General features: G+C 45.1%; 1 protein-coding gene across 2 annotated transcripts; it reads left to right on the plus strand.

The window, feature by feature from the left end:
• The first annotated feature begins 59,313 nt into the window (after window positions 1-59,313).
• On the plus strand, window positions 59,314-120,221 carry LRRC8E (leucine rich repeat containing 8 VRAC subunit E). 2 transcript variants are annotated; one of them, XM_040414680.1, is made up of 3 exons: window positions 59,314-59,423; window positions 108,724-108,878; window positions 116,621-120,221. In XM_040414680.1, exons 2-3 carry the CDS (start codon window positions 108,741-108,743, stop codon window positions 118,883-118,885), a joined length of 2,403 nt encoding a protein of 800 aa, XP_040270614.1. In that variant the 5' UTR covers window positions 59,314-59,423; window positions 108,724-108,740; the 3' UTR covers window positions 118,886-120,221. The 2 variants fall into 2 exon arrangements, with proteins under 2 accessions (XP_040270614.1, XP_040270615.1); XM_040414681.1 differs by lacking the exon at window positions 59,314-59,423 and adding an exon at window positions 90,675-90,814.
• The last annotated feature ends 2,830 nt before the right edge of the window (window positions 120,222-123,051 follow it).

A 123,051-nucleotide genomic window follows, 5' to 3' on the forward strand; every position in this document is an offset into this window, starting at 1 on the left:
CGCCGATGACTTTGGCTGCACAGATGCTATCATGCATGAGATACCGAAGGGGGACACTCCTCCAATTTGGGGGAGATATCGGCTGATTCCGCCCAAGTTGTACCAGGAGGTGAAGACATTGTTGAAACAGATGATAGATTCCAGAGTGGTGCAGGGTAGCCAGAACCCTTTGGCAGCCCCAGTGGTGCTTGTCATGAAGAAGGACGACACTATTCGATTTTGTGTGGATTACCGGCGGTTGAATGCGTGCACCGCGCGAGACTCATACCCTCTGACTCGCATCGAGGAGTCTCTGACGGCTCTAGGACAGGCAACATACTTCTCCACCCTGGATCTAGCAAGCGGGTACTGGCAGGTACCGGTGGCAGAGCAGGACAGGGCGAAGACAGCACTCATACTCCCCATGGGACTATTTGAATTCAACAGGATGCCATTCGGGCTGTCTAATGCCCCGGGCACCTTCCAGCGGCTGATGGAGAGATGCCTGGGAGACCTGAATTTTGAAGCCACTCTGATATACCTGGACGATATCATTGTGTACTCTGCTACTTTTTAAGAACACCTGAGTCGACTAGGGCAGGTGCTCGAGTGACTGTGATCCCATGGCCTGAAGGTAAAGCCAAACAAGTGTCATCTCTTCAAGAGGGGGATCGAGTACTTGGGCCATAGGGCGTCCCAAGATGGAGTGCTGCTGTCCCAAGACAAAGTGGCTGCAATACGAAAATGGCTAGTGCCCAGAACGCTGCCGGAGTTGAAGGCCTTCCTTGGACTGACCGGATACTACCGGCGGTTCATCAAAGACTATGCAAAGATAGTGGGTCCTCTAAATGAGTTGTTGAGAGGAATGACTGGGAGACCCAAGGGGCAAAGTGTCCCCTGAGGACAGAAGCAAGAGGAGGCCTTCCAGGCCCTGAAAGAAGCCCTGACATCGGTCCCCATCTTGGCTTATGCCAACTTCGACAAACCGTTCCTCTTATCTACTGATGGAAGTCTCTACGGACTCGGGGCAGTCCTGTCGCAGGTACAAGATGGACACAAAAGAGTTATCGCCTATGCCAGTAGGTCCCTGCGGAATACAGAGCGAAACCCCCACAACTACAGTTCCTTTCGACTAAAACTCCTTGCCCTGGTGTGGGCCATGACTGAGAAAATTGCAGGATATCTGACAGGGGCTAAGATCTTTGCACGGCCTGACAACAACCCCCTGGCCCATCTGGACACTGCCAAGCTAGGAGCCCTGGAGCAACGTAGGGCAGCTCGCCTTGCAAAGTATGATTTCTCAATTCGCTACCGCTCTGCTGCAGAGAACACTAATGCCGATGGTCTGTCGAGGGTCACTTTCGAAACTCGGGTAGATCTCGTTGAACAAAAAGAAGAGGATTAAACTCCAGACTTCCGCAAGTTCGCACCTTCAGCAGTCGCGGCACAGACAAGTGGGGAGGCCCATGCTCTACCCAAGACATTAGGGAGAACTAATGAAGAATGGGGCCGAATACAAGATGACGACGTTGGACTGTGACAGTGAAAGGCTGGGTAACCCAACGAAGGAAACCCAACAGAGAAGAAAGGACTGACCTTGACGCCGAGATGAAGTCCATTCTACATCAATAGGACAGATTGCAAGTTCACAGAGCTGTTTTGTACCTCAAGTGGCAGCAGCCTGCTGATCTAGAGGCAAGGTGGCAGGTAGTAACTCCCAGAAGCGCGACACGTGAGATAGTCAAAGAGGCTCATTAATTTGGAGCTCACTTCGGGCCAGTCAAGACCTACGAGTGGCTGTATATTGTCCGCGACTGGATGCCACGGTTGAGGAAGTTTGCTAACAGTGTTGAGTGTGCAAACTCACTAAAAGCACAGAACAGAGGGCACCCCTACAGGCCATACAGACCAAAGAACTGCTGGAAGTATTAATGATAGATTATCTCCTTGTGGGACAATCAGCCAGAGGACTACAGTACTGACTGGTCATGATTGACCACTTCTCCATATTTGCAGTAGTCATCCCAACTCGGGACTGGACGGCTGAGTCAAGATTTCATCTGGGTCTACGGGTGTCCGAAGCGGATTCACTCAGATCAAGGAGCGTGTTTTCAAAGGAAAGTGATGGAGGAGCTACACCGACTGTATGGCATTGAAAAATCCAGGACAACCTTATATCATCCTCAAGGAAATGGTGCCTCTAAGCGCTTTAACCGGACACTGCTTAGCCGGGCACTAGAGGAAGATAAGAAGACACACTGGCCTGACCAGGGCCGTCTTTAATATTGATTGGACCCTGGGCAAAAATTTACCTAGGCCCCCTGGATCCCGCCTTCCCACACCTTAGCAGGCAATCACGCCCTCCACCACAACACACACACAAAAAATCCACACATCTGGTAGAGTACAATGAATGACTGTAAATACTTCCAGTTCTGAAGACTCCAGCGGCTCAGGATCAGTGCTCTGGGCAGCTGGCAGCTGGGAGGCTAGAAGTGGGCACCGCTCTGCAGGAAGGAGGCCAGGGCTCGGCTCACCCTAGCATTACAGTGCACCCCAGCACCCCACAGTATGCAGTATAGCACCCTATAGTATACAGCAACCCTGGGTATGCAGTATAGCACCCTATAGTATACAGCACCACACAGTATGCAGTATAGCATCCCACACTATACAGTACCCCACAGTATATAGTAGAGCAGTATAGCAGCCCACAGTATATAGCACCACACAGTATGCAGTATAGCACCCCACACTATACAGTACCCCACAGTATATAGTAGAGCAGTATAGCAGCCCACAGTATACAATACCTCACAGTATACAGTAGAGCAGTATAGCACCTCACCGTATACAGCACCCCAAACTATACACGATACAGCCCCCCACACTATACAGTACAGCAGTATAGCACTCCACAATATACAGCACCCACAGTATACAGCCCCCCACAGTATACAGTACTGCAGTATAGCCCTCCACAATATACAGCACCCGCAGTATACAGTATACAGCCCCCCACAGTATACAGTACAGCAGTATAGCACTCCACAATATACAGAACCCACAGTATACAGTATACAGCCCCCCACACTATACAGTACAGCAGTATAGCACTCCACAATATACAGCCCCCCACAGTATACAGCCCCCCACAGTATACAGCCCCCCACAGTATACAGGCCCCCACAGTATACAGCCCCCCACAGTATACAGGCCCTCACACTATACAGCACCCCACTATACAGTAGTTTACAGTATATTAGCATAACAGCCCCTGTCACCTTTTTCTGATGTGATCTTCACAAAAAAAGCTCCACAGTTAAAAACTTCTACAGCAACACTCCTGGTAGAAAGGACCTTGATGACCACATAGCCATGTGAACAGTAATATTGCTAGGTTACTGGTCACATGGTGATGATGTCATCTAAGGTCCTAGAGAATGACAGCTCTCACAGTACGCTGCCTGGAGTGCCGGCAGGCATGGCATGGCAGCACCCCCTGTGTAGCTGACAGCCTGACACCCGGAGCAGTGGCTAGCAGGGCTCAAGAGGTAGCTGCCTTGGGCCCCCCAGGAGCAACTGGGCCCGGGGCAGCTGCCCCTTTTGCCCCTTGTTAAAGACGGCCCTGGGCCTGACTACCTGCCTGAATTGGTCTGAGTCTACAATAATCGGGTCCACACCACCACCGGTTACACCCCATACATATTACTGTTCGGAAGAGTTGGTTGGGAAATCGTTGATTTTAACCTAGAACAACCAGAGGACCTAATAGAACGATCGACCACTTTATGGATGAAAGAGCACCGTCAGCGGCTCCAGACCATCTGCCAGTTAGCAGGTCAGCAGTTGGAAGAGAGAACACATACTGACCGTCCTCCAATCCAGGAGGTTCCGTTGCAGCCTGGGGATGGGTAATGGTGCGAGAGAAACGTCCCAGAGGCAAGTTGAGCGAGCATTGGGAAGTACAGCCATACAAAGTGATCAAGAGAGTGTACCCCAATGGTCCAGTCTACGAAGTACGGGTTGAAAATGAGGAGTTTGCCTCAAGGACTCTACATAGGAATATGCTATGGCCATGCCGTTCTGAAGATCCCACACCTGCTCAGAGGACACCTCCTTCTGTCCCGTCCTCAGAACTTATTATCCCCGATGAAAATGATAGTGAAGACTGGTAGACCGTTCCTAACACTGAGGAAAGTTCCTAGGCTGCAGGTGAAGAAGCTCCTGCCACAGAACCAGTAGCGGCTTGCAGTGAGGAGGAACCCTCGACCACATCCAAATCTCCTATTGTAGTGGAAGACTCCAGGTTGGCAGCTCCCAGTGGGGAGAGTCAGGTCTTACCAGATAGTCAAGACCTCCGGAGATCCAGCAGGGGTTCCACCAAACAGGTATGCTGCCGATTAGTTCATTTGGTCCACCTGTATGTATCATGGACAATGTTGTACTGCCGTTTAGAAGTTATATTAACCATTCCTTTCTCATGGACTACATAGAAAGGCAGAGGACGGACACCTTTAAGTGAGGAGGCATGTAAGGGTCAGCCCCTAGAAACACCAATTTACATTGCGCTATATTGCTAGAGGTAGGTTCCACACAGACTGTGATGCCTTCCTCCAGCCAGAAGAGGCCACTGTGTTGTTGAGTAAGAAAGAAATGAAGTTGTTTGTTCCAGAGGATGTAGGAGGACTTTCAAGTTCCTGGGCTGAGTCTGGTGTATGTCTTCCTGGCTGGAGTGTGGTTTTCTTGCTGATGTGAGTGAACAGAGACTGTAAAGTGATTCTTCCAGGTTGCTGTGGGACAGAACAACAGAGACTGTAAAGTTATTCTTCCAGGCTGCTGTGGGACAGACCAACAGAGACTGTAAAGTGTGTCCGAGAGGAGTGATATCACTCAATTCAGAGACCAGTGATAGGACAGGTGAACAAGACAGACATAGCTGATCTAGAGAGGGTCCAGAGAAGGGCAACTAAAGTAATAACTGGAATAGGTGAACTACAGGACCCAGAAAGATTATCAAAATTAGGGTTATTCACTTTAGAAAAAAGATGACTAAGACAATCGAATAACTATGTATAAATATATCAGGGGTCAGTACCAGGGGCGTTGCTAGGTTAAAACATTCGGGGCCTGGGCCCCTGATGTTTTGTCCCAGGCCCCGAATGTACTGCCTTCCAGAATGATCCAACTGTATTGTCATCCTCAGGACGGCAATACAATTGAATCTAATGCCCTGCAAGATCTGAAGGACCCGTGATGACATCACAGGTCATGTGATCAGTTCTAAATGCAGTAGCTGAAAAGGACCTGCGATTATGCCACAGTCATGTGACCAGTGCAGTAGAGGATGGCTCAGCAGTGAAGAGAAGTCCTGAGAAGAAGCTGTGGTAAGGTCTGCTACACGAGGAGAGATAAGTGAAGGGGTAGATTACTCAGTGTGAGAAGCAGAGCAATGTTGGGAGTTGTAGTTATTTAACTCGGACTGAAGGGAGGGAAGTTATTTACATAGGACAGTGTGGTGGAGGAATGTTATTTACATGGGATTGAAAGTTGAGAGGGTGATGTTATTTACATGGGAATACATGTTGGATGTGGCTGGAGCAGAGTGAAGTTATTTACATGGGAGTATATGCTGAAGGCGGCTGTGGGAAAGAGTGATATTACATGGGACTGAATGTTGAGGGGTAATGTTATTTACATGGGTCTTCATGTTGGAGGTGGCTGGGGAGGGGGCGATTTTATTTACATGGGACTGTATGTAGAAGGTGTCTGGGGGAGGGAGTGATGTTATTTACATGGGACTGAATATTAAGGGGGTGATGTTCTTTACATGGGATGGTATGTTGAAGGCGGCGGCGGAGTGGGTGATGTTATTTACGTGGGACTGTACAGTCGTGGCCAAAAGTTTTGAGAATGACACAAATATTAGTTTTCACAAAGTTTGCTGCTAAACTGCTTTTAGATCTTTGTTTCAGTTGTTTCTGTGATGTAGTGAAATATAATTACACGCACTTCATACATTTCAAAGGCTTTTATCGACAATTACATGACATTTATGCAAAGAGTCAGTATTTGCAGTGTTGGCCCTTCTTTTTCAGGACCTATGCAATTCGACTGGGCATGCTCTCAATCAACTTCTGGGCCAATTCCTGACTGATAGCAACCCATTCTTTCATAATCACTTCTTGGAGTTTGTCAGAAATAGTGGGTTTTTGTTTGTCCACCCGCCTCTTGAGGATTGACCACAAGTTCTCAATGGGATTAAGATCTGGGGAGTTTCCAGGCCATGGACCCAAAATGTCAAAGTTTTGGTCCCCGAGCCACTTAGTTATCACTTTTGCCTTATTCCACGGTGCTCCATCGTGCTGGAAAATGCATTGTTCTTCACCAAACTGTTGTTGGATTGTTGGAAGAAGTTGCTGTTGGAGGGTGTTTTGGTACCATTCTTTATTCATGGCTGTGTTTTTGGGCAAAATTCTGAGTGAGCCCACTCCCTTGGATGAGAAGGAACCCCACACATGAATGGTCTCAGGATGCTTTACTGTTGGCATGACACAGGACTGATGGTAGCGCTCACCTTTTCTTCTCCGGACAAGCCTTTTTCCAGATGCCCCAAACAATCGGAAAGAGGCTTCATCGGAGAATATGACTTTGCCCCAGTCCTCAGCAGTCCATTCACCAAACTTTCTGCAGAAGATCAATCTGTCCCTGATGTTTTTTTTGGAGAGAATCGGCTTCTTTGCTGCCCTTCTTGACACCAGGCCATCTTCCAAAAGTCTTCGCCTCACTGTGCGTGCAGATGCGCTCACACCTGCCTGCTGCCATTCCTGAGCAAGCTCTGCACTGGTGGCACTCCGATCCCGCAGCTGAATCCTCTTTAGGAGATGATCCTGGCGCTTGCTGGACTTTCTTGGACGCCCTGAAGCCTTCTTAATAAGAATTGAACCTCTTTCATCGAAGTTCTTGATGATCCTATAAATTGTTGATTGAGGTGCAATCTTAGTAGCCACAATATCCTTGCCTGTGAAGCCATTTTTATGCAACGCAATGATGGCTGCACGCGTTTCTTTGCAGGTCACCATGGTTAACAATGGAAGAACAATGATTTCAAGCATCACCCTCCTTTTAACATGTCAAGTCTGCCATTTTAACCCAATCAGCCTGACATAATGATCTCCAGCCTTGTGCTCGTCAACATTCTCACCTGAGTTAACAAGACGATTACTGAAATGATCTCAACAGGTCCTTTAATGACAGCAATGAAATGCAGTGGAATGGTTTTTTGGGATTAAGTAAATTTTCATGGCAAAGAAGGACTATGCAATTCATCTGATCACTCTTCATAACATTCTGGAGTATATGCAAATTGCTATTATAAAAACTTAAGAAGCAACTTTTCCAATTTCCAATATTTATGTAATTCTCAAAACTTTTGGCCACGACTGTATATTGGAGGGGGCAGGAGAGATGGTGTGATGTTATTTACATGGGACTGTATTTTGGAGGGTCTGAGGAATTATAATAATATAATAACTACAGGGGGGCACTGCAAGGGGCATTATAAATACTGGGGCGCTTCAGGGCAAGCATTATAACAGTAGTTGGCAATATAAATACTAGCAGCACTTCAAGGGTGAGCATTATGACAGTAGGAGCCAATATAAATACTGGGGGCACTGTGGGGGCATTATAACAGTAGGGGGTGATATAAATACTGGGACACTTCAGGGTGAGCATTATAACAGTAGGGGGCATTATAAATACTGGGGGCATTTTAAATCCAGGGGACATTAGGCGTTCTTATTATTACTGGGGGCTCTATAGGAGGGACTTATAGATCTGCATTATTTCTACTAAGGGCACTATGGGGGGCCTTATTACTACTGATGGGTCTGTAGAGAGCTTTATTACCACTGGGGGAACAATAGGGGGCCTTATTTCTACTGGGGGCACTGTAAGGGCATTGTTAATACTGGAGGGCTCTTCTACTAATGGGGCACTCGGGGAGCACTATCACTATTGGGGCACTGTAGGGGGCAGTATTACTAATGAGAGCATTCTAGAAGGGAATTACTATTGGTGGGACTATGAGGTACTGTTACTATGGGGGCACTAATTTTTCTTCAGAATAGTATTTGGGGGTACAGAAAAGTGAGGAAGCCAAGATGTCTGTGTGTCACACTCTGCAGAGACGAGGCGCGGCTGAGAGAAGTTATCCAGACCGAATGGAGAAGATGATGACAGAGAAGATATACATCAGAGGAGACGTCACCTGGAGGCACTGGATGTGACAGGTATGTGCTGTTGTATAGCTGTATAGCAAATACAGTAAAATGTCTTCAGTGCTAGTGTTTGGGGCGGTCGGTCGACTTAAAGAATTGGGCCATATGCATTGGAGCTTGGGCCCCAGATCTTTTGAGACTCTAGCAACTCCCCTGGTCAGTACAGAGATCTCCCCCATCATCTATTTATGCCCATAACTGTGACGAGGGGACATCCTCTGCGTCTGGGGGAAAGAAGGTTTCTACACAAACATAGAAGAGGATTCTTTACGGTAAGAGCAGTGAGACTATGGATCTCTCTGCCTGAGGAGGTGGTGATGGTGAGTACACTAGAAGAATTCAAGAGGGGCCTGGCTGTATTTCTGGAGTGTAAATATATTACAGGTTATAGCAACTAGAGAGGGGTCGTTGATCCAGGGAGTTATTCTGATTGCCTGATTGGAGTCGGGAAGGAATTTTGTTCCCTTAAAGTGGGGAAAATTGGCTTCTACCTCACAGTTTTGTGTTTTTTTTTGCCTTCCTCTGGATCAACTTGCAGAATAACAGGCTGAACTGGATGGACAGATGTCTTTTTTCAGCCTTATAAACTGTTACTATAAACTATGTATGCAATGCAGGAGTCTTCCATTGACATCTTTAGTCCTATCAATAAAAAAAAATAGTGCCGTCATACTGTTATCCCAATTCTACACCTACTATTATACTAACACATATCTTCCTCCCTCACAGCCACAGTAAGCTGACAATCGATTACCTATCTATATAGGAGTTTTATCTCTCTGTGCTGACGGATACAGAAGGACAAGATTTTGTATTCAATTTTTAATGTTATAATACTGCTGAAATGAAAAAGAAAAACTGCTAAAAATACCAAATACATTTTGAAAATTTAAAATGAAAACATGTCTGCCACTGTTACAGATTTAGCTCTTTAGCTTCAAGTTAGGCCTTTGAAAGACACCAGGGGCTTAGCTATAGGGGAAGCAGCTGCTTTGGGGCCCAAACTCAGAATGGGCCCATCCAGGAGGAGGATTAAAAGATTTTATTGTCAGGTCCCCCTCAACAGTATTATACATGGCATTATATACAGTGACACTGGAGGAAATGGAAGGAGTGGCTGCCGGGCCTCGTCTGAGAGCGCGATCTTGACTAGCCTCAGGAGTGGGGGTTGCAAAGAAGTTGCTGGGGGGGCCTTATTCAAAAATTTGAGGTGGGGCCCATTCATTTCTAGTTGCGCCACTGAAGGACACCATTGTCTGTGTGACTATCACCAATCCTACTGTGGGCGTGCATGGAAGAGAGAGCTACCCAAAACAAAGATTAAAATGGTTCGACCGTACTGCCATTCCAGGGCTTGGTGATTAGTTCCCTCAAACCTTTCAATGACCACTGGGCCAAATTGCCACTTCTTAGCAAAGAGGACAGAACCAATCATTGCAGGCCCTCTCTCTTCATTGCAGCCACATGTTCTGTCTGTGTAGTACATACACCCATGGAAAACATTACCAGGGAGAAAATGTCCTGGACATACCATTTTTGATTAGGAATAATTAGTGGCTACAGAATATGGCAATGTAGATAACCTTAGGATACAGACGGGGTGGCACTGCCGAAATTCCTCCTTTTAATTCAGAAAGGATTTCAGATCCGATATTGTACCCTCACTATTGGTGGTGCTCAGCTTTTAAGTCTTTGTATAAATGTCCCAAAAAAAGAAAAACACATAAGCGGCACTCACCGAAAAGAGGGGTTTCTTTATTTCACGTTTCACACGTGACATCAGTACAGGCCTGCCTGTACTGATGTTACGTGTGAAATACAGAAAGCCATCTTTTCGGTGAGTGCCGCTTATGTGTTTTTCTTTTTTTAGAATATGGCAATGCATTTGACTCATGGAACCATCTCTATTACCAGAACATGCTGCCAGACTGGTATATAGACTGGTTTCCATTTGAAGAATATCCTGACTCCTATTACTGGAATGGGCTGGGACATTTTTTGAACGTACAATGATCTTTCCTATTCCTCAGAGATGGACTTACTGGAAGAGTAGCATGCATGCAGCTGCTAGCCAGTAATACTATACTTTGTGATATTTATCATATATACCCCACATCTGTCCCTCAACGAGTTTCGCTCTTGTCCTTCCTAGGGGTTAATAGTAATTACTGGATAGAAACACGGGCCTGACCATTATGATTGGGCTGAAACTACAACCACTAGAACATAACTCTTGCTGTTTTGCACTGGTTTCGCATTGTGGTTGCTTAGTTGTTGTAAAGTAGAGAAGCTAAAAGCTACTTATGACCATCTATAAATTACACAACTGCCAGTAAATGTAAGTCAGATAAGGGTGCAAGTCCACTCTCTGGACTGTCTGCCAGCAAATAATATTTCTTATTATATTAGAAAATATCTAGGAATATGTGAAGGCTGATGCATTTTGGTTCCAGTTCTGACAATAGGAAGAATTCATCTTAGTTTTCTCTGAAGTTATATCCAAAGCCCACAAATTTCGAGGTTCCTCTCATCAGCAACATGCAGTATGTCAAAACAGAGTGGGGAAATACATGTTTGTTTGTTTTTTAATTCCCAAAGGATTCCCTAACAATAATACTCAAATGAAAGTAAAAGAGATGCCGCTAACATGCTCTCCTATTTTGTGACCCATCAAAGTGTTTTAGATATGGTAGAAGAACCTGGTAACATGTGTTCAGTTTCCCTGCAGTGCCTCACCAGGACAAATAGTGCATTACATGGTGCTTATATCTTGCTAGAACATTGCAAGAGCTGCCTCCAGGCTGTAAAGATTACTCATGAAGATTATTCTTGCAAGTATCCAAACTGCTAGTAAGGTAAACCAGCATGGTGCTAGTAATATATACTGTGATAGAAACATTTACTTTAATGAAGACAACAAAGTCCAGAGGATTACAATTTGGACCCCATTTGACCTACTTTCCATTCATTTCCATTGTTTTTGCCTCACAAAATAGTGTATTATGCAATGTTATTCATCCCAACAAAGAAGATGGAAATGAATGGAAACCAGGACAAACGGAGCCTAAAGTTTAAACTTCTGTATTAAGTGAATTTCGGTATGAATTTAAATACCACTTTCGAGCATTAAAATGTGTACTCCTAACTTAACGGAGAGGGGTAAAACGCAATGTGAACCCATCCTGACAATGCACTTCTTTTAGGGAAGAGAGTTCTACACAGGTTCCTCCAACAGGGGCGGGCCAAGTAGAGTCGGGCCACCTCTTTCCAGGAGCCCAATAGTAGCTAGATGGTCCACCTCTGAAGTATGTATGTCCTTTAATCCCACACCAGATTTATCTTTCATATACTGATCCATTCCGGGTAAGACCATTGAAGAAGATCTACTATATAGAGCCCTCCTACATCTCACACATTCCACTTATATGACAGGACATCCTCACAATTTCCTGAAGCCTTCATTGCTCATACTCAGGGACCTTATCAGGCAAGTAGGAAGTCTTTTGCCAAGTGGATCATAAGGATAAGGAGAAGAAAAGCACTTAAATCTAGAGAGTGTTTATTGTGATTCATAGTAAACAGGACAGGCTGGTGACATCCCATTACTTTCCAGTGCATGACAACCCAACTGGAAGACAATAATAATTACTGGTAATAGTATACTATAAGAGTAATTACATACATATATCTGACACGCTGTATAAATATATGGCAGTCTGAGGAAGATGCTCAATAATTAAGAAAATTAGCAGGTGGATTTGGTAGTGGTGATTGCACAGTGCAAGGTAAAGGTCTGATCTTGTACATCTGGAAGCAAGACAAGTACAAGGGAACATTTATAAAGTCTGCTGTGCCCAAAAAAAACGAAGCCCCATGTGATGCCCCCGATCAACATTTGGTGCATATTTTTGTGACATTTTGTGATTCTTGCCACTTTTAGAAGTAAAAAGTAGGTCAGGATTTAACATTGGAACACCTTTAAAGGGGTTATCCAAACTATAAAACATGCCCCCAATGCCTGGGCCCCTTATATAGATCATACTTACCCCACTCCACGGCATCCACAATGCTCCTGGTACCTGCATGGCCACCGCTGCATCTCCCCGTCGTGCAGAAAACATCCGGGGAGGGGGGGGAGCAGCCAATAGCTGCCTACGAAGGAGACGAGCCTCCCTAGCATAATCTATATCAGGGGCCCAGGCATTGGGGGGCATGTTTTATAGTTTGGATAACCGCTTCAAGTCCCATTTATGATATGCAACTTTTTTTAAAGTAGCAACTCCACATCAAGCAATGCCCTGGTGTACTTTTGCAAACATAGATGCATACCACATTGCACTTGCCCCTAATATATTATTACTTGTGCCACCTCACAAACCAGACAGATTTAAAACTGACACCAAAACCACCACAAATGATAAATTCCCCCCTTGGAGTCCATAACTTGATGGATCATCTGGCAAGTTGGTTCCAGTGTCTGGTTCACAGAAAATTGTCCATATGTCTGGTATAAAGAAAAGCAGAAGGGTAGGACATGTTGGAAACATACTAATGCATCTCAATAAATTAGAATATCGTTGAAAAGTGAATTTATTTCAGTAATTAAATTCAAAAAGTGAAACTCATACATTATATAGATACATTACACACAGATTGATCTATTCCGAGCATTTATTTCTTGTAATGTTGATGATTATGGCTTACAGCTAATTAAAACCCAAAGTCAGTATCTCAGAGAATTAGAATACTGGGAAAAAGTTAAATCTTGCAGATTCATGGTGACACACTCTAATCAGCTAATCAACACAAAACACCTACAAAGGTTTCCTAAGCCTTTAAATGGTCCCTTAGTCTGGTTCAGTAGGCCACACAATCATGTGGAAGACTGCTGACTTGACAGTTGTCCAAAAGACAGTCATTGACACCCTCCACAAGGAGGGTAAGCCACAAAAGGTCATTTTGAAAGATGCTGGCTGCTCACAGAGTGCTGTATTCAAGCACATTAATGGAAAGTTGTGTGGAAGGAAAAAGTGTGGCAAACAAAGGTGCACAAGCAACAGGGATAACCACAGCCTTGAAAGAATTGTCAAGAAGGCCATTCAAGAATTTAGGGGAGATTCACAAGGAGTGAACTGCAGCTGGAGGAACTCAAGTACAAAACATACAAAACAATACAGCCAAGGCATTGGGCTGGTTGCTCCAGTCTCCTCCCGGGCAAAAGAAGGGTTTGATGCTAAGGAAAGGCCTAAGCTAGCTGTCCCCCCTCTCTCTCTTTCTCAGAATGGTTGGAGGCCAATAGCATGTGGCTCAGTAGTCTGGCTGGTGACCCATGGTCTGTGGCTCAGCATCCCCATCTCAGCATCATCTTCTGGTCACCTATGCAGTCTGGCATGAGTTTCTTCTTCTAAGCACTGATCTTACATACAGTTTCTGGCTGAATTAGAACCTTCTAATGGGAGAGGTGAAGTGGAGAAACTCAGCCCAAACGAATACAATGTTACAATTCTTGTCTCTCATTGACTTGCATTAGACTTTCAATAATACTCAATGACAGCAGTTTTTGCAAGCAAAAACAAGTCTTTAGACATAATAACATAGCTAAACTACACATTTAAAAGGTCAGTCCGCCTGGTTTTGGTGGTAAACAAGTCTGGCTTTTTCCCTCCAAAACATGCTCTTCTTTAACTCTCATGGTAACAGTGGAAAAGTACCAGCTTCTCATTATTAGCTAAAAAGTCCCAAAAGTCTCTCAGTATTCATTAACCCTTTCCACAGTGCTGTGAAAACACAGTGCAAATAAACAGGATATATATTACAACAAACATAAAATGCAGTTACACAGTATTAAACAGTGCAAGTTAACCCTTTAAAGTAAAAATAAAGTAAGGAGTTGTTGACTTTGCATAGGGGAAATAGGGGCAAATGTCCAGACTTCAAAGTATCCCTGCTCAGAGGCACTATATGTCTAATCAATCTATACAATTTGAGTTTCACTTTTTGAATTACTGAAATAAATTAAATTTTTGATGATATTCTAATGTTTTTATTGAGAAGCACTAGTATATCGAATAGGTTCCAAAGATAAATGATAAAATTACTTTGGCAAGTCATCTAGCAGTATGGAAAATCTCATTAGGCACCTTGAAGTCATAAATATGTCATAGGCACAGTTTTATTATTGCTCATCTCATCTATATTACTTTGCTTTATTTATTATGTAAATGGCATTGAGCTGCTTTAAAAAGCATAGCCACTATACAATGTACGGCGATGTGCTATGTATGAAGAGTCTGAGCGCTGAGGAACCTTCATACAGCTGATTGGTGGGGATGCTTGGGTTTGTACCCTCAACTCAGATGGTAATCACCTACCCTGAGAATAGGAAATCTCCTTTAAAAGGGTAATCCCATTTCAGCCATTTACAGCTGAGATCAAAATATCTATCCTTTGTGGTTGCCAGGGCAGGGAGAGTTAAGGTTACAGCTGTGTAGGCTGTGTTACGTAGTGGCCATTCACTTCTATGAGAGTTGCAAAATCAGCTAATTCTGTGAGAGTTATGGTAACACCATGAATGGCTGAGACGGGAATATCCCTTCAACTCTATTTATGTCTTTGCAGAGCTCCGACTACTATAAAAAGATACTGTATTAAGAAATGAATCAGCACAAAATTTGGACCCGATTTAGATTAAAAAAATAAAATTGTATTTAAGGCTGGACATTTGCTTTAGGCTACTTTCACACTAGTGTTTTTGCTCGATCCGGTATGGTTCAGCAAAAACACTTCCGTTACTGATAATACAATCATCTGCATCCGTTATGAACGGATCCGGTAGTATTATCTTTAACATACCCAAGACAGATGATTATGAACAGTATTGAAAGTCAAAGGGGGACGGATCTGTTTTTTATTGTGTCCGTCCCCGATGACTTGCATTGTGGGTCATGACAGATCCGTCTTGCTCCGCATCCCATGACGGAAATAAAACCACAGCTTGCTGCAGTTTGCTCTCCGGTATGGGAACGCAACCAAATGGAACAGAATGCATTTTGGATCTCAATACTGGAAAATAGAAAAGCTAGTGTGAAAGTAGTCTTAGGGTCTAACTGGACATTAAAGGGGTTGTCCACAACTTATTTTTTTTTTATTCCACTCCCATGCCATAGGACCTGTAAAGGAAACTATACTTAATTGCTTCCCCCTGCTCGGTTTAGGCATCCTGGAGTGTCTTCACAGCATTTTTGGTTCCTGTAAAGTTCCTGCATGAACAGGGTCACGTGTGCCTCTGCTGCCATCCACATCCACTATGTCTGAAGCATCAACGGCAAGAAGACATCTGTAATTGAACTCTTCAGTGCTGCTCAAACTTGTCTTTGGAGACAGCCTGAGACCAAACAATGGTCCCCATTTCTGTTAGGGCATACCAGTGGAAGGCGCCAACAGGTGCCTGTGCATATTTATTTTCGGAAGCATGATATGTTGACAAACATGCCTCATAGAGATGAGCGAATTGATTTGTAAGATGTTCTGCATATGCAACGGGGTGCCCCTGAAGCTGAGCAAGCTCACCTATCTCTTGATTAACAGGGCCAGACATCTTGCCTGGCCCTGACAATCTTGTCCCTGTGTTGCTGTTTCGCAAATCAGCACAAGCACAGAGCCTCTGCTTCCACCACTGGAGCAGCAACGGTGCACGTGCTACTGCATTTCCAGGTAGTGTTGCATGAACAGTCACTGCACTGGAAGCAGAGCCTCTGCGCTTGTGCCGCTATTTGGAGCAACAGAGGAGGTGCATGATTGTCATGGCTGGCAAAGATGTCCATCCCTGTCAGTCAAGCGGCAGGGGGAAGCTTCTTTGGCAGCAGGGATGGACCCTCACAGGTGTAGAACTCAAGTTGATGAGATCAACTGATCAATTCACTCATCTCTAATACAGTACAGAGCTATAAATTGAACTATATAATTGGTGGTAGTGGCGAATAAACAGTCATTGCCTTGAAAGTGAAAGCAGAGCCTCTACTCGGAGCAGCGACAAGATTGTCAGGGCCAGCCGAGATGTCCGGCATTTAGCGGCAGGTGGAACGTCCTCAGCTTTGAGGACACCCCGTCGCAGATGCAGAACTCTACTTGAGATGAATTGATTCTCGCAAACAATTAGCTCATCTCTAATGCCGTTACATTGAAATAAAAAAGTCAATGTAAAATAAAAGTACCTTTATGGGACCAAACCTAATATACTGTAGTCATCATAAAGTAACAAAAAACAGTTTTTTTTAATAAAATATATTTTTATGAAACATAGGCACAGTAATATAACCACACATATTGGGTACCTCCATAACCGTCTCATTGGTGTACATTAAACAGACATTTATGTCAGCAATGAAGATCATAAAAAATAAGAAAAAAAAAAGCACAGCGAAAGGGAGTTTTTATTAATTTAAAAAAAATGAAACTCTAACATATGTGTATCCAAAATGCAAAAATTTGTTCCAGAATGCCTACATAAAAAAGGAGATTTTTTTTTTTAGGTCCTAAAGGTCAAAAATTGCTCGGTTCTGAATAGATTTAAATTTTTATGTTTTTTAATTGAAAACAATGGGCCAGATTCAAACGAAGTCAGAATTCTGGCATATATGCCTCGTAGAAAATGGGATCGCTCTTCTTGGTGCCTTGACAAAATCTCGGTAACATGGGAAACATAAAATAAATGGAAGTTAGTGACGGGCTCGGGAAAGCACAGTGCTCACATCTTTATGGGACACAAGATCAATAGACCTTCTTTTAAACAATTAGCTGAGTGAATTATTCATGCACGTCCGGGAGATCTCTCTCATCATCCAGTGGTCTTGGTCAGACAATACGTCTGAATATAATATAGTTGTACTCATTCATGACGACCTCTCTCCCTGTAAACACATCCAGGATACGGGGCAATGTGAAGAAGTGCTGAGCCGTAAAAAGGTTCCTGAAGACAGGTCACCCTGTTAAATACATCTGGTGCTTTCTATGCTTATTGTGATTTTATCCTGATGGGGGCCTCTTGAATTGGCCCTTGTTTGTATATTGTTAATATTTTTTTATTTGGGTAATCTGTAAGAAGTTTAGATATAAGCCTTGTACCTCTTACCAAGAAAACTGTATTCTTTACAGTAACTGTTCCTGTGGGTTACCATTGGACCCTAGTTGAACTGTAGAACTGTAATGTGATGGTTGCTAGAACATGCCAGCGTTGTTGTAATGTTATGTTTATGCAGGCTATTATATCTTCCAGCACTTAAAGGGGTTGTCTCACCTCAGATATTAGTAGCATATCACTAGGATATACCACCAATGTCAGATAGGTGTGGCTCCCACCTCTGGAACTCAAACCTATCCCTAGAACAGGTCCCCCAAATTGAATAGAAAACCGCCACACATGCATGGCCACCTTCATTAATTTCTATGGGGGTTCCGAAAATAGCCAAATGCTGGCTTGGCTATTTTGGGCAGTTCCATAGAGGTGAATGGAGCAGTGGCTGCTCTTGCAAGGTGTGCTCTCCATAGGTCTTCCAAAAATAGCCAAGCATGCTCGCTTGGCTATTATGGGAACTTCCATAGAAGTGAATGTTGAGCGGCCGCACAGGTGTGGTGTGCTCTCGTTTACTTTGGGGGCCCTGTTCTAGCGATATGCCATCAATGTCTGAGATGAGACAATCCCTGTAAGTGTGCCATATGAATTGCACCCATGATAATATGCCATTGTCAGGAGCTCACCCATCCACTTTTCAGGGCACACATGGTCCAAGAGAGTTGCTATGCCATACCTGTGTCCAACCCAAAGTTAGGCATTGGGTTTAAGTCTGGCACTTTGCTTTGTCTTTGCCTGTGATTGTTTGATTCCTGGCTCTAGTTTGTCCTACTCCATACTAATGACGTGGTAAGCACCCTGAAACAGCAGTCTACGGATGGATATTTGACTTGGCTATGTTCCTTTGTCATATCCCAAGGCTTGGTAAAAAGTGAGGCTTTGACTCATAGGTAGTGTTGAGCACGAATATTCGAATAGCGAATATTAATCGCAAATATCGCAACTTCGCTAATTCACGAATATTTGGAATATAGTGCTATATATTCGCTATATCGAATATTCGTCATTTTTTAACATCTGAAAACATGATTCCTCCCTGCTTCTTTCTTGTGGGTCAATGAGTCATTGGCCCACAAGCAACTTAAGCAGGAAGGAATCATGTTTTCATATGGAAAAAAAAAGACAAATATTCTAAAAAACGAATATATAGCAATATAGGGAATATATTCGTTATTTAGAATATAAAAAAAAAAATTCCAATCTGTACAGTTATTCGCATACTCCTCCCCGACAAGCATCCTCGTCACCATGGGAACGCCTGTGGGTTAGAAAATACCATCGGATCTGAGTTTACCCTGAGATCGAGAAAACTCAGATCCGATGGTATAGTCTAACCCACAGGCGTTCCCATGGTGATGGGGACGCTTGTCGGGGAGCAGTATGCCAAAGTGGAATAACAGTATACATTGAAAAAAAAAGACGAATATTCTAAATAACAAATATATTCGCTATATTGCTATAACTTCGTTTTTTTGTATATTCGTCATATTCGTCATATTCTAAAAAACAAAGTTATAGCAATATAGCGAATATTCGTAAAATACACATATAGACTGTAATTTAGCTAATCTAGTGCTATAATCTTTTTTTTATAGTCAATTTTTTTTTTGACAAAAATTTACACTATAAAAAAAAAATACTATAGCACTATATTAGCTAAATTGCAGTCTATACAGGGAGTGCAGAATTATTAGGCAAATGAGTACGGTATTTTGACCACATCATCCTCTTTATGCATGTTGTCTTACTCCAAGCTGTATAGGCTCGAAAGCCTACTACCAATTAAGCATATTAGGTGATGTGCATCTCTGTAATGAGAAGGGGTGTGGTCTAATGACATCAACACCCTATATTAGGTGTGCATAATTATTAGGCAACTTCCTTTCCTTTGGCAAAATGGGTCAAAAGAAGGACTTGACAGGCTCAGAAAAGTCAAAAATAGTGAGATATCTTGCAGAGGGATGCAGCACTCTTAAAATTGCAAAGCTTCTGAAGCGTGATCATCGAACAATCAAGCGTTTCATTCAAAATAGTCAACAGGGTCGCAAGAAGCGTGTGGAAAAACCAAGGCGCAAAATAACTGCCCATGAACTGAGAAAAGTCAAGCGTGCAGCTGCCAAGATGCCACTTGCCACCAGTTTGGCCATATTTCAGAGCTGCAACATCACTGGAGTGCCCAAAAGCACAAGGTGTGCAATACTCAGAGACATGGCCAAGGTAAGAAAGGCTGAAAGACGACCACCACTGAACAAGACACACAAGCTGAAACGTCAAGACTGGGCCAAGAAATATCTCAAGACTGATTTTTCTAAGGTTTTATGGACTGATGAAATGAGAGTGAGTCTTGATGGGCCAGATGGATGGGCCCGTGGCTGGATTGGTAAAGGGCAGAGAGCTCCAGTCCGACTCAGACGCCAGCAAGGTGGAGGTGGAGTACTGGTTTGGGCTGGTATCATCAAAGATGAGCTTGTGGGGCCTTTTCGGGTTGAGGATGGAGTCAAGCTCAACTCCCAGTCCTACTGCCAGTTTCTGGAAGACACCTTCTTCAAGCAGTGGTACAGGAAGAAGTCTGCATCCTTCAAGAAAAACATGATTTTCATGCAGGACAATGCTCCATCACACGCGTCCAAGTACTCCACAGCGTGGCTGGCAAGAAAGCGTATAAAAGAAGAAAATCTAATGACATGGCCTCCTTGTTCACCTGATCTGAACCCCATTGAGAACCTGTGGTCCATCATCAAATGTGAGATTTACAAGGAGGGAAAACAGTACACCTCTCTGAACAGTGTCTGGGAGGCTGTGGTTGCTGCTGCACGCAATGTTGATGGTGAACAGATCAAAACACTGACAGAATCCATGGATGGCAGGCTTTTGAGTGTCCTTGCAAAGAAAGGTGGCTATATTGGTCACTGATTTGTTTTTGTTTTGTTTTTGAATGTCAGAAATGTATATTTGTGAATGTTGAGATGTTATATTGGTTTCACTCGTAAAAAGAAATAATTGAAATGGGTATATATTAGTTTTTTGTTAAGTTGCCTAATAATTATGCACAGTAATAGTCACCTGCACACACAGATATCCCCCTAAAATAGCTAAAACTAAAAACAAACTAAAAACTACTTCCAAAAATATTCAGCTTTGATATTAATGAGTTTTTTGGGTTCATTGAGAACATGGTTGTTGTTCAATAATAAAATTAATCCTCAAAAATACAACTTGCCTAATAATTCTGCACTCCCTGTATGTGTATTTTACGAATATTCGCTATATTGCTATAACTTTGTTTTTTAGAATATTCGTCATATTCTAAAACAAGAATATATAGCAATATAGCGAATATTCGTAAAGTACACATATAGACTGTAATTTAGCTAATATAGTGCTATTGTATTTTTTTTTTTTATACTGTACATTTTTTCCAAAACTGAAGTTCAGAAGAGACTAAAAAAATTAGACTATAAAAAAAAAGATTATAGCACTATATTAGTACGAATATTCGTTATATTGCTATAACTTTGTTTTTTAGAATATTACGAATATTCTAAAAAACGAAGTTATAGCAATATAGCGAATTTTCGTCAAATACACATATTAGCCATAGCCATAGCCAACCAATAGGAAAGTTGCCTTATACAGTTAAAAGAAAATATAAATACGCGAATAATTAAATCGCATATTATTCACGATAAATAGAATAATGACGAATATTCGATTTTGACGAATATAAGACGAATATTCAATCAAATATTTGCGAAATATCGCGAAATCGAATATGGCACCTCCCGCTCATCACAACTCATAGGAAGCCACTCTCAAAAGGTGGCGCTGGTGAGATGGTTGTCTTTCCCTGAGAGCCCGCTCCACAGGCTCGGACTGGCTCACCGGGAAGCCGGTGAAATGCCCGGTGGGCCCCTTGCCTGTCTGCTTATACTGCAGCCAGAGCCACCAGCAGGGGCAGAGCAGTTGCTATACTTTCAGTTTCAGGCACCTGGCTGTTATCAGGTGCTGGACTGCAGCACTGGCACACATATCATTTTACTTTGGTGAAAGGGACAGCACAATACTTTGCAGTGCTTGTCCCTTTCTCCAAAGTAAACTTCACCGACCCGACATGAGCGGACAGCTCCCCCTCCTCTCTGCAGTGTGATATTCCATCATGTGTGAGGAGGGGGCGGAGCCCGAGGAGCCGAGGCAGCAGCAGGAGATGATGGAGACGCTGCTCTCTCAGTCACTGTGCCTCCAGTATAAAGTTCTCTTCTCTCACTGGTCCCACTACTCCACACAGCAGCGCTGGGGTAAGTTACTGTGGGAGAGAAGTGGGAAGAGAGTCCTGAAGCTGCTGCCCCTGCACATCTTGTGTCCCTGTTCTTGTGCCCCTCACAGACCTTTCCCACCAACTATCTCACCTATACTTTATACAGGGCAAGAAGTGATCTCTCCCAGTGTCCCCCTCTTCCCTCTCATCAGTGGCATTTCACACTTTCCCAGCCCCTCACCCCCACATAATATGTAATGTCTCTGGAGCAGTGGCGTGCACACAATCCATGGGGCCCCGGTGCAAAACTGAACCATGGGGCCCCCCTTCCCGTCGCCGCCCCCCTCCCCCCGCCCCTCCCTCCACCAGCAGCAGAGTTAGGCTCCATTCACACGTCCATTCACACGTCAAGAATAGGCATTTCTATGGGGGCGCCGGGCTGGTGTGTTGCGGACCCGCAATTTGCGGGTCCGCAACACACCACAGACGTGTGAATGCAGCCTTAGGCTACTTTCACACCTGCGTTAGGTGCGGATCCGTCTGGTATGTGCACAGACGGATCCGCACCGATAATGCAAACGCTTAGATCCGTTCAGAACGGATCCGTTTGCATTACCACGAAAAAAAAAAAAAAGATAATGCAAACGGATCCATTTTGACTTACACTGAAAGTCAATGGGGGACGGATCCGTTTTCAATTGCACCATATTGTGTCAGTGAAAACGGATCCGTCCTCATTGACTTACATTGTAAGTCAGGACGGATCCGTTTGGCTCCGCATCGCCAGGCGGACACCAAAACGAATCTGCACAGACGGATCCGCACCTATAATGCAAATGCATGTATCCGTCCAGAACAGATCCGTTTGGCTGCAAGCAGCGTTTTGGTGTCAGCCTCCAGAGCGGAATGGAGGCTGAACGGAGGCAAACTGACGCATTCTGAGCGGATCCTTATCCATTCAGAATGCATTGGGGCTGAACTGATCCGTTTTGGGCCGCTTGTGAGAGCCCTGAAACAGATCTCACAGGCGGACCCAGAAACGCAGGTGTGAAAGTAGCCTAACTCTGCAATATTTCTGTAGCCTGCAGCCTCCGACTGCCCAGTTGGGCTGAAACTACTACACCCAGCATGTTCTGGCAGGAATAGTAAATGGATATTGGTGCAATTCTGAGCTACTAGTCTATATAATATTTTATTGTATTATATTGTATTATATTGTATTGTATAGACTAGTAGCTCAGAATTGCACCAATATCCATTTACTATTCCTGCCAGAACATGCTGGGTGTAGTAGTTTCAGCCCAACTGGGCAGTCGGAGGTTGCAGGCTACAGAAATATAGCAGAGCTAGTTATAAAGCCCCCATCAGACCCCACTCTGAACTCACTGACCATAAATGTGCTGAGCAATTATGAAGACCTTTTTTTTTTTTTTTTTTTTACAAATCTTATCTTCACTTCCGAACCGGCACCGGCTTCTTCACGTTCTCCGGTGCCTTCTTCCTGCTGCATCTCGGCGTTGTTGTGCGCCTGCGCAGCCTAGGGAAACGTTGTGTCCGGTGCGGCCACCCAACAGGAAATGACTAGGCACGCCGCACCCGCACGGGGAGGAGAATCGGGGGGGGGGGGGGGGGGAGACTCTCACTCAAGGAGGGTAGGGCTGGCCTGGCCTGGCACTACAGCGCAGAAACGCAACACTGGGTGGCGGGCCCCGGGTCGGCCGCCCGGATTAAGGCTGTTTCACACGAGCGAGTCCATTGCGGGAATCGCGCTCCGTGTGTGAGTGTGATCCTCCGCTCTGGACTTGCAGGAGCGCACGGCATTATCATGATTTATAATGCTATGTGTCTCTGCATGGCCTTTTTTCCACAGAATCATACTGACCGCTTTATGTCACTATGTCCAGAGCGGAGGTTCACACTCACACACGGAGCGTGATTCCCGCAATCGACTCGCTCGTGTGAAACAGCCCTTATACAGGCAGGCACAGCACTACTGCAGGGCGGGGCCAGGGGTCCACAGGCGGCTGGGCCCCCTGGAGTGCCGGGCCCAGCCGCGACCCCTGTATGTACGCCCCTGCTCTGGAGGTTATATCAGTGCTGGAGCGATATAAGAGGAGCGGCTGATATCAGTCACATAGGATGTAATGTCTCTGGAGGTTATATCAGCGTTGGAGCGTTATAAGAGGAGCGGCTGATATCAGTCACATAGGATGTAATGTCTCTGGAGGTTATATCAGTGCTGGAGCGTTATAAGAGGAGCGGCTGATATCAGTCACATATGAAGTAATGTCTCTGGAGGTTATATCAGTACTGGAGCGTTATAAGAGGAGCGGCTGATATCAGTCACATATGATGTAATGTCTGGAGGTTATATCAGTACTGGAGCGTTATAAGAGGAGCGGCTGATATCAGTCACATATGATGTAATGTCTCTGGAGGTTATATCAGTGCTGGAGCGTTATAAGAGGAGCGGCTGATATCAGTCACATATGATGTAATGTCTGGAGGTTATATCAGAGCTGGAGCGTTATAAGAGGAGCGGCTGATATCAGTCACATATGATGTAATGTCTCTGGAGGTTATATCAGTGCTGGAGCGTTATAAGAGGAGCGGCTGATATCAGTCACATATGATGTAATGTCTCTGGAGGTTATATCAGTGCTGGAGCGTTATAAGAGGAGCGGCTGATATCAGTCACATATGATGTAATGTCTCTGGAGGGTACCGTATTTTTCGCCCTATAAAACGCACTTTTTTCCCCCAAAAAATGGGAAAATGCCCCTGCGTCTTATGGGGTGAATGCTGACATTTTTACAGGCTGCGATGTATACGAGAGCGGGGAGGGACTGGGTGCGGTCACTGTACTCCGGCCCCGCCGCTCCGGTGCTGCAATATTCAAATATAAAATGTCTCATTCAATTAAAAGTGATTAAACAGGCCCCCCCCCCCCCCCCCCACACACTTTTAATATTACCATACACCCTAACAGCCGGGCGGGCGGCAGCATAACTCCCTGATGTCACGTGCCTGCGCCGCCTACTTTATGAATCAAGCAGGCGGCGCAGGCACGTGACGTCAGTGAGTGAGTGACGCGATGGCCGCCCGGCCTGCCTGCGTTGTACAGAAGCTGTTAGGGTGTACAGTAATATTAGGAGTGAGGGGGCATGTGTAATAACTTTTAATTGAATCAGACATTTTATATTTGTATACTGGAGCGGTGGGGGGGGGGATCTGTGGATGACAGTTTTATGGGGGACATCTGTGGATGGCACTGTTAAGGGGTGGGGGGTCTGTGGATGGCACATATATAACAGTGCCACCCGCAGATCCCCCTCCATAACAGTAACACCCGCAGATCCCCCTCCATAACAGTGCCACCCGCAGATCCCCCTCCATAACAGTGCCACCCGCAGATCCCCCTCCATAACAGTGCCACCCGCAGATCCCCCTCCATAACAGTGCCACCCGCAGATCCCCCTCCATAACAGTGCCACCCGCAGATCCCCCTCCATAACAGTGCCACCCGCAGATCCCCCATCATAACAGTGCCACCCGCAGATCCCCCATCATAACAGTGCCACCCGCAGATCCCCCTCCATAACAGTGCCACCCGCAGATCCCCCTCCATAACAGTGCCACCCGCAGATCCCCCTCCATAACAGTGCCACCCGCAGATCCCCCTCCATAACAGTGCCACCCGCAGATCCCCCTCCATAACAGTGCCACCCGCAGATCCCCCTCCATAACAGTGCCACCCGCAGATCCCCCTCCACAACAGTGCCATCCCACAGATCCCCCTCCATAACAGTGCCATCCACAAATCCCCCTCCATAACAGTGCCATCCCACAGATCCCCCTCCATAACAGTGCCATCCACAAATCCCCCTCCATAACAGTGCCAACCACAGATACCCCCCAATAACAGTGTCCGTCACAGATACCCCCATAACAGTGCGTCATCCACAGATCCCCCATAAGGCCTCATGCACACGACGGTTGTTGTGTTCCATTCCGCAAAATGGGGTTCCATTGTTCCGTGATCCGTTTCAGTTTTTGTTTCCATGTGTCTTCATTTATTTTTGGAGGATCACCAGACATGAAGGAAAGTAAAAAAAAAAAAAGTCAAGTTTGCCATGCAAATGATAGGGAAAAAACAGACGCGGACGCGGATGACAATCTTGTGTGCCTCCGCGTTTTTTCACGGTCCCATTGACTTGAATGGATCCGCAAACCGTTTTCCGTGGAAAAAATAGGACAGGTTATATTTTTTTGACGGACTGGAACCACGGATCACGGACGCAGATGACAAACGGTGCATTATCCGAGTTTTCAACAAACCCATTGAAAGTCATTGGGTCCGCAGAAAATCACGAAAGCGGAACAACGGACACAGAATAAAACAACGGTCGTGTATGAGGCCTAACAGTGCGTCATCCACAGATCCCCCATAACAGTGCCATCCCCAGATCCCCCCCCATAACAGTCTCCTTCACAGATCCCCAGTAATAGTGCCATCCACAGACCACCATTAGTTCCAAACCCACCAAAAGCACACCTTTTTGGTTCAAAATTTTTTTTTTCTTATTTTCCTCCCCAAAAACCTAGGTGCGTCTTATGGGCCGATGCATCTTATAGGGCGAAAAATACGGTATATCAGTACTAGAGTGTTATAAGAGGAGCGGCTGATATCAGTCACATGTGATGTAATGTCTCTGGAGGTTATATCAGTGCTGGAGCGTTATAAGAGGAGCGGCTGATATCAGTCACATATGATGTAATGTCTCTGGAGGTTATATCAGTGCTGGAGCGTTATAAGAGGAGCGGCTGATATCAGTCACATAGGATGTAATGTCTCTGGAGGTTATATCAGTGCTGGAGCGTTATAAGAGGAGCGGCTGATATCAGTCACATGTGATGTAATGTCTCTGGAGGTTATATCAGAGCTGGAGCGATATAAGAGGAGCGGCTGATATCAGTCACATATGATGTAATGTCTCTGGAGGTTATATCAGCGCTGGAGCATTATAAGAGGAGCGGCTGATATCAGTCACATATAATGTAATGTCTCTGGAGGTTATATCAGTGCTGGAGCGTTATAAGAGGAGCGGCTGATATCAGTCACATATGATGTAATGTCTCTGGAGGTTATATCAGTACTGGAGCGTTATAAGAGGAGCGGCGGATATCAGTCACAGAGGTTGTAATGTCTCTGGAGGTTATATCAGTGCTGGAGCGATATAAGAGGAGCGGCTGATATCAGTCACATATGATGTAATGTCTCTGGAGGTTATATCAGTGCTGGAGCGATATAAGAGGAGCGGCTGATATCAGTCACATATGATGTAATGTCTCTGGAGGTTATATCAGTGCTGGAGCGATATAAGAGGAGCGGCTGATATCAGTCACATGTGATGTAATGTCTCTGGAGGTTATATCAGTGCTGGAGCGATATAAGAGGAGCGGCTTATATCAGTCACATATGACTGTGGATAGGTCATCAGTATCTGATTGGTGGGGGTCTCATACACGGGACTAGGGATCGACCGATATTGATTTTTTTAGAGCTGATAACCTGTGAACTTTCAGGCCGATAGCCGATAATTTATACCAATATTTTGTGCATTTTCATTTTTGAAAAAAAATAAAAAAATTCCTACACAAATCTGTTGTTAAACAAAGAGATGCCATTATATATCTAAGATTAAATATTTATACTTAATATTTTGGTGTTTTTTTTTAATTTAATAACTATTTCCCCCTTAGGGGCTAGAACCTGGATCCCTTGTCCTATTCACCCTAATAGAGCTCTATCACACTCTCCCTGCTGCCCTGTGCATAGTACACATGGCAGCAGGGAGCTGACTATGGCAGCCAGGGCGTCAGTAGCGTCCTGGCTGCCATGGTAACCGATCAGAGCCCCGCAATTACACTGCTTGGGCTCTGATCAGAAGCTGCCACTGCCACCAATGAAGATAACTTGCCTATTAATTCAAATATAGCGACACCTGACCTCTATGAGGGGTAGCTGCGATCCGCAACAGTTAACCCCTCAGGTGCAGCTATATGATTCACCCGCCTCCTATATTTGAATTAATAACTGAGTTAACATCATTGGTGGCGCAATGGCCACAGCCCCTCCCCTCCTCCTCCCCTCTTGCCTCTCACTGGTGTGCTGCTGAGGGAACATTGATCGTGTTGATAGCAGCACGATCCATGTTCGCGATTCGTTATCGGCATATCGGCAAGGTTAGATGCTGATACCGATAACTTTGAAAATCCTGAATATCGGCCGATAATATCGGTAAATCCGATAATCGGTCGATCCCTACCTGGGACCACTGCCGATCAGCTGTTTGACAAGGCAGCGGGGCTCCTGTGAGCCCTGTGCCCTTCTCTGTGATTTTTCTGGGCCATGTGACGTCACGTTCATTGATCAAGTGGCCTAGGAGCAGCTCAGCCCCATAGAGGTGAAAGGGGCTGAACATGATGCCAAGCACAGCCGCTATACGATGTACGGCGCTGAGCTGAGCTGTGCGGAGGCCGGGCACTACTGCCAGCACTTCAATAAACGTATCCTTCTGAATATGCAGGAAACATTTCCTTCACTTTGGATATTGTTTAGGCTGGGGGACTGGGTGGTTCATCTAGGACATGGAAGGTCCACGTCTGACCGCTGTCCAAACTACTGTAAATAACAGATACAGTTATCAACTAAATGAGTTGCTTAAAGGGAGTCTGTCATCACAGTTTCACCTTTTTAACCCTTCCCATAGCTTTTGAGCAGCATTACAGTTGATAAAAACGTTACCTTTATAAGCAATCGTGGACTTATAAAACTGGCAAAAATCATCTTAGTAGGATATGCAAATGAGGGCTCGCAAGTGCCCAGGGGCGGCGTCAACCTCGTAGGTGCCCAGGCAGCTCTGCCTTATCGTCGCTTCCCCCCGCCCATCCTTTCCCTCTGCCCGCCCATCTTCTTACTTCTTCTTTCGCCGAGATCCCGCGCCTGCGCACTGAGTCCATCGGCCGGCGCATTCCATTCCTGGTATGGCATCACAGTAATTAATGCGCATGCGCCGGCTAACGGACTCAGTGCGCAGGATCTCGGCGAAAGAAGAAGTAAGAAGATGGGCTGGCAGAGGGAAAGACTGGGCGGGGGGAAGCGACGATAAGGCAGAGCTGCCTGGGCACCTACAAGGTTGACGCCGCCCCTGGGCACTTGCGAGCCCTCATTTGCATATCCTACTAAGATGATTTTTGCCAGTTTTATAAGTCCACGATTGCTTATAAAGGTAACGTTTTTATCAACTGTAATGCTGCTAGAAAGCTATGGGAAGGGTTAAAAAGGTGAAACTGTGATGACAGACTCCCTTTAAAGAGAAACTATTTGATATAGTGCAGTGCACAATACTGTTCTGTTTAGCATACTGTTACTGTATTGTGTGCTAAAATGCATACATTCATGTGTGCGAGACTGAAAAATGAACAAGTTATATCTCCAGCTCTAGGGTGGGCCCCCAAAATCAATTCCACTGGTGGGCCCTAGGCACCCCAGTCCGACACTGCCGCTCCACACACTGCTCTAGCACCTCAGAGGTGAACAGGTTAACAGTTCTGGCTCTGTTAACATTAGGCAGCGTATCCTTTCTATAGTCACTTCATTTACACAGCTGGCATCCCTTTTACCTCATCTCTATTGAAACTTTTGGTGCTTCTGAGAAGATCTGTGCAATGCCATTTTGATTTTGATGATGTTAGAATATACAGTATACCAGTGTTTCCCAACCAGTGTGCCTCCAGATGTTGCAAAACTGCAATTCCCAGCATGCCCGGGCAGCCTTTGGCTGTGAGGGCATGCTGGGAGTTGTAGTTTTGCAACAGCTGGAGGCACACTGGTTGGGAAACACTGCAGTATACAGTTGTGTTCAAAATAATAGCAGTCAGACATCACTAACCTGATCAATCACTGTTTTTGGTAGAAATTATATTTCTACATGGCAAATAATTTACTAGCAGGTGTAGTAAATAGAAACCCAACAGACCCAATAGTCTTGATATGCATGCTGCTGATTCTGTGTAATTGAATCACTAATTGAAAGGGGCATGTTCAAAATAATAGCAGTGTGGAGTTCAATGAGTGAGGTCATTCATTCTTTGAAAAACAGCTGGCAATTATTGTCCTTATTTAAGAAAGGCAGGCAGAAAATGTTGTACCTGCTGGTTACAGTGCATTTCTCTCTGAAATTCTGAGGAAAATGGGTCATTCCGGACATTGTTCAGAAAAACAGCGTACCTTGATTAAAAAGTTGATTGGAGAGGGGAAAACATATAAAGAAGTGCAGAAAATGATAGGCTGCTCAGCTAAAATGATCGCAAATGCTTTAATATGACAACAAAAACCTGAAAGACGTGGAAGAAAGCAAAAAACTACCATTCGAATGGATAGAAGAATAAAAAAAAAATGGCAAGGACTCAGCCAACAATCAGCTCCAGGAAGATCAAAGAAGGTCTAAAGTTACCTGTGACTACTGTTACAATTAGAAGACGCCTATGTGAAGACAAGCTATCTGCAAGAAGCCCCCGCAAAGTCCCACTGGTGAAAAAAAGACATGGTCACAATTTGCCAAAGAGCACATTGACTGGCCTAAAGAGAAATGGCGCAACATTTTGTGAAAGTAAGATTGTTCTTTTTGGGTCTAGTGGCCGGAGACAGTTTGTCAGACGACCCCCAAACACTGAATTCAAGCCAAAGTACACTGCGAAGACAGTGAAGCATGGTGGCACAAGCATCAGGATAGGGGGATGTTTCTCATACTACGGTGTTTATTTAATGCACTTATATAGTGCTACTATATTCCGCAGCATTTTACAGACATTAGCATCCAACTGTCCCCAATGGGGCTCACAATCTAAGGTCCCTATCAGTATGTCTTTGGAGTGTGGGAGTAAACCCTCGCAAACACGGGGAGAACATACAAACTCCATGCAGGGCCTATTTATCACACACCAGGGATCATGGATCAGTTTGAATACATCAGAATACTTGAAGAGGTCATGCTGCCTTATGCTGAAGAGGCAATGCCATTGAAATGGGTGCAAGCAACATCTTGGTTCCAGACCAACAAGATTGACGTTATGGAGTGGCCAGCCCAATCCCCGGATCTTAATCCAATAGAAAACTTGTGGGGTGACATCAAAAATGCAGTTTCTGAGGCAAAACCAAGAAATACAGGGAGTGCAGAATTATTAGGCAAGTTGTATTTTTGAGGATGAATTTTATTATTGAACAACAACCATGTTCTCAATGAATCCAAAAAACTCATTAAAGGGGTTATCCCATCATAATGATCACTGTTAAATCTGTTAATGATTTGACAGTGATCATTTTTGTAAATATACTTTATTAACAAATTCCCACCGATTAGGATAAAATTCATCCCCACTTACCTTATTGTTGTGACTCGGTCTCCCCTGGTTACGACCACCGCTCTTCTGCAAAATCCCGATGGTCGCGCTTGCCCAGAAGACTCCTTCTTTTCTCCCGGCCGGGCCACTTGCTGTCCTGAACGCACACGCTGCCGCGCATGCGCGACGGTGACTTCTTCCCGGCCAGAATAGTACAGAGCTGCGAACGCGCACGCCGGCTCTGTACTATACTGGCCAGAAATAAGTCACCATGGCGCATTCGCAGCGGCGTGCGCGTTCAGTCCAGTGACCGGCCCGGCCGGGAGAAGACTTCAATCAAGATGAAGCCCGCCCCCAGCCAGAATCCAGGAAGTGAACGCGCGGTGGCAGCAGGTAAGTATAAAAACGCAAAGTGGGATAACCCCTTTAATATCAAAGCTGAATATTTTTGGAAGTAGTTTTTAGTTTGTTTTTAGTTTTAGCTATTTTAGGGGGATATCTGTGTGTGCAGGTGACTATTACTGTGCATAATTATTAGGCAACTTAACAAAAAACTAATATATACCCATTTCAATTATTTCTTTTTACGAGTGAAACCAATATAACATCTCAACATTCACAAATATACATTTCTGACATTCAAAAACAAAACAAAAACAAATCAGTGACCAATATAGCCACCTTTCTTTGCAAGGACACTCAAAAGCCTGCCATCCATGGATTCTGTCAGTGTTTTGATCTGTTCACCATCAACATTGCGTGCAGCAGCAACCACAGCCTCCCAGACACTGTTCAGAGAGGTGTACTGTTTTCCCTCCTTGTAAATCTCACATTTGATGATGGACCACAGGTTCTCAATGGGGTTCAGATCAGGTGAACAAGGAGGCCATGTCATTAGATTTTCTTCTTTTATACGCTTTCTTGCCAGCCACGCTGTGGAGTACTTGGACGCGTGTGATGGAGCATTGTCCTGCATGAAAATCATGTTTTTCTTGAAGGATGCAGACTTCTTCCTGTACCACTGCTTGAAGAAGGTGTCTTCCAGAAACTGGCAGTAGGACTGGGAGTTGAGCTTGACTCCATCCTCAACCCGAAAATCCCCCACAAGCTCATCTTTGATGATACCAGCCCAAACCAGTACTCCACCTCCACCTTGCTGGCGTCTGAGTCGGACTGGAGCTCTCTGCCCTTTACCAATCCAGCCACGGGCCCATCCATCTGGCCCATCAAGACTCACTCTCATTTCATCAGTCCATAAAACCTTAGAAAAATCAGTCTTGAGATATTTCTTGGCCCAGTCTTGACGTTTCAGCTTGTGTGTGTCACGGGGTTCCGAAGGTGCACTCGGTCCCCCATTGCCCGCAGAACTGTTGCTTAGCTTTTGGAATGAGGTTCTGTGTTTGACCTCATTCCCAGGGCGGCTTTACTAGCTGGGTGGCTCCTTGCTCCTAAGTCTGCCTTGAGCGCCGAGCTGATCGCTCGGTGCTCGACTGGTTGGTCTGTCGGTCATGTGACGCTGGCCACGTCACATGACCCTCACTCCCCACTATAAATACAGGCAGCCTGCTGGCTACAGGTTGCCTGTTAATTTCTAGGTTCCTGGATATTTGTTGGACTGCTGAATACTTACCTGATCCTGTTCCTTGACCATCCTTTTGCCTGATCCTCCTGTACTGCGCATCCGTCCTGGTATTGTGACCTCGGCTCCCACCTGACTACTCTCTTAGGACTCCTCTTGTACTTCTCTGCTCTCCTGGTATTTATGACCCCGGCTTCTCCTGACAATTCTCTGCTTGCTCCATTTGTACTTTGCAGCTTTCCTGGTATTGACTCGGTCCGTTCACGTCCTGTTGTTTGTCTGTCTGTCATCCCTGCACTTACTCCAAGTTAGGGATTGCCGTCCAGTTGTCCCCTGTCATTAGGACTCGCGAGGCAAGTAGGCAGGGCCAGGGGTAAGGGTGGAGCGCAGTGGTCACTTCCCTCCCCCCTGTGTGTGTGTGTACGCGACCGTTACAGATTAACAGGCCCAATAACCACTGTATTATGAATCCTCTGGTGACCCTGACTGACTATGTCTCTAATCTGATGCAGATGGTGCAGGAGTTAGGGGAAAAACTCAGCTCTTTTGAGTTAGGGCAAGGCTCTTCCACTCCTCAGGCCTCCAGTCCGCATTTTGAGCCCCAGATTAAGCTCCCAGAAACCTTTTCTGGAGACCGGAAGAAGTTTCTCTCTTTTAAGGAGAGTTGCAAACTTTACTTCCGTTTGCGCCCCGTGTCCTCTGGCCCCGAGAGTCAACGCGTGGGCATTATCATTTCCCGATTACAGGGTGATCCCCAGGACTGGGCGTTCTCTTTACCTGCTGGCGCCAGTTGTTTATATTCTGTGGAGGGGTTCTTTCAGGCCCTAGGTACCCTCTATGATGAACCAGACAGGGCTCTAGTAGCCGAGACGGCTCTAAAGGCACTTGTTCAGGGCAATTTACCAGCGGAGGATCAGGCAAAAGGATGGTCAAGGAACAGGATCAGGTAAGTATTCAGCAGTCCAACAAATATCCAGGAACCTAGAAATTAACAGGCAACCTGTAGCCAGCAGGCTGCCTGTATTTATAGTGGGGAGTGAGGGTCATGTGACGTGGCCAGTGTCACATGACCGACAGACCAACCAGTCGAGCACCGAGCGATCAGCTCGGCGCTCAAGGCAGACTTAGGAGCAAGGAGCCACCCAGCTAGTAAAGCCACCCAAAAGCTAAGCAACAGTTCTGCGGGCAATGGGGGACTGAGTGCACCTTCGGAACCCCGTGACAGTGTGTCTTGTTCAGTGGTGGTCGTCTTTCAGCCTTTCTTACCTTGGCCATGTCTCTGAGTATTGCACTCCAGTGATGTTGCAGCTCTGAAATATGGCCAAACTGGTGGCAAGTGGCATCTTGGCAGCTGCACGCTTGACTTTTCTCAGTTCATGGGCAGTTATTTTGCGCCTTGGTTTTTCCACACGCTTCTTGCGACCCTGTTGACTATTTTGAATGAAACGCTTGATTGTTCGATGATCACGCTTCAGAAGCTTTGCAATTTTAAGAGTGCTGCATCCCTCTGCAAGATATCTCACTATTTTTGACTTTTCTGAGCCTGTCAAGTCCTTCTTTTGACCCATTTTGCCAAAGGAAAGGAAGTTGCCTAATAATTATGCACACCTGATATAGGGTGTTGATGTCATTAGACCACACCCCTTCTCATTACAGAGATGCACATCACCTAATATGCTTAATTGGTAGTAGGCTTTCGAGCCTATACAGCTTGGAGTAAGACAACATGCATAAAGAGGATGATGTGGTCAAAATACTCATTTGCCTAATAATTCTGCACGCAGTGTAGAGAAGAACTGTGGAATGTAGTCCAATCATCCTGGGCTGGAATACCTGTTCACGGGTGCCAGAAGTTGGTTGACTCCATGTAACACAGATGTCCAGCAGTTCTCAGAAACAGCAGTTATACAACTAAATATTAGTTCAGTGATTCAAAGGAAAGCAAAATCTTCAAACCTTTATGAGTTTATACAGTGAATGTTTGAGTTTGTAAAGAAGAATACAAACACTGCTATTTTTTTGAACAGTCTAATATTCACTTTTCTTCAATTTTTTTACAGGAACAACACAAATTTGATATATTTTTCTTCATGTTTAGATTTGGAATAGAATGTGTAGTGTTCCCAATGCATTTGTGTGTATGGAAATAAAAGCTATTAGAAGTATTTTGAGCTTTATTGTCTTTTTTAAACACACTGCTATTATTTTGAACACAACTGTAGCTAGTGGATAGACACATTTACCAATTTGAGGTTCACTTTGGGTCACTTACTTTTGTTTACAATGATCTGCTTCTGTTAATAATCTCTTGGGTGGCAACAATTTACCCCTGGGGATGTCCGTGACTCATGTCTAGTGTGTGTTGTGCTATACATGACAACGAATCTATTATGATCTACAGTCACGTCCCAAAAAATTTGGACAGTGAGACTATTTTCATCATATATCCTCTGTACATGACTGCAATGGATCCAAAACAAGGCCATCAAGATGTGACCATCAAGATAGTTTTATTTCTAGAGGTTTACAAAAACATTGCATCAACTGTTAAACAGACATTTTTTACACAGTTCCTCCATTTTCATAGACTCAAAAATAATTGGACAACTGACTGGTTGTCTCACTTCAGCAAATAGCATTTATTATGTATGAGGAAGTTACTACAAGGCACTTACTAATGTATTGTGATTGTCCATATTGCTTCCTTTGCCGGCTTGATTTATTTTTCCGTCACATTATACACTGCTCATTTCCATGGTTAAGGCCACCCTGAAATCCATCAGTGGTGGTCGCGCTTGCACAATATAGGAAAAAGCACCAGCCTATGTGCACCCCCATGGTCCCAGCCACTAAATAGGCTGGTACTTTTTCCTATAGTGTGCAAGCACGACCACGACTGCTGGATTGCAGGGTGTATAATGTGATGGAAAAAATTAATCCAGCCAGCAAAGGAAGCAATATGGACAATCACAATACATTAGAAAGTGGCTTGTATTAACTTCCTCTACTTAAAAAATGCTATTTTCTGAAGTTAAGACAACCCCTTTAAGCACCCCAGGACCCTCAGCCATTGGCTGGGGACAGATTTGTAGGTGCATTAAAGGTGAAAGTCTATACATCATTTTGGTGGAGTGTAGTGGCTAAATGTGAAAATTACTTCTGGACCTGTCATATATGTGAACCGCATCGCTCAGTGTCCACCCATCCATGAGCTGAGAGGACGGTCCAGCATTGTCAGCCTCCATCCACATACTGTCAGGCATGCCTCACATTTCATACTCTGTATATATAGCAGACTGACCTCTATAAAAACTTTTGTTATATACATGGATGAACATGTCTAGTAAATGTATGGTGATGGGCGGCTCTGATGATCTAATTATACTTGTAGAAGTCAGGGTGGGGGAGAAACAAAATCCCACAGAATCCACATGGAAAATATGACTACAGTGCAAACAGCAGACACAAAGAGGGAGATTTATCAAGACTGGCATTACTCAAGCCAGTCTTGATCTCATGCATGCCGGAGTGAAATGCGTCTATTTTATTGAGGCAGATGTCTCTTAGGCACATATCTGGCCCTCTGTGCCCCAGGAACAGCTAGTGCCTGGTGTAGACTTAAAGGGATTATCTAATACAGTACCTATAATCAGCCCCAGAATGCCCGAGCTTCTCCTCTACAGCATACTTACCTGCTCCCCACCACCTGCTTCCCTCCAGATCCCTGTACGGCCACCGCTGCATCTCCTCGTCACTTGGATCAAAACATTTGGCAATGGGGGGAGCAGCCAATAGCAGGCCGCCATGGGGACCAGCCGCCCTAGCATCGCAGATGCCTGCTATTGGCTGCTCCCCCCGGCGCCAAATGTTTTGATCCGAGTGACGAGGAGATGCAGCGGCGGCCGTACAGGGATCCGGAGGGAAGCAGGTGTCGGGGAGCAGGTAAGTATGCTCTAGAGGAGAGGCCTGGGCATTCTGGGGGTCATTGTAGGGATTGGATAACCCATTTAAGCTATCATTTGAGCCATTTTCAGGCATAAATTAGAGTAAATCTGGTGGGCTGCAGGGGACCATCTTCCCCTCTTATCAAGCCCAGACTTGTCTCTCGACACATCAGTAAAGTAGTGATGCAGTAACTCATTGGTTCACTGCTAAGTGGATTAAATGGTACTTTATGCACTTTGTGTCCCAAAGGCTGGGTTATGGAGAGAAAGGATTACATTGTCCAGCCCCTTAGACAGACTTTCTGGGTGTAGGCTGGTCTTACCCCTTTTAGCTAGGAGCTATGGCTGTGGAGAGTGTGCGTGAGTTGGGAAGAGAAATGGCAGACAAGGATATAACAGCCCTATGAACCAAAATAAGACAGAAAAGGGACCGTAACAAGAGACAATCTGTGAGAAGAAGACTTGAACCTAACAGAAGGTTTAATGCCCATTTCAAGGGAGAGTGCATGGACAAACAGTCCGTGAAGTTAATGCATTTATGTTGGCTGTGGACTTCACTGCATTTGGTTGGGGACAGAAGTTTCAGACTCTCTATCATACCTAAGAGGCAGACTGGTCATATGTTAAAGGACTACACCCTGTAGCTCGGTATTAAAGAAATATGCTCTGCATATAGAGAGAAGGTAAATTGGACCCCTCGTCCAAATTGGGAAGATTGATCTGATTGATTAGAAAGGTGCTCAGTGAGAACCACCAAACTGCCTATTCTTCCATATACACAGCCTTGGGAAATTGCCTATGCAACCTGTAAAGACTGTGTCTACTTCTGCAGGTGCTTGTGTGTACCATCTGCCGAGTTATTCCAGTAAAGTACGGCTGATTATTTTTCACCTACCATTGGCCTCATCATTGCACTGCATCCCCACCTGTACTGCCATGACATGGAATTTTGTCACTTCAGGGGATTCATGCCTTGCATCCCGAAACCCATTGACACCAAGGGCATCCCACCTACTACCAGGAAGGAGACCCAAGATAAAATCAGGGTGTGGCCTTAGGGGACGAAAGTGTGTGTCCCTTCCTTTACTGCATGCTTGGCCCAGGGAGTGCTGGAGTGGGTTCCAGTATTCACTAGTAATATGCCATCACTTTATAAGAGGTGAATATTGTTAGATATTCAAAAAAGTTTCTTGTGTGGACTGTAGGTAACTGCAAGCTCACTTTCAGAATCCACCCCCCCCCCCCATAAATAAGTAACTCCCGCTAATTGTACTATATTTATACACAACTGTAAATCAATGAGAGGACTGAGCAGCAAGCACATCAATAAAAAGAGATAGGTATGGGAGGAAGGTGTAATCTGAGAAACGGCAGCAGATGGGATAAAGCTGTAAACCTGTCACTGACGGACTGGTGAGAGTGAGAAAATCTATGGAAGAAGACCACAGCTGTGCATGATGTCTATAGAGGGACAGAAGAACAGTCAAGACCTTTACGGTTTAATGTTCCGTCATTTCCAGATGGCACTTTCATAGATATACATCCGCTATGAACACTCTTAGGGCGCAGTACCTGTTCGTTGGTACATGAAGTCCCTATGGTTCCATACTATGACGCGTCATGAGGTGTCTCCACATGGCACAATATCAAGGAGCTAGTCTTCTAACTATGACACTTTAAATTTAGCTCTGGGGCCTCCCACTTCTATGGATCATCCCACCTATAGTAAAACCAAGCCATGAGCAAGAAACAACTGCCTGTAGCGCTTAGAGACAGGATTGTGTAGAGGCACAGATCTGGAGAAGGGTAGAAAAAAAATTGCTGCTCTACTGAAAGTTCTGAAGAGCATAGTGGCCTTTATAATTTTTAAATTGAAGCAGTTTGGAAGGATAAGGACTTTTCCTAGAGCCAATTGCCCCACCAAACTAAGTAATTGGGGGAAAAGGGCCTTGGTGAGAGAGGTGACCAAGAACCCAGTGGTCACTCTGGGTGAGCTCTAAAGATCCTGTGTGAAGAAACTTCCAGAAGGTCAACCATCACTGCAGCACTACACCAAGGGGTCCTTTACACGGGTCAGGAATCGGACAGATTAACACTAACGAGCTTCATAGTAATGCTTATTAGAGATGATCGGGCGGTGTAAGTGTACCGCCGATTACCCGATGAATGAGAGAAATGCTTGTTCATTGGGCAATCCGATGTTTCTGCGCATGCAAAAATGATCATTTAATGGCAGCAGATTGTGCCATGTAAACACGATCTCCTGCTGGCAAACAATGAGTTCTAATGGCATTAGCAATCAGCCCTCCCATACTCTGGATGAGATGGCTGCATGTAAATACAGCAGTCTCCTCCACTAGCGATCAGCAGATTGTTGGGAAGGAATGCTTCCCTTCCGAAAATCTGTTATAATATATTCCCGTGTAAAAGGACCTTTAGTGAAAACCTCTTCCAGAGTGCTCTGGACCTCAGACTGGAGTAAAGGTTCACCTTTCAACAAGACCCTAAGCACACAGCCAAGACAACACAGGAGTGGCTTAGGGACAACTTTGTGAATGTCCTTCAGTGGCCCAGCCAGAGCCCTAAATTGAATCCAAAGATCTCTGGAGAGACCTGAAAATGGCTGTCCACCAATGGTCCCCATCCAACCTGACAGAGCTTGAGAGGATCTGCAGAGAATAATGGCAGAAAATCCCAGAAGTGTGCAGACCTTGTGGCATCATACCAAAGAAGACTGGAGGCTGTAATCACTGGCAAAGGGGCTTCAGCTAAGTCCTGAGTAAAGGTTCTGAATACTCATGTCATCGCAAGATTTTAGCTTATCTTCTCTATAAATTAGCAAAGATTTCTAAAAATTCTATTTTCCCTCATTATGGGGTATTGAGTGCAGAATGATGAGGGAAACTTAGTTTTTTAGACAGATAGATCTGAGATTAGATAGATAGATAGATCAGGAGACCACTGCATTTACACTGCATTATGCAGCGATCTCCTTCACAGTATGAGAATGAGGGGTCGCTATTGCGATCGCTAGTCCCCATACAGAATGATTGTTTCTGGGCAGAAGATTGTCCTGTTTAAACAGCACAATCTGCCCGAACGGGCAGTGTAAATCCACCTTAAAGGTATGGCCACATGTAGCAGATCCACTATGGGTATTCTGCAGTGTAAAATTCAAATTTCTGCAGCAAATTTTGCAACAAATGCTACAGAATTGTGTAAATTTTACAATCCTACGTTTTATCCACAGCATAAATTGATGTCCTGCTGATTTTTTAAACTCTCATCCACTTTGCTGCTACTGTAAATGCTGCAGATTTTCAGCATCCAATTCTGCATGTGTGTCCGTACCCTAAGGATGTTTGTATACCTTCCCTGGCATTCTTCCTTTCTATTATGTGTTTCTGTTTCCTCCATATTGATCCCAAGCGCTGATTTCTTCACTCTAGTTTTTTTTTTCTAGCTCTGACTGTTCTCCTAGGTATTTCCTTCTCCTCCTAAGCCCTTTGTCCTCATTAGCAGGTTGATAACTAACTAGTACATGGCAGACGCCTATGACTACTAATGGAATGAAATATTTTCAGTCTATATGTATCTGTATTTAAAGAGGACCTGTCATCTCTGTCAACTTCTAAATCTACATACCTCCACCAACTGGCCCCACTCGCCGCTCCTGAGTCATCAATGGCTTTTTTTTGCAGCAGCCCCCCAATCAGTGCAGACAGCGTCAGAGCAATGAACCAAGGGGCCTGATAAGTCAGGGATGGAGGGGAAGGGGGTACTAAGAAAATAAAAGCCAGGGGAAGGGGGCCAAGTGATGAAGGTTTGTAGAGTTATGAGTTTACCCAAGTGACAGGTCCTCTTTGAAAGGGTTGTCTTCTTGCATCGCCATCACAGCTGAAATCAATATGCTGTTTAGGCAATGCATGGACATGTGGGATCCTCCAGAGAGAAGGAAACTCTTTTTTAGCCACTTTCTTCTCTTAAAACATGTATCACCTTCTGTATATGTTCGACTGCTTCCATCGGTCCTACAGACTTTGAATGAATTGTCTCCTCACCCAGTGGTTGTGTAACTAGAGGGAGGTCAAAGGACCATGGTTCTGCACTCTTAAGATCATGGAGGTGGCCTCCCCCAAGGTCAGACTCTCACCAGTCTAGCCTTTGTCCCCTATCCTGTGAAGTGGCCTAAAGCATCAAACATTTGGTGACTACAGGCTCCAGAGATGGAAATCTAAGGACTCAAGCACACAAACGTATTTTCTTTCCGTGTCCGTTCCGGTTTATTTGTGGACCATATGCGGAACCATTCACTTCAATGGGTGCTCAAAAAAAAAAACTGAAGTTACTCCGTGTGCATTCCGTTTCCGTATGTCGGTATTTCCGTTCCGCAAAAGAATAGAACATGTCCTATTATTGTTCGCATTACGGACAAGGATAGTACTGTTCAATGAAGGGCCAGCTGTTCTGTTCCGCAAAATACGGAATGCACACGGACGTCATCCGTATTTTTTGTGGACCACAAAATACATACGGTCGTGTGCATGAGGCCTAACACTGACTACGGAGTATCCCTCTATTTGTTTCCCATTCCCGATAATCCCTACTCCTACCCTCAGCTCAAAGACGTTCGGCGTGGGGTTGGGAAACTGATTTAGCACGGTTTTTTTTTGCACAGATAAAACCACAACCCTCCCTCCCCCACGTTACCCTCCCTCCATGCCCAAGGGCAATTCTACACAATATGCCACCAATGTCCCAAATGACACAACCCTTTTAATAAGTATGCCTTGAATCTTCTCTCTCAAATCCTCAAAAGCAGGGGTGTAGTTGGTGGGGGTGGGGTGCGAGGGTGCTAGGTGTCAGGTAGGGCTCTATCAAGCCACTTTGACTGGGCCAGGCTATGTAGAAACAGGGCTCGTCAGCAAAATGAACCTCTTCACAGGGTGAAAGTAGGCCTATCTATGGCTCTGTCATTTATGCCAGAGAGCCACCAGATCCCATCATAGCCAATGGTGATCCGAAGTTGTGTGGCAGTATCTGGCTAGGCCAGATATGGTAACTCCAGTAGTCCTTTCCTCTGCCAGAACAGACTGCCATTTTATATTTAAATCCCAACCCCTTTAGTGTACATAATGTCCCCATAGTGACCCTCAGCAGTAATAATGTTCCCCATAGTGTCCCTCAGCAGTAATAATGTCCCCCATAGTGGCCCTCAGCAGTAATAATGTCCCCTATAGTTGCCCCCAGCAGTAATAATGTCCCCCATAACGGCCCTCAGCTGTAATAATACTCAGCGCATGGTGATGTCATCATGCTGGGAACGCAGGTCCTTTGGCAGGTCCTTCAGCATCAAGCAGGGAACGACTTGCTCTTCTCATGCAAGTTGATGTTTTTTTTTTAAACCCCTAAAAGGCCATATTGCACTCCTGTACCCTTTTTTTTTTTCAACTTTATGTTTATTAAACATTTTTCACTTTCCATATATCAACATGTGCAGCAAAAAAAAAAAAACTTTTACAGACATCATGTCTTTGGTATTACATCTAAAATACAGAATAACAGAATATCAGCTGCCAGAGAAAATGGACGAAACCGATCCATATTCCATTTAGAAAAAGAGTAAAAGTAAAAAGAAAAGGGGGGAAAACAAAGAAGGGTAAGGGGGAGGGAAAAGAAAGTAGTTAGCCCAGAGATCTCTCCTTCATTACAAGTGCAGCTCATCATGGTGGGTTTCCCAGTGGGACCAGATCTTTAGAAATGTGTCTACAGTCCCCTGCGATACGGCTGTATAATATTCTAATGAGCGAATCTCCTGAATGCGGGAATAATAATCCGCCTTAGATGGAGGACTGGTTCTTTTCCAAAAGAGGGCTATGAAACCTTTCGCCGCAGTGAGAAGATGCAAGAGCAGCCTGGAGATGTGACCTCTCACATCCCTAGGTGGGACATTCAAGAGGTATGTAAGGGGGTCCAACCTCACCGAACGGCCCAGAACGTCCTGCAGGACAGAAGCTACCATCCTCCAGAAGGGCACAACTAAAGGGCACATCCAGAATTTATGGTATATGGAAGCACTATTGGCTGAGCATCTCCAACAGACATTAGGGATACTTCTGTTAAGGTGTGTAGCACGTATGGGGTATGGTACCAGTGCATCAGTAATTTCAGTTGAGTTTCTTTATAAGTTATACCCTGTACCCATTTCTAATAACCTTTAAAATCAGCCCCATTGATTTCAATGGGGTCTGTCTGGCCGTGAAAACAGCCAAAAATAGGATGTCTTATTTTTTGATGGCCGCTATTCATTGGCCGTTCCATTAGCCCCACAGACTTCAAAAACTGCCGTTGTGAAATTTCCGCCAAGTTTTTCTGTCAGAGAACAGTCTGCTGGTACTCTGTGGATCCAGCATTTCCGGATGTTAACGCAGTACCCAGCTGCTACTCTCTAAATATGCCGGGACTTGGATGGGCAAAAACTGCTGGATGCAGAGCCAAATCCAGAGAGCTAAAATACTAGTGTAAAACTAGCCTAAAGGCTCATGCACACGAACGTGCCGTGTTTTGAGGTCCGCAAATTGCAGATCTGCAAAACACGGATGCCTGCCCGTTTGCCTTCTGCAATTTGCGGAACGGCGGCCCATTATAGAAATGCCTATTCTTGTCGTAAAACATACAAGAATAGGACATGATCGATAATTTTTGCGGGGCCATGGAATGGAGAATGGATGCGGAGTGCTGTCCGCATCTTTTGTGGCCCCATTGAAGTGAAGCCACAAAAAACGTTCCTAAGAAGGCGCTCCTAAGAAGGATATTGTGTGGGTGCTGAGACTGATGCTACGGGCAATGCCAGCTCCTGGTAGAAGACTGGCCGCGTGGATGCTGTAGGAAGAGGAGACTGCGGTGTGAACCGGGTCTACTGGAAAAAGTTCTGACTAGAGGCTCCTCTACATCAGCCATGTCTGCATCACCCAGGTCATATCACAAACCAGGCAGAAGGAGGAAGGAGTTCAGAGAAGGAACGTCTTGTGGTCACTACAGAATGCAGCATCCTGACCTCAAAAACAGACACTCATCTGTGCCATTATCTTTCCATTCTCCTCTCCCTCCTCCCTGCTTGCACACCCACTCACATCACGCCCATGTGAAGAATTTTCCATGTCTGGATCTGCCCAGCCACTAGGTATGCATTAATGCAGACACATAAACGGCATGGGTACCACGTCCAAGACAGGGTTAATAACCATGCTAAGCTTATAATAGAGCAAGAACGTGACCTGATGCCTCATCACAATGTCAGCAGGGGTGCACCTTTCTGCTGCCCTCCCTTACCTGGTGCCGCCTGAGGCAATCGCCTCGCCTCAATGGTGGTGCACCCCTGACAATGAGAATAGTCTTCTCTTCGCCCATACTTTTTTTTTTACACCTCTAGGTAGTAAAGTCCTCTGAGAAATTGAACTTTTTTCAAAGACCCGAGCTGACCCTTCACGAATAAAATAATAGATCTACAGTGAAGACTGACATCAGACTTTTCTTTATGGATCTCTCTCTGATTTCAAGACGTCCATCAAATTCAACCTGTGTTGCCTAATGACTTCGGGGATAAAGCGTATCCACGGTATCTGATGACTGCTTATTCCCCCCCCTCTTGACAAAATGCATGCCCAGGGATTAGAGGTTGTCACCCAGTATTTGCTCCCAGGGATGGTTGCCATTTCAGTATGAACCCCATGACAAACACTCTGCTTCCTTCCCACAGCCTGAAAATACAGAGGTAGGAAATCTTAGCTCCCGTGGGATCCTGTCCAAAGCGACACTGTGACTAAAGTCTCTGTACACTGTTATGCAATACAGCGAAGGGGACATAATTAGTCATAATTCACACAGCATTGTTTTTCACACATCAGGAATGCTGCAGACTGCCCGGATTTTGAAGGGGTACTCCAGTACTACATAGAAATAGATGTGTTAGGAGCCCATGGCATGGGCCCACCTATTGACATATGTTATTGTAATGACCGGCGTCACGCAAAGGGAGGGAAATGGGAAGGCCCTGTCCAAGGGAGAGGGAAAGATGGTGACCCCTGACTCACCTTGCAATTGGCACCTGACTGCCCTGACGTCCCTAGACGGGTTCCTCACCCGTACGCCGATCACGTGCCTAAACCCTGGCTTTCCCTAAGATGAGCCCTATGTAGTGAACGGGGCGGTGGGATCACTAGTCCGCACCACTGACACTAAGAGGAAAACACCAAGGAGAGGACAGACAATACAGACAAACATATAATCCCAGGTGGGCGACAACAGCAGACCACCAAGGCCCAACAGGGATCCGGAGGGTAACGTTCTGGAAAAACAACCAGGAATCACAGCTACAAAGCTCCAGTGGGTCAGTATAGAAGTCCAGGCAGGAAGCTCTATATCTGGCAACCAGAGAAGTGAGAGATGGGAATATAAGGAGGTTGGGATTGCTGGACAAGAAACAGCTGAGAAGGAGAAGCTACGGATCCCTGAGTGAGCCAAAAAGGATTGCAAGGCAAACCCAGAAAGCTACCATTAATAAACAGCACTGTCTTTAGACATAGAGCGCGCAGCCACCCGATGCGACCCCGGGTATAGCGGAGTCAGGCGTGGCTCTTGACACCCTCGTGACAGTACCCCCCTCTCTACGAGGGGCCTCCGGACACTCGGGACTAGGTCTCTCAGGATGAGAGGCATGAAAAGCCCGAACTAACCTGTCGGCGTTTACCTCAGACGCTGGAACCCACATTCTTTCCTCGGGACCGTAACCCCTCCAATGCACCAGATATTGAAGAGAGCGGCGGACCCGACGAGAATCAACAATTTTGGATATTTGAAACTCTAGATTACCATCCACAACAACAGGGGGAGGTGCCAGCGGTGACGGTTCTAGAGGTGGAACATACTTCTTGAGTAACGACTTATGGAAGACGTTATGGATTTTAAAAATCTGAGGTAGCTCCAGGCGAAAAGCCACGGGGTTAATGATGGCTACTATTTTGTAAGGGCCAATGAACCTAGGACCCAGTTTCCAAGAGGGAACCTTTAATTTAATATTCCTAGTAGACAACCACACATAGTCATTCACTCCTAGGTCCGGACCTTGGCGACCGTCTCTTATCAGCCTCTTCGGGAACCCCAGAAGACCCCCCCTCTTTGAAAGTACAGAATTGGGGATGAAAACCATATGCACCAAGAAATGGTGACTTGCCAGTAGATTCCTGACGGCGATTATTTATGGCAAACTCGGCTAATGGTAAATATGATGACCACACCTCTTGGTTTTCAGACACAAAACATCTTAGATATGTCTCAAGGTTTTGGTTGGTACGCTCAGTCTGTCCATTCGACTGAGGATGGAAAGCTGAGGAAAAGGACAAGTGTACCCCCAAACGGGAACAAAAAGCTTTCCAAAATTTAGAAATAAACTGGGTTCCCCGATCCGAAATAACATCGGAAGGGACCCCGTGAAGCTTCACGATTTCACTGATGAATACCTGAGCAAGAGTCTTAGCATTAGGTAGTGCGGGTAACGCAATGAAGTGTACCATTTTGCTAAACCTGTCCACTACTACCAAGATAACTGTTTTACCCGCAGACAAAGGTAAGTCAGTGATAAAATCCATTAACAGATGTGTCCATGGCCTATTGGGAATGACAAGTGGCAATAAAGACCCTGCAGGACGTGTATGAGAGACTTTCGCGCGCGCACAAGTAGAACAGGAAGACACAAAATCCATTACATCCTGACGCAACCTTGGCCACCAAAAACGACGAGACAATAGCTCCAAGGTTGCTTTACTACCCGGGTGCCCAGCAAGTGCCAAATTATGATGTTTTTTTAATAATTCGAGACGCAGGTTTAACGGTACAAACAATTTCTCTGAGGGGCAAGAGACCGGGGCGTCCCCCTGGGCCTCTAACACCTTCCCCTCCAGAACAGAGTGTACCGCAGAGACAACCACTCCTCTTTGTAGAATGGGTACCGGATCACTCACATTACCCACTCCAGGGAAACAACGAGATAGTGCATCTGCCTTGGTATTTTTTGCCCCAGGACGATAGGTAATAACAAAGTTAATGAGAAAACTATAGTAAAGGGCGAGCACACTTCATTTGGACTGGTACTAAAATTTAATTAAATCACACTTACACGTGTATGACAGATACATAAAATGCTATAAAATACAATAAAATACACAGCATAGGATATACTTCATACAAGCTCCTAGACCTGAATGGGTCCACAGAAATAATATACCGCAATATTCCTTAGATGCAAGGCTGGATTAAATCACAATTTTCAATGACCGTGGAAATGATGGTCCACGTATACGTATAGGTGTGGATTATCAAAATCAATTCAACAGGCTTGAAATCGCATGAATATTCAACCGCTGGTCTTTCTCTGCAAATGCAGTATAATGGCTATTAATCTGTATGTATATTGCAGTCCCATATATTGTATTATGTATGGGTAAAGGTGCAGGTTGCCAGATAGATTTGCACTGGCTTTAGGGGTTCTTGGGTGTTTGAACGTTGGTCTTTTTGCATTAGTGCAATAATGTCCAGTTATATATACTCTCTGATCCCCTAGAATATAGATTTAGTCCGCTTACCTTCCCCAGCGTTGGCGGTTTGGTCAGGCGAGGGCTGAGCGGCGCGGGACACTGCCGGCGTCTCGCTCCTTACTCCTCCAACTGACTTACCCGAGATCTTGCGGGGATTCCAACGAGACTTCGGACGGAACTGCAGTCTATGCCCGGTCCAAGTGTGTCTCGTCCACTGCACAGGGAAGTGGATAGTTACTTGTTCTGTTAATCCAAGTTCGAGTCGTTTTCAACTGTCTTTGAAAGTAGTTTATAGCATGGCCATGCTTTTCTTGCGGAGGTGCTGTTTCACAGGTGTACGGCTCTGCCCAGACGCGTTTCGGGAACTAGCCTTCCCTTCATCAGTGGTGCCGTCACCTGTTACCTCCGCCTTTTATTCAATGGAGAGCACCAAAAAGTGGACTACTGGATTTTCTTTCTTTCAGAACCGGAAAGTGTCCATACCATTTTTATTTTGTTTTTTTATACATGCGTTATTGCTGCGGTTTTCTTTATGCATATGCGTTTTTTTGTGCTAAGTACTCCTTATGGTCTTGTGGATGTCTTGTGTGGATGGATTTTGAATAAATGGTTTCCTTTGGAAATTATAGCAACTATATGGCTTCTCATTGATATATGATGTCCATAATTCCATATGGTTGCAATTGTTCTTCCTAATATGTTTAAATACCTTTATGCTGTATCTTAATAAAATAAGGCAGTGTGCCATAGGGACAAACCCGCAATGGAGACATATCTATTGATGAAACAATGTGGAATGTTAATTGAGTTGTATGGGGCCGGGGGCCCCAATTCGAGTCAACGTCGCAGTGCCACAAATGGTCAAACTGCGACGTATGAGTCGACTTTGGGGCACCCGGCCTACAAGAACCCCAAAATTTCGAGTTCTGCATTCAGACCCGCTGGTAGCATCGATCCGAACTCATATATCCGTCTGGACTCTATTTTGGACATTTGTTTGATATAATCGCCTCCTCGCCAGTGTCTATCCACCTTTTCCAGCGCCATGAAGATCAGATTTGATGGGTCTTTATTGTGAACATCTCTAAAGTGCTTGGATAAACAGTGTTTTTCATATCCCTTTCGTATGTTAGCTATGTGTTCCGCCATTCTAGTTTTCATAGGGCGTTTAGTACGTCCTATGTACTGCGACGTTGACTCGAATTGGGGTCCCCGGCCCCATACAACTCAATTAACATTCCACATTGTTTCATCAATAGATATGTCTCCATTGCGGGTTTGTCCCTATGGCGCACTGCCTTATTTTATTAAGATTGTATATAATAATGTAAGTTATCATTTAGACACTAGTATCATCCCATATAAAATAGGGAGATAATAGGACCTGCTACTTGTATCCTTAAATTGAGTTTCTATTTTATTTTGTTTTATTAAAAGTATTTTATTTATTTTAATCAGATTTGTAATTTTAAACATATACAGCATAAAGGTATTTAAACATATTAGGAAGAACAATTGCAACCATATGGAATTATGGACATCATATATCAATGAGAAGCCATATAGTTGCTATAATTTCCAAAGGAAACCATTTATTCAAAATCCGTCCACACAAGACATCCACAAGACCATAAGGAGTACTTAGCACAAAAAAAACGCATATGCATAAAGAAAACCGCAGCAATAACGCATGTATAAAAAAAACAAAATAAAAATGGTATGGACACTTACGGTTCTGAAAGAAAGAAAATCCAGTAGTCCACTTTTTGGTGCTCTCCATTGAATAAAAGGCGGAGGTAACAGGTGACGGCACCACTGATGAAGGGAAGGCTAGTTCCCGAAACGCGTCTGGGCAGAGCCGTACACCTGTGAAACAGCACCTCCGCAAGAAAAGCATGGCCATGCTATAAACTACTTTCAAAGACAGTTGAAAACGACTCGAACTTGGATTAACAGAACAAGTAACTATCCACTTCCCTGTGCAGTGGACGAGACACACTTGGACCGGGCATAGACTGCAGTTCCGTCCGAAGTCTCGTTGGAATCCCCGCGAGATCTCGGGTAAGTCAGTTGGAGGAGTAAGGAGCGAGACGCCGGCAGTGTCCCGCGCCGCTCAGCCCTCGCCTGACCAAACCGCCAACGCTGGGGAAGGTAAGCAGACTAAATCTATATTCTAGGGGATCAGAGAGTATATATAACTGGACATTATTGCACTAATGCAAAAAGACCAATGTTCAAACACCCAAGAACCCCTAAAGCCAGTGCAAATCTATCTGGCAACCTGCACCTTTACCCATACATAATACAATATATGGGACTGCAATATACATACAGATTAATAGCCATTATACTGCATTTGCAGAGAAAGACCAGCGGTTGAATATTCATGCGATTTCAAGCCTGTTGAATTGATTTTGATAATCCACACCTATACGTATACGTGGACCATCATTTCCACGGTCATTGAAAATTGTGATTTAATCCAGCCTTGCATCTAAGGAATATTGCGGTATATTATTTCTGTGGACCCATTCAGGTCTAGGAGCTTGTATGAAGTATATCCTATGCTGTGTATTTTATTGTATTTTATAGCATTTTATGTATCTGTCATACACGTGTAAGTGTGATTTAATTAAATTTTAGTACCAGTCCAAATGAAGTGTGCTCGCCCTTTACTATAGTTTTCTCATTCACATTTCCAGAGGGTGGGTGTCCCTCTCTAGGGCTAGTAGCACCTGTTCCGTAATCACGTTTGAAGTGAGCCACCATCTTGAATTTCACAATAACAAAGTTAAACCTGGTAAAAAATAGCGACCACGTAGCTTGTCTAGGGGTGAGACGCTTAGCTGATTCGAGGTACAGAAGGTTTCTGTGGTCCGTAATCAAAGTGACGGGGTGGATTGCCCCCTCTAAAAAGTGACGCCATTCTTCAAATGCTAGTTTAATAGCTAATAGTTCCCTATTGCCAATATCATAGTTCTTCTCTGCTGCAGATAGTTTTTTAGAAAAGAACGCACAAGGACGCCATTTGCCAGGAGACGGACCCTGAGACAGCACAACCCCCACTCCCACCTCTGACGCATCAACTTCAACAATAAAAAGGCTGGGAGACATCAGGTTGTATTAGTACAGGTGCCGAGGTAAACCTCTCTTTTAGAGAGGAAAAAGCAATTTTAGCGGCGTCAGACCATTTAGAAAAATCAGTCCCCTTCCTAGTCATGTCAGTAAGGGGTTTTACAATCACCGAATAATTTTTAATGAACTTTCTATAGAAATTTGTGAAGCCCAAGAACCGTTGCAGTGCTTTGAGGTTCTCAGGAAGATCCCAATCTAAAATTGCCTGGACCTTCCTAGGATCCATACGGAAACCTGAAGCAGATAATAAATAACCTAGGAACTGTATTTCCTGAACGGCGAAGACACACTTTTCAATTTTAGCATATAATTTATTCGTCCGTAGGACCTGCAGTACCTGTCTGACATGCACCTCATGTGTTTTCAGATCAGACGAATAAATTAAAATATCATCTAGGTATATCACCACAAACCTGCCGATAAGATGACTAAAAATGTCATTAACGAAATGTTGGAAGACAGCAGGAGCATTGGTCAGACCGAAAGGCATGACTAGATTTTCATAATGCCCCTCAGGGGTGTTAAAAGCTGTCTTCCACTCATCCCCTTCCTTGATACGAATCAGATTGTAGGCCCCCCTAAGATCAAGTTTGGAGAACCACCTAGCACCCGCAATCTGATTAAACAGGTCAGGAATGAGAGGAAGAGGGTATGGGTCTCGGATGGTTATCCGGTTTAATTCGCGAAAATCTAGGCAAGGACGCAGGCCCCCATCTTTCTTTTTAACGAAGAAAAACACTGCAGCCACGGGTGAAGAAGAGGGTCTGATGTGTCCCTTAGCCAAGCTCTCGGAAATATAATCTTTCATGGCTTGTCTCTCTGGACCCCAAAGATTATATAACCTGGTCTTGGGTAATTTTGCGTCGGGAATCAGGTTAACCGGGCAATCATAAGGACGGTGAGGTGGTAACTTCTGGCAACCCTTTTCAGAAAAAACGTCCTCAAAGTCCGAAACAAATGTAGGTAGGGTAGCTATGGAGGCGACTAAGCAATTGCTATTTAAGCGATTTTCTCTGCAATGCTCACTCCACTCCAATATCTCCCTGGCCTGCCAATCCACCACTGGATTGTGCGCTACCAACCAGGGAAGACCCAACACCACCGGAGTGGGAAGCCCCTCCAGAACATAACATGAAAGCCACTCGTTATGGTGGTCCCCTACCCGAAGGTGTAAATTATGAACAATGTGGGTGAGGTTTCTCTGAGACAAAGGAGCAGAATCAATAGCGAATATGGGAATAGGTCTCTGTAGCGTACAGAGAGACAAACCCATAGTGTGGGCAAAATGGGCATCTATCAAATTTACTCCTGCTCCACTGTCTAGAAAAAAAGAAATAGTCTCCGTCTTAACACCAAAAACAACAACCGCTGGCAACACAAATTGTGATGTTTGTATGGAGGAAACGTATACCCCTCGGCTGACATCCTCCACACAGCCTGGGGTTAGTAGTTTTCCGACGGTCTTTTGTTTTTGAGAAAGGAAGGACAGACATTAATAAAATGACCCCTCTCCCCACAGAAAAAACAAACCCCCTGCCTACGGCGAGCCTCAGGAGGACGGACCTGACGAGTAGTTCCTCCTAGCTGCATAGGCTCTTCTAGGTCCGTACAGACTAACTGCTGCTTCGGAGGGGTTACCAGTTGCTCCGGATTTTTCAATCTGTCCCTAAGACGTCTATCTATCCTGATAGAAAGGGACATAACCGCATCAAGGGAAAAGGGAGTCTCATACAGCGCAAGCGCATCCTTAATCCTTTCGGATAACCCAGAGCAGAACTGACTCCTGAGAGCCGGGTCGTTCCTCTGGGTATCCGTAGCCCACCTACGGAACTCTGAGCAATACTCCTCTACTGGCCTCTCTCCTTGTAGGAGTCTCCGTAACTTTGATTCAGCCAGGGCGACTCGGTCAGGGTCATCATATATGAGACCCAAGGCCCCAAAAAATTCACCCACTGACCGGAGAGCCTGGGAATCAGTGGGTAAAGAGAACGCCCAGGATTGCGGGTCCCCCTGAAGCAGGGAAATAACAACCCCCACCCGCTGTTCTTCATTACCAGAGGAGTAAGGGCGCAGTTTAAAATATAATTTACAGGCCTCACGGAACGTCACAAATTTGTCCCTTCCCCCAGAAAATCTGTCAGGGAGAGGGACCTTGGGTTCCGCAACAACCTGGTTACCTGTAGCAACCGCTGGGCTTGCGGTCTGTAGCAATTGCTGCGGTTGCTGGAGGCGCCTTCAATCCTGCCACCTCCAAAGACAGGCCTTGAAGTTGCTTTGACAAAGCAGCAATTGGATCCATACTGGATTCTAAGTAGGTAGAAAGAAAAAGTAGTTTTTTTTTTTTCCTTCTTTTTACCTACACAAAATAAGGGCCAGATATAATGTAATGACCGGCGTCACGCAAAGGGAGGGAAATGGGAAGGCCCTGTCCAAGGGAGAGGGAAAGATGGTGACCCCCGACTCACCTTGCGGCTGGCACCTGACTGCCCTGACGTCCCTAGACGGGTTCCTCACCCGTACGCCGATCACGTGCCTAAACCCTGGCTTTCCCTAGGATGAGCCCTATGTATTGAACGGGGCGGTGGGATCACTAGTCCGCACCACTGACACTAAGAGGAAAACACCAAGGAGAGGACAGACAATACAGACAAACATATAATCCCAGGTGGGCGACAACAGCAGACCACCAAGGCCCAACAGGGATCTGGAGGGTAACGTTCTGGAACAACAACCAGGGAACACAGCTACACAGCTCCAGTGGGTCAGTATAGATGTCCAGGCAGGAAGCTCTATATCTGGCAACCAGAGAAGTGAGAGATGGGAATATAAGGAGGTTGGGATTGCTAGACAAGAAACAGCTGAGAAGGAGAAGCTACGGATCCCTGAGTGAGCCAAAAAGGATTGCAAGGCAAACCCAGAAAGCTACCATTAATAAACAGCACTGTCATTAGACATAGAGCGCGCAGCCACCCGCTGCGACTTCCTGACCCCGGGGATAACGGAGTCAGGCGTGGCTCTTGACACCCTCGTGACAGTTATCAGTGGCAATTTGGTTCCTGAGCTTTGATTTTAGGCCGCAAAGATTCATCAAAACCAATAATAATAATAATAATAATAATAATAAAAAAACTGGCAGTTCTCCATAGCAACCAATAAGATTCCACTTTTTATTTTTCAGAGCTTCTTTGGAAAATGAAAGGATCAATCTGATTGGTTGCTATGGGCAGCTAGGTTTCCTTAGCACCAGTTTTAATAAATCTGCCCCAAGGAATGTGCTTTTTTCAATAAACTTTATTTATACAGCAGGAGCAATGTTAACACTTTATTAATGAACATACAGTAACTGCGTCCCTGGATACAGCAGACCACACATGTTCCTGCCCAGCTACAATATGGCACTGGGAAGGGTCTTCAAACTGGTAGAACTGGAAAAAATGAGTATCTGCAGCGACTGGGTCCACAGGGGCAATACATGAGGCACGGTGGACCGATGGGGGTAGTAGTTAATTTGCTTACTGTTAGCGGAGCCTCCCTGGGCCGGCATGCAGTGATGGGAAGGACAGCACCAGTTCCTCCGGGGCACTCATTGTTTGTCCAGGGAATCCCGCCAGATGGTGTTTGAGGTGCCCTGAGTGGTATGGGTTTTTGTTAAAGGGAGTCTGTCATCACAGTTTCACCTTTTTAACCCTTCCCATAGCTTTCTAGCAGCATTACAGTTGATAAAAATGTTACCTTTATAAGCAATTGTGGACTTATAAAACCGGCAAAAATCATCTTAGTAGGATATGCAAATGAGGGCTCGCAAGTGCCCAGGGGTGGCGTCAACCGCGTAGGTGCCCAGGCAGCTCTGCCTTATCGTCGCTTCCCCCCGCCCATCCTTTCCCTCTGCTCGCCCATCTTTTTACTTCTTCTCTCGCCGAGATCCTGTGCCTGCGCGCTGAGTCCGTCCCGCTCGTTAGCCGGCGCATGCGCATTAATTACTGTGATGCCGTACCAGGAATGGACATCGCAGTGCGCATGCGCCGTGAGTCACGGTGGACCGTTGGGCGTAGTAGTTAATTTACTCACGGTTAGCGGATCCTCCCTAGGGCCGGAGGGATTAGCATAAACCACACCTTCAGGCCCGCCCCCTAGGTTCACTTCAATTAGGGGGTGGCACCACCACTTCCCACCGCACTGGGGCGGTACAGGCACCGGGAGGCATAATGATAAGTATATGGTGGCGCAGTAGCAATTACTTTCCTGCTTTTTTGAGGGGGTGTCACTCCTTTTTCCCGCCGCACAGGGGGCGTTTTCACAGTGGTGGCACAGGAAAAACAACAAGAAGGCCAGGTGGCCATTTTGGTGCAATTGGAAAGTCCATTCAAGGACAACATCTGCATGGAGTTTGTATGTTCTCCCTCTGTTTGCGTGGGTTTTCTCCGGGTTCTCTGGTTTCCGACCACACTCCAAAGACATACTGATAGGGAACTTAGATTGTGAGCCCCATTGGGGACAGTTGGATGCTAATGTCTGTAAAGCGCTGCGGAATATAGTAGCGCTATATAAGTGCATAAAATAAATAAATGACAGCAAGCAGTAGTAGTGACACAAAAATATGCGATTTTCCAACTTTTGACAATGCGATTTGGTAGCAGGGGTCTTGCAAAGTCTCTCCATGCAGTTTTCAATCCACATAAACCCTTTTTCAAGGCAATATGGATGATTGCTGTCACTACTGTATTTTAAAGCACATATAAAAGTCTCTGATAAGGCACAAAGGATGTGGATCCTGTTTGTGACGCCAATTTTAGATTGCAGCGACCGGGTCTGCAGGGGCAACACGTGAGTCACGGTGGACCGATGAGGGTAGTAGTTAATTTACTCACGGTTAGCGGATCCTCCCTAGGGCCGGCGTGCAGTGATGGGAAGGACAGCACCAGGCTCACCAGTGCTGACACTTCTCAAAGGGGATCTTTGCTTTCTGCTTTAGACTGCAACTTCTCTCTCTGTAGTCTGACTCTAGCTTAATCCAGGGAACTTTTCCTCCTGGCTTCAAGCTTTGGCATCTGTGTCCAGAAGAGCTTAGGGTGCTCTAGCTGGCTTGGGCATAGCACGTCCAGCAGGGACATGCACCTGCTGCACACCCTCCCTTGGCAGGGGGTAAACTGCAACTAACTACAACTAACTAGTCCCTCCTCTCTTTAGAGAGGGAGTGTAGAATGGAAAGAAGGTTCCATCCTTTGCAAAATTAGCACTGCCATGTTTGCTTCCACCTACTGGTGAACCAGGTACGTTACATTTAAACATAACAGTTAGGCCCCTTTCCCACGGGCAAGTATTCCGCGCGGGTGCAATGAGTGAGGTCAACGCATTGCACCCGCACTGAATCCTGACCCATTCATTTCTATGGGGCTGTACACATGAGCTGTGATTTTCACGCATCACTTGTGCGTTGCGTGAAAATCGCAGCATGCTCTATATTCTTAGTTTTTCATGCAATGCAGGCCCCATAGAAGTGAATGGGGCCGCAGGAAAATCGCAAGCATCCGCAAGCAAGTGCGATTTTCACGCATGGTTGCTGGGTGACGATCGGGCTGGGGACCCGATCTGTATTATTTTCCCTTATAACATGGTTATAAGGGAAAATAATAGCATTCTGAATACAGAATGCATAGTAAAATAGTGATGGAGAGGTTAAAAAAAATATATAATTAACTCACCGAGTCCACTTGATCGCGTAGTTGCGGATCTCTGTCTTCTTCTGTAATGTTGAGCTGCCGGCTAAGGACCTGTGGTGACATCACATCACATGGTCCAATCACATGGTCCCTCACCATGGTGATGAACCATGTGATTGGACCATGTGATGAGCACAGTGACGTCACCACAGGTCTTTTGCCAGGTCCTGAAGATAGAACAGAGACCGGCAGCTATGGAGCAGGTAAGTTAACTTTTTTTTTTTTTTAACCCCTCCATCCCTAATTTACTTTGCATTCTGTATTAAGAATGCTATTATCTTCCCTTATAACCATGTTATAAGGGAAAATAATAAAATCTACACAACACCTAACCCAAACCTGAACTTCAGTGATGAAGTCCGGGTTTGGGTCTGGGTACCAAACATGCCGATTTTTCTCACGCAGGTGCAAAACGCATTAAAACGCTTTGCACTCGCGCAGAAAAATTGTGCATTTTACTGCAACGCACCAGCATCTTATCCGGGCAAAAAACATGACGCCTTAGGCCTCTTTCACACGAGCGTGACAGATGAGGTCAGGATGCGTTCAGTGAAACTCGCACCATTTTGCAAGCAAGTTCAGTCAGTTATGTCTGCGATTGCGTACAGTTCCGTTTTTTTCCACGCGAGTGCAATGCGTTTTGATGCGTTTTTCACGCGCGTGATAAAAAATTGAAGGTTTATAAACAACATCTCTTAGCAACCATCAGTGAAAAACGCATCGCACCCACACTTGCTTGTGGATGCGATGCGTTTTTCACGCAGCCCCATTCACTTCTATGGGGCCAGGGCTGTGTGAAAAACGCAGGATATAGAACATGCTGCGATTTTCACGCAATGCAGAACTGATGCGTGAAAAACATCGCTCATGTACACAGACCCATTAAAAATGAATGAGTCAGGATTCAGTGCGGGTGCAATGCGTTCACGTCACGCATTGCACCCGCGCGGAAAACTGGCTTGTGTGAAAGGGGCCTTACAAGAAATAGGAAATGCACATTGTACAGTACCTGAAATAAATGCTTAAGATAACATGGAATTAGCCTATAGGAGACAGTAGCGGGGTGCAGAGTGGTAATGGCACTGGGTCATTACATATCTGACAACATGGCTCTCCTGCACTGTGGGGGTCCCAGAGGTTGTACCTGCACCGATCAGACATTGGGGGCGTATCCTAGCGGCATGCCCCCAATGCTGTCCAAAATGGGACAACCCCTTTAAGAATTTTATACACACACTGCCTGTCCAAAAAAAAAAAAGTCGCCACCAAAAAAAAGGCTTTAGCTTTGATTACGGCACGCATTCGCTGTGGCATTGTTTCGATAAGCTTCTGCAATGTCACAAGATTTATTTCCATCCAGTGTTGTATTAATATTTCACCAAGATCTTGCATTGATGATGGCAGAGTCTGACTGCTGCGCAAAGCCTTCTCCAGCACATCCCAAAGATTCTCAATGGGGTTAAGGTCTGGACTCTGTGGTGGCCAATCCATGTGTGAAAATGATGTCTCAGGCTTCCTGAACCACTCTTTCACAATTTGAGCCCGATGAATCCTGGCATTGTCATCTTGGAATATGCCCGTGCCATCAGGGAAGAAAAGATTCATTGATGGAGAAACCTGGTCATTCAGTATGTTCAGGTAGTCGCTGACCTCATTCTTGGAGCACATACTGTAGCTGAACCTAGACCTGACCAACTGCAGCAACCCCAGATCATAGCACTGCCCCCACAGGCTTGTACAGTAGGCACTAGGTATGATGGGGGCATCACTTCATCTGCCTCTCTTCTTACCCTGATGCGCCCATCACTCTGGAACAGGGTAAATCTGGACTCATCAGACCACATGACCTTCTTCCATCGCTCCAGAGTCCAATCTTTATGCTCCCTAGCAAATCGAAGCCTTTTTTTCTGGTTTGCCTCACTGATTAGTGGTTTTCTTACGGCTACACAGCTGTTCAGTCCCAATCCCTTGAGTTCCCTTCACATTGTGCGTGTGGAAATGCTCTTACTTTCACTATTAAACATAGCCCTGAGTTCTACTGTTGTTTTTCTTCGATGTTTTCTCTGCTTGATGCCAATGATTTGACCCTTCTCAGACAGACTAACATCTTTTCCACGACCACGAGATGTGTCTTTCGACATGGTTGTTTAAGAAATGAGAAGCAACTCATTGCACCAGTTGGGGTTAAATAACTCGTTGCCAGCTGAAAGATAATCGCCCCTGCAGTAATTATCTAATAGGAAATATATATTGCGGTTTTTTCAGTTGGGGTGTGTAGCAAAGGTGTTTCTACGATTCTATTTATAGAAAAATAAACATAATTCACACAAGTGTAGAAAAAAATGTCATTAAAAAAACCACGTGATGTAGATTGTGCACGCTTTGAATCCCCATCCAAACGGGTAGGGTAAAAAACTGCGCCCAAAACCACGTAGAATTTTGAAGCAGATTCTGGATTTTTTGTTAGTTTTTTTTTGCCACATGGAAAAAAAACAACCTGTGTGTGAACATACTCTAAGACTAGGTCCTCACAGAGTATTTTCAGCGCTGAAAAAAACTGACACGGAATCCGCATCCTTTTTTTCCACGCGTTTTTTTCCTGACGTGTTTTTTTTTATGTGGTTTTGGTGAGGATTTTCATATAGAATTCTGGAATGGACAAGTCCCTTTTTCTTTTTTTCCTGTGGTACGGTTTCTAAAAGGCAGATTTACCATTGAAATCAAGAAGTTCTGCATGCGTTATTGACAAGGATTCTTTTTTTCGTGCGGAATCCAGAATCTGCGCCAAAATCCTAGCCTTACAGGCGGCTGCACCCTGCGGCTAGGTTCACACACGGTATTTTGGGCACATTAAACTGTACTGAGTTTTTCTTTCCGCTTGCCAATTCTGCAATGGCGGAAAATAAAGCGCCCTGTCCGTTCTGTGCTGAATCCGCGCCCAGAATGGAACTGAAAATAGGTAGGAATGAAAATCCTCACTGAAAACACATGGAAAAAAAACCATAGCGCAGATTCCCTATCAGGTTTTTTTTCAGTCATGTGAACTGAGCCTAAATGTGCTGCACGTCATTAAATGATGAGGGGCAAGACACAGACCACGGACGGTGCACACAGAGATACCATTGGCCTCACTGCCCACTCTGATACCACTGTGGGGGGTGACCCTCCTCTCATGGAGCTGGTGTGTGCCCGCTGCCTATACACAGGGGGTACAGCGCCGAGCACACACGTAGCCGCCCCAATCACCTCAGAGGTGTGCAGCCGGCCCCGCCCTGCCTCACTCCTCCTCCTCCTCACAGGGGATCCCGGGACCTGAGCACGGCCCCCTCCCCTACTCCAGCTGCAGCATGGTCCCGGCCGGCAGAGGATGAGGGGCTGCTCTATGAGTGCGTCCTGAGCCTGGTAAGTACTAACACGTGGACGGGGGGGGTTGGAAGAGGTACCGCTGCCCACCGGAGGACCCCTCATGTGCAACTCCATGGCTGTGTGATCGCCTCTCACCTGTGCTGAGTGCAGGCGTTTAGGACTACAACTCCCACGGTACAGCAGGAGTAGTTGTCTTAGTATAGTAATACTGGAGCAGAGTGACGGTGCAATCCAGGAGAAGTGGATGATGGTGCTAGTAGTACTGTATGGGTCTTAGTATAGTAATACTGGAGCAGAGTGACGGTGCAATCCAGGAGAAGTAGATGATGGTGCTAGTAGTACTGTATGTACTAATGACTAGTAATCCAAGTAGATATATTTATTACTTATTTGGATAGCGCCAGCATATTCCGCAGCGCTGTCTCCAGTAGAGCTCACAATAATTCCATGTCCCTTGGTCTTTGGAGCGTGAGAGGAACCCAAAGGAACACAGGGAGAACATACAAACTCCATGCAGATGTTGTCCGTGGCTGATGGAGTAGTAGTTGTGGTATTGTATGCATATAGGTAGCTAATACAAAGGAGTATTAATCTAGTACTGTGATCAATGCCGTAGTAACAAAGTAGTGAAATAGTATTATAAAAGCTGTAGTCAGGGGTGGTAGTCAAATTCTTAACAGGTTCCCTACCTGGGAAACATAACTAGTACCACACCCCCATGATGTCGTCATTGTGCCTCTTGTGTCCAAGCGGGGACAGTTTTAGACAAATCGTGGACCCTGGAGTGATCAGCCAGCCCCCAAAGGTTGTACTACAATATAATCGCATATACAGTCAGGTCCATAAATATTGGGACATGGACACAATTCTAACATTTTTGGCTCTATACACCACCACAATGGATTTGAAATGAAACGAACAAGATGTGCTTTACCTACAGACTGTCAGCTTTAATTTGAGGGTATTTACATCCAAATCAGGTGAACGGTGCAGGAATTACAACAGTTTGCATATGTGCCTCCCACTTGTTAAGGAACCAAAAGTAATGGGACAGAATAATAATCATAAATCAAATTTTCACTTTTTAATACTTGGTTGCAAATCCTTTGCAGTCAATAACAGCCTGAAGTCTGGAACGCATAGACATCACCAGACGCTGGGTTTCATCCCTGGTGATGCTCTGCCAGGCCTCTACTGCAACTGTCTTCAGTTCCTGCTTGTTCTTGGGGCATTTTCCCTTCAGTTTTGTCTTCAGCAAGTGAAATGCATGCTCAATCAGATTCAGGTCCGGTGATTGACTTGGCCATTGCATAACATTCCACTTCTTTCCCTTAAAAAACTCTTTGGTTGCTTTTGCAGTATGCTTTGGGTCATAGTCCATCTGCACTGTGAAGCGCCGTCCAATGAGTTCTGAAGCATTTGGCTGAATATGAGCAGATAATATTGCCCGAAACACTTCAGAATTCATCCTGCTGCTTTTGTCAGCAGTCACGTCATCAATAAATACAAGATAACCAGTTCCATTGGCAGCCATACATGCCCACGCAATTACACTACCACCACCATGCTTCACTGATGAGGTGGTGTGCTTAGGATCATGAGCAGTTCCTTTCCTTCTCCATACTCTTCTCTTCCCTTCCCATCACTCTGGTACAAGTTGATCTTGGTCTCATCTGTCCATAGGATGTTGTTCCAGAACTGTGAAGGCTTTTTTAGATGTTGTTTGACAAACTCTAATCTGGCCTTCCTGTTTTTGAGGCTCACCAATGGTTTCCATCTTGTGGTGAATCCTCTGTATTCACTCTGGTGAAGTCTTCTCTTGATTGTTGACTTTAACACACATACACCTACCTCCTGGAGAGTGTTCTTGATCTGGCCAACTGTTGTGAAGGGTGTTTTCTTCACCAGGGAAAGAATTCTTCGGTCATCCTCCACAGTTGTTTTCCGTGGTCTTCCGGGTCTTTTGGTGTTGCTGAGCTCACCGGTGCGTTCCTTCTTTTTAAGAATGTTCCAAACAGTTGTTTTGGCCAGGCCTAATGTTTTTGCTATCTCTCTGATGGGTTTGTTGTGTTTTTTCAGCCTAATGATGGATTGCTTCACTGATAGTGACAGCTCTTTGGATCTCATCTTGAGAGTTGACAGCAACAGATTCCAAATACAAATAGCAGACTGGAAATGAACTCTGGACCTTTTATCTGCTCATTGTAATTGGGATAATGAGGGAATAACACACACCTGGCCATGAAACAGCTGAAAAGCCAATTGTCCCATTGTTCATTTCATTTTAAATCCATTGTGGTGGTGTATAGAGCCAAAAATGTTACAATTGTGTCGATGTCCCAATATTTATGGACCTGTATAATCCATTCAGTTGGGGAGAGCTGCAGAGCTGAACTCTAGGGCTTTCAAGGTCATTGTGAGGTTCTTAAAGATCAGGGGCACAAGCCTCATAAGGTACACGTGTACTTCTCCCCATCCATACAACAAATAACCTAGATTATCAAATTATGTAACAAAAAATAGATTACCGCCATACTGTTATGGAAAAAAATTCACTATACAAAGAACGATGTCTCTAATGGTACCGCTATACAAGGCACAGCATGACTGCTACATAGTGACTGATAAAACAACCGTACTAGTACTGAATAAAACGCTATACAAAAGTCAGTATTACCGCCCTATACTGTTCTGTCTATACACAGACTGTATTACCGCTGTACTGTTCTGTCTATACACAGACTGTATTACCGCTGTACTGTTCTGTCTATACACAGACTGTATTACCGCTGTACTGTTCTGTCTATACACAGACTGTATTACCGCTGTACTGTTCTGTCTATACACAGACTGTATTACCGCTGTACTGTTCTGTCTATACACAGACTGTATTACCGCTGTACTGTTCTGTCTATACACAGACTGTATTACCGCTGTACTGTTCTGTCTATACACAGACTGTATTACCGCTGTACTGTTCTGTCTATACACAGACTGTATTACCGCTGTACTGTTCTGTCTATACACAGACTGTATTACCGCTGTACTGTTCTGTCTATACACAGACTGTATTACCGCTGTACTGTTCTGTCTATACACAGACTGTATTACCGCTGTACTGTTCTGTCTATACACAGACTGTATTACCGCTGTACTGTTCTGTCTATACACAGACAACTTTGATTCCTAGTTTTTCCTGCATCGTTTTGTTATAATGCCTACCTACACAAACTAGCCACCCCTGAAAAAATGTTCCACAGTCCTCTATCCTAATAAAATCAAGGGGTTTTCCTGGATTATTAGATCTCAGTGAGCGCTTAGGCCTCTTCCTAAGTCAGTGACGTCGCCGCACATGGGTCGCGTGACCTAAGTGCGGCTCAATTCCAATGAAGTGAATGGGGCTGAGCTGTAATACCAAGCATGGCCACTATACAATGTACGGCGCTGTGCTTGGTGAGCATCTAGGAGGGCTCCAACTGGTGATTGGCAGGGGTGCTAGGAGTTGGACCCCCGCCAAACTCATATTGGTGTAATAGGCCAGGCCCCACACAGTAACAATGCCCACCATAGTGCCCATACACAGTGAGAAGTGACTTTTGTGCCCTCACATCATAGTAACGCAGCCTTTATGCCCTCTACAACGGAATAAATGCCCTCTTTGTGGCTCCTAGAAAATAATAATGCAATAAAGGTGGATATTTTTAATATGTGGGGGGGCAGCAAGGTGATTATTACTGTTTTGGAGGGTAGCAAAGGGGTATTTTTAAACTTACCCCCCTTTCTGCCCCAGAGCAGTAATGGTCTCCTTTGTGCCTCCATACAATAAAATTGACCATGTTGTGCTGCCTAGTATATAACTACCATAGTGACCCCTCAGCTGTAATAGTGCTGCCTCATAGTTTATTATGCCGTGACCCCCCCCCCCCCACTCGTTAGAAAAAAATCAAAATATTTACACGTTAATCCATCCAGATCAACCAACGAGTGGCATGGCCGAGTTCTGAGCCTGTGCAGTCAGTTATCTGGCGCAAGTCAGTGATTGTCAATGTGCTGCCTGCGGAGGGACACGGGCGTCCTGAGCGCTGCTCTGCAGTCTTCTTGGCCTAAGGCAGCCTCTGGCCTAGAGAATAGCAGCAAAGGGTGTGAGGTTTCCTGCCCTGCTGGGCGTCACGTGTATCAGCGTCAGGCCTCATGGATAACGTCTGTAGGTCCCTTCCACACATGATAGACCATGTCCTATTCTGGCGTGCTTTAGCGCTGCCCTAACTGTTTTACCGGCTAGGGCAGCGCTAAAACCCGCCCATCAGTGGCAGTGACGTCACCAGGCTTCCTGGCAGCCCCATGGAGAGCCCGGTTCGTCACCGGAACTCCTGAAAATGCCTTTGCCCTGCGCGATTTAGTGCATGGCAAAGGAGAGCATCGGAGCATGAACTGCTCCGATGCACAAGTCAGGGGGGAAATGGAGGTATGTCCGGGTTCAGCTCTGAACCCGGACAACCCCTTTAAAGGGGCTTTCCAAGATTTTTTTATATTTTTTTTACTGATAACCTATCCCCTGTATAGGTCGTCAGTATCCGATTGGTGGGGGTCCGACACCCTGGACCCCCGCCGATCAGCTGTTTGAACCGCGGCTTTCTGCTTTTCCTAGGCTACTGACGATACGTTCATCGGTCACGTGGCCTAGGAGCAGCTTGGGCCCCATTCAAGTGAATGGGACTGAGCTGCAATACAAAGCACAGCCACTATACAATGTATGGCGCTGTGCGCTCAAAACAGCTGATCAGTAAAAAAATATATAAAAAATTTGAAATCTTGGAAACCCCTTTTAAGTTAACTGAAAGTGGGGATTCGGGTCGGCATCCTGTTTTTCCACGTTTCTCCGGATCGGCCGCTGTTTTGATAACCTGATCTGGGACCCTGTCGGATCTCACCTCTAGCAGTAGTAATGGACATGTAGTAGAGCAGAGGAGTAACAGATAAGGCTACTTTCACACCTGCGTTCGGGTGTCCGCTCGTGAGCCCCTTCAAACGGAGCTCACGAGCGCTCACAAGCGGCCCTGAACGCATCCGTCCAGCCCTAATGCATTCTGAGTGGATGCGGATCCGCTCAGAATGCATCAGTCTGGCGGCGTTCAGCCTCCGCTCCGCTCAGCGAGCGGACACCTGAACGCTGCTTGCAGCGTTCGGGTGTCCGCCTGGCCGTGCGGAGGCAAGTGGATCCGTCCAGACTTACAATGTAAGTCAATGGGGACGGATCCGTTTGAAGATGACACAATATGGCTCAATCTTCAAACGGATCCGTCCCCCCTTGACTTTCAATGTAAAGTCTGGACGGATACAAACGTCTGCATTATAGGAGCGGATCCGTCTGAGCAGACATCAGATGGACCCGCTCTGAACGCAAGTGTGAAAGTAGCCTTACACATGGATTTCATCTGTAAGGGTCCCCTCACACAATTGTGTCTGACTGTTTTTTGGGACACCTTTTTTTTGCTGCTCTTTTTGTAGCACAAAAAAGTTGGCTAGTTCCTTTGGCTCCTGGTCATGATCTCTCTGTTGGATGTTTCCGATTACACGTGTTACATGTGCTCCCGTGCTCTTACATGTCACCCGTGTTCCTATGTAAATATCTTACCTAAGAGTCTAAACAATCCGCCAGTTTCCTGTAGACGCAGACTCCTGTAGAACTAGGAGCGTCCGTCCTGGGATCTGCCGAGTGACAGTCGCCTTCCATTGGAGTCTCACAAGAGGTGTTCAGAGCCACCAAAAGGTGCCGCAGAACCAAACTTATGACCCAAAATTGTCATTTCTTTCATAGAAGTTGACTGGACACTTCCACGGGTGACAGAAAGGGGTTGTTGTTTTTTAAACTCCTTATTCATAGAAAACTTTTTTTTATTTTTTATTTTCCCCTCTTTTTCATTCAATACTACTGAATGTTAACCCCTTAGTGACCAGCCTGTTTTGGGCCTTACTGGCAAAGCGTTTTTCTTCCTTTTTTTTCATCGTCTCGTTCCAAGAGCTATAACTTCTTTATTTTTCCGTCTATATAGCTTTATGAGGGCTTGTTTTTTGCGGGACAAGGTGTAGTTTTTAATGGCGCCATTTTGGGGTACACGTAACTTTCTGATTAACTTTTATTAACTCTTTCTGGGAGGGAGATGGGGAAAAACAGCAATGCTGCCACTGCGTTTTTACGTTTAAAATTTTACGGTGTTCATTTTTCGGTATAAATAACATACCGTAATATCTTTATTCTCTGGGTCAGTACGATCACAGTAATACCAAATACATAGTTTTTTTTTTAATACATTTTTGCAATAAAACCTTTTATTTTATATTTTTTTAAGAATTATAATTTTTTTTTTTTTGCATTGCCGTGTCCCAAAACCCATAACTTTTTTTCTTTTTCTTTCTATGGAGTGTGTGGGGGCTTGATATTTGCGGGACGACTTGCATTTTTCATTGGTATCATTTTGAAGTAAATGGCGCATTTTGATCGCTTGTTGTTAAGTTTTTTTTCTGTGGCAACTAAGAATAAATTTTATTGGCAATGCTATTCTGACATTGACCAGCAGGCTGCGCCAGAGAGGCGCAGCCTGCTGGAAATTACTGAAGGCTGCTCTGGGGCCTACATCAGACCCCAGACAGCCTTCACACACATCGGCACCCCGCGATCGCATTTGCGGGGTGCCGATGGGAGACAGAGGGAGTCCGCTTCCTCTGTCAGCACTTTATATGCGGCGGGCGCCATTACCCGCGGCATGTAAAGTGTTAAACAGCCCAGATCGGCACTCCTGCTGGTCCGGGCTGTTAGAGCAGGGCCACGGCTCTCATGTGAAAAGGCTGCTGCCCAGCCTAAGGCCTCACGCACACGACAGTGAAAAGAAACGTCCGTTAAGAACGGACACACTGTCAGTTTTTCATGGCCATTTTGCATCAGTGTGTGCATCCATTTTCTGCCGGTGTGTCCGTTTTTAATGTCCGTTAAAAACAGACATGAAAAATGGATGAATTTGATTGGCAGTTATTTCTACACCCACCCTTCTGAGAACACCCACAGGATGGTAAAATAATGTCCCCCATAGTGTAGGATTTTTATTTATTTTTTGCTGCCCCCAGCTTTAATAATGCCCCCAATGTAGGGCCCAATCTTAAATTATATCCCCCATAGTGTGTGGTTTTTTTTTTTGGTTTTTTTTTAGGGCCCCCAGCTTTATAATGTCCCGCAAAAAAAAAAAAAAAAGAAACCCTCACCTTATCCACTTGCTTGCGCTGCAGCAGACAGAATGGGACCTGCCGAAGGTGCGCGATTACATCACTGCGCACTCCCACGTGGTTACGTCACCGCGCAAATCGCAGGTCCTTCGGCAGGTCCTGCTCAATGAAGAGACTGCCGCACCGCAGCAGTTTTTTTTTTTTTTACCCCTGAATGGCCTGTGTACCGTTTTTAACGGCCGTTAGACGGGTGCACTCCTGTCAATCGGCCGTTAAAAACGGTCCCATTGATTTCAATGGGGTTCGTCCGGCCGTGAAAACGGCCAAAAATAGGACATGTCCTATATTTGGACGGACGCTATTCACTGGCCGTTAAAAGAACGGCCATGTGAATAGCCCCATAGACTTTCACTGGTCACACGGCCATTTTTCACTGTCGTGCGCATGAGGCCTAAGGCCCCTTAGGTGACCGCCGTAAAAACACAAATGGGTGGTCACTAAGGGATTAAAGACAAAATCTTATCCTTGTGAAGCAGTCAGCAGAAATGATAAGACCACCTAATCAGTGATGGCGAACTTTTTACAGACCGAGTTTCCAATCTGTAATCCAAAACCCACATATTTATCGCAAAGTGCCAACAGGGCAATGTAACCTGAATACTACAGTCCAGTATAGTATATCCTCTATGTACTTTATCACTTACCTATAATAGCCTGTCTACATTCAGTGCGCTGCCTGTGCTGTTCATAGCGCGTCCTGCGCTGATGAATAGCAGGAAAAGTCTAAGCCATACTGGTACACCATATACTTTTTCCAGGGTGCGGGTGCCCACAGAGCAGCACGCCTGGTGAGGAGAGGGTTAATGTGTGTGTAATACATAACAGAAGCGAACAAGGACGAGCCACACGCTTTACTGCGCCGTACATGCCGGGACAGGCCGTGCCTACAGTCCGGAGCACGCTTTGCGATAATCGGGATCATGTAGGCTTGTGTCGCGAACGGTTCTGCCGCTTTCCAGTGTACTTTGTGTTTGAATTCCTCACTATTTTTAAGATCTGTTTGCTGTCAGTGAATGAGAACATTCTTCTTTTACCTGTCCAGACCTGACATTTCTCACAGCTGGAGCTTTGCTACAGCTGTCTATTCTAGACAATCCTCTGCGAACCACACTGGATGCAGTTGTAACAAATCCTCAGGCGTGATTAGTCTTTGGAGACTCCAGATCTAAACCAGAATATTGGCATTCGCTGACTGCAAACAGAGATCTTGAAAATGGTCAGAAAGTGAAACCTAACAGATTTAAGTACAGTGCCTTTTAAAAAGTATTTATACCCCTGGAACTTTTCCACATTTTTTTCCCCAAAAATTAGGATTTTATGTGATAGACCGACATAAAGTAGCAAGTATGTGTGAAATGAAAAGAAAATGTTACATGGTTTTCAAAAAATTCAATACTTTGTAGGACCACCTTTTGGCTGCAATTATATCTGGAAATCTTTTGAGGTATGTCTCTACCAGCTTTGCACATTTTTTTTGCCCATTCTTCTTTAGAATGGATGGAGAGCGTCTGTGACCAGCAATTTTCAACTTTTGCCACACATTCTCAATGGGATTTAGGTCTGGACTGTGACTGGGCCTTTCTAACACATAAATATGTGTAACACCCCAGAGTTGTGTTACTACACGCCTCTACCACGCTACTATCTTCTAAGAGCCTTTATACTGTCTTCAGATGTAATTTATGTTATGTCCTCCACAAATGTGCATAAAACTATGTTAAATGCAATTGTTCATGTAATTTGCCTGGCTACCAGCAGGTGGCAGCAACACATTGGCAAGTACGAGTTACAGTTTAGTGTATCTGAGCTGGAATGGATTATTCCAGCTTAGCTCCCCCCTCTGTGGAGATTGGGCTAGTCCCTTGTCAGTAAAAGCAAAAAAAGGAAGAGACCACTGTGGTACTCAGCAGAAGTGGCCAAAATCATTAAAAACAAAAAGATCGCATTTAGGAATTATAAAAAAAAAACTAAAAAAAAAACGAGGATGACAGGCAAATTTATAAGATTAGGCAGAGAGAGGCCAAACAAGTTATAAGAGCTTCTAAAGCACAGGCAGAAGAGAAATTAGCTCAGTCAGGGGAAAAAGGCGATAAGGCATTCTTCAGATACATAAATGAAAAAAGGAAACTAAAACAAGGAATTACAAAATTAAAAACAAAAGAAGGAAGGTATATGGAAGAAGATAAAGAACTAGCTGACTGCCTCAATGAATACTTCTGTTCAGTTTTTATGAAGGAAAAGGACCTCAGTTAGGAAAGAAGACTAATGTGTCTTTACAGAGGAAGAGGTTCTAAGTCAGCTGTCTAAAATTAATACAAATAAGTCACAGGGGCCTGATGGGATACACCCAAACCTATTAAAAGAGCTCAGCGGTGAACTAGCAAAACCATTAACAGATTTATTTAACCAATCACTGGCAACAGGAGTCGTCCCAGAAGATTGGAAATTAGCAAATGTTGTGCCCATTCACAAGAAAGGTAGTAGGGAGGAATCGGGCAACTATAGGCCAGTAAGCCTGACATCAATAGTGGGGAAATTAATGGAAACCATACTTAAGGAGAGGATTGTGGAACATCTAAAATCCCATGGATTGAAAGATGAAAAAACAGCATGGGGTTACTTTAGGGAGATCATGTCAAACTAATCTTATTGATTTTTTTTGATTGGGTGACTAAAATAATAGATGGCGGAGGTGCAGTACACATCACTTATCTAGAGTTTAGTAAGGCTTTTGATACTGTCCCACATAGAAGGCTTATCAATAAATTGCAGTCTTTGGGCATAGACTCCCATATTGTTGAATGGATTGGGCAGTGGCTGAGGGACAGACAACAAAGGGTTGTAGTCAATGGAGTATATTCAGACCATGGTCTTGTTACCAGTGGGGTACCTCAGGGATCTGTTCTGGGACCCATATTGTTTAATATCTTTATCAGCGAAATTGCAGAAGGCCTCGATGGTAAGGTGTGTCTTTTTGCTGATGACACAAAGATTTGTAACAGGGTTGATGTTCCCGGAGGGATACACCAAATGGAAAAGGATTTCGGAAAACTAGAGGAATGGTCAAAAATCTGGCAACTAAAATTTAATGTTGATAAGTGCAAGATAATGCACCTGGGGCGTAAAAACCCAAGAGCAGAATATAAAATCAGTGATACAGTCCTAACCTCAGTATCTGAGGAAAGGGATTTAGGGGTCATTATTTCAGAAGACTTAAAGGTAGGCAGACAATGTCATAGAGCAGCAGGAAATGCTAGCAGAATGCTTGGGTGTATAGGGAGAGGCATTACCAGTAGAAAGAGGGAGGTGCTCATGCCGCTCTACAGAGCACTAGTGAGACCTAATTTGGAGTATTGTGCGCAGTACTGGAGACCATATCTCCAGAAGGATATTGATACTTTGGAGCGAGTTCAGAGAAGAGCTACTAAACTAGTACATGGATTGCAGGATAAAACTTACCAGGAAAGATTAAAGGACCTTAACATGTATAGCTTGGAAGAAAGACGAGACAGAGGGGATATGATGGAAACTTTTAAATGCATAAAGGGAATCAACAAGATAAAAGAGGAGAGAATATGTAAAAGAAGAAAAACTGCTACAAGAGGACATAGTTTTAAATTAGAGGGGCAAAGGTTTAAAAGTAATATCAGGAAGTATTACTTTACTGAGAGAGTAGTGGATGCATGGAATAGCCTTCCTGCAGAAGTGATAGCTGCAAATATAGTGAAGGAGTTTAAGCATGCATGGGATAGGCATAAGGCCATCCTTCATATAAGATAGGGCCAGGGGCTATTCATAGTATTCAGTATATTGGGCAGACTAGATGGGCCAAATGGTTCTTATCTGCCGACACATTCTATGTTTCTCTTACTGCAGCAAGGGAGGGAAAAAACTGTTAGAACCAGATATAGTTTACCCCCTGCATAGGGAAGACCGCAAGGACCTAGTCTCGGCTGAGACTTGGTCATATGCCCAGTCTGAGCACCTTCAGCTCTGCTGGATGAAGAAAGCAGAAACTACAGACAACCTCCAGTTCCAGGAAGAAAGCATCCCCTGAGAATCCATCTGTGAGATAAGTCCAGAGTCCTAGGAGAAGCCAATTCCTCCTCAGCTAGTCTGTCCCCACACAGCAGAAGGTACCAGATAAGTGCAGAAGCTAATCCTGACAGTTACAGAGCTACCAAGCAGACGTCTGTCCTGCAAGCTCCACATTTAAAGCAGAACTACTCATTCTTGCCAATCATTGCCAAAACCTGCTGGGACCAAGAGACCAAAGCTGTATACTGCATGGATGCAAGTTATTTCAAGTAAAGCAAAATTTGAACTTCATCTAAAGGTCTGGACATCATTTATTCTGCCAAGTTCCTCTATTACTCCTACTATCACTACACTAGGGCTGCAACGATTAATCAACATTATCGATAATATTCGATAACGGGATTCGTTTTCGACTATTCTTGTTATCGAATAATCGGCCGATTTGTTGCTATGCGGGCGGCAGCGTGTAAAACTTACTAGTACACTTCGTAGCAGGCAGGAGGCCGGGCGGCGGCAGCGTAACTCACTACGTCACGCGCCTGCTCCTCCCACTTTATGAATGATGGCACAGGCGCATGACGTAGTGAGTTACGCTGCTGCCGCCGCCCGTCCAACTGCCCGGCTTCCTGCGATAGTTTAATACTAGTAAGTTAGGGTTTGGAGTGATTTTGCACTATAAGTAGTTTAGCATCCCCTACTTGATGGATATGATTAGGTGAGCAGGGCCCAGTGTAATAGAATACAGTGACTGCACTGGGCCCCGCTGCTATTAAAAAACCCGAAATGCCAGCCACCACCCCTGTATTGGGGGTCATTCACAATCACTACACAGGGACACTGTTATGGGGGGAATCTGTGGATGACACATGTGCCATCCACAGATTCCCCCCCCCCCCCCCCATATAACAGTGCCAGCCATCCAAAGATCCCCCATAACAGTGCTGCCAGCCATCCAAAGATGCCCCCATAACAGTGCCATCCACAGATGCCCCCATAACAGTGCCTTCCATCCACAGATGCCCCATAACAGTGCCATGATTGCCATCCACATCGTCGGAACGTCTCTTCTCTGCACCCGGTAACATAGCGTGTAAGAAGAGAGCTAGCCTAAGCCCTGACCATGTGGACATGTTGTCTTTTTTACATTGTAATGCAAAAGTCCTAAAATTGTTTTAATATGGCCTTTGAACATACTTTTTAAAGTAAAATCATATAAACCCCTTTTTTTTTTGTCATTTTGGTGTTTTTTCCTGATTAATCGATGAAATTATCGACAACTAATCGATTATTCAAATAATCGTTATCTGCAGCCCTACACTACACTCAAATTTATTGCAAGTGAGCCAGGAGTCCGGCCGTACCCAGGTAGGAGACACCATGACACAACTACCACAAAACTATAGGGACATTATAGGCCATTACACCACTCTGGCATTCTAATCTGGGACGTGCATAGGGCCCTGGGATAGCACCCTGCGCACGCTGCAATTGGCGTCACGACAAATACAGAATATAACCTACCCGTACCTGGCCACTGCATATGCTATGACCTAAACTATTCCATTGTAGTTCTGGCTGTATGTTTAGGGTCGTTGTCCTGCTGGAAGGTGAACCTCTGCCACAGTCAAGTCTTTTTCAGCCTCTACCAGGTTTTCCTTCAGGATTGCCCTGCATGAGGGTCCATTCACACGTCCGTAAGTGTTTTGCGGATCCGCAAAACACGGACACTGGCAATGTGCATTCCGCAATTTGCGTAACAGCACATCGCTGGCACTATAATAGAAAATGCAATTGCAGAAAAGAATAGGACATGTTCTATTTTTTGCGGAAACGGAAGCACGGATGCGGATTCGTGAATGCAGACAGCACATTCCGGCCCCATTGAAAATTAATGGGTCTGCACAAGTTCCGCAAAATTGCGGAACGGATGCGGACCCATTTTGCGGACGTGTAAATGGACCCTTAAAGGGATTCTGTTACCTAGATTTTAGCTACCGAGATTTTCACATCACTACATCAGTCTCCACAATTTAGTTTAAAATGTACTACTCTTACCCCCATCTGTCTTGTCATTTAGGGTAAAAATCTCTCTTATTAATATGCAAGTTACCTTATAAGGAGCCCAAGGGGATGTTTCTCTATCTGTTGGAGCCCAGCCGCGCCCATTATTTCAGAGCCCAGCAAGAAGTGCGCAGACAGCTGGCGCTTGCGCGCCTGCTTCCGTGAAGATGCTGCCAGGACACCGTGCGGGCCCGGACCAGTGTAACCAGGGTGCATGCGTGAGATTACAGCGCACTGAAACATAATAATAAGCGAGGAGAGGAGTGAATAATTAACAGAGGGGCGTTGCTGGGCTCCGAGATGATGGGGCGTTGCTGGGCTCCAACGGACAGAGAAACATCCCCTTGGGCTCCTTATAGAGGTAACTTGCATATTAATAAAAGCGATATATTATTTTTTTTTTTACCCTAAATGACAAGACCGATGGGGGTAAGAGTAGTATATTTTAAACTAAATCGTGGAGACTGATGTAGTGATGTGAAAATCTCGGTAGCTAAAATCCAGGTGACAGAATTCCTTTAAGTTCCATCAATCTTCCCATCAACTCTGACCAGCTTCCCTGTCCCTGCTGAAAAAAGCTTCCCCACCACATAATGCTGCCACCACCATGTTTCACAGTGGGGATAGTCTGTTCAGGGTGATGTGCATTGTTAGTTTTCTGCCGAAGCCCTGGACAGCTCCCTGATGCTGTGTGTACTATGCACAGGGCAGCAGGGAGAGTGTGAGGTCCTATTCACCCTGATAGAGCTCTATCAGGGTGAATAGGTCAAGGGATTAAAAGATCCCAGGTTCTGGCCCCTAAGAGGGGAAATGGTTATTAAATAAAAAGGAAAAAAAAAAATCCTCAAAATATTAAGTATAAATCAATTTTACATATAAAAGATATAAACAATAAATATTACATATCGCCACGTCTGAAAAGTCCAAACTATTAAAATATATTAAGTCCTATGCGGTGAGCGCCGTAACAGAAAAAAATAAAATAAAAACTGCACGATTCGCCATTTTTTTAAGTCACCTTGTTGCCCCCCTTCCCCCCCCCCCCCCAAAATTGGATCGGACTGTTCTATTATGGGCCGGACCTTCCATAAAATACGGAATTCACGGGGCTTTTTTTGGTTGTTTTATTTTTTTCGCGTGGTATCGAGTATTGCAATAATTTTTTTTATGGCATCGAAACCAAATCAAAATGTTGGTATCGAAACAACCCTAGATTGAACAGTGCTCAATTAGCTGTTCAGAGCTTGGGATATGTTTTTATAACCTAAGGCCGCATGCACACGACCGTGGTGTGCTTTGCGGTCCGCAAATCGCGGATCCGCAAAACACAGATGGCGTCCGTGCGCATTCCGCAATTTGCGGAACGGTACGGACAGCCTTTACATATAACTGCTTATTCTTGTCCGCAAAGCATGGACAAGAATAGGACATGTTACATTTTTTTTGTGGGGCCACGGAACAGAGCAAAGGATGCGGACATCTTTTGCGGCCCCATTGAAGTGAATGGGTCCGCATCCGAGCCGCCAAAAAGGCGGCTCGGATGCGGACCAAAACAACGGCCGTGTGCATGAGGCCTAACCCTGCTTTACAGTTCTCCACAACTTTATTCCTGACCTGTCTGGTGTGTTCCTTGGATTTCATGATGCTGTTTGAACACTAATGTTCTCTACCAAACCTCTGAGTCCTTCATAGAACAGCTGTAGTTATACTGAGAATATATTACACACAGGTGGATGCTATATTAGGTGACTTCTGAAGGCAGTTGGTCTCACTGGATTTTATTTAGGGGTATCAAAGTACAGGGGGCTGAATACAAACGCACGCCGCACTTTTCCGATTTTTATTTATTACAAATTTTGAAAGCCATGTATAATTTTCTTTTCACTTCACACATACTTGCTACTTTGTGTTGGTCTATCACATTAAAGTTTTTGAGTGTAACGTGAAAAAATTTAGAAAAGTTTGAGGGGTATGAATACTTTTTGAATGCACTGTATTAAGTGATGATACTGACAGTGGCAGGGATATGGCAACTTATTGGAAGTCTACTTCAATTAACCACTTAGCGACGTATGCCATACACTTACGGTGTCAGAGGAGCATGGAGCAGGTTTGGGCGAAGTGAACGATTTTTCTTTAAATCTAAAAAGCAAAAAAGTATTTTATTCAAATCCAATTTTGCATATAAAGTAAACAATAAAAAATAAGATATAAATGGTAAAAAAAAGTCTAAACTTTTAATTATAGAAGTAGATACAGTACAGACCAAAAGTTTGGACACACCTTCTCATTCAAAGAGTTTTCTTTATTTTCATGACTATGAAAATTGTAGATTTACACTGAAGGCATCAAAACTATGAATTAACACATGTGGAATTATATACATAACAAACAAGTGTGAAACAACTGAAAATATGTCATATTCTAGGTTCTTCAAAGTAGCCACCTTTTGCTTTGATTACTGCTTTGCACACTCTTGGCATTCTCTTGATGAGCTTCAAGAGGTAGTCCCCTGAAATGGTTTTCACTTCACAGGTGTGCCCTGTCAGGTTTAATAAGTGGGATTTCTTGCCTTTATAAATGGGGTTGGGACCATCAGTTGCGTTGAGGAGAAGTCAGATGGATACACAGCTGATAGTCCTACTGAATAGACTGTTAGAATTTGTATTATGGCAAGAAAAAAGCAGCTAAGCAAAGAAAAACGAGTGGCTATCATTACTTTAACCACCTCCGGACCGCCTAACGCAGGATCGCGTTCCGGAGGTGGCAGCGCTGCGCACAGTCACGCATATATGGGTCATCTCGCGAGACTTCCTGTGAACGCGCTCACAGGAACGGAAGGTAAGAGAGTGGATCTCCAGCCTGCCAGCGGCGATCGTTCGCTGGCAGGCTGGAGATGTGTTTTTTTTTTAACCCCTAATAGGTATATTAGACGCTGTTTTGATAACAGCGTCTAATATACCTGCTACCTGGTCCTCTGGTGGTCCCCTTTGTTTGGATCGACCACCAGAGGACACAGGTAGCTCAGTAAAGTACCACCAAGCACCACTACACTACACTACACTACACCCCCCCCCCCCCCCCCGTCACTTATTAGCCCCTGATCACCCCTGATCACCCCATATAGACTCCCTGATCACCCCCCTGTCATTGATTACCCCCCTGTCATTGATCAACCCCCTGTAAAGCTCCATTCAGACGTCCGCATGATTTTTACGGATCCACTGATAGATGGATCGGATCCGCAAAACGCATCCGGACGTCTGAATGAAGCCTTACAGGGGCATGATCAATGACTGTGGTGATCACCCCATATAGACTCCCTGATCACCCCCCTGTCATTGATTACCCCCCTGTCATTGATTACCCCCCTGTCATTGATTACCCCCCTGTCATTGATTACCCCCCTGTCATTGATTACCCCCCTGTCATTGATTACCCCCCTGTCATTGATTACCCCCCTGTCATTGATTACCCCCCTGTCATTGATTACCCCCCTGTCATTGATTACCCCCCTGTCATTGATTACCCCCCTGTCATTGATTACCCCCCTGTCATTGATTACCCCCCTGTCATTGATTACCCCCCTGTCATTGATTACCCCCCTGTCATTGATTACCCCCCTGTCATTGATTACCCCCCTGTCATTGATTACCCCCCTGTCATTGATTACCCCCCTGTCATTGATTACCCCCCTGTCATTGATCACCCCCCTGTCATTGATCACCCCCCTGTAAAGCTCCATTCAGATGTCCGCATGATTTTTACGGATGCACTGATAGATGGATCGGATCCGCAAAACGCATACGGACGTCTGAATGAAGCCTTACAGGGGCGTGATCAATGACTGTGGTGATCACCCCATATAGACTCCCTGATCACCCCCCTGTCATTGATTACCCCCCTGTAAAGCTCCATTCAGATGTCCGCATGATTTTTACGGATGCACTGATAGATGGATCGGATCCGCAAAACGCATCCGGACGTCTGAATGAAGCCTTACAGGGGCGTGATCAATGACTCTGGTGATCACCCCATATAGACTCCCTGATCACCCCCCTGTCATTGATTACTCCCCTGTCATTGATTACCCCCCTGTAAAGCTCCATTCAGATGTCCGCATGATTTTTACGGATCCACTGATAGATGGATCGGATCCGCAAAACGCATACGGACGTCTGAATGAAGCCTTACACCGGCGTGATCAATGACTGTGGTTATCACCCCATATAGACTCTCTGATCACCCCCCTGTCATTGATCACCCCCCTGTCATTGATCACCCCCCCTGTCATTGATCACCCCCCCTGTCATTGATCACCCCCCCTGTCATTGATCACCCCCCCTGTCATTGATCACCCCCCTGTCATTGATCACCCCCCCTGTCATTGATCCCCCCCCCCCCCCCTGTAAGGCTCCATTCAGACATTTTTTTGGCCCAAGTTAGCGGAATTATTATTATTTTTTTCTTACAAAGTCTCATATTCCACTAACTTGTGTCAAAAAATAAAATCTCACATGAACTCACCATACCCCTCACGGAATCCAAATGCGTAAAATTTTTTTGACATTTATATTCCAGACTTCTTCTCACGCTTTAGGGCCCCTAGAATGCCAGGGCAGTATAAATACCCCACATGTGACCCCATTTCGGAAAGAAGACACCCCCAGGTATTCCGTGAGGGGCATATTGAGTCCATGAAAGATTTAAATTTTTGTCCCAAGTTAGCGGAAAGGGAGACTTTGTGAGAAAAAAATTAAAAATATTAATTTCCGCTAACTTGTGCCAAAAAAAAAAAAAATTCTATGAACTCGCCATGCCCCTTATTGAATACCTTGGGGTGTCTTCTTTCCAAAATGGGGTCACATGTGGGGTATTTATACTGCCCTGGCATTCTAGGGGCCCCAAAGCGTGAGAAGAAGTCTGGTATCCAAATGTCTAAAAATGCCCTCCTAAAAGGAATTTGGGCACCTTTGCGCATCTAGGCTGCAAAAAAGTGTCACACATCTGGTATCGCCGTACTCAGGAGAAGTTGGGGAATGTGTTTTGGGGTGTCATTTTACATATACCCATGCTGGGTGAGAGAAATATCTTGGTCAAATGCCAACTTTGTATAAAAAAATGGGAAAAGTTGTCTTTTGCCAAGATATTTCTCTCACCCAGCAAGGGTATATGTAAAATGACACCCCAAAACACATTCCCCACCTTCTCCTGAATACGGCGATACCACATGTGTGACACTTTTTTGCAGCCTAGGTGGGCAAAGGGGCCCACATTCCAAAGAGCACCTTTAGGATTTCACAGGTCATTTACCTACTTACCACACATTAGGGCCCCTGGAAAATGCCAGGGCAGTATAACTACCCCACAAGTGACCCCATTTTGGAAAGAAAACACCCCAAGGTATTCCGTGAGGGGCATGGCGAGTTCCTAGAATTTTTTTATTTTTTGTCACAAGTTAGTGGAAAATGCTGATTTTTTTTTTTTTTTTTTTTTTTTTTTTTCATACAAAGTCTCATATTCCACTAACTTGTGACAAAAAATAAAAACTTCCATGAACTCACTATGCCCATCAGCGAATACCTTGGGGTCTCTTCTTTCCAAAATGGGGTCACTTGTGGGGTAGTTATACTGCCCTGGCATTCTAGGGGCCCAAATGTGTGGTAAGGAGTTTGAAATCAAATTCTGTAAAAAATGACCTGTGAAATCCGAAAGTGGCTCTTTGGAATATGGGCCCCTTTGCCCACCTAGGCTGCAAAAAAGTGTCACACATCTGGTATCTCCGTACTCAGGAGAAGTTGGGGAATGTGTTTTGGGGTGTCATTTTACATATACCCATGCTGGGTGAGAGAAATATCTTGGCAAAAGACAACTTTTCCCATTTTTTTTATACAAAGTTGGCATTTGACCAAGATATTTATCTCGCCCAGCATGGGTATATGTAAAAAGACACCCCAAAACACATTCCTCAACTTCTCCTGAATACAGAGATACCAGATGTGTGACACTTTTTTGCAGCCTAGGTGGGCAAAGGGGCCCATATTCCAAAGAGCACCTTTCGGATTTCACAGGATTTTACAGAATTTGATTTCAAACTCCTTACCACACATTTGGGCCCCTAGAATGCCAGGGCAGTATAACTACCCCACAAGTGACCCCATTTTGGAAAGAAGAGACCCCAAGGTATTTCGTGATGGGCATAGTGAGTTCATAGAAGTTTTTATTTTTTGTCACAAGTTAGTGGAATATGAGACTTTGTAAGAAAAGAAAAAAAATCATCATTTTCCGCTAACTTGTGACAAAAAATAAAAAGTTCTATGAACTCACTATGCCCATCAGCGAATACCTTAGGGTGTGTACTTTCCGAAATGGGGTCATTTGTGGGGTATTTGTACTGTCTGGGCATTGCAGAACCTCAGGAAACATGACAGGTGCTCAGAAAGTCAGAGCTGCTTCAAAAAGCGGAAAATCACATTTTTGTGCCATAGTTTGTAAACGCTATAACTTTTACCCAAACCATTTTTTTTTTTTACCCAAACATTTTTTTTTTATCAAAGACATGTAGAACAATAAATTTAGAGCAAAATTTCTATATGGATCTCGTTTTTTTTGCAAAATTTTACAACTGAAAGTGAAAAATGTCATTTTTTTTGCAAAAAAATCGTTAAATTTCGATTAATAACAAAAAAAGTAAAAATGTCAGCAGCAATGAACTACCACCAAATGAAAGCTCTATTAGTGAGAAGAAAAGGAGGTAAAATTCATTTGGGTGGTAAGTTGCATGACCGAGCAATAAACGGTGAAAGTAGTGTAGGTCAGAAGTGTAAAAAGTGGCCTGGTCTTTCAGGGTGTTTAAGCACTGGGGGCTGAGGTGGTTAAGAAATGAAGGTCAGTCAGTCAGCCGAAAACTTTGAAAGTAAGGGCTATTTGACCATGAAGGAGAGTGATTGGGTGCTGCGCCAGATGACCTGGCCTCCACAGTCACCGGACCTGAACCCAATCGAGATGGTTTGGGGTGAGCTGGACCGCAGAGTGAAGGCAAAAGGGCCAACAAGTGCTAAGTATCTCTGGGAACTCCTTCAAGACTGTTGGAATACCATTTCAGGGGACTACCTCTTGAAGCTCATCAAGAAAATGCCAAGAGTGTGCAAAGCAGTAATCAAAGCAAAAGGTGGCTACTTTGAAGAACCTAGAATATGACATATTTTCAGTTGTTTCACACTTGTTTGTTATGTATATAATTCCACATGTGTTAATTCATAGTTTTGATGCCTTCATAGTCATGAAAATAAAGAAATCTCTTTTGAATGAGAAGGTGTGTCCAAACTTTTGGTCTGTACTGTATCTCGCACGGTGAACGCCCTTTCTGAAAAAAATCTAAATCTGGGTCACTTTTTTTTTTTTTTTTTGGTGTCCATTATGTTGTAATCACCTAATGCTGTGAGTACAGTTTAGTAGACTGGCGGTCAGGAAGGAATGCACAGCATCATAAAGCATTATGATGCTGTGAGTTCACTTGAGTGGCGCAGTGTTCAGTCCAGGAAATACAGATGTCACACGGATCATGTTCCCAGGTCCGAACACGCCCATGTGAAACAGGCCATAATCTGGACAATAAAACCTATCTGCTTTAGGACTCATGCACACGAACGTAAGGGTCCCATGTTAAGGACCACAAATAACGGTCTGCAATGCACGGGCACTGGCCCTGTGCACCCCGTGCTGCAGATGCAGAGCCATTGACTTGAATGGGTCCACGATCCATAAGATAAGACATGTCCTATCTTTTGCAGTGTGGAGGCACAGACCCCAAAGCCCACGGAAGCGCTTTGTAGTATTTCCTTGGGCTACCGATCCGTGCCTCCGCTCCACAAAAGATTGGACATGTCCTATCTTTTGCTGTATCTTGCGGATCGCTGACCCATTCAAGTCAGTGGGTCTATAGCACAGAGTGTGGTATGCAATATGGGCACAGAGCTCTACGTTCGTGTGCATGAGCTCTTACAGTCGGGGGAAAGCAGCCTAATAATGATCATGTTCTAGATTTCCATATGTAGGTAATCGTGCACCTCCATCACAACATGTAAGTCACCTCAATGTTAAGCCTAAAGCCTCATTCACATTTCCATGTCTGTGCTCAAATCCGTAAGAAGGTGGTCAGTGAAGCTGTCCGTTAAGGATCCATGTGTAGTCCGTTTGTCTGTTTTTTGCTGTCCGTGTGCCCTCTGTGTTTTGCTTGCCCTGCACAGCTGAAAAATAATTTTCAAAGGATCTCTTTCTAATGTTCCGTGAAACACAGATGGCATCCGTGTTGCATCTGTGGCTTTCACGGACTATAATGGGTGTGATGGATACGTGAACATGAACGAAATAGAGCATGCATGTGTGCTAAAAACTCCGACTGCGCTAAAACACTTTTGTCAGAATACACACATTAAAGTGAATGGGGACCTGTGCTGTCCATGGAGAACATGTACAGTACACGTCCGTGGAACACGGTGTGAATAAAGCCTCATTTACACAGTCAGTGTTCGGTCAGTGATTGTGAGCCAAAAACCAGGAGCAGATCTTTTCCCTTATACCTTATGTCTGTGGAGGCTCCAATCCTGGTTTTGGTTTACAATCACTGATGGAAATCACTGATCAAAACACTGATGTGTGAATAAGGCCTTAAGGGTGTATTTGCCGCCCCCCCCCCCCCCCCCCCCCCCCCACCCCCCCCCCCCCCCCCCCCCCCCCCGATCACACAGGCCATTGTCGAGAGGGAAGCGTTCCCTCCCAGCAATCGCTCGTCCTCATCCTGTACAGCGATGTGCCGGCGGCAGATTGTAATTACGCAGCACGATCTGCCGCCGGCAAATCCTGATCAGATCTGGATTGCCCGATGACTATGCAATCAGTGGCAGTATTAGGCCCCTTGTAGACGAGCGTTTTTGTCACGCTGCGCAGCGCAGCTCCCGTCCTGACCTCCCAGCACTGACTGGGTCACATAGCATTATATTGATTTAGGATGATATGTAACCCTTGCAGTTCTGGAATGTATTGGATAACACTAACAGCATTATGTCAGCAGGCCGGGAGATGTTTTGCGGACTCGCAGCGTAAAAAAAGTTCATCTGCAAGGGGCCTTGCACTGCCAGATGATCACTAATGAGCGTTACTACGAACACTCGTTAGCGATCATCAGGCAAAAAAACTGTCCGTGTAAATATACCTTTTTGTTCAGCTCTATTGTTAATAACCCCAGACTGGAGGTAAATCTTAGTACATAGTACTTTTATATTAGGGAACTGCATACATAAGGCTCCTTTCACGCGAGCGAGTTTTCCGCGCGGGTGCAATGCGGGACGTGAACGCATAGCACCCGCACTGAATCCTGACCCATTAATTTCAATGGGTCTGTGTACATGAGCGATGTTTTATTGCGCATCACTTCTGCGTTGCATGAAAATCGCAGCATTTTCTATATTCTGCGTTTTTTTTTTTTTTTTGTTTTTTTTTAACGCAGCCCTGGCCCCGTAGAAGTGAATGGGGTTTCGGTGAAAAACGCATTGCACCCGGAAGCAAGTTACGGATGCAATGCGTTTTTCACGGATGGTTGCTAGGAGATGTTGTTTGTAAACCTTCAGTTTTTTAGCACGCGCATTAAAAACTCATCGAAACGCACTGCACTCGCACGGAAAAAACTGAACTGTACGCAATCGCAGACATAACTGACTGAACTTGTTTGCAAAATGGTGCGAGCTTCACTGAACGCACCCTGACCTAATCCGTCACGCTCGTGTGCAAGAGGCCTAACCGTTCCCTAATATGTTACTATCCGTGGAGCTGTTCCATTCTCAGTATGCCTAGCCGTGAAGTTTCTACACCTATGAAGGGACCTCACATGGGGTCTTTTTGAATGGGAAGTGGCTGATAACAGAGGACAATGCATGCAGCTGTAAATGCAACGCCAAGCATCCATGTAATTTCCATATGCAATAAAGGCTGACTATTAATGGAAAACCCCTGGGCCATTGTGGACCTCTATCCATCTTAGTGGTCACTGCAGGGAGTCTCTGATGGAGCTGACAATGGAGAACAATGCCTTAGCACAATGACTAATCCTCTACCTGGGGGGTGGGGAGATATTCACATACCTTTATCAGTGACTGTTCACACTGCGTTAGCATCCAGCAGTCCTTTGGCTCTGTCCGTAATCGTGTCATGTGGCTCAATGTAAGAACTGGACTCCGGGAGGGAATGTGGGTAGGTCAATATATAGCAAGTGCTGACCCCACAGCAACTGTGGATATGTATTATCTGCATGATAACATTATAGGAAAGCCATTTGTGTTCAGCGCTGTACTGGACACACCTGTTCATACACCTGTATGGTGCACTCTACTACTAGATCATCTTCATGGAGGCTAAAGGGATACTCCAAATGTAGCAACCTGTTATGACGTGCATCAGTCAGATAGGGGTGGTTGTTGACATTTTTGATCACCATGTGGGCACTACGTGTGGCATCGCCCCAAGTGCATGGACCTGTTAAGAGTGGGCGACCTCCCGGTTTCTCGTAGATCCCCTTTTATATGGCCCAAGGATCGGGCCAATTCCAACTATTTTCTGTTCCCGGTAATTGGCCTCCGATCACCGGAGAAATAAGCAAAACACTTGTGTGTCAGGTGGTCTTATCTTTCTTGTGGCACCTAAAATGGTGGTTTATCGGCAGTATATTGCCTGGTGTAACCAGGGATGTTCAGCCGACAATATGCAAAGTTAGTGGGTCAGGCAATAACTGCATCCGTCCCTCGCACTCTGCCTGGTGTAAAAGGCACTTTAAACGAGCGCCGACTGACTGGTATATCGCGGATCAGCGCTTGTTTATTGCCCGCCATCGGCCTGTATAAGAGGACCTTTAGGCAAGTTTCGCAGGAGTATAATATGGGCACATCTTCTGCACCCGTATTATGGCTTCAAATCCATCCCCAGCCATTGATCGTGTGACCTGAACTAATTGGATCCCTGTGATGCTGTCTGTTTGGGTCATTAGGGTACGGCCACACTTTCAGGTTTCCTGATGCAGTTTCTGAAGCCATCATCAGGAGTGGAGCACCTCCACTGATCAGCTGCTACTGATAACTACAGATCTGCTCCCATTAAAGTGTATGGCTGCAGTAACCAGCTCCATCCACTATGCTATGGATGGAGCTGTGGAGTTATGACGGAGACGCTCGAAAGTAACATCTGATCGGTGGACGTGCGGGTTGTTGGACCCCCAAGGTTCTGATGGTTTCTCCTGAGGATAGGCGATCAATATCAAAATCCTGGACAACCCTACATAATAATGCTTGAAACCCCATGATTTTAGTGGGACCACCAACAATTTTGTGTGTGTGGATGTGTCCAGACTTTCCCCCTGAAAGAGAAGGATCGGACTGATGGATTTCAATCCTGTTCTCAAGGACATAAGATGCCTCCAGAGGTGTCTGTCAGCAGTTTATGGCCCCTTTACATGGCACGATGGAGCAGACGATTGTCGGGAATGAAGCGTTCCTTCCTGATAATACCCTGCTCGTCAGTGGAGGAGACCACCACATTTACATGCAGCAATCCCCTCCATTGCTCGTCTCCATACAGAATCATTGTTTGCCGGTTGTTTAGACCCCATGATCTGTTGCTGGCAATTGATGATTTAGGTGACCGCACCAACAATCCTAGCTCTTTCCTCGGCAATTGGTGGCACCTTTTACACCAGCAGATAGTCAGTAGTCAGCATTCCTACAAACATTCACTAGCGATGATGTTCCTAAACATTGGGCAGTTTAAAGGGCCCTTCAGTCGCCTCTCCCTTTTTAAATACGTAAAGTCGGACGAGCCGAGCACGTGTGACGTGGCAGATGGAGTTTAGGAGGAATAGCTGTCTGCCCTGCTATTGTACAGACAGCTGTAAGGCCAGCTTTAGAATAAAGAAAGGGGAAAAAAAACAAGCCTAAAGTAAACACGTCTATAAGTCAGCCAACAAGGCAATCAGCAAACTCCTAAAACAAACACTAATACAGAAGTCTAGGTAAAATGCAGTCCATGTCATCATCTCCTGTAGGTTTGCTTGGAGAATGACTGAGGTGGCCATACACATTAGACAGAAGCGGATAGATGGTTGAGCCACCTTTAGAACGAACAATTTTCTGGTAGTTACATCAACAGTAGTTACATCAACGCAGCCATACAGATTTTAGTCCATATTGGCCGATATAGTCCTTCACATCAGCCATACAAGTTCATTGCCAGCAGGTGAAGGACAGAAGATCCTTCTGAAAGATTGTTCATAAGAAAGAAAGGTCTTTTGTGTGTTTATCTGACAAAACTTTCAAACATGGCCAGCTTATTTACAGATGTCAGTCTAAAGCCTCATGCACATATCCGTGGAACACAGACTGCGAGATACCGGCCTGGATTCCTGCTGAGTGCAGGAGCGCACGGCGTCATTGGTTGCTATGATGCCGTGCGCTTCGTGACGCCGCTGCTTTACAGTAATACTCGTTTAGATCATACGAGTGTATTACTGTACAGCAGCGGCGGCACGAAGCGCACGGCGTCATAGCAACCAATGACGCCGTGCGCTCCTGCACTCAGCAGGAATCCAGGGCGGTATCTCGCGGTCTGTGTTCGATGGATATGTGCATGAGGCTTAAGGCTACATGCACACGACCGTTGTTTTGGTCCGCACCCGAGCCGCAGTTTTTGGCTTGGATGCGGACCCATTCACTTCAATTGGGCTGCAAAAGATGCGGACAGCACTCCATGTTCTGTCCGCATCCATTGCTCCCTTCCGTGGTCCGCAAAAAAAATATAACCTGTCCTATTCTTGTCCTTTTTGCGGACAAGAATAGGCAGTTATATTAATGGCTGCCCGTGCCGTTCCGCAAATTGCGGACCGCAAAACACACAACTGTTGTGTACAGTCGTGGCCAAAAGTTTTGAGAATTACATAAATATTGGATATTGGAAAAGTCGCTGCTTAAGTTTTTATAATAGCAATTTGCATATACTCCAGAATGTTATGAAGAGTGATCAGATGAATTGCATAGTCCTTCTTTGCCATGAAAATTAACTTAATCCCAAAAAAAACTTTCCACTGCATTTCATTGCTGTCATTAAAGGACCTGCTGAGATCATTTCAGTAATCGTCTTGTTAACTCAGGTGAGAATGTTGACGAGCACAAGGCTGGAGATCATTATGTCAGGCTGATTGGGTTAAAATGGCAGGCTTGACATGTTAAAAGGAGGGTGATGCTGGAAATCATTGTTCTTCCATTGTTAACCATGGTGACCTGCAAAGAAACGCGTGCAGCCATCATTGTGTTGCATAAAAATGGCTTCACAGGCAAGGATATTGTGGCTACTAAGATTGCACCTCAATCAACAATTTATAGGATCATCAAGAACTTCAAGGAAAGAGGTTAAATTCTTGTTAAGAAGGCTTCAGGGCGTCCAAGAAAGTCCAGCAAGCGCCAGGATAGTCTCCTAAAGAGGATTCGGCTGCGGGATCGGAGTGCCACCAGTGCAGAGCTTGCTCAGGAATGGCAGCAGGCAGGTGTGAGCCCATCTGCACGCACAGTGAGGCAAAGACTTTTGGAAGATGGCCTGGTGTCAAGAAGGGCAGCAAAGAAGCCACTTCTCTCCAAAGAAAACCATCAGGGACAGATTGATCTTCTGCAGAAAGTTTGGTGAATGGACTGCTGAGGACTGGGGCAAAGTCATATTCTCTGATGAAGCCTCTTTCCGATTGTTTGGGGCATCTGGAAAAAGGCTTGTCCGGAGAAGAAAAGGTGAGCGCTACCATCAGTCCTGTGTCATGCCAACAGTAAAGCATTCTGAGACCATTCATGTGTGGGGTTGCTTCTCATCCAAGGGAGTGGGCTCACTCACAATTTTGCCCAAAAACACAGCCATGAATAAAGAATGGTACCAAAACACCCTCCAACAGCAACTTCTTCCAACAATCCAACAACAGTTTGGTGAAGAACAATGCATTTTCCAGCACAGCACGATGGAGCACCGTGCCATAAGGCAAAAGTGATAACTAAGTGGCTCAGGGACCAAAACGTTGACATTTTGGGTCCATGGCCTGGAAACTCCCCAGATCTTAATCCCATTGAGAACTTGTGGTCAATCCTCAAGAGGCGGGTGGACAAACAAAAACCCACTAATTCTGACAAACTCCAAGAAATGATTATGAAAGAATGGGTTGCTATCAGTCAGGAATTGGCCCAGAAGTTGATTGAGAGCATGCCCAGTCGAATTGCAGAGGTCCTGAAAAAGAAGGGCCAACACTGCAAATACTGACTCTTTGCATAAATGTCATGTAATTGTCGATAAAAGCCTTTGAAACGTATGAAGTGCGTGTAATTATATTTCACTACATCACAGAAACAACTGAAACAAAGATCTAAAAGCAGTTTAGCAGCAAACTTTGTGAAAACTAATATTTTTGTCATTCTCAAAACTTTTGGCCACGATTGTACATGTAGCCTAATGTGTATTAATTAGGTTATCTCGTTGGCAGTTTTCAACCAAGCAGTGAGGGAACTTTCTGCTGCCTTATTCTACCTTCCAGCCAAAGACTTGTCTGATCTGAAAAGAAAGGTGAGATTTTGGTTTGGACAGGATCTCTATGGCCACCTATACTGTTCTTTGCTAAATAGTTTTCCCACTCCTCTGTAGTCCACTTATTACCAAAAGTCCAATTTCCCTTTAAGAAATCTAAGACACCTAGGAAAAGCACAAGTGACACCAGTTGTATTGACCTTCAGGCCTGGGTTGCACCCCACTACTTATGGTATTAAAAGTATTTGGATGTCAAAATGGGGGATATAATTATATTTAATATCTCTTCCATGTTATTTAGATTACAAAACTGAGGGTGTGGCATAAAGGGCCAGCGGCATGGCATTAGTGACTCTATCCAGATCTAAAGTACTTGAATGGGAGCAGTGCTGCAGTAACCAGCTTTATCCAATATATAGTTTTCTACAGTAGTGGCCAAAAGTTTTGAGACTGACACAAATTTAGGTTTTCACAAAGTTTGCTCCTTCATTGTTTTTGTGTCTTTTTTGTCAGATGTTTCTATGGTATACTGAAGAACAGTTAAAGGGGTAGTCCGGGTTCAGCGCTGACCCTGGACATACCTCCATTTTCACCCAGGCAGCCCCCCTCATGTTGGCATCGCAGCTTCTCATGCTCCAATGTGCTCCCTTGCCCTGTGCTAGATCGCGCATGTCAAGGGCAGTGTGTTCGGTGACCTCACCGGCTGTGATGGGCAGGCTTTAGTGCTGCCCTAGCCGTTTTACTGGCTAGGGCAGCACTAAAGCCCGCCCATCAGTGCCAGTGACGTCACCAGGCTTCCTGGCAGCCCCATGGAGAGCCCGGTTCCTCACCGGAATTCCTGAAAATGCCTTTGCCCTGCGCGATTTAGCGCAGGGCAAAGGAGAGCATCGGAGCATGAACTGTTCTAATGATTAAGTCGTGGGGGGGCTGCCGGGGTGAAAATAAAGGTATGTCCGGGTTAAAGGGTTTCTACCACCAGAAATACGGTTATGTAGCTGACTGACATGAGCGATGCGCTAATGTCCGCACTACATAACCGTATGTTTCTAACATTAGTCCCTGCAGCCGTTTTTGTTAAAAAAAAGCACTTTTATTATATGCTAATGAGCCTCTAGGTGCTATGTGGGCGTAAAGTCAGCACCTAGAGGCTCCGTCCACTCACGCTTTATCCCGCCCAGGTCCCCTGTTCTGCCCGCCCAGCTCCTCTTGATTGATGCCACTGTTCCCTGCATCGTTGACGAAATCCCGCGCCCGCACCGTTCACTTCTGTCTTCGGCGCAGTGAGTGAATGATGCGATCCTGGTGCTGGATTTCTCACTGCGCCTGCGCCGACTAAGTCAGTGAGGAAGCCGGCATCAGGAGAGCGGCCTTCACTCACTGCGCCGAAGACAGAAGTGAACGGCGCAGGCGCGGGATTTCGCCAACGATGCAGGGAACAGTGGCATCAATCAAGAGGAGCGGGGCGGGCAGAACACTGGACCTGGGCGCGATAATGGGTGAGTGGACGGAGCCTCTAGGTGCTGATTTTACGCCCACATAGCACCTAGAGGCTCATTAGCATATAATAAAAGTGCTTTTTTAACAAAAATGGCTGCAGGGACTAATGTTAGAAACATACGGTTATGTAGTGCGGACATTAGTGCATCGCCATATCAGTCAGCTACATAACAGTATTTCTGGTGGTCCCTTTTAAGCTCTGAACCCGGACAACCCCTTTAAGTTTATGAAAAGTCTCAATATTTCTAGTGTTGACCTTTCTTTTTCAAGACTTCTGCAATTCCTCCTGGCATGCTGGATCAGCTTCTGGGCCAAATCCTGACTGATGGCAAACTAATCTTGCCTAATCAGTGCTTGGAGTTTATCACAATTTCAGTTTTTGTTTATTCCCTTTTTTTGAGAATTGACCACAGGTTTTCAATGGAATTTAAATCTGGGTTGTTTGCTGGCCATGGGCCCAAAATGTCAATGTTATGTTTATTAGGCCGCTTAGTTATTACTTTTGCCTTGTGACATGGTGCTTCGTTATGCTGGAAGGAGCATTGTTCCTCACCAACTTGCTCCTGGATCATTAGGCGAAGTTGCTCTTGGGGGATGTTTTGATGCCATTCTTTATTCATGGCAGTGTTCTTAGGCAAAATTGTGAGCGAGCCCACTCTCTTGGATGAGAAGCGCCTCAAACATGAGATTGTCTCAAGACACTTAAAGGGGTTTTCCAAGGATTTTAATATTGATGACCTATACTCGGGATAGGTCATCAATATCAAATCAGCAGGGGTCCGACAAGTGTATAGGAAGGAGGCATCCCATTGAAGTGAATGGGATGGCTTATAATTACACATGCTCACCGCTGCGATGTCGACGGTGAGCAGGTAAACCATGAAGGGAAGGCTGCGTTCACATGGAGCATGGCCTTCTCTTCAACCAGCTGATCGGCACCAATCTGATATTGATGACCTATCCTGAGGATAGGTCATCAATATTAAAATCCTGGAAAACCCCTATAACTGTTGGCACGACACAGGACTCGTGGTAGCAACATGACAGAGTGATATCAGCTACTTTGTCCTCAGTAACACTTTCTCCTGAGCTGATGAGAAGATCACTGAAATGATGTTAGCAGGTCATTTTGGGGCAGGGCTGAAATGAAGTGAAATTAGGATTTTTGTGTTTCTTTTTTGTTTGTTTTTCAAGGCGATGAATGACTTTCCAATTAATTGCAACTTATCTGATCACTCTTCATAACAATCTAGAATTAATGCAAATTGCCACCATAAAAACTGAAGCTGCAAACTTTGGCACTAATTTTATTTTTCACAGTTTTTCTCAGAACTTTTGGCCACGATTGTAGTTCTGGAGGTGATCGACGGGGATGTGTGGTGTTTGGACCCCTGCCGATCAGATATTGATATCCTTGATAGAGGCCATCAATGTAAAATATTAGACAACCCCTTTAATCTACCTATTGGTGGAGGACATTTATGTCACGTTCTCATTAGTCACATGCAAGAGGTACTCACACCTTAGTTTATGGCAGTCTGGATAACACTAAACATACAGAATACATGGGGGGGGGACTGCGTTTTGAGAGGGGTTAAATCTTTTACTATAAAACGACTCGTGAAATGAGGCCAGATGTGGCTGTTGGGTTGTAGTTAATGTCACTGAGAACTGGTGTGTTCCCTTCCTTAATACTCTGAAAGCAGGCATTGTCTCTTTAAATGCCAGACCTATTAAAGCTCTCAGGTTACAGGCAAGCCTTCCAGCAAGTCTCAGCCCAACCTACATGCAGAGCAGTAGGAGAATGCTATAGGAAACTATAGAAGAGACTAGTATAGCGTCCCACCGCTTCCTGGAGCAGGAGCACAATGTCTCCTGAGAAATCTCCAGTTATATAGCGACTGGGGATTACCCCGCTGACCAGAGTTCGCGTATTCTTCAGCAGAGTGTATAATGTGGTAAGTATAATCTTCTGGATGTTGGGAGGTGTAGTGCTCTATGTATAGAGTATAATAGAATTGTATCATGTCATGTCCAGTGGTCAGGTCATGGTGGTGGTTGTAGTGTTCTATGTATAGAGTATAATAGAATTGTATTATGTCATGTCCAGTGGTCAGGTTATGTTGGTAGGTGTAGTGCTCCATGTATAGAGTATAATAGAATTGTATTATGGTCATGTTCAGTGGTCAGGTCATGTTGGTAGGTGTAGTGCTCCATGTATAGAATATAATAGAATTGTATCATGTCATGTCCAGTGGTCAGGTCACGTTGGTGGTTGTAGTCTTCTATGTATAGAGTATAATAGAATTGTATTATGTCATGTCCAGTGGTCAGGGCATGTTGGGAAGTGTAGTGTTCTGTGTATAGAGTGTAATATTATGGTCAAGTCTGATGGTTGGGTCATGTTGGGAGGTGTAATAAAAAATGCAATGAGTTCACTTTGTAGAGCAAAACTAGGGGGTCGATTACTAACCAGAAATATGTCTGTACTATTCGTATTTCTGGCGCAGATTGCGGCGCAAAGGTCTAAAACGCCGGTCTTAATAAATTACCCCATATGTTTTAAAAGTTGTCCTGATAATTGCCTACTTATTACAGGAGGAGAAATCTTCATTTCCAGGCCTCCGCCGTATGGGGATCAGTGACCCCTCATCCCCATACATTTTCGTGGTTTCTGAGCTGCAGATCGCCAGTATAGCCAGCGCAATCTGCTACCCAGAAATGATTTGGGTGGCTGCACCAGAACACTCCTTCCCAATAATTGCCTTTATCATTGGCCTGTGTAAAGGGGCCTTTAGTATCCTACTTGACGTTTTGTTTGTAAATGTACTTGCTGTGTTGAGGACCATTTGTCTGATGCCAATGTCCCACCATGTGTCTACATCAGGGTGGACTTATTACACAAGCCATTCATTGTCCATAAGCTTAGGCTCTTCCATCTCATCCTCTGGCTCCTTAGTAAACTCCGTGGTCTGTGCTTTGCGGGCAGCGGTGTCATTACTACTGTGCATGTCGTGTGTAGCAGAATACAAGACACATGGCACAGCTGTGTAGGAAGTGGAAACGTAGCCCCCTCCTGGAATGTATCATCGCTGTGTGGAATGGTTTTAATGGTGCTTAGTCAGGATTAAGTGGATTTTCCAGAGAGAACCAAGTCTGCAGTCCGGTACATGTCTTCAGCAAGACGCAGGACCTATTACAATGCTGCCATCAATGGCAGATGTTCCTCATATTATATCATGTTTTCCAGAAGGGTGACAAACCCTGTAGGAGCTCTGAAGGTAGATGTATTGGTTGTCCACATTGAACACACCCTTCTTGTTAGAAGGCTCAAATGATGAGAAGATGATCAGAGCGTCCTTCTTTTGAGACCCCAAATGATCATCTGTATGGGAAACCTAAGAGGGAGTATGTGTTACCCTGTAGCGCCACCTCAGGAGAAATGAAACATTACACAATCCTCACTGAAACCATGGACCATTTGCGTAATGTTTAGATATGCTGGACCCACCTGAGATGAGGTTCCTGAATGGAGATCCTTCCTAATTAAGTTTGTCCCTCAAATACCATTCTAAAATAGATCTTCTAAACCAAGAAATCCCTTTTAATTTTGGCTTTTTTATGACTGATATTTCTATTCTGTATTGTATCTACGGACAAGCTATTCCTCCGTGTTCTTCAGTCGGATAAAGGGGATCTCCTGCAACTGGGGCACACAGTTGGTAGATACTGGCGATCAACTTTAGCTCTATACAGTATGTATTAATAGGCTGAAGATCCATACTGGTAATCGTATTACTATTGAATCCTATGCATTAGAAACTGGTATTGGGTAACTTGGGAGTTCACAACATCCGCAGATGAGTAAGTGCCTTTTACATGGGCCGATAAAGCAGGTAGTGATTGGCAATGGGGAGGATTATTTCTGATCATCGCCTACTTGTTTGCTACATTGAAATGCAACAATCATACCTACGCTATGGGGATGAACGATCGTTACTACGATCATTCATACCTACGCTATGGGGATGAACGATCGTTACTACGATCATTCATCCCCACACAGTTCCATTGTTTGTCGGCAGCACACCTTCCTGTGCAAGTGCTGCCAACAAACAACGAGGTACAGAATGTTTGCTCGCTTGTTTTGTAATTAGCGACATGGGCCAATCATCAGGAAAGGGCGTTGGTATGAACATTTTGTTCTCTGTAATTGTCCCAATTCTCGATTTATGCAAAAGAGTCCTAGTCCTAGCAGTTTTGGCGGCTTGGATGCGGACCAATTCACTTCAATGGGGCCGCAAAAGATGCGGACAGAATATAACATGTCCTATTCTTGTCCGCGCTTTGCGGACAAGAATAGGCAGTTATATTAAAGGCTGTCCATTACGTTCCGCAAATTGCGGAAAGCACGCGGACGCCATCCGTGTTTTTAAGATTCGTGGTTTGCGAACCGCAAAAAACTGAGTGGTCATGTGCATGAGGCCTTTGTCTCCTTTGTTATGTGATTGACCTCTGGCAATGGACCAGTTAATAGGAAGCCTCCTGAGATGTCATCAGGAGGTAAACCGACCCTGGCCACATATTTTCTTTCTATTAGCATCATTAGGTAATTGAATGAGGAGTCTTAACCCTTTCAGGCCCAGAGGACGTTTTTGTTTTGCGCTCCCTGCCTTCCCAGAGTCATATGAGGGCTTGTTTTTTGCGGGACAAGTTGTACTTTCCAACGCCACCATTTAATACTGCATATGATGTAGTGGGAAGTGGGAAAAAAAATCCAAATGGGGTGAAATTGCAAAAAAAAAAAGCAATTCTATCAGTTTTACGGGTTCTTTATTTACGACATTCGATGTGCGATAAAACTGACCAGTTACTTTTATTCTACAGGTCAGTACGAATCTGGCGATACCTTATGTATAGTTTTTCTTGCGTTTTGCTCGCCATATTTTGACCCCTATAACTTTTTTGTAATTATGTGTACGGCGCTGTTTGGGGGCTGATTTTTTTTTTTTGTGGGGCGATCTGAACTGTTCATTGATACCATTCTGGGGTCTGTATGACTTTTTGATCACTTTTTAATAAAATTTTTTATAGAAAATGAAGCGACCACAAACGGTGAATCGGCCATCTGGACGCTTTTTTCCGTTTTGCTGTTTGCCGTATGGGGAATATATTTTTATACTATGGGAGTTTTTGCACATCGACACCCATGATGTGTAGTTATGATTATTTTTTTTTTATTGTTTTCGTTTTTATTTTTATTTTGGGAAAAGGGTGTTTTTTTACACTTTTTTTTTTATAGTTAAACTATAACATGCAATCATCTGATTGCTATCATCATAGATTCCAATGAACTTGCATTGGAATCTATGATTATTTTAGTACTTTCCTATGGAGCCCTATTACAGGCAGGGTCTCCATAGGAAATACTATGCAGCAGCCTCCTGTCATTCATAAAGACAGGGGCCGCTGCATACACGCCCAGGCTCCATCGATCGCCACAGGAAGGAGCTGGAGCACAACCGAAAGCGAAAACTTTCGGTTTTCAGCGCACTCAGATGCCGTGGTCAGGATTGACCACGGCATCTGAGGGGTTAAATGTCCGCGATCGGCATTAGTGCCGGTTGCGGACATTAGCCGCGGGTGTCTGCTATAAGAAGAAGGCAGCCACCTGCGGCTATGGCGCCCACAGCGGGCAGGAGCGGGTACCATCTTTAAACACACGCCCAATGACGTACATGTACGTCATGGGGCGTGAAGGGGTTTTTTAAACCATAGGACAGCTGGCAACAGTAGACTGTTAATAGTGATATATTGTCCAGATCCTTAGAATACAGTTTTCATTTTTTTTTTTTTTTGTATTAAATCCACTTCACATTTTTGGATGTGAACCACAGACAAACTGACATGGGGACTTGTAGAAAAGTTACCAAGGCTTGCCGCTTGGGGTAACAAGAATCCAAGAAAATAGATGCATATGTTCTGAATGTAGATAGAGGATGACGCAGCCAGGTAACTGGCGGTGGCTTATCTCGCCTGAGAACAAAAGTCTTGGGCATGCTGAAATCAATCAACACACTTCTGTCCTGATCGTTGGCAGGTTCCTCCAAATTCGGCATGTTCAGCCGACATTATTTTTAATGTGAATAGCCATTGTAAAGAAGTTTCATGTGTCTACCTGCACGGTACATGAAGCTAATCCCTTTGTAGCTTTCTACTTCTGACGTCCTCTGAGCCTAGGCAGACAAAACAAAGGAAAAAAAAAAACAAAAACAAAAAAACTTCTAATAAAATATGGTAATTAAACAACAATTAGCAAAGCATGTTAACAAGAAAACAGGGAGTCAACCAGGAGGCGCTCAGCCGAGACTAAAACAGTAATGCGACCGATAATCCGTCCGTGTGAAGTTCTCACTACTGTGGTTCCACCTCAGTGAGCTTGACCCAGTTTGAGGAGACCAAAGATGAATGACTGCACTATGCACAAAATCAAATAGGTCCTATTAAACACAAAAAAAAAGTTGCTTGTACTCCTCCATACCACTGGGTCACTAGGCTGATACAAGATCTCCAGGGTCTTGCCACCAGGCATACTCTTCAGTAAAGCAACTTAAAGTGGTAATCCCAAGAATAATGTCAAAAATGAAGTCTCCGCTCTCCCTATCACAGCTCAGGAGGCAGTTGAAAGATGAAACTGAGCATGTGCGGCCATCTTAATGAGCAGGTCAAAGAAATAAGAAATGAAGTGGTGCTATACAGATAAATTTTATTGAATAACTTAGTAGCTATACAAAATTTTAAATTAAATGCAATTACAAAAGTATTCAGAAAATATTTTTCGAAAATATTTTTCGTGGGACAACCCCTTAAAGGACTCAAGAATAGAGTTGAGCGAACACCTGGATGTTCGGGTTCGACGAGTTCGGCCGAACTTTCGAAAAATGTTCGGGTTCGGGATCCGAACTCGACCCGAACTTCATCCCGAACCCCATAGAAGTCAATGGGGACCCGAACTTTTGGGCACTAAAAAGGCTGTAAAACACACCCGGAAAGGGCTAGAGGGCTGCAAAAGGCAGCAAAATGTAGTTAAATCCCCTGCAAACAAATGTAGATAGGGAAATGATGAGTTAACATAAAATAAATAAAAATTAAACAATATTAATTGGAGTGAGGTCCCATAGCACAGAATCAGGCTTCAAGTCACCCACCAATGGAGAAGGTCACTTACTATTATTTTGACCACAGCACCCAGACAAAGGAGAGAGGTCCCACAGCAGAGAACCAGGCATCATATCACCCACCACAGGAGTAGGCCACCATTTAGTTACTTTGACCCCTACACCCAGACGGAGGAGAGAGGTTACACAGCAGAGAATCAGGCATTTAGATCACCCACCACAGGAGTAGGCCCCCATTGAATCAGACCCTGGCAACCATGTCAGATGGCACAACCATCAGCCTTATATCAATCAGCACAGGAGAAGGCGACTTTGAAAGACTTTGACCCCTACACCCAGATGGAGGAGAGAGGTTTCACAGCAGAGAATCAGGCATCATATCAACCACCACAGGAGAAGCCACCATTTAGTTACTTTGACCCCTGCACCCAGGAAGAGGAGAGAGGCACCACAGCACATATTCTGGCATCATATCAGCCACCACAGGAGAAGCCACCATTTAGTTACTTTGACCCCTTCACCCAAACAGAGGAGAGAGGTTCCACATCAGAGGATCAGGCATCATATCAACCACCACAGGAGTAGGCCACAATTTAATGGGACCCCGGCAACCATGTCAGATGGCACAACCATCAGCTTCATATCAATCAGCACAGGAGAAGGCGACTTTGAAAGACTTTGACCCCTACACCCAGACGGAGGAGAGAGGTTTCACAGCAGAGAATCAGGCATTTAGATCACCCACCACAGGAGTAGGCCCCCATTGAATCAGACCCTGGCAACCATGTCAGATGGCACAACCATCAGCTTTATATCAATCAGCACAGGAGAAGGCGACTTTGAAAGACTTTGACCCCTACACCCAGATGGAGGAGAGAGGTTTCACAGCAGAGAATCAGGCATCATATCAACCACCACAGGAGAAGCCACCATTTAGTTACTTTGACCCCTGCACCCAGGAAGAGGAGAGAGGCACCACAGCACATATTCTGGCATCATATCAGCCACCACAGGAGAAGCCACCATTGAGTTACTTTGACCCCCGCACCCAGGAAGAGGAGAGAGGCACCACAGCACATATTCTGGCATCATATCAGCCACCACAGGAGAAGCCACCATTGAGTTACTTTGACCCCCGCACCCAGGAAGAGGAGAGAGGCACCACAGCACATATTCTGGCATCATATCAGCCACCACAGGAGAAGCCACCATTGAGTTACTTTGACCCCTGCACCCAGGAAGAGGAGAGAGGCCCCACAGCACATATTCTGGCATCATATCAGCCACCACAGGAGAAGCCACCATTGAGTTACTTTGACCCCTGCACCCAGGAAGAGGAGAGAGGCACCACAGCACATATTCTGGCATCATATCAGCCACCACAGGAGAAGCCACCATTGAGTTACTTTGACCCCTGCACCTAGGAAGAGGAGAGAGGCCCCACAGCACATATTCTGGCATCATATCAGCCACCACAGGAGAAGCCACCATTGAGTTTATTTGACCCCTGCACCCAGGAAGAGGAGAGAGGCCCCACAGCACATATTCTGGCATCATATCACACACCACAGGAGAAGGCCTCTTTCAGTGATTTAGGCCTTTGGACCCAGACAGAGGAGAGAGGTCAGAGATTAGCTTCATATCCCCCAGCACAGCAGAAGACCGCTTTATTTGACTTAGGCCTCAGCACCCAGACAGAAGACAGAGGTAGCATGGCAGAGGTTATGGCTTCATGTCACCCGTTAGTTTAACCGGCCACTTTCATCTGGTTAGGCCCCGGCGCCCAGACAGAGAAGAGTTTCATTCAACTGTGGGTTTCATAAAATTTGTATCAAATAAAGAAGTGGCCCGTAGCACAACAAGACATGTTTTAGGCAGTTAATAAGGACTACTCTGCACAAGGGAGGGACAGGTCCTGTGGGATCCATGCCTGGTTCATCTTTATGAAGGTCAGCTTGTCCACGTTGGCTGTGGACAGGCGGCTGCGCTTGTCAGTAATGACGCCCCCTGCCGCGCTGAATACGCGTTCAGATAAAACGCTGGCCGCCGGGCAGGAAAGCACCTCCAAGGCATAACATGCTAACTCTGGCCACGTGGACAATTTCGAAACCCAGTAGTTGAATGGGGCCGAACCATCCGTCAGGATGTGGAGGGGTGTGCAGACATACTGTTCAACCATGTTAGTGAAATGCTGCCTCCTGCTAACACGTTCCGTATCAGGTGTCGGTGCAGATAGCTGTGGCGTGGAGACAAAACTTTTCCACATTTCTGCCATGCTAACCCTGCCCTCAGATGAGCTGGCCGTGACACAGCTGCGTTGGCGACCTCTTGCCACTCCTCTGCCTTCACCTTCCACCTGTTCCCCTGTGACATGCGGGAATGCTCTCAAGAGCGCCTCTATCAGCGTGCGCTTGTACTCGCGCATCTTACGGTCGCGCTCCAGTTCAGGAATTAAAGTGGGCACATTGTCTTTATACCGGGGATCCAGCAGGGTGGCCACCCAGTAGTCTGCACACGTTAAAACGTGGGCAACTCTGCTGTCGTTGCGCAGGCATTGGAGCATATATTCGCTCATGTGGGCCAGGCTACCCATGGGTAAGGACAAGCTGTCCTCTGTGGGAGGCGTATCGTCATCGTCCACCGTATCCCCCCAGCCACGCACCAGTGATGGGCCTGGGCTGCCACCCCGCTGTGAACTTGCGTCATCCTCGTCCCCCTCCACCTCCTCCTCCTCATCCTCCTCGTCCTCCAGTACAGTGCCTTGGCTGGCGACTTGTGAACCTGTCCTCTGCTGCTTAAAAAAACCTCCCTCTGAGCCACTTCGAACAGACTGGCCCGAAAGTGTTAGAAACGAGCCCTCATCCTCCTCCACCTGGGCCACCTCCTCTAACATCATTGCCCTAAGTGTTTTCTCAAGGAGACATAGAAGTGGTATTGTAACGCTGATAACAGTGTCATCGCCACTGGCCATGTTGGTGGAGTACTCGAAACAGCGCAGCAGGGCACACAGGTCTCGCATGGAGGCCCAATCATTGGTGGTGAAGTGGTGCTGTTCGGCAGTACGACTGACGCGAGCGTGCTGCAGCTGAAACTCCACTATGGCCTGCTGCTGCTCGCACAGTCTCTCCAGCATGTGCAAGGTGGAGTTCCACCGGGTGGGCACGTCGCATATGAGGCGGTGAGCGGGAAGGCCGAAGTTCCGCTGTAGCGCAGACAGGCGAGCAGCGGCAGGATGTGAACGGCGGAAGCGCGCACAGACGGCCCGCACTTTATGCAGCAGCTCTGACATGTTGGGGTAGTGGTGAATGAACCTCTGCACCACCAAGTTCAGCACATGCGCCAGGCAAGGGATGTGCGTCAAACCGGCTAGTCCCAGAGCTGCCACGAGATTTCGCCCATTATCGCATACCACCAGGCCTGGCTTGAGGCCCACCGGCAGAAACCACTCGTCGGTCTGTTGTTCAATACCCTGCCACAACTCCTGTGCGGTGTGGGGCCTGTCCCCCAAACATATGAGTTTCAGAATGGCCTGCTGACGTTTACCCCGGGCTGTGCTGAAGTTGGTGGTGAAGGTGTGTGGCTGACCGGATGAGCTGGTGGAAGCAGTGGAGGAGGAAGCCGAGTAGGAGGAGGAGGCTACAGGAGGCAGAGAATGATGCCCTGCGATCCTAGGGGGCGGAAGGACGTGCGCCAAGGAACTGTCCGCCGGGGGCCCAGCCGCCACTACATTCATCCAGTGTGCAGTTAGTGAGATATAGCGTCCCTGGCCGTGCTTACTGGTCCACGTATCTGTGGTTAGGTGGACCTTGCCACAAATGGCGTTGCGCAGTGCACACTTGATTTTATCGGACACTTGCATGTGCAGGGAAGGCACGGCTGTCTTGGAGAAGTAGTGGCGGCTGGGAACCACATACTGCGGGACAGCCATGGCCATCAGCTTTTTGAAGCTGTCTGTGTCCACCAGCCGGAATGACAGCATTTCAAAGGCCAGCAGTTTAGAAACGCTGGCGTTCAGGCCAAGGGCTCGAGGGTGACTCGGGGGGAATTTGCGCTTCCTCTCTAAGGTTTGAGATATTGAGAGCTGAACGCTGCTGTGTGATATAGTGGAGACGCTAGTTGACGGTGGCGGTGGTGGTGGTGTCGGTGGCACATCCTCTGTTGGCTGCTCGGCAGGTGGCAACATTCCTCTCGAGGCGGAAGCCGAGGCAGCAGCGGTAGAGGGAGCAGGGGGAGCCTCAGCGAGTGCCTGGTTTTTAAGGTGTGTACCCCACTGCAGTTCATGCTTTGCATGTAGATGCCTGGTCATGCAGGTTGTGCTGAGGTTCAGAACGTTAATGCCTCGCCTCAGGCTCTGATGGCAGAGCGTGCAAGTCACTCGGGTCTTGTCGGTAGGACATTGTTTAAAGAAGTGCCATGCCAGGGAACTCTTTGAAGCTGCCTTTGTGGGGCTGGGTCCCTGTTGGCGATGTCCAGTAGCAGGCGAACTCTGGGGGCGGCGGCTCGTCTGCTTTGGCCCCCTGCTCCCTCTTTGGCTTCGCTGTTGTCTCGGTCTCACCACTACCTCTTCCTCTGAACTGTGAAAGTCATCGCCACGACCTTCAGTCCATGTGGGGTCTAAGACCTCATCGTCCTCTGCATCGTCTTCCACCCAGTCTCCCTCCCTGACCTCCTCCTGTTCAGTCTGCACACTGCAAAAAGACGCGGCAGTGGGCACCTGTGTTTCGTCATCATCAGAGAGTCGGTGACTCTGCTGTGGTGGTATTCCCATGTCCTCTTCATCTGGAGACATAAGTGGTTGTGCGTCAGTGCATGGTATGTCTTCCTCCACTGGGGAAGGGCTAGGTGGACGCCCCTGGGAAACCCTGGAAGCAGAGTCTTCAAACAGAAGAAGAGACTGCTGCATAACTTGTGGCTCAGACCGTTTCCCTGATATGCTTGGGGGTGATGTGATAGACTGATGGGCTTGGTTTTCAGGTGCCACCTGTGCGCTTTCCGCAGAAGACTGGGTGGAAGACCATGTGGTGAACGTGCTGGAAGCACTGTCGGCCACCCAATCGATTAATGCCTGTACCTGCTCAGGCCTTACCATCCTAAGAGCGGCATTGTGCCCCACGAGATATTGCGGTACATTCTGCCGGCTAGTTGAGGGAGTTCGTTCCCTACTGTGTGCGCCTGGGGCCGAACGGCCACGTCCTCTACCAGCAACAGAGGCTCCACGGACACCACCACGACCGCGTCCTCGTCCCTTAATAGTATTTTTCTTCATTGTTGCGATTCAACTCGCACCACAATGAAATATATTATTTTTTATAAGCAAAATCCCCTCACTGGAATACTTTCAGTCTTTTGACTGTATGGATTACAGATGGAATGACTGTTATATGTGAGTACCGCTTTCTTTGACAGATTCTAGTATGGGTACATATATGTTTTCCCAACCCCAGCACATTAGTTTGCTAATTCCAGATGTATGAAACGCAGGCCTAACTGTATCTAGTATATTGAACGCCAGATAAACTAACTTGGCCTTTTTTAAATAAAAAAAATTCCCTCACTGGAATACTTTCAGTCTTTTGACTGTATGGATTACAGATGGAATGACTGTTATATGTGAGTACCGCTTTCTTTGACAGATTCTAGTATGGGTACATATATGTTTTCCCAACCCCAGCACATTAGTTTGCTAATTCCAGATGTATGAAACGCAGGCCTAACTGTATCTAGTATATTGAACGCCAGATAAACTAACTTGGCCTTTTTTAAATAAATAAAAAATTCCCTCACTGGAATACTTTGTCTTTTGACTGTATGGATTACAGATGGAATGACTGTTATATGTGAGTACCGCTTTCTTTGACAGATTCTAGTATGGGTACATATATGTTTTCCCAACCCCAGCACATTAGTTTGCTAATTCCAGATGTATGAAACGCAGGCCTAACTGTATCTAGTATATTGAACGCCAGATAAACTAACTTGGCCTTTTTTAAATAAAAAAAAAATTCCCTCACTGGAATACTTTATGGCTTTTCACTGTATGGATTACAGGTGGACTGGTATTAGTAGGGGTGACACAAGCACACCCAAGTCCCTGATGTAGGATTTCTATGGCACAGACCACTATTACAAGTGATTAATGGACGTTGGGAGAGATTGTGCTGCAGCACTAGTCCCAAGATGGCCGCCGCCTATCAGCCCAGTAACATGTGCCACAAAATGGTCTGCACAACCTTTAAAAAAAATAGCCTTGGACTGTGCTGCTAAATCGCTATTGGTCTGAATCCCAGGTGTAGATGTCTGACTTGTTTGGAGCTTTGGAATGCACACTGTGGCAGCTTCTGCTGCAGCACTACAAGTCGCAAAATGGCGGCCGGCGGTCAGCCCGGGTACATGTGGATGGAAAAATCACTCTGGCCACTCTAAAAATAGCCAATCCCTATCAAAAAAGCAGCTCAGCTGCAGTTGTTCAGATGAATCACAGGTGGAGGAGAGAAATTTGCTTCCAGTTATTCAATTATCCCTGCCTATTCTCGCCCTAGCATCAGCTGCGTCTATCCCTGTTCTATTCACATCGGGAGTGAGCACGTCCCGACATGCGCACAAGCTTATAAGAGGCTGAGTCACATGCTGCACTTGGCCAATCACAGCCTTGCCAATAGTAGGCATGGCTGCGATGGCATCTTAGGGCAAGTAGTATGATGCATGTTGATTGGCTGCTTTGCAGCCTTTCAAAATGCGCCAAAATACATGCCGAACGACGAACCCGAACTTTTACGAAAAAGTTCGGGTTCGGGTCCGTGTCACGAACACCCCAAAATTCGGTACGGACCCGAACTATGCTCGAACTGTTCGCTCAACACTACTCAAGAACTATAATGGAAAGCTTCTATTTTTCCGTTTGAATATGTACCGTATATCTGTGAAACAAAAATGTCCTGTAGAATTGCCAGGGTCTGAAGACACAGGAACCCAGGAGGATAAGATGTGCCAGCATTACCTATGCTGTAAAAGTAGAGACTCCCATGTTCTTGTATGCCATAGAAGCACAGTTCTCTCGTATACCAATCACCTCAGAAGCCGTCTTTGGCTGGTGTTACAGGTCTTAGTAAAGAAATGCATTAGAAGAATGTTAATCCTCAATTGTCCTTGATATTGAGGGAAGAATATTCTCCCTCTGACCATTTTGGGAATAAAAGGCACAAATTTTCTGGAGCTTTAACTTGTGTTTTTCAGCTTGCCTGGTGACATTGTTGTGGGGGACAAATGAGTACAATTTATTGATCATGTACAAAGAGCAGTAACATTTTATACCCCAAAATGAGTGACCCAGCCTATTGCAGGTTATACCTGGTGTAGATTGTAGAAAGGAGACAACCACCCAAACCTGTGTTGAAAAGAGGTCTTCTCAGAGACTATGGCCAGTATGCATAATATATGGTGGAACCAAAAATCTGCCATAGGAAGAAGGTAGCCATGTTTTCCAGTCTTGGGCAACCACATTAAAGTGTGTGTGTGTGAGAGGTTCACAATGGGGGGTCATCCCCGGACCACCACCGATTTACACACTACTTTTCAAATCGATGTGTATTCCCAGAAGCGCCCCCCCCCCCCAAAGACTTAAGCTATGAGAGTTGAGCTTTTCTTGAAGACGTTCCTTCTGGTCTACTAGTTTCATTGTATGCTGAATGTTTCTAGAAAAGAAGAAATAATACAATTTCTTTGCACATAATTTTGCATTCTGCATATATTCATCATAGATGTTGGTAATCTAATATATAAAGTTAAGTATGCATGTATGTCCGCTAAAGGAATCCGCACCGTCTCATATACAATCACGAAATTTGGCACACAGGTACATCAGGTGTCCGGGAAGGTTTTAGACCAGGTCTCGGCTCTCTAGGACGTGCCGTTCCTGACATATTCCATAAAAATGCATTAGCCAATAGAAGCTTGGTCACATGACCCTTATCAGCCAATAGAAGCTCGCAGGGCGTTAGCCTCCACATAAAGTTTTACTCCAGGTTTCCATAACAACCCAGCCATTTTTCTTCACTGCTGTAGGAGAGCTTTAAAGGAAATCTGTCACTAGGATAATCGCTATTGAAGTAAAGCCATGGCCTAATAGCACTTAGTACCTTATTTCCAGATGTTCCTTTGTTCCAGCAATAGATGTTTTTATCCTCTGAAAATCCACTTTGGTATGCAAATGAGCCAGTAGGGTGCCCAGAGGGGCGTCACTCTTGCAGGAAGGGGCCCAGACACGCCCCACCCTCAAAAGACTAACTTAAAACCCCCACCCCCAGGCCCGCTAAACCACCCCCAAAATCCGATTAGGCCAAGGCCCCTACCACTCCTCATCCGACAGGGATTGAAAAAATGAAGTTAAAAATCAACTTCTGTTAGCTGCAGGGGTGAGAGGGACGGTGACTTTCTTCCTGCAGCTCACACTCAGACAGCACAGTGCTGCTGTCTGAGAGTGAGCTGTTCAAAAGGACATCCCTGTGTCCGTCCAGGCCCTGCGCCAGATGGAGGACAGGGAATCTAAAGGCCGGGCTGTCTGGACTAAAACTGGATCTCTGGCCAGTGGCCACCCTAGGGGCAGACTGCTGTGGAAATCAGTTAAGGGAATGGTCCGCTATGGAGGTCAGTGTTAAGGGGCAGATTGCTGTAAAGACAACTGTTAAGGGGTCGGGCTCCTGTGGAGGTCACTGTCAAGGGGGTGGTGTGCTGTGAAACTCACTGTTAAAGGGGAAGGCTGCTGTAAAGGTCAAAGTTAAAGGGGTGGGCTGCTGTGGAGGTGCAATTTTAAGGGACAGGGCACTGTGGGGTGGTCAGTGTTAAGGGGTGGAGGTGACTGTTAAGGGGGCGTGGTGCTGTAGATGTCACGGTTATAGTGGATAGTGTTTATCTTTTTATCGACACACACAAACATTAAATAAAATAGATTTAATATACCCGAGCAAAGCCGGGTCCTTCAGCTAGTGGAAAATATTGTGGTCTGACTGCACAATGGCCCCTTGTGACCAGATAATACAATATGCTACGGAATATACAGTAAAATGTCTTTAATCTGGGATCTGCAGATTAGCAAATTTTTTGGGTTATCGAATGCTGGATTACAGGAATTTCACTGTTCTTGTGTAACTCATTAAGAGCAGCACCATGCTTTATCTGCCTAGGCGCCATCTGATGTGTGTGTACTGACTTTCTCTTTGGCAGATTTCGGGCTGAAGAATAATCAGTCATGTGGTCATTGGTCCCTCGTCTGTAAAGCTGGGCATGCATGTTAGATAGCTTTTGGCAGACCGCTCATTTCACTGAAAGCTCCTCAGTTACTACTGACCATGGCATCTAAGTGGTTAATCAGCTGGAATCTGATCCCGGTCATACAGCTGTCAGTCACAGTAGTGCTCCAGTGACTGGCCAGTGGGGCACAACTGCTACACTCACATGTTCTTCCTGATGCATGTCACAGAGCCTCACAGCAAGTCTGTCCATGATGTGAATTTAGGTCTATGGGTGAAAGGGTTAAAGGAAGAAGAAGAATAAAGGAAAGACTTATTTTTCTCATTTTTGGAGACTGTACAAACATCCCACTGACCTTAAAAAAATAAAAAAAAATAATATATATTAATTTTTCACTACGGCATCTGCGGGATTAAATGTCTGCGCTCAGCGTTATCGTCGATCGCAGACATTAGCCCCAGGTCTCTGTGTTAAAAGCACAGAAACCTGGTGACTGACCGCTGCGCTCACGAGCAGGTGCCATATTTGAAGACCGGATTCTGCAGTAAACGTACAGCGGATGTCCTGAAGGGAATATAGAAAGCGACAACAGCCCCATCTAGTGGTGGATGTAGATACAGCCTGTTAACTCCTTGGTCAGTACAAATAAATGAATTGCATGAAAGCACAGCTTTACAATCCATTTGCAGAGTACCACTACCATAGTAGAGGGATGCTACACACATATACTGTAGATAACCTGTATTCAGTTTTGTTGCTGTCGGCCACTCTTTAACTTGTGTGCCATGTCCAGGAACACGGACCACATGGACTGTGTTGTACATGGTGTCGTCTATTCACATGAATATAAAATATACCGTATATGTCTTGTCCTGCAGTGTCAGTAGTTGCATTCTCAGTCCTGGACAGGATCATGGCTACCCTGCTTTATTATGCAGGTGCCTCTTAAGAACCCCCTCGCGTTGTAGTGTCATTCTTCACACTAGTCTGTTAGTGTTCATATAGAACAGGCATGCTCAACCCGCGGCCCTCCAGCTGTTGCAGATCTACAACTCCCAGCATGCCCGAACAGCTATCAGCCTACAGCAGGGCATGATGGGAGTTGTAGTTTTACAACAGCTGGAGGGCCGCAGGTTGAACATGCCTGATATAGAACATGGCATACATGGACCTTTTGTAATGTGATCAGCAGGAGACCACCCGGAGGCATCTACTGTATATAGTGCACAGATGTTTAGCTGTAAAATACAAAACCGGCGTCCTGGCTGCTGTATCCGATGTCCCATGGAGGGTGCACAGTCTGATGAAGTCTTTCCATGCTCATGTTGTGTTTGGATCATTGCCCAACAACGTGTCTCCAGGCAAAAGTTCTCCTTTTAAACCCGACCACTTTTCCAAAAACAAGGACAGGGTTTGTAGCTGGGCAGACAGGGAAATGGTTAATAGCTGTGGCTAGGAGAGGAAGAAAAGAATGGGACCAGAGCAGGCATGGAAAAAAATGATGAGAGGGTTTGATTGGGATCTACATGAATGGAGGGCGGTCTTCTTCATTCCCACTATGGACCTGGACCATTGGCAGTCAGTTGTGTTTGGGGCAATTTTTGCAGAAGATGGTGAGGGCTTCCATTTTCTCCATTGTCAGGACAGCTGGCAGAGAGGAGGTTATGAATGGCACCTACTGAAGGAATTTTTGGGGGCCCATTGGAGGCGTGGTGTCTCCCCTTCAGTGAAGCGGGATGTTGATGGCCATGTTGCTCCCTCTTCGGTGGGTCGGGGGAACAGGTTCTGGATGAACAGTACCTGGACATTGTATTTTGGTATTGCATAGGGCCAGCCCATGGACTCCTACGTGACCGCCGTTCTCATTGCATTTGTGTTCATGATGCTTGGTGTATTTAATAAAGGGTTTTATATCACTGTATGTTAGATTTTGCATAAAGAGGCCCCTCTGACCATTCTTTTCTAACTTCGTACAGTGTTACCAGTCTTCCTTCAGTTTGGGTGGGTTAACGGGTACAAATTGGCCTTTTCTGATATCCTAGTCCAGAAGATGCAGCTGTTTTAGGCCTCACTCCCCATACGTCCTGACTCTTTTGTGTAGCCGTTCTCTTGACGGTACGGGGATTACACGGGTACAATGCTGCTGCTTTTCTCTAGGGCTTCTCAGAGCTGCTAGCTCTCCTCCCGTCTCTGCATACAAGGCTGCAGGAGCAACGCACAGGTATACTGCCAGTGACTTCTACAGCCGATCACTGTCCTCGGCAGTGTAACAGCCGTGTGCCCCTTACTTGTACGATACCGCTGCAGCCCTGTATACAAACCGCCAGAGCAGGACTGGACTTGCAGCGGTGAGAACGGTGCAGGAGAGACAAGATATAATCTATTTTTTAAATGCATTCAGTGGCCTGGGGAAAAATTCTAGTTAACCCCTTTCTGCAAGTGAACTGAATACAATGTATGGAAAGCTTAGATCCAAATTTTGTTCAGTTAGTGTACATACTGTATCGCAACAGTATTGTGTGCATAGTTAGTGTATATGGAGTATATATGGAAGTGGTTATAGTTTTCATATACGTTGTATATGGTAATAGTCAATACTTGCATATGTAGTGTATAAGGGTCTATTATGTATATGCTTTAGTCCGTATATGTTCTATATATGGTTTTGTGTATATATAATAATCTTAATTTATATAGCGCTACCCATATTACGCAGCACTTTACAATTCAGAATATACGTATAAGGTTTACGGTCTACATGTATATGGCTATAGTCTGCGTATGTGTTGTATATGGTTAGTCAGTATATGTATTATATATAGTTATGGTCTATTATGTATGTTATAATTTATATATGTACTAAATATGGTTTGTCTATATATGTATATGTCTGTAGTCTGCATATGTGATATATGGTTATAGTCTGTGTGTGTATGTGTGTATATGTATGTGTATATATATATATATATATATATATATATATATATATATATATATATCTATCTCATACACTTGTATGGCTGTAGTCTGCATATGGACTGTATATGTTTATAGATTATATATGGTTATAATCTGTAATGGTCGGTAAACTTCCCTTCTGTCTCTGCATTTATATAATTTACCATCCAATGCATCTTTTGTAGAAGACATTTCCTGGAGAACCAGGGTCACCATATTACTGCGGCAGTCTCCATACTGAACACCCTACTATTAACCCTTCCCGCACTGGAGGTTCTTAACCTGTGCACATAACGGGTGTAGGAGTGTGCTGGTGGCTGATAAGGACATGGTGTCCTCACACAGATAACATGTAAACTGCATGCAATGTAATACTGAAGGGGCTCCACAGGGCCATCCATAAGTGCAGATCACTGGGGTGGACGGGTTCCAGAGACTTGCTGTGGACAGTGCCATAATTTGTACATTGTCCTTCTTCTCTGCAGTCTAACTTACAGTCAACATGATTCCTGTGGCCGAGTTCAAGCAGTTCACGGAGCAGCAGCCGGCCTTCAAAGTGCTGAAGCCCTGGTGGGATGTCCTGACCGAGTATATCACCGTTGCCATGCTTATGATTGGGGTCTTTGGATGCACCCTGCAGGTAGGTTATCAGTGAGCACTACAACATACTAACCTATTCACTTCTATAGATTTTATCGACCTAAAGATCCCCCTCACTCCTTGTGAAGCTGTTCTGCAGGAACACTGTACATTATACTTCACATCCCAGCTGCTCCAAAACCTCTTTGACAAAGGATAAGCTTTATATTAATCACTGTGTAGAGAGTACTCCATTTGTGGTCTGGCTAGTGATTTGTAAGGTGGCAGGACTATGTTCTCATCACTGGCATCTATGCCTCTTCTGACGCACCCCATTATCTTATTGGCCTTGGCAGCAGCTGCCTGACACTGGTTTCTGCAGCTTAGTTTGCTGTTCACTAAAATTCCTAGGTCCTTTTCCATGTCAGTGTTACCCAGTGTTTTACCATTTAGTATGTATGGGTGACTTGCATTATTCCTTCCCATGTGCATAACCTTACATTTGTCAGTGTTAAACCTCATCTCCCACTTCTCTTCCCAAGCCTCTAATCTATCCAGATCCCTCTGTAGCAGTATACTGTCCCCTATAGTATGTACACAGTATACTGTCCTCTGTAGTGTATATACAGTGTGTGTATATGTGTGTATGTATGTGTGTGTGTGTGTGTATATATATATAATTATACTGTCCTCTTCTGTGTTAATTACTTAACACAGTTTAGTGTCATATGCAAAAATTGATATTTTACTATGCAAGCCTTCTAAAAGATCATTAATAAATATATTGAAGAGAATAGGGCCCAATACTGACCCCTGAGGTACTCCACTAGTGACAGTGACCCAATCTGAGTGTGTACCGTTAATAGCCACCCTCTGTTTTCTATCACTTAGCCAGTTACTTACCCACACACAGACATTTCCCCCCCAGTCCAAGCATTCTCATTTTATATACTAACCGACACCTGGGGACCTCCACCGATCAGCTGTTTGAGAAGGCAGCGGCACTCCTGTGATCGTTGTGGCCTTCTCTCTGTTTTTCCTAGGCCAGTGACGACACATACATCAATCACATGGCCTAGGAGCAGCTCAGCCCCCCTTCACTTGAATGGGGCTGAGCTGCAATTCCAAGCACAGCCACTATACAATGTACAGCGCTGTGCTTGGTAAAACTGCAAGAAGGCTGCGGCGCTCACAAGAACTCTGGTGTCTTCTCTTCTCTGGTGTCAGACCCCCCACTGATCAGATACTGTTGACCTATCCAAAGGATAAGTCACCAGTAAAAAAAAAACTTTTAAATTAGTTTGACAGGACCATGAAGCCATGCTGATAGTGTTAAACACTTATTTTCATTCAGATACTCCAAAATGCAATATTTTAGAAAACTTTCAAACCGTTTACCCACGACATATGTTAGATTTACCGGCCAATAGTTTCCAGGCTCTGTTTTGACCCCTTTTTTAATATTGGTATCACATTTGCTAAGTGTCGATCCTGTCAATATGGAGTTCTTAAATATCAGAAACAAGGGTCTGTCTATGACATTAACTTAATTCTCTTAGGATATAGGGGAGTATGCCATCTGGACCCAGTGATTTTTCTACTTTAATCTTTTTCAGACGTCGCTGCACTTCATCCTGGGTCAGACAGGGCACTTTTAATGTGGAGTTTAATTTGACACTCTGTATTTCAGCATTAAGCTGGCTTTTAGCCTATATCCATTGCTATTACTTTGATGTACGTCAAGCGTGTCTGAAGTGGAAGCTGTCCCCAGGGAAGGCTCCTTACCATTGATTACACCTACACGATGACTCAATAATGCTGAGGTAGTAGATGCACCTCGAACTTGCCTCCCAAAGTGCTGAACACAAGGCTGACAAATATCAAAGCATACAGTATATTCAGCTTTCCTATGTAAGCCCCCTCAGCTGTCTAGGAGTTGCTCACAAATTGCCCCTTTTAGATAAGACATAGCAAATTTCTGTAATCTAATGGGATCCTGTCCTAATAAGAGAAGTACAGAGCTCCAAACTCCCTGCATCGGCATAGAATGAGATAATAAAGTCCAGTTGACTTGAGCCACAACTAGAGGGAGCTTTATAAGCGAACTGTATACTGTTTATACATTGAACTCTATAGTAAACCAGTATGCTTTTATGCTAGTGGTGTCAGAATTTTATCATTCAATCAGTTTTCCTTCACTTAAAGGGGTTGTGCCATTATAATAAATTGTCCCTTATGCACAGGATAGGGTATATGTGTCTAATTGTCAAGGGTCCAACTGCATGTCCACTTCTTCATTCAAGTCTATGGGACTGCTGTAGATAGGCGGATACAAACTTTCAGATGTCTCTGGTAGCCCCATAGAGCTGAATGAAGCGACAGCGTGCGGGGGACACAGGCCCCCGTTGTAATTGGCAAGGGTCCCGGCGGAGTGATAAGTTCTTGTAATGGGACATTTAAATATTGATGACCTCCTCAGGATAGGGTCATCAATACCTGATTGGGTGGATGTGTTGGAAGGTGGCATAGGGTCTTTGTCCAGTTCAGTCCCATTCAAGCTGCAATAGCATGCACAACCACTGTACAATGTATGTCGCTGTGGTTGGTATACTGTGACACATTCAAGCCCTGCAGCCTCTTCAAGCAGCTCATGGGTGGGGGTTCCAGGAGTCCGACACACACACACACACACACACATCAGATACTGATAACCAATCCTGAGTAATTTTCAAAATTTACCAGAAAACCCCTTCAACTCTGTCTATGCAGTGATTTGAAGCTCTGTGCCACCAGCTCTTCTCCATTAGGCTTATTGCACACGACAGTATATTTTCACGGTCCGCAAAACGGGGTCCCGTTTTTCCGTGATCCGTGACCGTTTTTTCGTCCGTGGGTCTTCCTTGATTTTTGGAGGATCCTCGGACATGAAAAAAAAGTCGTTTTGGTGTCCGCCTGGCCGTGCGGAGCCAAACGGATCCGTCCTGAATTACAATGCAAGTCAATGGGGACGGATCCGTTTGACGTTGACACAATATGGTGCCATTTCAAACGGATCCGTCCCCATTGACTTTCAATGTAAAGTCTGGAGTCCCTTTTATACCATGGGATCGGAGTTTTCTCCAATCCGATGGTATATTTTAACTTGAAGCGTCCCCATCACCATGGGAACGCCTCTATGTTAGAATATACTGTCGGATATGAGTTAGATCGTGAAACCTCATTTCCGACAGTATATTCTAACACAGAGGCGTTCCCATGGTGATGGGGACGCTTCTAGTTAGAATATACTACAAACTGTGTACATGACTGCCCCCTGCTGCCTAGCAGCATCCGATCTCTTACAGGGGGCCGTGATCAGCACAATTAACCCCTCAGGTGCCGCACCTGAAGGGGTTAATTGTACTATCATATACCCCTGTAAGAGATCAGGGCTGCCAGGCAGCAGGGGGCAGACCCCCCCCCCCCCTCCCCAGTTTGAATATCATTGGTGGCCAGTGCGGCCCCCCCCCCCTCCTCCCTCTATTGTAATAATTCGTTGGTGGCACAGTGTGCGCCCCCCCCCCCCCTTCCTCCCTCTATTGTAATAAATCGTTGGTGGCACAGTGTGCGCCCCCCCCCCCTTCCTCCCTCTATTGTAATAAATCGTTGGTGGCACAGTGTGCGCCCCCCCCCCCCTTCCTCCCTCTATTGTAATAAATCGTTGGTGGTACAGTGTGCACCCCCCCCCCTTCCTCCCTCTATTGTAATAAATCGTTGGTGGCACAGTGTGCGCCCCCCCATCGGCCCCCCCTCCCTCTATAGCATTAACAACATTGGTGGCCAGTGTGCGACCTCCCATCTAACCCCCCCCCCCCCCCCCCCGATCATTGGTGGCAGCGGGTTACTAGCAATAGTACAATAGTAAAAGATTCATACTTACCTGGGAGCTGCGATGTTCGTGTCCGGCCGGGAGCTCCTCCTACTGGTAAGTGACAGTTCATTTAGCAATGCGCCGCACAGACCCTGTCACTTACCAGTAGGTGGAGCTCCCGGCCGGACACGAACATCGCAGCAGCAGCCAGCAGCAGGTAAGTATGAATCTTCTACTATTGTACTATTGCTAAGTAACCATGGCAACAAGGACTGTAGTAGCGTCCTGGTTGCCATGGTTACCGATCGGAGCCCCAGCGTTTAAACTGGGACTCCGATCGGAACTCCGCTGCCACCAATGATGGGGGGGGGGGGGGAGATGGGAGGCCGCACACTGGCCACCAATGTTGTTAATGCTATAGAGGGAGGGGGGGCCGATGGGGGGCGCACACTGTGCCACCAACGAATAATTACAATAGAGGGAGGGCAGGGCCGCACTGGCCACCAACCTATTATTACAATAGAGAGGGGGGGGGGGCCGCACTGGGCACCAATGATATTCAAACTGGGGAGGGGGGAGGGTCTGCCCCCTGCTGCCTGGCAGCCCTGATCTCTTACAGGGGGATATGATAGTACAATTAACCCATTCAGGTGCCGCGCCTGAAGGGGTTAATTGTGCTGATCACGGCCCCCTGTAAGAGATCGGGTGCTGCCAGGCAGCAGGGGGCAGTCTTGTACACAGTTTGTAGTGTATTCTAACTAGAAGCGTCCCCATCACCATGGGAACGCTTCTGTGTTAGAATATACTGTCGGTTCTGAGTTTTCACGAAGTGAAAACTCAGCTATGAAAAAGCTTTTATGCAGACGGATCTTCGGATCCGTCTGTATAAAAAGTAACCTACGGCCACGGATCACGGACACGGATGCAATCTTGTGTGCATCCGTGTTCTTTCACGGACCCATTGACTTGAATGGGTCCGTGAACCGTTGGCTGTGAAAAAAATAGGACAGGTCATATTTTTTTCACGGCCAGGAAACACGGATCTCGGATGCGGCTGCAAAACGGTGCATTTTCCGTTTTTTCCACGGACCCATTGAAAGTCATGGGGTCCGCGAAAAAAAACGGAAAACGGCACAACGGCCACGGGTGCACACAACGGTCGTGTGAAAGAGGCCTTATACTGAGTGAGCATACCAGATCATAGGCATGGAGATCCAGCAGTTGGTTCTTGGCAACTCCTGCTGCTCCTGCTGCCAGCTTCCTTACTGCGCCGAAGGAAGGAAGCCGACAGCAGGAGCCCGTCCTTCACTCACTACGCTTGCGCCGAATACTAAAGGGGACGGCGTGAGATTTACGGGACACTGAGGAGAACTCGAAAGTCAATCAACTGGACCTGGGCGTGCCAAAGGGTGCGTAGACCGAGCCTCTAGGTGCTGAAGCAACGCCCTAATAGCACCTAGAGGCTCATTAGGCAGGGAGTTATAAAGCACACTGTTATGTTCTGCTGACATTAGCATATCGCTAATGTCATTGAGCTACATAACGTTATTTCTCATGACAGAAACCCTTTGATATGGTCATCAGCTAAATCTCTGTAGAAATGGAGTTCATGAGGAGGCATGAAGTAGAGAGGAGGGTGGGGGTGATGTGTATAATGGGCAGCAGCAGTTGTATGCAGTCTCCATTACCACAGTCTGTCCTCTCTGTACTTTGTCTCCTAATGGAATCCATTCCCACAGAGATTCAGTTAAAGTTCTTATAATCTGTATTCAGGATCATAACCCCTGACAAGTAGGAAAGGAGGATGAGGCGGCTCTTTACTTCAGTGCTCAGAAGTAACATGTCCTGTATGATTAGGACAGGTTTTGTGTGTATTAATAGAACAGTGACCATTTTGTTTCTCCTAATGATTGCTCCCTAAACAAAATGAGTCATTATAAATAATGAAAGTTATTTGGGAATATTCAAAATTTGTGTTTTAGAGATGGCTCACCTCTTAGACAACAATTGGAGTGGGTGCACCTACAAAGAAGATTACACCCAATCTTCAAAGAATAATATATAAATAGAAGAATAGTAGGGCACACCTACACTTGAATCCACATAGGAGATTTGGTATAATAAATGTAATTTATTCAGACAGGCACTTTGTGTAATATAACACACATGTATAATAACACATAAAACAGAATTAAACAAATATTCGCATGCTATATATTCTTAATATTACTAATAAAATTGATAAAATCGGTAAAGATGCACACTAAAACACACACTCATATATATAATCCTGGAAAAGAAATCCTAGAAGAAACAGAAGGAATAATCCTTCCTAAGGCTCTGTTTGTCCGTAATGCGGTGCTCACATAACAAGTCTGGTTGCTCAGCTGTATAGCACAGTTCGTAATATTCGGGAACTGCAAGGCAAAGTTCACAAGGTGGCTTCAGTGTAATCAAATAAGGATAAAAAGTCTAATAACTCATGTTCCTTTTGTTTGAATTTTAATGTCCCGAAGTTCAAAATTCTCCACTCCATGATTTCAAACCGACTACAAGGAGAGGGATCGGTATCAAACAAAATTGGCAGGAAAAATCTAAGACTGATTGCCGTAGTGAAAACCAACCTGCTGCTTGATTAAGAGCACCCTGCAGGAATCTCTACATACAAATTCACAAAGACGCCACTCCTGCAATTGATGACCGAAGATCCCTAAATCCATACCCTGGAAGCCATACCACTGCCTGGAAGTGTAACACACGTGGGACGCCACGCTAACCGCAACACAGCCGGCATAATTCTATGAAACCGTGAGTAGAAAACGAATGCCGAACCAGTGTATATACAGACAGTGAGCTTCGGGACATTAAAATTCAAACAAAAGGAACATGAGTTATTAGACTTTTTATCCTTATTTGATTACACTGAAGCCACCTTGTGAACTTTGCCTTGCAGTTCCCGAATATTACGAACTGTGCTATACAGCTGAGCAACCAGACTTGTTATGTGAGCACCGCATTACGGACAAACAGAGCTATAGGAAGGATTATTCCTTCTCTGTTTCTTCTAGGATTTCTTTTCCAGGATTATATATATATATGAGTTTGTGTTTTATTTGGGAATATATTTACAATAAAGTAATATTTTAAATATTTTCATTTTCTAAATTACGGAGTACCCCTTTAATGTCTATGGCACCTGGGATGGTTGTAATGTATATTTACAGCACAGTTAAGGCTACTTTCACACTCTCGTTTGGTGCAGATCAGTCATGGATCTGCACAGACGGATCCGTTCAGATAATACAACCGTCTGCATCCGTTCAGAACAGATCCGTTTCTATTATCTTTAACATAGCCAAGACGGATCCGTCTTGAACACTATTGAAAGTCAATGGGGGACGGATCCGTTTTCTATTGTGCCAGATTGTGTCATAGAAAATGGATCCGTCCCCATTGACTTACATTGTGTGTCAGAACGGATCAGTTTGGCTCAGTTTCGTCAGACGGACACCAAAACGGAATGGAGACTGAACTGATGCATTCTGAGTGGATCCTTTTCCTTTCAGAATGCATTAGGGCAAAACTGATCCGTTTTGGACCACTTATGAGAGCCCTGAACGTATCTCACAAACGGAAAGCCAAAACGCCAGTGTGAAAGTAGCCTAATCCTTTCTGTTTTCCTAAGAGGTGGATGCGGCCTAAGTAAGCGCCTCCATTAGCAGGGCTTGTAAAAATGTTTCCACTTCATGCTGCATTATGATTTTTTTTTCCACATTGATCTTCCTTTTATGTATGAACCTTTTTAAGTCTTTGTTATTCATCTTTTATGCATTAACCTATGCACTCTTCCCAATAACTCTTCTCCATCCCTCAGTATTGTTTCCACTCATTTCCTCAATCTGCTTGATTAGAAGAATCCTTTTGACTTCATGTCATTTTCTCTTCATCCACAGATAACTCAGGATAAAATCATCTGTCTGCCAAACCATACCTCTGCTGACTATGTTTCTCAAATCACCTGCAAAGAGTACACTGAAAACCCGCAAGCCACAAATTCTAGTGAGGAAGACCAGGCTATTACCACGGCTCCTCCGACTTCTACTCGTGAGATGAGCGGACTACGTAATAACTTGGACCTTCAGCAGTACAGCTTCATAAACCAAATGTGCTACGAAACTGCATTACACTGGTATGCCAAGTACTTCCCATACCTTGTGGTCATTCACACGCTCATCTTCATAATTTGTGGAAATTTCTGGTTCAAGTTCCCTGGTACGAGCTCCAAAATTGAACACTTCATCTCCATCTTGGGCAAGTGTTTTGATTCTCCTTGGACAACTCGAGCTCTCTCTGAGGTTTCAGGAGAGACAACACAGGAGAAAACTGCGGAGAGAGATATGTCAAAAACCAACTTTGATGAAACGAGCCCGGTCACAGGTGATCTTTCAGTTCCGGAGAAAATTGTAGCAGAGACTCCTTCAGCTAGTGTCTTGGACAAAAAAGAAGGAGAACAAGCCAAGGCTTTATTTGAGAAGGTCAAGAAATTCCGGCATCATGTGGAGGAAGGTGATATTCTCTATTCCATGTACATGCGTCAGACAATACTGAAAGTCTGCAAATTTGTTCTAATAACGATATACAATGCTGCCTTAGTGGGGAAAATACACTTTATTGTCCCATGTAGGGTGCATACAGAGGACATGACTGGATACAACAGTTTTTGTTGCAACCACACTAAAGCTCACCTCTTCTCCAAGTTGGCCATCAGCTACTTGTGCTTCTTGGGAATCTATGGTTTAACCTGTTTCTACACGCTCTATTGGCTCTTTCGTCGTCCCTTAAAGGAATATTCATTCAGATCAGTGCGAGAAGAAACCGGGATTGGGGACATCCCTGATGTAAAAAATGATTTTGCATTTGTACTTCATTTAATAGATCAATACGATTCTCTCTACTCTAAAAGATTTGCTGTCTTTCTGTCAGAGGTTAGTGAAAATCGACTCAGGCAGCTTAATCTCAACCATGAATGGCCAGCAGATAAACTAAGACAGAAACTTCAGCACACACCAGAAGGCAGACTGGAACTTCATCTGTTCAAGCTGCCAGGATTGCCAGATACAGTGTTTGAAGTGACAGAAACTGAATCCCTTAAGCTAGAACTGCTCAATGAAGTGATTATCCCTCCACTGGTGTCCAAGTTAGTCAGGTTAGAAGAATTGGCTTTGTTTAACTGCCCAGCTAAAGTACAACATGCTTCTCTGACTTACCTGCGGGACCATCTTAAGATTCTTCAGATCAAGTTTGATGATATAAAAGAGATTCCACTTTGGGTTTTTAGTCTTCGACGCCTTGAAGAACTGCACTTATTTGGCTACCTGTCCCAGGATGTCTCAAAAAATGCTACGCTTGAAAGCTTGAGGGAGTTAAAAAGCCTCAAAGTGTTGACCCTGAAGAGCAATCTTTCCAAAGTGCCTCAAACTGTTGCAGATGTGGCTAGCCATTTGCTGAAGCTCAGTGTACAAAATGATGGAACCAAGCTCCTTACACTTAATGCTTTAAAAAGGCTTTCACTCCTGAAAGATTTAGAGCTGATTCGATGTGATCTAGAGCGGATTCCCCATGCCGTCTTCAGTCTCAACAATCTACAGATGTTGGACTTGAAAGACAACAGCTTGCACACCATAGAGGAAATCATAAGTTTGCAACACTGCCGGAAACTGAGCGTCCTACGATTGTGGCACAACCAAATTGCCTACATCCCGGAACACATCCGCAAACTGAAGGGCCTTGAGGAGCTGTGCTTAAATCGCAACAAGATCCTTGTATTGCCACCTCAACTTTTCTTATGTACCAAACTCCGTCACCTTGACCTGTCTTATAATGAAATAAGAGAGGTGCCACCAGAAATCGGAGTTTTGCAGATGTTACAATTTTTGGCTTTGACTGGGAACTTTTTAGAGGATCTCCCTAATGAGCTATTTTTCTGCCAAAGGCTTAAGACTTTGAAGTTGGGACAGAATAAACTGACAAGTCTGTCGCCAAAAATTGGGTCCCTTGTCTCCTTAGTAAAACTAGAATTAAAAGGGAACATAATTGACCTGTTGCCTCCAGAACTTGGGTCTTGTACAAGTCTTAAAAAGACAGGTTTTTCGGTTGAGCAATCTCTACTGGAGACCCTACCTCTTGACGTGAAGGAGAGGCTAAGTGAGGAATTATAGAAGGGTTGGATGCTAGAACAATAACTTTTAGATTATGATTTCTAGTTCAGTGTCTATTTTGATACCACCCTCCAAAAAAAAAGTTATAGCTAGACCAAGAGTTGATGGACTAGTAACATTATGATATCAGAAGATCAAATAATTTTCTATAGGAGCTCATCCAGTACCTCCTGTCTTTCGTCTTCCTTCGTTTACTTGGCAGACATTGTGTATCCATACCTCAAAAACAGGCTTATGAAAAGTTGACATTCTTTATATTGCCTTCAAGACCAAGTAGTAGTCTCGACTACTCAAAGTTTACTCGTGCTGTATATTACGAATGTACCCATACAGAGGAAAGTTGCCTGTCTGTGACACATAGGGTATTTTATTTAATCTGTAGACGTCTGTATATTTAGTATTATTTAAGACCACCCTTTTTTTTAAAGAGGTTCTCTGGGACTTGGTTTTGATGGCCTATCCTAGGGATGTTTGATCACTGGGATTAAGCTGCAGCACCAGACATAGCTGTGTAGAGGTCCCAGGCTCAGACCCCTGTGTTTAAACACTTATTGCATATTTTAATGTAAGGTTATCAATTTTTAAAGGAACACTTCTAAACGGATACTGTGTTTTGCCTAGTGCAGGGCCTGAGGTGAGGGGTTGCCAAAAGGACACTGGTGTACTCTCCCCTCAAGCTCTGCATTAAGCATCACAAAGTATATCTGATTTCCTGGAGTGTTCCTTCAAAGTTGGCCATACACATTAGCTTAAAGGGGTATTCCCATCTGGACATAAATTTATGATGGCATAAGTGGGTGAGATGTGCCCAATCCATATCTCCACCTCCAGAGCTCCCCTTCACACACGCTTTGCCGACATGACAGGGGGTGGAAGGAATAGATTTTGGCTGGAGGACATGGGGCATTACAATGGTTGGTTTAATATTTTATGGAATGACCAATATATGGCCCAGAATGGACAAGATGTAAATTTTGTTTTATTTTATTTAAAATAAACATTTCAGTAAATGATTGTGTTACTTCGTCTCTTCCTAAAAGGCCATCCATATCACACTGCTGGATTGAAATTGTACATAACCTGTATGTGAAATGGCTTGGGGTTAGGAACAGCCAGCCGGAGCTCTGAGACTGCGGGAACCACTGGATCCCCATTGACTACGGTGGGATCCTGCTGCTTTCCAGCATAAGTACCTGTTTTCTGCCCATCTTAATCACGCCTCTAAGCCTAATTAAGCTGTTTTATTGACATCACGACCCAGATGTATGCTAGCATCCGGATCACCATGACAAATTAAATATACCAATTATACAAAAATCAATAAAGTTTCCATTTTACACCATCTCTTCTGTCCGTATTGGATCTTTTGGAGAATAATATGCAGAGACATTGCAATAATAGGATGACCATCACCACTAGAATATCTACCAGATAGTGAGGTCCAGTCTGTCATCACATGCTCCATTGTAGCCATTCTTGGCCTTGGTGGCCTTGTGCTGCCTGTGGACACGTCACTGCTAAGGTCAGTGTACAGCAGCAGCAGTGCATGTGATGATGGACAGGATGACACACTTCTGGTCCACATGAGACTGAAGCAGCAGGGATGGGATTCGGACTGTCCCTTTAGGGTGGTAGATTCAGGGCTCATGCACATGACCGTATGTATTTTGCGGTCCGCAAAAAACTGATATATCAGCGGCAGGGGGCCTAAGGGGCACCGTGCATGACACAGGGATTCAAAGACAACCAGACGTGGCTTTGCACTTAGACCTGCAACAGGGTGTCCATTTTATCCTTTAACCCGTCGGATACCAGCGCCGTACACCAGGGTCACAAATCCCAGCGCCGTACAGCAACGGCACTCTGATCGTGCAGGAGCTGCGCCCGACTGATCAGCTGCAGGGGTCCGGCAGTCACTGATAGCTGAACCCCTGCTGTATGCGCCGGCATCGGTGAAAACACTGATGCTGGCACCCTAACCCTTGCACTGCTGCAGTTAGTGCTGACTGCGGCATGTGCAGTATCCTGCAGGGTGTCCATCAGGTCCCCGCGCTGCTGTGACTGGAACCCGATGGCTGCTATCCGTGTGAGCCTGTGAGATCCCGCACCCTGGATCTCGCAGAAAGCAGGCTGAAGTGTATTACACAGTGTAATACACTTACAGCCAATACAGAAGTATTGTAATGCATTCTAAAGGGGATCAGATCCCCAAAAGTTGAAGTCCCAGAGTGGGACAATTAAAAAAAAAAAAAGAAGTAGTAGTAATAAAGTTTTACAAAAAAGAAATAAAAAAAATTAGAAAAATAGAAAAGTAGACATATTGGGTATTGCCGCGTCCATAACAACCTAACCCGCATAACAATATCACATTATATGCCCCCTCAGGTGAATGCTGTTAAAAAATAAATATGCCAAAGCAGCCATTTTCTTTTTTTTTTTTTTCACCTTGTCTCTCAAAAAGTGTAATACAAACTGATCAGAAAGTCTTATGTACCCCAAAATTGGACCAATCAAACAGTCATCTGATCCCGCAAAAAATGAGATCCTACCTAAGACAATCGGCCAAAAAAAAAACTATGGCTCAGAAAATGGCAACACAAAAACAAGATTTTATTCTGTTCAAAAAGGCTTTTACTGTGTAAAACTCAACAAAAATAAAAATTATATACATACATATTGGGTATCGCAGCATCCATAACAACCTGCTCTATAAAAATATCTCATTATATGCCCCCTCAGGAGAGTGCTATAAAAAAATTTTTTTTTTCCAAAACAGCCATTTTTTTCACCTTGCCTCACAAAAAGTGTAATACCAAGCGATCAAAAAGTCTTATGTACCTCAAAATGGTACCAATGGAAACATCACCTCATCCCGCAAAAGATGAGCCCCCACATAAGACAATCACTTTAAAAATAAAAACCAATGGCACCCATTAAACCAATCCATCAAAATCTGCGCTGCAAAAGCCATATGGCGCTCCTTCCCTTCTGAGTCCTGCCATGTTCCCCCACAGCAGTTTACCACCACATATGGGGTGTTGCTGTATTCAGGAGAAAATGCATAACAAATTATGGGGTGCTTTTTTTTCCTGTTACCCCTTGTGAAAATGAAAAATTTGGGGCTAAAGCAACATTTTCTTGGAATCAAATGAAACTTTTCATTTTCAGAGCCAAGTGTTTCCAAATTCTGTAAAATGCTTAGGGGGTCAAAGTGCTCAGTACCCCCCTTAATATATTCTTTAACCACTTAAGGACCACAGGTTTATACCCCCCTAGTGACCAGGCCCTTTTTTACAAATCGGCACTCCACAACTTTAGCGGTTTATTGCTCGGTCATGCAACTTACCACCCAAATGAATTTTACCTCCTTTTCTTCTCACTAATAGAGCTTTCATTTGGTGGTATTTCATTGCTGCTGATATTTTTACTTTTTTTGTTATTAATCAAAATTTAACTAAATTTTTGCAAAAAAATTTCATTTTTCACTTTCAGTTGTAAATTATTTTTTTTAAAAACGACATCCATATATGAATTTTTCTCTAAATTTATTGTTCTACAGGTCTTTGATAAAAAAAAAAATGGTTTGGGTAACAGCTATAGCGTTTAGAAACTATGGTACAAAAATGTGAATTTCCGCTTTTTGAAGCAGCTCTGACTTTCTGAGCACCTGTCATGTTTCCTGAGGTTCTACAATGCCCAGACAGTAGAAAAACCCCACAAATGACCCCATTTCGGAAAGTAGACACCCTAAAGTATTCGCTGATGGGCATAGTGAGTTCATAGAACTTTTTATTTTTTGTCACAAGTTAGCGGAAAATGATTTATTTTTATTTATTTATTTATTTTTCCTTACAAAGTCTCATATTCCACTAACTTGTGACAAAAAATAAAAACTTCCATGAACTTACTATGCCCATCACGAAATACCTTGGGGTGTCTTCTTTCCAAAATGGGGTCACTTGTGGGGTAGTTATACTGGCCTGGCATTCTAGGGGCACTTATGTGTGGTAAGTAGTTTGAAATCAAAATGTGTAAAAAATGACCTGTGAAATCCTAAAGGTGCTCTTTGGAATGTGGGCCCCTTTGCCCACCTAGGCTGCAAAAAAGTGTCACACATCTGGTATCGCCGTACTCAGGAGAAGTTGGGCAATGTGTTTTGGGGTGTC

This window comes from Bufo bufo, chromosome 1 (assembly GCF_905171765.1).
Source record: "Bufo bufo chromosome 1, aBufBuf1.1, whole genome shotgun sequence".
Classification (NCBI taxonomy): domain Eukaryota; kingdom Metazoa; phylum Chordata; class Amphibia; order Anura; family Bufonidae; genus Bufo; species Bufo bufo.

Excerpts from the sequence above, each read along its gene's own strand:
- LRRC8E (XM_040414680.1), top strand. The coding sequence starts at position 108,741 with ATGATTCCTGTGGCCGAGTTCAAGCAGTTCACGGAGCAGCAGCCGGCC. Across the intron at positions 108,879-116,620 it reads TCTTTGGATGCACCCTGCAG|ATAACTCAGGATAAAATCAT; the intron begins GTAGGTTATCAG and ends CTTCATCCACAG.